This window comes from Canis lupus, chromosome 15, assembly GCF_011100685.1.
Source record: "Canis lupus familiaris isolate Mischka breed German Shepherd chromosome 15, alternate assembly UU_Cfam_GSD_1.0, whole genome shotgun sequence".
Taxonomy (NCBI): domain Eukaryota; kingdom Metazoa; phylum Chordata; class Mammalia; order Carnivora; family Canidae; genus Canis; species Canis lupus.
This window is the reverse complement of record NC_049236.1, coordinates 18809824-18954002: the sequence shown is the minus strand read 5'-3', so window position 1 is coordinate 18954002 and position 144179 is coordinate 18809824. Positions and strand designations below refer to the sequence as shown.

At 39.7% G+C, this 144179-nt stretch overlaps 3 protein-coding genes and 2 long non-coding RNA genes across 6 annotated transcripts; all 5 read left to right on the top strand.

Annotated features, from left to right (window-relative positions):
* The first annotated feature begins 33309 nt into the window (after positions 1-33309).
* Positions 33310-34072, top strand: LOC100688420 (nucleoside diphosphate kinase 7-like). Its single transcript, XM_038557601.1, has one exon. It carries the CDS (start codon positions 33341-33343, stop codon positions 33818-33820), a length of 480 nt encoding a protein of 159 aa, XP_038413529.1. The 5' UTR covers positions 33310-33340; the 3' UTR covers positions 33821-34072.
* A 31465-nt stretch (positions 34073-65537) lies between these two features.
* LOC475406 (histidine--tRNA ligase, cytoplasmic-like) lies at positions 65538-73410 on the top strand. The gene is given in 5 exon segments (XM_038559165.1): positions 65538-65736; positions 65739-66032; positions 66035-66860; positions 67298-67469; positions 73348-73410. Coding segments are annotated over 5 exon segments (1524 nt in total). The 5' UTR covers positions 65538-65567.
* Positions 73411-79253: 5843 nt separating this feature from the next.
* Positions 79254-111732, top strand: LOC119869412. The gene is made up of 3 exons (XR_005370359.1): positions 79254-79420; positions 107786-107973; positions 111398-111732. It is a non-coding gene; the product is annotated as an uncharacterized LOC119869412 (long non-coding RNA).
* Positions 111733-116574: 4842 nt separating this feature from the next.
* On the top strand, positions 116575-121506 carry LOC111099007. The gene is made up of 3 exons (XR_005370358.1): positions 116575-117216; positions 120549-120873; positions 121201-121506. It is a non-coding gene; the product is annotated as an uncharacterized LOC111099007 (long non-coding RNA).
* A 1547-nt stretch (positions 121507-123053) lies between these two features.
* LOC475405 (KRR1 small subunit processome component homolog) lies at positions 123054-134452 on the top strand. Of its 2 annotated transcripts, XM_038558484.1 has the most exons (10): positions 123054-123208; positions 124648-124820; positions 126429-126563; positions 126744-126869; positions 126955-127038; positions 128011-128067; positions 129565-129735; positions 131731-131808; positions 131901-131994; positions 133897-134452. In XM_038558484.1, the coding sequence occupies exons 1-10, from the start codon at positions 123124-123126 to the stop codon at positions 134034-134036; spliced, it is 1143 nt and encodes a 380-aa protein (XP_038414412.1). In that variant the 5' UTR covers positions 123054-123123; the 3' UTR covers positions 134037-134452. The 2 variants fall into 2 exon arrangements, with proteins under 2 accessions (XP_038414412.1, XP_038414413.1); XM_038558485.1 differs by lacking the exon at positions 126955-127038.
* Positions 134453-144179: the final 9727 nt, after the last annotated feature.

Genomic DNA, 144179 nt, shown 5'->3' with positions numbered 1-144179 from the left:
TGGAAATCAAAGAATAGAAATATGTATTTGAAGAAGGAAAAAATCATAAAAAGCAAGCTTTTCATGAAATCAGCTGCTTGATAAATTGGAAAAATTAAAGAACATTAATGATTCTTTAAAAGTTCGTATAGCTCTGTGAGCTCTATTACATTTCTAATTCAAAAACTTCTCTCTTCTCTGTTCCTTTCCTGAACCTGGTCTCCAGGAGAAAATTGATATAAACCTGATCTCTGAACCATTCAGACATTGTATCATGTTATTAAGTATATAGTTCCAAAAAGAGTTCCAGTGTCAATTATATTGTAAAGTAGTTTTGAGTGAGTCAAAGAAATTACTATTTAAACATACTCCAAAGTGAATTCTGTTGCAAATTCAAACTAATTTTGAGTAAATTTGTTTTATTATAAGCAAGATTTAGAGTAGTAAACCACTAAATTCTTTTGAACATTAGTTGGAGAATTTATGAATAAATTATAAATACTGTGTCTGAAGAGACTTTCTTTCCTAGAGGCACTGTGCCTCTCTTGCTTCTGTGGAACTGTTCTGATGGAGAAAGGGCCCCGTAATTTCAAACGCTGAGAGGACATCAGGGCTTCTCCTCCTGCTGCCTTGCACAACAGGCAGCTCTCACTAATGAGACTGCCTCTTGAGAAGGAAAAGGCTGCAGCCTTCTAGATATCAATGACAAACTCTGGTTAGGACCCTATTAATGCTCCAGGCTGCCTAAAAACATCACCACTCCAAAAAAGTTGTGACACTGAATTATAAACGTTTTTTAGCTGATAAAGTATGGAGATGGTAATATGATCACCGGACAGTTACTGTCCTAGGATCATTTGTGCTGTGTTATTAGATATGTACACAGTGCAAAACTGAGAGAGACAAGGTCAAAATATTTTGACACTTTGAAAGTCTAGGGAATACTTGGTTATGTGTTTTGGGGGAATTTAAATAGATATTGGCGTATAATGACAGTGGTCTGTAAATAACTTTTACTACTAGAGGAACAAGGTGGTAAGTTTGTGCTATCTTCTAAAATAATGTATGAAAGATTATAAAATGAGCCATATCCTGCTGGGGCAGAAGAAAGATTTTGAAGCACATTGAGAACCTCCACAAAGAGTTTTATAACTAGCAGAGATGATGTAGAGAGAGCCTCTAGTGAAGATTAATTTCAAGATGTTCTGGAGATTTTCGAAGTGATTGGATGCTGATAAATGTGCAAGAGAAAATTGTCAGTTCAAGTGTCATCTCAGCTACCTTTGACTAAATTACATGAGGAGCTGTGTACAAATTAGACATAAATACATATTTTGTAGCCATGTGGCCTACCTCCAAACCCTGATGAATAAATAGGAATACTTAAAGTAAATGTCATTTGAGGGGAAAATAAAAGAGGTTTTTTTTGTACTGGAAACAAATAAAGACATTGACCAAAATAATTCACACTCAGTAAAAATACATTCTTTATAGATGCTATTAATCTCTCAATTTCAATGATAGGTCTTCAAATTGTGTTATAAAATGCAGTGAGCCATTCATTTCAGAGAGACTCAATGGACAAGTAATTTTGAATGAACTATGACATAATAAAAGTACAGGAAGTCTTTGCCCTTGGCCTGATATTTAAAAGCATTAGCTATGGAATGAGGAAAGTTTCATAAGGGAAACTGGGACTGTATTGTTTTTGGAAATGTTTGAATAAGTCCTAAAAATGTACCAACTTTTTTTAAGATTTATTAATTTATTGGAGAGAAAGAGAGTGAGTGGGGAGAGGGACAGAGGGAGAGAGAGAATCCTCAAGAAGACTCCCTGCTGAGTGTGGAGCCCCACGCAGGGCTCAATCCCAGACCCCAAGATCATGACCTGAGCCAAAATCAAGATCAGCCACTCAACCGACTGAACCACCCAAGCACCCTAAAATGTACCAACCCTTAACCCTTTACCCAATGTTCAAAGAACTTTACAAGATGGTCCAAGCCTACTTCTCCATTTCTGTTTGCCTGCATATGCCTTGCATCCTGAATGTGTCCCATTCTGTAAACAAGAGAAATTGTGTATTGTCTGTTGTACATACTCCACAATTCTCACCTCCATGTATGTGTTTATATGCAGTCCATTGCCTATCTCTGCATACCCAACCTACTTATGATCCAGTTCAAATACCCACCCCAATCAGGAGTTCCATGTGGATCATGTCCAGCTACTCTTAGTGGCTTAGCATTATCTACTTGTCTTACAGTTATTTGTGAATACACCATACCTACCTGCACTAGACTTCTTGAGGATAGAGTCTTTCTATGATTGATCTTTCCAGGTTTTATGGCAATTATAACAATAGTAATTGCATAAAGGAGACTGATCATAAATATGTATTAAATAAATACTTGAATTAACAATTAGAAGGTTTGTTACGAAAAATATTTGGAAGAAAATGCAAATTTTCATTTGTCCCTTACTGAATTAACTATTTGTTGCTATATAGCAAATTACCACAAAATTTAGCAGCTTAAGAAACACTCAGTTATTGTCTCACAGTTTCTGTGAGTCAGAAATCTTGGCACGGCTTCATTGGGTCCTCTGAGTGAGAGTGCCTCACAAGATCAAAACTAAGGTGTCAGTGAGGTCTGAGACCTTATCTGAAGGCTTGACCAGGGGATGCCATTGAACTGAGAGCCTCAGCTCTTTGCTATTTGTTGGCTAAAGACTTGCCACATGGGCTTCTCTAACATGAAAGCTTGTTTCATCAAGGCATACAAGCTGAGAAGGCAATAGAATCTGCAACCAAGACAGAAGTCACAGTCTCATGTAACCTAATCATGGAAGTGACATATCACTCACCTTTGCCATGTTCTATTGGGCAGAAGTAAGTCATTGGTCCTATCACATTCAAGTGGAGAGGATGACACAATGTCATAAATACCAGGGGGTGAGGACCACTGGGGCCATCTAGGAAACTGCCTACCACATTCACTGAAAGGTTTTGTGTACACCATGCACTTCACAATTCTTTTTTTTATACGATAGCCTTGCCTTATATCAGGCTTCTGAGTTTACACAGCTTGTCAATTCTTTGAGGTCCAGATCAAATTCTACCTTCTTATTAAAGTCTGTTTTGAGTCAACGTATTGAGGTTATCCTCCTTTCATTCATAACCCATAATACCTTGTATGCTCACATTTTATTTTGAATTCACCATGATAAATATGGTCAGTTCACCTTTACCTGTCATAATTGTTTTCCTATAGACAAAGGGAAAAACATTCAACATCAAGATTATTTGATTGAGGCTTATTCTCTAAAGGCTATGTCTCTTGGAAATAGTACTATAGCTTGAGTGAAAAGATAGTAGTTAATGGGAAATTAGTTTCAGAGAAACTACTAGAGTTGAAAAAAACATTGTCATTTATCTTATAAAATTTAGAATTAAAAGAAATAACCCAGAAGTGACACCTAATATGGTGCCTGACATACAGGTGGAGTTTAGTCAATGGTTCAGTTCAGTCAGTGGTTGATGCCTTCCTTTTTACTTTTTTACTTTTGTTTTCTCTCATTCCCAACATTACTCCCAACCCACCCACCCACCTACAGTTTGAAAATGCTACTTGAATTATAATACAATATGTCAAATCATTTATTTTAATCATTCATTAATTTTTCAGTTATTGGGAATCTTCCAATACCAGGCATTATTCTAGGTATTAGAAATACACCAGTGAGCAAATTGAAAAGAATATCTTTTCTTTTAGTGAAGATTACATTTAAATAAAGGGAAACAGATAATAACAAATTGAAGCAATCAGTACTATGAAGAAAAATAAAGTGGGGACGTGGGTACTCTTTTATACAGAATGATAAAGTGACATTTCAATATAAACCTGAAGGAAGTGAGGGATTAAACCAGGTGAGTATCTGCTGTTGAAGAGTTCCAGGAGGATGTAAGAACAAATACAAAAACCTCGTGGTGGGAGCATGACTATTGTTGAAGGAACAGCAAGGAAGTCAGTGGAGCTAGAATAGAATAAACCATGGGGAAATGATAAGAAATAGGTTAGGTGAGTAGCTTGGGGATAGAGTTAGGTGGTAGAGCAGATCATATGTAACCTTGTAGCTCATAGTCAAGACAAAGGCTTTAGTTTTAGTAAGAGAGGGACCTTTTGGAGTTCTCAGGAGAATCATATGGTCTGACAAATATTTCTAAAGGATCCCTCTAGTTGTTATATAAGGAGTAGAATTTAGGAGCTAGAGATGGAAGGAAAGAGACCAGTGAAAAGGCTACTGCAACACCTCCAAGGAAAGATGATGGAAATTTAAAATAGAAACAATAAGATTTGCTGATTAATTGGATACAGGCTGTGAGAAAAAAAGAACTGTGGGCCTCTGCGTGGCTCAGTTGGTTAAGCATCTCCCTTTGGCTCAGGTCATGATCCCAGGGTTCTGGAATCGAGTCCTGCATTGGGCTCCCTGCTCAGTGAGGAGTCTGCTTCTCCCTCTACCCTTCCTCCCTGCTCGTGATCTCTCTCTCTCAAATAAATAAAAACTTTATAAAGAAAAAAGGAGTAATAAAAGCTGCCTGCTAGATTTTGGCCCTAGATGACTGGAGAATGGCGTTATTATTACCTGAGATGGGGAAGACTTCGAGAGGAGCTGGTTCAGCAGCGGGGAGAATCAATAGCTTAGTTTTGGACATGCTACAGTTGAGATGCCTTTTGGACATTTAAATTGAGATTTCAGGTGGGAAGTTGGCCTTACGGAGTTCAGGAGAGAGCTCGGGTTCTGCAGCTTTGGGAGTCCTCAGCATGTGGATGGCATCTAGGAAATCAACCAGGGACTAAATGTGGACAGAGAAGAGAGGAGTCCTGGGGTCAAGTCCTACAGCTCCCCAGCGATGAGAAAGCCTCCTTCAATTGGAATGGTACATCCTATTTCAGCAATTCCTGGCAGAGCCTCAAACTTTTGGTTCTCCAGAGGAGGAGGGCTCCCTGCCTACTCAGTCAGCTGATGGGAGGCGTTTTCTCCTGGGAGGATATAAACAAAGTAGGGTGAGAAACAGCCTGAGGTAAAACCTCAGCAGAGAGGATCCATAAAGGGGAATTATGTGGCTTGCTGGAGATTTTTGTAAAGATCAGCCTCAGGGGCTGAGAACCTCTAGAGGGTAACTGAAATGGTAAATGGAAATGAACGCCCATCAGCCTACATGTTTTGCAGGATGTAAAAAAAGAAGTATTACTGTTAGTCTTTGTGAGAACAAAAATTATAGACAATAAAAAGATTTAAAAGCAACAGTAAAACTTAGAATAAAAAAATAAGAATAGTTAAATAAAAATCAAATGATATAGGAAACTAGGTTAAATAATTGACCCCTTCTCTGTGGCCCCCTGCCCCACAAAAAAGGGAAAACCTGAGATAAAAGAAATTGGAAGGCAGCAAGCAAGCCATGAGCTAAGAGCAATTAAGATAAAATACAATTTAAAACTCAAGGTCAGACATCTTGGTGAAATTTGGGAATTCTAGTGACAAAGAAAAAATCCTAAAGGCTTCCAGAAAGAGAGAAATAACATACAGAGGAATGAGAATCAGATTGACCGCAGATTTATCATTGGACACTCTAGATGCTAGAATGCTAGAAATCAGTGGAGCAATATAAAACAAATTCTGCAGGCAAAAGGCTTTATACCTAGAATCCTATACCCAGCCAAACTGGCATTTGATTTTGAAGGTAAAATGAAGACATTTTTTGATACTGAAGAGTTCACAAAGTTTGTTTCTTGCACACCCTCTTTGAAAGAATTACTGGAGGATATACTTTAGCCATCTAGGATGAGTATAATAAACCTGTACACACAGTACATATATATATATTACCTTCTTCTCACAGCAAAAGCCAAAAAGGAAAACAAAAATAAAATGCCACAATCCTACCCAGGAGGATGGATCGTGAACAGTATACTTTGGGGAGAAGGGGAAAGGAACTTTACAGATGCTTCTTAGATGTTGGTGAAGTTAAAGGGTGTATTAAAATTAGTGTTAATCATTTTAGCTTCTGTAGGAGTAGGCTTTCCAAACTACTGGGGAGAAGGAGAGAATCCATGTAAACAGACAGGAAGAGGTGGGGTGAAAGCAATAGAAAAGCACAGGAAAAAAAGATAACAGTATAAGTAGGAAAAGATGCAAAACTTGAACTTTTATTGCAAGAAGGTATTGAACTTTATATCCTTTATCATGATGTGAATCTTCAATCTGTATATTAAACCTTTTTCCTTTGGAAAAAAAAACTCAAGGTCAGAAAGAATAAAATAACCCAAACAAGCTGAAGTGTTAAAAAAGGAAGAAGAAGAAGAGGAAGAAGAAGAGGAAGAAGAAGAAGAAGAAGAAGAAGAAGAAGAAGAAGAAGAAGAAGAAGAAGAAGAAGAAGAAGAAGAAGAAGAAGAGAAAGAAAAGAAAAGAAAAGAAAAGAAAAAGGAAGAAGAAGAAGAAGAAGAAGAAGAAGAAGAAGAAGAAGAAGAAGAAGAAGAAGAAGAAGAAGGAGAAGAGGAATGTAAACAGTGATTTCAAAGCCCAAGAGGTTAGCTAATCAACACCAGTTGAATTAACTAAAGAGTAGTACATGGTCCAAAGACCAACCTGAAAGAGTCCCTTAAACTAAAGTCAAAACATCCTGCAATATGGGCAGGGTTTCTATGGGCAGAGCAGGGGCCTTAACTTTTCTCTCCATACCCCTTCTCTCTAATTCCTGGCATCTTCTCTCTTGGGTTCTATAGCCCATCCTCTCCTCACTCTATCACAGGAATGTGTTTCTCAGTTGTGACTATACCCTTTGGCTATAGCTGATGGAGTAGAGATGAGCACCAGATCCAACCTAGATCAATCAGTTTCTTTCTTAGAAATCTGGATTTGTGACCAAGAGGCAGTTAAGGCTGGCTTCTTTAATGATGATGATGATGATAATCATTTATTATATGAATAATAATCATTTATTATATTATAATAATAAAGGTAATAAATATTTCTTGAAGATTTATATGATAGTGGTCTTTATGTTTTCTCAGTTAAATTTCTTAACTTAATGAAATAAGTACTACTATCCATGAAACTGATATCAGAGAGGTTAAATGACTTGTCCAATGTCACAGAGGCTAAATGGCAGAGTTAGGATTTAGACTCACCGCAGTCTGACTCTGGAGCCCATGTTCTTAGCTTCTATGTGTATGCTCTATTTTGAACAGAGAAGAGAGAAACTTGGAAACTGTGGAATGGCCATCTTTTGCCCACATGAGCAGAGAGCGAAGAATAAATTGGCACTAACACGCAAAAAGGAACCAGCATGAGAAAGGAAGATTCATGAGCCTCTGAGTCTAGGCTCTGTTCTACTACTACCTGCTGCACCATTAATAAATTTTTCCTGTTTTAGGTTAATTAATTCTATTGAATTTCTGGAACTTTGCAACCAAGAATTCTAATATGGTACCATTCCTTGGTGTGGACAAGGAAGGACCTCAAAGCTCCAAGCTTCCCTTGTTTGCCATGCCTCTCCTGCTTGCTAGAAAAGGTGGCCTCTCCTATTTGGCTCCCAGTCCTCTTTCTCTGTCACTCTTCCCAAACTGTGGGTCTTCTGAGTACAAAAACAATTAATAGGCATCGTGTGTGTGTGTGCGCGCGCGCACACATGCACACACACTCTTAAAAGCACCTCAGATGTTTTGCAAATGCTGGGTCTTAATAAAATGCTTGTTTAGGTAAATTGTTATGATAATGCTTATATATTCCCTTATACAAATGTGGTTTCTTCCTAAGTGTGTATTTGGGAGTGATTAAAAATCTATCCTCCCAAAATCAAAAGGTCATATAAGATTCCATTTCTATGAAATCTCCAGAATAGGTAAGTCTTTAGAGATAGAAAATAGATTGGGAGTTGGCAAGACTGCAGAAAGGGGGAAATGGTGAATGTACTAAATTCTTGGAATTGTTCACTTTATAATGGTTAATTTTATGTAATGTGAATTTCAATTCAATTATTTATAAAATTAACAATAAAAATTTCTAAATTCTAAGGGGAGAAGGCTATCTTCCTTCAGATGGTAATCATTTAAGGCTAAAGTCATTGTGTTGAGGACTCTAGGTCAGTTCTGGGCATGGAAGCAGGAGGCTTCCTGACCACTGGCACATTTTTCAATGCTTTCTTCATCTGAAATATAAGTCAGGACTTTCACTGAGAGGGCATGGCATGACAAGATTTACTTTGTTCCATTCGCACAAGATCATCTATGTGAAATATCACCAAAGACTTGAAAAGAATGAAAGTGTCTTCTATTTTTTATAACTGTAACTTATATGATGTCTTGAGAAGTTCTTTAGGGTCACGACTTTGTAATATCTCTATTTCAAGAAGTTCATCTCTTAATCACTGAGTGTGAGAAGAAAAGGAATTTTTGCCACCGCTGTAAATAATCTGAGGTATAAAGTGGGAGGTAGGTTGACCTCAAGAGGAGGTCAGACAGTGTCCTCAGAACTTGAAAACAGCAATCCTCTTCCTACTGGTCCTTCTAGGATGTAGACAGTCTGAAAGCTGTCTGGAACTTTAGCAGTGGTGAAGAAGAGTGCCTCTCTCATCAAAGGCTAAGAAGCCAATGTAGGGAACTATGTAATGTCCTCTTACACGTAAAACAAAGAGACATTACCAGAATACCCTATTCGTGGATGCCTGTCTCTTAGAGGTCAACTTTTCACCCATTGAATTAGAAAACAAATCAGTTACTGCTTTTTGAACCTGGCAGAGGATAAGGACCATCCTTGATTTTTGGACCAAAATTCTACTAAAGTTTTTCCTTTGTTCATATTCTTAGACGTTCTTATTTACAAAGTTCAGGTGGTTTCTAATTCTTGGCTAAGTTCGTATTTATCAAACAAAATAATCAAGATGAATCATAGACTTTCAGACCTTGAAAGCATGCAACTTCCTCCTTTTCGGGGAAGGATCCAGAACAGAGATTCAGAGACACTGACAGGCTTTTGCTGGGGCAGAAGAGAAACAGTGGCCACAAGCATCTACTGCCTGTTGCTGCAGTGTCCCCATTAGGCCACAGAGCCCAGTGCTCTGGGTCTCTTAGGGTTAGATATTTTTTTGCCTAGTTTAACCGGAAGAAAATGAAGATATTTAAAGGGACCTCTTTACTCCTTAAAAAAAGCACTATTGGGCAGCCCAGGTGGCTCATTGGTTTAGCGCCGCCTACAGCCCAGGGCAAGATCCTGGAGACCTGGGATCGAGTCCCACGTCAGGCTCCCTGCATGGAGCCTGCTTCTCCCTCTGCCTGTGTCTCTGCCTCTCTCTCTCTCTCTCTCTCTCTCTCTCTCATGAATAAATAAATTAAATCTTTAAAAAAAAAAAAGCACTATTTTGCATTACTACAATTCAACAATAAATCCATTGGATCATAGACCCATGGAACTTTCAAATCTTTTACAGAGTTCTCCCCGCCCAGCCCTTTCTCTAACACATCACTTCTTGAATGCCATTTATTCTAGAGGTGGTTTGGCCTCTGCCTCGACATTTGGAATGACATGACTCCTTCATGACTATGTCATGAATCAGCACATTTCATTTGTGTGTATCTGAGTTTGTATGTTCTTCTCAGATAAATATGGAATGGGGATCACAGCATATACGCATACCTTAGTCTCCTTTTTACGATTTACGTACCAAACATATATTTTATATTGACACAAAGTCTTCATTGTGGTTATTACGAATGGCTTTGTATACAATTTTTAGGATCAATATGTACATAACCATGCCTTAGTTTTTTACTTTTATAAGTAGAATTCAATCCTATTTTGGTTTGGACAGTTTGGTTATTAGATTATGAAGCATTCAAGATTTAACTTTCACTCCTTGGCTCTAACTGTATCTTCTAGAACAGCATTGATTAAATTTAATCCATCTTCCATGAGACAGTTCTTTTCAGTGTTTTGAAAAAAGCTATCAAGTTCCTCTAAAAATTTGTCTTTTCCAAGGTAAACATCCTCAGCAATTTCCATTGTTCCTCACAAGTTGTGGTTTCCAGACCCTTCACAAGACTGTTTGTTCTCCTCTGGATGAGCTCCAATTTGTCAATGTCCTTTGTAAAGTATGATGCCGGAATTAATTACTGCAATAACAATAACCATAACAATAATAACTGCCATTTATTAAGTGTGCACAACGTTCCAGGAACTGGGCTAGAGGCTTAGCTCATTTATTCCTCACAAAACTCTCTAATGTATGTGTTATCATCCTTACTGTTTTAGATGAGGAAATCAATTCTGATATGTTAACTGATTTGTCCAAGGTCACACAGATGGGAAGTACAAAGCTAGGATTAAAATATGCTCTGTGAAGTGCCCCCCTCAGTGCCCGTCACCCAGTCACCCCAAACCCCCGCCCACTTGATGGGATGAGCACTGGGTGTTATGCTATATGTTGGCAAATTGAACTCCAATAAAATATTTAACAAGAAAAAAATAAAATAAAATAAAATAAAATAATAAAATAAAATAAAATAAAATATGCTCTGTGTTTTGAACCACTTTGTAGTTCTCCAGAATTTTCTGGCAGTGCAAAATTTAGGACCTGGATATTAAACTTTTGTGAGAACACTTTAAGACTCGATATCTTGTTTGGTGATTTCATATTTATAGAAAATATAACAGAACTCAGCTCTTCCAGGACAGGCTTAAAAACACCAATTTATTCATTTGTCCAACATTTGTCAAGCGTCTACATCCCCGCCAGGCCCTATTTTAGAAGATGACAGTACAGAGATAAGCAAGATAAACAAGGGTCTTTCTGTTATAGGGTTAATATCGTGTTCATGGAGGCAAACATTCTTCAAGTAAATAAGTGAACGTAGTAGCTTCAGATAGTGGTAAGTGGTTTAAAGAAAATAAGACAAAGTATTGTGCTAGACAGTGACTATCTTGGGGTCCAGGGGAGAGAGAACATGAGATTTGGTATCAGAGGAGGTCTCTTAGTGATATCTGGCTGTAGGCCTGAATGATGAGAAGGAATCAGCCATATGAAGATCTGAGGATCTGAGAAAAGAACATTCAAGCCTCAAGGAAATAAGAACAAAGGTCCTGTGGCTGGGATAAGCTTAGTCAGTTCCCGAAAAATAAAAAGGTCTCTGTGGCTAAAAGCAGAGTGAGGGATGGAAGAGTGGAGATGGCTACCTTCAAAAATACAGGCAGAGATGGATCCCATAAGGGCCCATAGCTTATATAAAAAGTTTGGATTTTTTTTCTAAGCATCATGGGAAACCTATGCTGGGTTTTATGCAAAGAAGTACATTGATCTAATTAATATCCTACAAAGATAACATCACTGGAACACCTGGGTGGTTCAGGTAGTGATCCTGGGGTCCCAGGATTGAGTCCCGCATTGAGCTCCTCTGCCTGTGTCTCTGCCTCTCTGTGTCTCTCATGAATAAATAAATGAAATCTTTAAGAAAAAAAAAAGATAAGATCACCGCTATGTACAGAATGGGTTATAAGGGGTAAGACTGAAAGCAGGGAGACGCATCAGGAGGCAGGCTATTACAATGGTCCTGGTAAGACATGATGGTGGGTCCAGTCAGCGGGTAGCTGATCCAAGCGTGACTCCGACCGGTGGAAAGCAATGGACAAATTCAGAAAAAAATGGAGCAAGTGTGAACAAAAATTCCTGGTAAGATGAGTAGAATGTGGTGAGAGAGAAATTGGCTTAACTTGTAGATTTGGGGGCCTTTAGGGGCGCCATGCCTACCTGTGTGAGGTCCAGCCCATACAGGTGTATAGAGGTGTACAGGTAAACCTCTCCATACTTTCTTCAGTCCATTTACATGGATTACCTGAACTATTTCTCACGTGAGTTCTCAGACACAGTCGGTATTGCCCCAAGCTGCGCATGACAAGGAAGCTACCTTGGAGAGGCTAAATACCTTGCACCAGGCCGCATAGGAGTGAGTGGGAAAGCGGAGACAGGGACCCAGGGGTGCCGGCCAAGCAGGGCCCCTTCTCCTACGCGATGCAACTTCCCCAGGAGGGGAGACAGCTGAGAGAATCCCACAGCGGAACGAGTCCTATGGTCAAGGCCTGATGTTGCCAGGCCTCCCTCTGCTTCCTTGAAGCCTGTCTCCATGTTTAGGACTTTAAGTCTAGGACATGGAGACACATTGGGTGGAGGCAGAAGTAAATGCCCTGATTAAGCCGGTGGCGAAAATGAGTTCTGAAAAAAGATGAAAAGACTGCAGCTTAGCTCAGTGATGACTAAAGGAGGCATCAGCCTAAAGTATTTCAGGGGTGGAAACAGCAGGAAGAGATGATTCTTTATTTTATTCTTTTTCAAAAAGTAGAGAAGAACTGCATGAAGAGACAGGCAAAGGAGAGAGTTCCTGAATCTGCTCATAACTATGACATTTGTGTCTTAGCCTGCTTTTGTGTCCTAATATTCTCACCAAAGGAATGAGCTATGATTGAGGTAGTATCTCTCCAGAAAGGCATCAGAATTGACAGAAAACAGTCTTTTGTCCTTTTATTCATTCAATCGATGGATATCTATTGGCCCTCTACTTTGTTAAGAAGAGAATTTTTCTTTTTTGCAAAATTGTAGGTGGCCATTTTGAGTATTTTTATTTTACAATGAGCTCTTCTTTTTTAAATGAGAGACCTATTATCATGGCAGTTCCTCCAGAATGATTGTCTATCTGCGATCAGAATTACTCATACGCTGCAACGTATTCGCTATTGTAGTGTTCCAGAGTCTTCCAGGAGTCTAGAGAGAAAGGGCAACACAGTGCCATGGACTCTTATGGCCTGAATAATGCTGCGCTCCAATGAATGAGGAGGCTTGAGTTGCGAACGCAGGCTAGTGATTTCCTTGCATTTGCCACAAGGTATGTGTGTCTGCACATTTGTTAGTGAAATGAGAGAACAGGGCTGCTTGATACCACAGGGACGACTGTCCAATACATGATGTGCATGATTTTCCCAAACACGGTATGAAAATTATATGTAGCAGGCCGCAAAGTCGGGAGCCTCCGTTTAGTTGCTGTATCCGGGCTGCGGGCCAAGGCTAAAGCCACTGAGGGAAAGTCTTCTTAAAAAGCACACCTGTCCTTTTCAGATGATTTTGAAGTATCATATTCTTTTTCTGTTGCTTTTGGCTCTCTGCCCTGGCTTCCCTAGCATGGCTGGGAGGCCACCCTGCAGCCCGAAGTTTAAAGAGAAACCCAGGTGGATGTGTCCCCTTAGTGGGCCCAAATACACCCCAAATGACACTTCTTTTTCTCGTGTTGCTTAGAAAAGTTACACCTGCCAAATGGGACTGAGTCCAGTAAGGAAGGACATAACATTTTGCCTGAATATGTAAAAAAATGACTGGAGTGTGGTCTCTATCCCCAGCTCTGGGCAGTCTATGGGTAAATGAGCATTTGTTTTCTCTGCACCATTTTTGAGTTGAAAATGAGAGATCCACTCGTGGAAAGAATGGTGCTATCTTCTTTTGTCTAGTTCTGTATGCTTTGGTGATTACTGAGTTTGTCTTTTTTTTCTTTTTAAATTTTATTTATTCCAGAGAGACACAGAGAGAGAGGCAGAGACACAGGCAGAGGGAGAAGCAGGCTCCCTGTGGGGAGCCCAACGTGGGACTCGATCCTGGGACCCCAGTGTCATGGCCTGAGCCAAAGGCAGATGCCCAACAGCTGAGTTACCCAGGCATCCCCTGAATCTGTCCTAATGGGAATCTTAATTGTTTCCTTTGTTCAGGCGAATTATTACAATATATTTTTAATTGAATTGGGATTGATTTAAATGTTATCCTTGATTTGTAACTTGATTCGCAGCCAATATATACAATTACAGGAATTTTCTATGGAAGAAAATTCTTTTAGGTTCGTACTGTCATCTAGAAGCATAGGTTGGTTCCCAAATGTTTCAACTGGTTTGCTTTCAACTAGTAATAAGTATAATGTGTTCAGTATCTACCCTGTACCAGACACAGTGCTGTGTGGTTTCTACAGCTTATTTCCAATTCATGCAATATGCCCAAGTGCAAGTATCAATAGCCCTTTTTTACAGCAAAGGTGGAAATAAGTGACAGAGGGACTAAGTAACTTGCTAGGAGTCACAGAGCTGGTTAGTGACTGAACTTGGATTCACATTCATTTGTGCCCTGCCTCCTGGAAAAGGCCTTTGGGTGACAGGTTTTCTTGCATTCTTATTAGAAAGAAGGAGGTTATAAAGTAAACAGATAAACAGTAGTGTTCCCCCCACTTTTGTAAGAAAAGGATTTTGTAGATTATAGATGTTTCTAATGTTTTCCTGGATGTGCAAAGCAGCACAGGGGCAGTTGGTTTCTGGAGTCCCCGTGATTCTGGAGACTCTGGTTCTGGTTTGGTTCATCCTGCTCTGAATGGCCTTGACCTTGGGACTCCCAGGTCCCAGACATCAATGACTATTCTGTGGAACACACCTATGAATTTTTGTCATATTCCCATGTTCCTGGAGGAAGAGCATGTGGATCCGATTCTAATGTAAGCTTGTGTGAGAATTTCCAGGCTGCTGGAAGAGGAGGCCAGAGCCAGCAGAGCAGTAAATTTAATGGGGAAAAAAAAAAAAAAAAGAAATGAAGGAAAAAGAAAACTTCTGAAAAGTGTCAGCAGAGGCTGTGATACGTAAAATTATTGCTGGCAGAGAATATAGTCAATGACATTATAATAGTATTGTCTGCTGACAGACGTAGCTACACTTGTGGTGAACATAGAATAACATACAGAGACGTTGACTCAGTATGTTGTATGCCTGAAACTAAAGTCACGCTGTGCATCAACTATACTCAAAACATTTTGATGCAAATAAAAATTTTTAAGGTACTAAATAAATGGAAATATATACCGTATTAAAAAATAATTTTAAAATAAAATAAGGTTACTGCTGGAGTATCTGCAATTATAAGCCATTACCTCAGGAAATCCTGCAGAGCTGCTAGCATGTTAGGGCCAGAAGGTAGGAACGGCCCCTGTTTGGTTACAAAGGACAGTTTTAGACACTTTCCAAAGAACAAATTACTATTTACTCCAAAGACACAGCAAACCCTCCTTCCTGGATGCTGATCAAAAAATGTAGTTAGGGCCAGGTGGTATGAATACTCTGATTCTTCTTTCTTAGGTCCCAATAATATGCCCCATCCTTGGAGTCAGAGTTGGAGTCAGCATCCCCAAGGCTCATGGGCAGCCCCTCATGACAAATATATGGGTAACGGAGGGGGTCTGAATGGAGGAAAGGCAACCTTGAAGTCCATTACATTGGACGCGGGCAATCATTTGCCCATCCTACCCTGCAAGTTCAGAACTCTCCGTCTCCAAGATTAATTTCAGCCTTGTCTGGATATACACGATATGTCTTTATATTAAGTTTGGGTGTACTTGAAAAGGGTTTGATTTCTGTGACTGCATACTGATTCTCATTCCGATATCTACTTCCTGGTGACCCTCATGCCTCATCGGCTTATCTTGGTTTCCTAGACGTTTCCATAATAGGACTCCAATTATTCACTACCTGGATCCCCTAGAGGTTCTGGGGACAGAGTTTAACAAACAGATTCAGTCCTTGATTTAAAGGGACAGATTTTTAAAAATCCACTGGTTTTTAGGAATACTTAGAAATTGCGAATACATTCCAAATCACAGTGGGCTGACAGAGGTGTGCTGGGACCAGTTCATACTGGCTCATGAGAGCTGATCATTAAATTTTCAAGCACTTTGTGAGCTAGTTGTTAAGCATAGCCATAATTAAAAATTAAAATATATTTATAATTAAACAATGTTTAAAGTAAACAAATATACACCAAATTCATCATTTCCTCATTATTTCATTACATTTTACTATTATCTACACTCCTAATAATATAATTACATATTTTCATCTATCGTACATGTATCATACTACATATATTACATTCTACATATGTACACTTTGTGGATACTATACAAGGGCAAGTTGCATACCGTGCAGCTAACTCTCACCAATTCTGCATTCAGGGAAGTCATGTTTGTAGCTTAAAATTGGCCAGTACAGGAGTATTATCACCATAGAAATTGGCAAACATTATAAATCATGGATTTTTTTTATCGGTTATTAAACATTTACCAGCCTCCTAAGGCTGGTTTTCCAAATGTAAAATAGGAATGACAGCAGCATCTACGTTATTACCTTGGTAAGAGGTTACAGTGACCTAATCCATATAAAGAATCAAGCTTTCGTCATAAACCAGTTGATGAATCTTGGCTATGACTATCTCCTTCCCCACTTGTTAATAAGAACATATTTAACATCATATGATCTTTAAGTACTGACTCAAGGTGCTCGTTTGGAGCATGAAATAATACCACACTGTGAGGATGGTATAGTTATAGGAAGACACAAAGTCCTATGGGGTACAGGATAGATGATGTTATCATCTGATTCCTGTGTGACAGGTGGGCCCCACCCTCTAGCCCACAGGGGTTTCTGCTTCCACCTTCTCCTCTTTTCATCTTCCACTTCCTATACTTGCTAGAGGTGGCCCATACCTTGGTCTTCAAAGGCATGGAGGTACCACTCAGGCTGTAGCTCTGTCTCTTACCTTCCTAAGACTCAACTGCTACCCCGCCTTGGTACTGATGAGGTTGCTGCTTTATACTACCACACCTGATGTCTGCACTCCTGACACCCTGACTGCCCTTCATCTCTGCAACTTCCTTTTATCTGATTTATTTTTCCCTTGCCTTTTTGGTGCCCTCTTGACACCTCTTACTTTTGGCACAAAACAAACCATTTTGTGGAAGCTAATAACCATTCTCCTTCTGTTTAATAATTGATTCATTGGAAAACTATCAACCTCCTAGTGTATACAGAGCACATGTACTTGATACATATCCAGATTGAAAAAGCACTTTGCACAAAGTTCTAGGGGAAAAAAGACAAATACAGAGTTGTAGGAGATATAGAAGAAAAAGAGGTCTCATCTCACAAAGAAGTGGGAAGGTGAAGACATGTAAGGTCCATACCCTTTACGTGTGGTTTTGGAAATTTTCTGGATGCTTGGCAATGTTGATAGAAAGACAACTGGAATTTTCATTGATGCGATGCTTTATGTGTCCCTAATTATTTCTTGAACGCCTTATCTCTCTATCTGTATTGTACTGTAATTTTATTAAACACAGAGGTGCTCCTATCCACCCAACCCCATCTCACTCCTAATGAACACACATGTACTTGATAGCGGCTTGTGGGTAAAAGTGTTTGCATCAAGTCTCCACTGCATGAAAGAATGAATAACTAACCCATATATTCTGACTTGATTTGAAGATTATACAGCCTCTGAAAGAAAAATCTAATTATATATTTTGAGAGTCATAGAAATTCAAGGGAGAAAAATACCATAAGAGTTACCTGGTCTAATGATTCCCAAATCTGGCTTTATATCAAAAATCAAACAGGGTGGATTGGGGCAGGGTAACTTTAGAATGCAGTCTCCTGACCTCCATCCCAGACCAACTGCATGAGAATCTGGCTGCGTTGTGACTGTTTCTGCTGGGCTGCCAGAGTTTAGACCCACAAATGAAGTTTGACTTCATCTAGAGTCTGTAAACCCTTCTTGCTCCATAACAGTAACATCTTGGCAAACATGGGGTTTGCCATCTGGATGTCCCTAAGTGTCCAGTGTTCAGGGGTCATCCTTGCTCTTACTGGCCAAGTGAAAGGGTTTGCATCCTTTCCCCACATCTCTAGGAAGGCCTGAGAGAACACTTGTGCTTGACTGAGTCTTTCCATGCTGGAGCCCTTTCCCTCAAACTCTCTAGACAGTCTTCAGGCTTACAGGGCTGTCCACCTCCCTCCCAACTCTGCCCCTCAGTGCTAAAATAAATAAATAAATAAATAAATAAATAAATAAATAAATAAATAAATAAATAAATAAATAATAAATCCATTAGGATGGATGTTTATAAAGTCTGGGGATATTTATCCAACAAGGACATATTGAAAATCATTCTGTGCCAGACAATGCAGTGAGAATAGAATATAATCTCCTGACAATCAAAAAACAAAATAAAATAAATATGACCCTACCTTCCTGAAGTATAATTTATTGGGTGAAACAGATATTACCAATACAACAGTCATAAAAATATATGTAAATTATAGCTCAGGCAGATAGAGAAGGAGCATCTGGAGATGTTATAAAGGAGAAATACACAGTGCAAGAAGAATACTAAGGAAAAATCAATCTATTTGGAGACTTAAGAGATGGCGTCCCTGAAAAAGTGAAAATTAAGCTGAAAACTATTTCAAGTTATAGCACATGTCAGGGCCCTGTGGCAGGAAGGGTGGGTGCTGAAAAGAGAGCTGTATGTTGCAGGAGAGGAAGTAGAAATGTGGCACATGCTGAGGCTGCTGAGGAGGATAAGTCTGCAAAGGAGACAGAGACTCCAGGAGGGGCTGGAGGAAACCAGGGGCAAGGGAGGTGCACAGGAGCCAAGAGCAGATGGAATTTAATTTAAAAAGAACTGATCAAACACTTTTGAGAGTCAAATAAGGTGAAGTCTTACAAACACCTGCTGGATTTAGGGTCTTGAGATCATTGGCAATCTACAGCTAGGGCTGTAGAGATGGTGTGGAGAAAATAGAAGTCAGATTGAAGCGAGCTGTGGGATGAATGGGTAGGGGGCACATGGGAAGACAAAGAAAAGATATGCTTTTTAGATGCCAACTATGAAGAAGAGAAGTGAAATAACGAGATGGTTGAGGTATTGTGTGCGTGTGTGTGGTAAATCATAAAAGTTACCATTTCAACCATTTTTAAGTTCTGTTCCATTAAGTACATTCACATTGTTGTGAAACAATCAGCACCATCCATCTCCAAGAACCTTTTATTTTTCCCAAATTGAAATACCCTACCCATTAAACACTACCTCCCCATTCCTCCTTTCCACCTGCCCCTAGGAGCCACAATTCTATCTTTTGTCTGTATACATTTGACTATTCTAGTTATCTCATATAAGTGAAATCATACAATATCTGTCCTTTTGTTTCTTATTTCATCCATGTTGTAGCATGTGTCAGAACTTCCTTTTTGAGGCTCAATAATATTCCATTGCATGGACATATACCACACATTGTATATTTATTTATCCATCAGTGGACGTATGGGTTGCTTCTGCCTTTTAGCTGTTGTGAATAAGGCTGCTATGAGCATGGGTGTATGTAAAGATCTTTGTTTGAATCATGGCTTTCAATTCTTTTGACTATATATCCAGAAGAGAAATTGCAATAGAATGGCCATTGTATATTTAAGTTTTTGAGAAACCACCATGCTGGTTTCCACAATGGCTGCACCTTTTTACACTCCCATCAGCAACATACAAAGGTTCCAAATTCTCTACATCCTCACCAACAATTATTTTCTGGGGTTATCTTATATACATAATGGCCAACCTAATGAGTTTGAGGTGATAGCTCATTGTGGTTTTAATTTGCATGTCCACAATGATTCGTAATGTTTAGCATCTTTCATGTGCTTACTGAACTTTGTATATCTTCTTTGGAGAAATGTTTGTTCAAATTCTTGCTCTGTGTTTTAACCAGGTTGTTTTTTCATTGTTGAGTTTTAGGAGTTATTTATATGTTCTAATTATTAATCCTCTATCAGGTGACTTGCAAATATTTTTTCCCATTTGTAGGCTACCCTTTCTTCTGTTTAGTATTTCCTGATATGCAATATGTTTTAAGTTTGAAAGAGTTCTTCCCCTTGTCTCCTTTTGTTTTTGTTGCCAGTGTTTTTGGTATCCTACCCAAGAAATCATCACCAAATCCAATGTCACAAAATTTTCCCCCTATGTTTTATTCTAAAAGTTTTATAGTTTTAGCTCTTACATTTAAGTTTTTGATCATTTTGAGTAAATTTTTGCATATGGTGGAAGATAAAGTGACAGGATTGGGAGGATTAGTTCATTTTTAAAAGCTAATCCGAAGGATCCAGATGGGAGACACTGAGTACATTAAAGTGAGGGATTGTAAATATGATAAAGTTCCTGTGATGCCAGAGCCGATGAAGGGATCAGCCTTAGAAAGCACCAGGGACGGCTTCTATGTTGTGAAGTAGTGAAGGAGGTGATAATGGAAGCAGAGAAGCAGGTGCATCATAAGACAGCCCAGCACACAACTGAAATCTTGGAATAAACTCTGTCCTAGAATTTACTAGCCGCTGCTGCCGCAAGGAATTTCTTGCTGGCCAACTTTCTTTCCAGGTCAATACCTATTGATTCTAGTCTCTAAAAGACACAGCCCCTTCTTCTCTTTCTCTTTCTCCCTTTCTTTTCTCTCCCTTCCTCTTTTCCTTTCTCCTTTCTCCCCCTCTGCGCTTTCTTTGCATCTTTCCCTTTCCCCTTCCCCTCTTCCCAGTTTTCAGGCCGATAATCCCTTTTCTTCCAGGCTTCCTAGAGAAAGTCAAACTCCCTCACAATGTGTAGTTGGCAGAAAGTACAGCACCTTCTGCGACTAGCCCCCAGTCATTCAGACAATACCTAGCAAATATTTTTCCAACAAAAGATTTATAAAATCCAAGATCATTTTTTTTATCTAAACAGGGATGAACTATGTCCCTTCCCAAGAAGGTGGAAGCCTCTTCAATTCTGTCTATTTTAATAAAATTTGCCTTTCCCAGTATACCCACCTTATGGAGTTGCTACAGTGATAGCACAAATATCTAAAATATATGACATATTACTTCCAGTCTGACATGATAAATGACATAATAATAAATGACATAACAAAATCATTTTACCACATAATCTTATAAGTTATTCTAGAACAATAAGAAAGATGATGAAGAGAAGCGGAAACTCCATGCTCAATAAAATGAAGGGATAGCTGTAACTCTTAACCATAATATATAAAAGCAAAACGCAGATGGAAAAGTAATGACCTGATTCCCTTTCAGCACCTGCAGTCAGGTAAATAATGACCTTGCAGTTCTTCTCTAAAGTTTGGCTCTGTATTATAATTACATCAGTGAAACTGAAGGGTCCATTTAAATGGTTTTTCTAAAACAAGGGTGATCTGTCTAGATGTAAATCTCCTGCTTACCTAGTGGCAACCAACTTTCAAGATCTCTAAAAAAATCTTAGGGTTAACCTCAAAAAAAAAGGACCCCATTTTTTTCTAAATATAGCAGGTAATAGCCACTGTAAAAAGATAATCCCCAAGTTGTAGTCCATTCTTTGGCTTAGCTCCTCTTCTGGGAATGGAGGCATTCCTGTCATCCAATATGGCGCCCACAGGCTGTCAAATTGTACATGGTGACCTTTTGATTTAAGTCAAACAGAATTCAGGGAAAGGATAGCCTGGGAAATCCCAAGATTCTGCCTGAAAGTGGTTTGTTTTGCTTTTTTTTTTTTTTTTTCATTTGTGCCTTTGGGCATTGCTCTGAGTCCAAGTATGTATTTCGGGAGTTCCAGGTTAGACTAGTCTATAGGACATCTGGGAATTGTCTTTATTAAGAGCGTTTAATTGTTGTTCTCTGGGGTAGTGCAAGTCAGGACAAGATGATCTTACTTCTATACAACGAACATTGATCGAAAAGGATGGATGGCAAGTGGCTTTACTTCTCCCTCCACTCTAGTACTTTCCATATAAATGATAAAATAAAGCAGATGACCACTCAGAACAGAGAGAACCACAGAGTCAGCTCTTCTTTTGTTCTGCTCCCATATTAATAGTGATAAAAGAAGTGAGGGGTCTCTCACACAGTTCCCTCCTGCACAATAAACATGGAGGCAAAATCCATTTTGATCTGTACCAGGCAGCCCTGAGCCCTCAGAGGGGGGCTCCTCACAGGAACGCCTGTGGAATATTTGATACCTAACAGTGCTGTTGCTTGCAGATACGCAGTGTGACTCTGAGAACGAAAAATTTAGCCATTGCACTCTGGGAATTGACTGGCCTAATTATTCTATTCAGACCTTGTACCGTGAGAAAACAATCTCAACCCCCCTTCTGGTTAATGGAACAAACTAGAAACAGGGAGAATCCAGTACAGAAATGGAATGAATTGCACTTCAGTTACTGCTTTGGACTATTTAAGGAATGATGCTGATTTTTTTTTGTTTTGTTTTAATTTATTTATTCATGAGAGACCCTGAGAGAGAGAGAGAGAGAGAGGCAGAGACACAGGCAGAGGGAGAAGCAGGCTCCATGCAGGAAGCCCGATGTGGGACTCGATCCTGAACCCCAGGCACTCAACCACTGAGCCACCCAGGGGGCCCAGGATGATACTGATTTTAAAGAGTGAAAATCCCAATGAAGGAATATTTTAAAAGAAACGTAACCTTACTTTCAAACATGAATAATTGCTACCAACAGTGTTTAGAAAACAGCCAGAGGGGACTCCTGGGGGGACTCAGTCCTATAAGTGTCTACCTTCAGCTCAGGTCATGATCCCAGGGTCCTGGGATGGAGCCCCACATCGGGCTCCCTGTCAGTGGGGAGTCTGCTTCTCCCTCTCCCTCTGCTGCTCCTCCTGCTTGTGGGTCTCTTGCTCTCTCTCTGTAAAATAAATAAATAAGTAATCTTTAAAAAAAAAAAAAAAACAGGCAGAGATCATCGCAGGCTTGCTGGAGGAACAGGCAGGGGCTATTTCCACACCTACGTGTTACTTGATGAAGCAATTGCTCCAGTGCCTCTCCACCTGTGCATCTTTAAAAAGGATAAAGCTCCTCTCTCCAAAAAAAAAAAATAATATCCATGTAGACTCTCTTTGTGGCACCCAGAAGTCAGCTACTTCACTCCATTTATTCATTCATTCAACAAATTTTTTTTGAGAAGCATCTACACGTCAGGCACCATTTTGGGCGACAGGAATTCAGCACTGACTAAGAAGAAAATCCTGTCTCTCATGGTGCTTTGGAGAAACAGGCAATAAATGAGTAAATAATTACACCGTAGAGTATGTCAGATGTGTTCGGTGATTGAGAAAAAGGAAAAATGGAAAGGATATAGAGGGAAGAGTGTTGTGGTTTTAAATAGGGTGGTCAGCCTAGGCCTCTTTGAGGTGATAGCTGAGCAAAGACCTAAGATAGTCAGGAAGTCACATATACATCTGGGAGGTGACTATTTCATGCAGAAGGAAGAGCCAACGACAAGGTCCTAAAGCATGAGCACATGGGGCAAGTAGCAAAAGTAACAAGGGAACTTGTGTGGATTGAATAAGAGAGAGAGAGTATCTCTTTCTCTCTCTCCCTCCTTCTTTCCTTCCTTCATTCCTTCCTTTCCTTTTCCTGCTTAAAACAATATATATTTTCAGGGTGTCTGGGTGGCACAGTCAGTTAGGGTCTAACTCTTGGTTTGGGCTCAGGCCATGATCTCCAGATCCTGGGATTGAGCCCGTTTCAGGCTCTGGGCTCAGCTCGGAGTCTCCTTGAGATTGTCTCTCCTTCTCCCTCTGCCCCTCTGGCTCTCTCTCTCTCTCTCTCTCTCTCAAATGGATAAATAAATCTAAAAAAAAGAAGAAGAAGAGAAAATAAAAGAAAGAAAGAGAGTAGTAGGAGACTAGAGAGGAGAGGAAATGGGTGTTGATGGGGATGGGGGTTGGGGATTGCATAGGACCCACTAGGGGTTATAGAGACACTATTTGTATCATGAATCATGGAGATATGTACAGTGAGAAGTGGATTGTAGGAATTTTTGTATGAAAATTACATTTGGTCAAAATCACTAGCCATTGAGTAATCCTAAGTGTGCTGAGAAGTCTTCTCAAATAATAACCACCTAAATAGTGGCTGATGATAATTGTCCTGGGTTTCTCAAATTGCAAATCTCACTCTCAGTCAGAATTACTACTCAAAAGTAACCAAGTGAACTGAGGATGCAGTTGTCTCCTGAGAAAGAAGCATCATTTAATTTTGGAAATATTTAGGATTAGTTTAAAATAATCAGAACCATAGTACTGATATCATTTTGTTAAGAATTTATGCATAATAAGTATTTTATATATTTGAGAAAAATCTAGGATCTTCGAGTGACAATCTTATAATTTTAGTTTTCAGTGGGTAATTGAATAATTGATTTGCTGGATATTACTAAGGCTACATCTTTAGAATTTTAAAAGGACTCAAGTTTTATTGTATTCATGAAGTTAATTTAACTTGTCTGAATTCCTTAAGTATTTGGAAGGGTTTGTCAATCAGATCTTTTTAACTGAAAAGGAAATAGAATACGTTACATTTATAAAGATGTTCACAATACTTGAAGGTGTTTATCAAGTTGATAAGTGGGAACCAAGCAGGACTGTGTAAATCCCCTTAGCAAGTGGTTGTAAATATTTGCTAGATTCTTAAATAGAATAATAAGCTAACCATAAAATCTCAAGGATGAATTAGGTTTCAGCATCTGTAACTTTCACAGAAGTGTGTTAATAAAATATCTTAAAAATATTTTCTGCACTCTAACCTACTCTTAACTGTCCCAGAATGTTCACGTTTCTCAGCAGTTGTTTACTGGATGACTTCTAGAACTCCGTTTCTTGGCCTCTTTATTTCCACTGCCCATTTTTCCATTCACATCTTCGTGTAGAACATGTATTTTAATGAAATTACTATTTAGAAAGGAGAAAAAAGTTTTCTTGGGATCCCGACAAAATTCCAGGCTGTGCCTGTGAGTGGGCATGCAGAGACATACATTCTCTTGTTTCCTACCATTTGGTGGCGTTCCTTTAGTAATAATTGTTCTGGAATACTGGAATGTAGCCCAGGCAAAATTAATTTTTAAGATTACAAGTTATACACATCTCTTCTGGAACAATTTCTTTTCCATTATACACCCTATCTCCTAAAATTTATCATTTTATAGCAAGAAATGTACCGTGTGTGATAAAGAACAGTGTGCTCCAGCTGGGTCAGACTGAGATATCAATTAAAGGATAATATTTATTCACCTTAACTAATTGAATAACTATGTTGCTCCATTGGGAGGGCTTTCTAACTAGTCTTGAAAATTACAGTATAATCTACATCTTGAATTTCTGGTTTTAGTGCATTTGAAAATACAGCCATTACTTGTGATAAATCACTTGTTCTGTATTCTTCTGGCTCCATAGCCATGTTTGGGTCAAATTTCAGAGCTTTTAAGATATGACTTAAGAATGGGAACAGTCCCCCAGAGGTTTTTGTTTGTTTGTTTATCCATACTTCTTTCTTTCCAAATATAATAAGAGAAGAATTGTGAAAATCTAAAGAGATGAGCCTAAATACTTTTTGAAGATTTATAAATTTACATCTTAAGTTCATCCTCATATATTGCTGTAGTTCCTTATACAATTCATCAGTTCATGATTTTTGATGTTACAGATTTTATGGCTTTTTGTTTTGAGGGGTAGATGTGTATGTGTCTGTGTGTGCTTCCTAACAGAGGCATACTCTTTTGCAAATATTTTTGGAGGAAGTGGTGGAAGGGGACAGCATATGGAGAAAAAGGCTACCTTAATGCATGCCAATCAATATAAATCCAGAGAAACTATGTGTATGGTAATCATCAAATACTGTCAAGAACTGGTGAGCATGTTTTTAAAGGAAAAAGTGTTCAATAAAAACTCAATGCTTTTTGTATTGGAGACAAAAATTGGGCCTTTCATATGTATTAATCTAGGCTTTTTTCAGGAGGGGTTCCTGGCACCATCAGTATTTTCACTTGGGCAAAGAGCTTTCCGGATCATAAAGCCCTCTCTGTCCCTGCCCCTAACGTCCCTCTCTCTGAGCCTACCATGAGTTATTCTCCCCTTCATACTTCTTAGAAATTTGTACCTATCTCTGTTTTGATGCTTTTCACACAGGATTGAATTATGTATTTATATTTCTTACTTCTTCATTAGACCAGAGGATTCTGGAAATTGCGATCTGCTTAAACACAAAACAATTATCAACAAGTGATGAAACCTGCCATTATAGGTGAAGTATGGAACAGGAGAGAAGGCAATCACGAGGCCGAGATGGCAGGGAATGGGAGAGTAGGAATGAATGAGGGTTCTACAGGGACAAAGTGTGAGATGTTCCCGGAAGCTTTAGGGTGTCTTGAATATAGTAAAGAAGCAAGTTAAATGAGAATTTTCCTAGATCATATATTCAAACAGACAAGGACTTTTGTGGATAATAAAAGAAAAGATCAAATTCTCTCTTGATTTGAATGTAGTACAATCCCAAGGCTGGACCACTGGGAAACTCTCTTTGTATGCCCCACAGGGAGATCTTTGTTGCTGTTGTGTGAGTTCTCAACACCTAGTACAAGACTTGGTTCATAGTAGATCCTCAATTAGTGGTGTTGCTTGTTGAACCAGACAGCTTTATGTGTGTCATTCTCTGCTATGCACTGATTTGTTTTTGTTCCTTGGAGTGGGTGTTTTCAGATGATTTCCTCCTTTATATTTTGCATATTCTGGCTCCACAATAAATATTAGGTGATGATTAGCTGCAACTGATCTTCTCTTCGAAAAATTTGTACAAATAACACTGAAGTTGCTTAACAAGTAAATTTTTCACTTGACTTTTTAAAGAGGCATTTCATGTTCACATCTGTGTTAGTAGCCCAAGAGTTAGAAGTAATGTAAAAACTTTTAGCTATTTAAATGATAACCAGGGGCCCATATGGTATGGTAGATCCCTGGAAATTAATTTCATCGTATTTTCCCTTTTAATATCTATATATTACCTAACATCTAGTTACATGATTCTCCTTCCTATGTATTAACAAGTATTTCGGTGCTAGGAGTCAGGGGGAACATAAGTTACGCAGGCAGGTTGATTGAAGGTCCACACCATCTTTAGGGTACCCAACCATGCAGAGGAGTATGACTCTCTGAAAGCACTTCTGGAGGCCTTTAATTTGAAGGAAATAGAATCATTCATTTTTTTTAATTGTTCTGACCACGTCAGCTACTCCAATCTCACGGCTAAAGTAGTTTAGTGGGAAAAAGGGTAAGGGCAATGGAAATGACACAGAGGGAAGAGATTGCAATGGGGGTGCGGGGTAGGGGTGAGGACTAGGGACAGGATGAGATGAAGGTAGGAGGACAGTCAAAGAGAATAAACATAACCGTCCAACCATGTGAGCTCTCAGCTCTCTAATTATAAGAAATTAACATCAATGTGAATAGGCAACTCTGTACCCACTATCAGTCTGTAATGACCTCAAACTTCCACTTCCACATTCCTAAACTGTTCCCAGGCTGTTGAGGTTAGAGTAGAGCCAGCGTGATTACAGAGACTTTGTGTCAGGGGTATCCAAAGTGAAATGCAAGTAATATGGGAATTTTCTTCTGCTTTATTAAATTTTCCTCTTTTCCTTCTTTAGGCATTGTAAATGAAATATTGGCTCCATGTTTCTGTAATAACAATGAGTAGTTTACTTATTATTTTTGCTCTGACTTTTTAAATTGGCAAACTCCCTAATACTTAAAGCTGAGTCTTGCAAAAAATTTCACAAGATTTCTGGCTTACTTTTTTACTAGCAACTGCTGGTGTATTGCTTTAAAATGTCTACCTCGAACTTTCAAATAATACTACAATAAATAAATATCTGTGATGAGAGATGTTTAACGTCACTAACATTCATTCTGTTTTCGTATATTATGCTTTCACATACCTTTATTTTGAATACAGTATTTCATGGCTGAAAAGTTGAAAAGTCCCTAATATAAATGACTGGAATTGCTTCAATAATAACAGTATGCTGAATCTATTTATTTGACTTGTTCAATAATCTGTTATCATGTTCTGGCATTCTAATAGCTTAAAGAAATAAAATTAGACTCATTTTGCTGTATGTGTTAGATTTTATTCTAAATTCCTGGAAACTGCTTTCTTTTCAAAATACTCACAGTAGTTTATACATATAGGTTTACACTTAGAAGAGCTTTACTTCCTAGATTCTTTTGGTGATGATTTGAATATACCGTAAGGCCACTATAGAGATCTTAATAATTGTATCAGTTAGGATGTTTTTAAATGCAAATGAGAACATTGAACCCCAGCTGGCCTAAGGGATTTATTGATTCACATTCCTAAAAAGCCCAGAAGTAAAGCTAGTTTTGGTATGAGTTCAGGGCTTGAAATGACCTCAGTGTTCCATTTATCCAATCAATTGGCCCCCTTCTCAGGTGAATTCATCTCTTAATTCAGAAGATGGCTTTTGAGAGCTTCAGACATACATCTAACCTTCTCAACAACTGTGGTAGAAAAGAGAATTTCCTAATAGGTGGGAACAAATGCCAATTCTAATTTTCATTGGCAATTTCATTGAGGCAATTTCATTGGCCTCAAACAACAACAACATATGCGTTCTCAAAACAGCAAGACTGATGATATGCAAAAGACAAAGATTCTTCTTTGGAGGAGGAGGAGCAAGAAGGAGAAGAAGAAGAAAAACTAAACAGGTGAAATTCATTTTATTAATATTTTATTTAAGTAATATATAAAAAATACATTTTCAGCCTTCAAGTGCTCCCTAGCTGCATGTTGCCAGTGACGACATAGTTTTGGTGGCTAGTCTTGGGACAGTGTAGTAATAAAGTCTCCTGAGAGCAAATATACAGATATTCATACATCTAGAGATACAGTAATCTTCAACTTGTTTAGAAACAGTGGCCATAAATAATTCTATTCTCAAAAGAAATCATTAAGCACCAAGTGGATAAGAAGCTAAAATTAACTTCCAACCTCTATTCATCTTAGAATTCTGTGGACCAAACTTCCCACATGTTTTGAACACCCTCTCTCTATGTGATAGTTATCCACACTGTGAGCTCCTTGTTTCCAGGGCAATTTGCAAAAATCTCCTGCGTTCTCAGACTCCCTTGTGGCTAAACTGCAGACATGTGACCTTGGTTTTGTGAACCAGATTCCCCTAAATGGGACTGAACTTGGGAGATGACCAAAGGAGGAAGCCGATTAGAGTTGGCTCATCCATTCTGCTGCTGCGGGGGTGCTATGGCTGCAGTGACTTCCTGCTCAGGCCCGTTCTACTGTGTAGTTCTAGGAATTGTTCCTGGAGGCCAGTTTTGAGTCTGTTTCTCCAGCTTCCCCAACAATTCTCTGAGATATGTAATAAAATCAATATTTATTAGATAGAATGTATTATTAGCTCTCAACAGATTCATTTTCTATGCTAGCTGCAGTAAGTTGTGTTGCTTACAACTAATAGCCCCAGTTGATACAACTCCTAACATTATTCCCTGTGAACACCTATGACTCTGCACAAAATAATGTCTTTCTAACAAGGTGAGATTCAATTAGAGTATTTTTCCCTGCAAAAAAAAAAAAAAAAGTCTGCGACTTACTAAAGTGTTGTATATTTATTATTTCTTTCCTATTTGCATTTCCTGGAACATGACTACTTATAATGTACCTATAAGTTTTTTTATAAAACCAACATGAAAGTAATTATGCCTGAATTATATCTATGACTTAAAAAGCCCCTAGCTATCCCATCATTTCATGTCACCACTCTTCCCTCGGTCACTCTAATAACATTTGAGAGATAAATGAATCACTATTACTCAGTTTTGTGCTATCTGCCCTGGTTGTTAAGCTTGAGGTATTAAAATTTTTTTTAGAAGAGTCACAACTGACTACACTTTACCTTAAAATGTTCCTCTGGTAAAATATTTGCATATGTTTCATGTTGACTGACAACTGCTAATTATTCATGCTTAATTCTTATATGAAACTGTTATTATTTTCAAAATTCTAGACACAAGATTGTATTTTTACTATACTTTCAGTTTTTCTTTTCAGCTTATGGTGTGTGATTAATTACATTCTAAATTCCAGGAGAAAAAAACATGAATAGCTGTAGGCTTTCTTGTAAACAACTTAGATTAGACAAAAATGCTGCATTTTCTTTCATATACTTTTAACCTGATCAGAGTTTACTGTTTTTGTTTATAGCCACCATAGTAACATTTAAATCTGTTATATGCCCAATTTTCAATTTTAGTTTTTAATCAAAAATATTCTACCCCTAATGATAAATAATCTTATCGTTAAACATACACACAATATATGCTCACACACATACATGTACAAAAGATACACTCATTAAATATTTTCCACCTGAAATAATCTGTTGCTCAGTTCTTGTTCTTATTCAATTCTTAATAAATGACAAAGATTTTTGCAGATGGCCTCAGTAGGAGGAAAATGATGATTTTCAATAATCTTATTGTTTAGATCTGGAGCTTCTTCCTTTATACCCCAGATTCACATATTCATGCTCCTGCTTTGATTTGCTTCCTGGCTCTGCTGCTAACTAGCTGAGCGACAGCGTCCATTTGATTACCTTATTGGCTCTCACTTTTCTCAGCTCTGAAACAAGGCAGCAGATTCTATGAATCTAAAATTCAACTTTAACAGGACTTTATTTACCTAAACTAGTAATAGCAGTATTATTACAGACATCATTATCATTATGATATCTTCTATTATCATTTTTACAAATGCAATTTTTACTGAGAGTCTATACTCTTCTACTATTTTTCTTTGGTCCCATTTTATATTCTGAAACATTTTAGCTCCTAGATTTTTTTTTCTTTTTCTAATACTTTTCTACTGGATTTGTTGAAGAAGTCATCAAGAGGATCTTAAGGTCAATGACAGTTGATTAATGAAATGACTCTATTTAAATAATGATCAGTTTCATTTAACAAAGTGCTGGTAACCCATTTGTACCATCTTTTAACCAGTGCTATCACTAGACAATTTGTACAAATAAGAGTAGATCTCAGGAATGGGAAAACTTATTTTACCTGAATATTCCATTGAGTGAATATTTATGTTTCCATAAATTTATTTTGGATACTTCAACAACTGCAAAATAGGCTTTTAAAATTTTGATCCTAAAATGTCACTGAGATATTCTATGGACAGGAGTAAGTGCTCAGTAGATTCTAAACTATAAAAAGAGGAATATTCATAAGCTTGATACTGCCTGGACCTTTAAACACCTGGAATTATTTATTAAACGGTATCAATTTAGGGTTCGTTGGTAGCAAGCAATGAAAATTAACTTACTGAATTTATTGGAAAGACAGCATAGCTCAGAGAAGGAAAAGAAAAACTTTAAGAGACAGGCTGAAGAAATACCAGGAACCAGAACATCTCAGGACCCGAAGTGGATTCAGTGCAGGAACAAACACTCTCAAGAGTTGAGGATTTATTAGGGGTGAATCAGCTCCAAACATTCCAGTTGTGTAAACAAGTGTCCACTCAGCACCCAAATTCCAATCCTTTCTCTCTTCTTCCACTACTAGAAATCAGGAAATGAAAGTACACAGTATCCCAGTCTCCGTTAGGGATATCTATGTGACACAGTCCAAGCCCTGGGCAGCATTTCTCAACCCTCTTACTCTTTCTATCTGGAAGGTGGAAGTGAGGCCTGGAGGAGCAGAAGCTAATCTATAACCATAACAACCGCAATCACAGGCTTGGCTTCCTGACAATATCAATTGACGGAGAGTGCTAAATGTCCTGAAAACTGCAAGTTGTCCTGATTGACAAGACCAAAACTGAAATCAGATGATGCTTAAGAGGTGAGGATACAGTCCTACAGGGCCTGGCAAATCCTACTAGGAGCCCAGCCCTTCTACAGATGACAGTGCAGGATCATTAAAAGGTTAGAAAGTGTCGGGTCATGGCCAGAATCTATTTTATAGGGAGTCAGTGGTTTCAGTGTGATGGATGTTTTAAAAGGGAATGGATCTGGAAGCAGGGAGTTCCATCAGGAGGTTACCGCAGATTGTGTATGTGTTCACCATCAGCAGGCTTCTCAAAGGGAAAGGATATTGCTTTGGACGGAGTATGTGTGTCCTCCCCCACCCCCCAAATTCATATGTTAAACCTAATACCCAGTGTGATGGTATTAGGAGGTAGGGCCTTTAGGAGGTAATTAGGTCATGAAAGAAAAGCCCTCATGAATGAGAAAATGTGCTTAAGAAAGAAATTCCAGAGAGTTCCCTTTGCCCCTCCTGTCCTACAAGGACACAGCGAGAAGATCAACCGGGAAGCAGGCTCTCACCGACACTGAATCTGATGGCACCTTGATCTTGGATTTCCCAGTCCCCAGAACTGTGAGAAAGAAATTTCCATTGTTCATAAGCCACCTGCACCCGAGTTCTCTAACAGAGCAAAATTACAGCCGAAGCTCATGACACTCAGGAGGAGAGGACACCTCCTGACATGCCGCGGGGAGAAGTCATCCTCGTGGTCAGGAGGTAGTACATTTCAGAGGCTATTTGAAAAGGGTATTTATAGTTTACATTATAAAAGGATTATTGTCCATGTCGGGTAAAACATTAAGGAGATGTTTTGTTAATTTTAACTTCCTTTCTTGAACTACTGAAAAGCGGTACTGTCTAATTTTGGAAGAGCATAGTTTTCTCATCAATCTCTAGTGTCTACAGCAATGTCTGGAATATGCTTGGTGCTCAAACAATATTTGTTTGTTTTTTGTTTTTTTTTTTTTGTATGTGCCGGCACTGTTCTAAGGACAAATTCTTATAATAAACCCTATGCAGGTGGTTTGATTATCCTGATTTTAAAGATGACGAAACAGGGATCCCTGGGTGGCGCAGCGGTTTGGCGCCTGCCTTTGGCCCAGGGCGCGATCCTGGAGACCCGGGATCGAATCCCTCATCGGGCTCCCGGTGCATGGAGCCTGCTTCTCCCTCTGCCTGTGTCTCTGCCTCTCTCTCTCTGTGACTATCATAAGTAAATAAATAAAAATTTAAAAAAATAAATAAATAAATAATAAAAATAAAGATGACGAAACAGACCAAGAAATCCTAAGATTCAAACTGAGATCTGACTAGAAGGCACATTATTTTAACCGTTCCGTTATACTGTGTTTGTGGGACCTGTGGATTATCCAAATGATAATATCCAGCAGATAATTAAAAATAAGTGGCTAAAGGAGCACCTGGGTGGTTCAGTGGGTTAAGCATCTGCCTTAGGCTCAGGTCATAATCCCAGGGTCCTCTGTTCAGCAGAGTCTGCTTCTCCCTCTCCCTCTGCCCTTCCTCCCTGCTTGTGCTCTCTCTCTCAAATAAATAAAATATTTTTTTTAAATGGCTAAAGTTCAAGAAAAAATCTAGCATGCAGATGCACATTTTACAATCATTTAAGCATTTAAATAGAAGGTAAAGGAGTGGAATAACATCACCTGGACAGTGACCTTCAAACCTAATCATAAAAAATTTTTTCAATAGTGACAGCATCATGGCCCTGATTCTTTTGCTTCTGCTGCCAGAGAAATGGAGTTATTTTTTCCTTCAAGTGGAGTTTGTGGACCAGCAAACACCACTAAATTTACCAATTGTACCTGTTGCATTATTAAGCCCCATGCCATCAGTGTAGGACTGCTAGGAAAGATCCTCATGGCTATCTGGGATGCAGGTTTTGAAATCTCAGCTATGCAGATGTTCAACATGGATCGAGTTAATGTTGAGGAGTTTTATGAAGTTTATAAAGGAGTAGTATCTGAGTATAACGAGATGGTAACAGAAATGTATTCTGGCCCTTGTGTAGCAATGGAGATTCAACAAAATAATCCTACAAAGACATTTCGAGAATTCTGTGGACCTGCTGATCCTGAAATTGCCCAGCATTTACGCCCTGGAACCCTCAGAGCAATCTTTGGTAAAACTAAGATCCAGAATGCCGTTCACTGTACTGATCTACTGGATGATGGCCTCTTAGAGGTTCAGTATTTCTTCAAGATCTTGGATAACTAGCAGTACAGAAAGCAAAGAAGTCACAAGCTGCGACATTCAGACGAGAGTGAATCACGCACATGAGGATGTGTTCATTCTTTTATTGTCCATTGTTTTAACCTGACTGAATACCAGATCAACAAGAGCACTGTACTCCTGGCAATTATTATATATGTTAGAACATGGATTTTGCACTGTAGACAACATTTAACACCAGTCTATGGGTTACTGCATTGCTTTTTATAAAGTCCAAAATAAAGATTTATTTTCAAAAAACCAAAAAAAAAAGCAAAAAAAACAAACAAAAATGCATGTGTATGTGCGTCTCCTGTAATAATACCCATCTTTATTAAATGAGATATATTTTATCATTTTAAATTGTTTTCTTCTATGCAATTCTATTTCATTGGAAAATGCTACTGCAATCCATTAGGCTCGATTACATGATCCAATAATGGGTTACACTCTGCAGTTTGAAAACTATTGCCTTTGCTAATCTGTGGTGAAGAAGCTGCCAACTGGTGACCCACTGACTGCATTTGGCATGGAGATGTGTCCTCTTTGGCCCACATGCTCATTTCTAGCATACGGATATGGTATGCTTGAGCAAAATTTTAAATATTGGAGATTTCACAATAAAAGATTATATAAGAGAATCTGGATTTCCAAATTCTTTTGAGAAAGGGAAATTTTTTTCTAGTGCTCATATTACCTGCTGCCAGACATTGACTGCAGCTGAGAAGCAGCTGCCCCCTTCTACCCCTCAGACTCAAGCACTCCTACCCGGTGTCTCTAGGACTCTGAACATCAGCTGCCATTTAAGGTCGTGCTTATGTTCTTTCTGTTGTTACTTTCTTATGAGAGAAAAGGCAACTGCCATATCAAAGAGCAAGAGAACCACATATTTTTGTCGCATGTAGCCTGCTTCAGTTATTCATGCTACCTTCAGATCCCTGTGAGCGCTTCGTGATTCATAGTACAGCATGCTAACGGCTGCGTCAAAGATGGAAGACTGGCCAACACCCACAACAAGGGACAAAGGGAGAGGAGCCCAGAGGGATACTAAAAAGGAACAACTAGAGGGTTAAGAGCAAAGCCTAAGAATAGGATGTTGAGGACATGAGGGATCAAGAGCAGCCAATTCAGGCTGAATGGTTGCTCTTCAGTCAAAGGCATTTGGGGATCCAGTTGACAGAACTTCCCAAGAAGAGCCTGCTCTCTCTAGATGATTCATCTCAATGTCTGATTCGCACCATCAGGAAGAGGCATAAATAAAGGATTTCACAGAGGGGCCTGTCACCACATGCCACAGCTTAGGAGGGGAGAGGACTGAACGCGGTAGCCGGTGTTTTGGCAGAGGTGTCTTTGGATGGAACGAGAATGTGGCTCCCACACACATGTCCTGCTATTTAGAGTGAGGCCGGAGAGACAGAAGCAGGGACAGAAGCTCCTGTGTCCGGGGGGCTGGAGACTGAGGCCTTGAGCACACGGGTGGCCATCCCCTGGCGTCTCAGAGGCCCTGTCACTGCAGGCCCAGGAGCTTGGCCCAGAGCTGAGGTGGGACGGGACGGGGTGATGCTTCCTGGGCCTTGGGTCACCCCTTGGGGGCAGGCAGGTGAGAGCACTTGAGGGCCTCGGAACAAGACTTGGAGAGCCCTCGGGTCACACAAGGAAGTGACTCCACATCAGCGGCCACCGAGGCTACTCAGTTAGTAGGAGAGGTGACCCGAAGAAATGGGGGGCTTCGGGGTTTCGAGTGCAGCACGAAAGAAGCAAAATCTGCTTGGGGATTAACTACTGAATGTTCAAAAGAGGGGAACAAAATAAGCTCTCCTGTAATTCTCCCAAAAGATGCTAAACTCTGACCCCAAACAAAAATAATTTTAAAAAGGATTTCTACTTCATCACCAATCTTTATTTATTTTTATATATTTTTTTGGTTTAATAATAAGGGAGAAGAAGAAACAAAAAGAAAAGACAGACTATTCTCCCCTGCCTGTCCTTCCTGGAAGGAGAGGAGTGTTTGCTTTCCTTTTGTTCCTTCAAATCCCAGGGGAGCTGTGCGGCCTGGAGTTTCCCTTCGCCTTTTCATCTGCCGGGAAATTGCACACAAAGGCCAGGCTTCCCTGAGCCGCCAGAGACATTTGTGTTTTCTTTTTTCTATTCCCTGTTGAGCTGAGCCTTTAAAAAAAAAAAAAAAATCTGCCCACTGTGCTTCTCTTGTGTTGTAAGCACCATGACTTGTGTTTTCATTCTTTATATATCATGTTTCCCATGTTTTACCATGTTAGCAAGTTAAAATTAATGCACATTTTAAAGTGTTCGCAAGTGGAAAGTCTTTATTCCTTTGATAATGAATAAAGGTAGATCTACTAAAATATTCTCAGGGTAAATTTGCCTAGATTTAATATACATAAAGCATTCCTTATGTGATATAGCCAGCCATAGCATGAACAAATCAAATCTCTAAGATCTAAGATTTTACAATAAATAAAATCATCCACATAGATAATAAACATTACAATGAGAATGTTATTTCCCACAAGGATGTTGTCAAGTATAGGACAAAATGGCCAACATGATATATAGGGCAAAAACAACTTATTAGTACTTAACAGTCTTAAAGATCACGTTCTTACCCCAAACTAATCAATCAAATCCCTCCCTAGGGAAGGAGACCAAGAGTATGTCTAGTTAACTGAAATCTCCCCATAGCAGGAGACTAAGCAGGAGACTAAGAAGGAAGGAGGGGCTCCTTGAGAGAACCTGGAAAAGATACTTGTCCTCAGACAGGCTGGCAGGGGCAGATAGATTGAGAGAATAAGGGGCCATGCATGTTTGGAGTACCCGGCAAAGGATAAATAAGGGGCAGCTCTTGTAATTAGGATACATATGGAATTGCAATAGATGTTGTTATTTATAATACTGATACTTTACATGCGTTTTGCATATCCTTTGTTCTTTGAGGTACACTTGTGTATTGTCCTGTACGAGCCTCAGAAAAATTTAGTGAAGTAGTAATAGAAAAATAAATATAATTTTATTAATATTCTCATTTTACAGGTAAAGAAACAAGGCTTAGAGACCTGCCCATAATCACTCAGTGAGGATGTACAACTTCTAGATCTAGAGTCCCAATCTTTCTCTGCTCTGATGACTTTTCACAAAGGGAGATCACATAGTTATGAACCCTTGGCCTTGCAATGGAGGTATGTTCTTTCATCAGTGTTTAAAATTACCTATAGATACCTGAGATCATTAGGCCTTTGCCTGGCTCTTTATATTTCATAGGATTAATTATAACCAGTCTTGAGATTGTCGTCACCTTTCCTAACCATTCATCAACTCGATAATTATTTATCAAAAGAGAAAATAGAAGACATTCAGTATATGATTATTGAATAAATTGAAAGACCGGCTATCTACATAGCAAGATGCATGTATCCAGGTCACGGCACATTGTAACATATAAAAAGCAATGATTTGCCTCTCACACGTTTTGATTTTTATGGTGAAAAGACCCACCTTCTGCTACAAAGGTCCCAAAGGCTAGAAACTATTTTTTTCATAGTTTGCCTTCAACTGTCACTGTAGACATGTGGCCAAGATTGTTGCCGCAAGGAAATTAAGCATGGAAAAGAAGAAGTAAGGAAGCATAGACAGGAGGGTGCAGTCCGGGGCTCAGAGCAGCAGCAACATCCAGTAGCAGCGATGGTGAAGACAACCATAGTAGAAAATCCAGTGGCCGAGACTAGTAGGGTTGAGGGTGGCATCGTTCTGGTCAGTTTCTTGGTGTCCCTTTCATTGTGATTCAGGGCTTGTAGCTGTGCTTCCTATCTTCTAACCCTGTTTCTCCAGCTCTCCTGACTCTTCTGTGAGCCATCTGATAGCCTTTCGATAAATGCCTTTCTGCCTAAATTGGCTAGAGTTAGTTTCTATTGTTTGCAAATAAAAAAATGCCAGTTGCTGCATTGCACAGCTCAATTTATTTGTTCACCTCACAAGTATCTATGGACTGAGTAATATGTGCTTATCACTACCCCAGATATTAAGGACACAACAGTGAATATGACCGAGATACTTGCTTTTATGAAGATGAGATTTTAGTTAGCAGTAGAAAGACCATAAATAAGAAAATAAATGAATGAATCAAGTAATATCAGCTAGTGACAAGTATTACGGAGAATAAAAGGCCGGGCCTAGGGGAAAGTACCTAGGCCGCAGGGCGGTTCCACTTTGGATTGGGAGGTTTCAGAACATCTGTCTGAGGAGATGATATTTGACCTCAGACCTGAATGAAAAACGAAAAACAACAGGAGCAACAACAAAACAGTAATAGGTAAGTCTCAGGGCAAGACATTCCAGGTGGAGGGAACTGCGGGAGCAAGTGTCCTGAGGTGGGAATGAATTTGATGTGTTGGAGCAACGGTAAAAAAAAGGGGAGGTATGAGTAGAGCCCACTGAAGAAGCAGGGAGGATTGTGAGATGAAGTCAGAGGCCAGAGCTTATAGGGCCTTGTAGGTTATGGCTACGGGTTCTGATTTTATTCTAAGCTCAATAGGCGCCATTTGAGGATTTTAGGTAAGGAAGTGAAAGAAATTAATTCATATTCTACAAAGATGGCCGGATCATGGGAAGACCAGGGTGGAAGCCGTAAGACCCTTTGGGTGCAAGAGTCTGGACCACATGGAGAAGTTTAGCAGGAACAATGCGAGAAAGGTGCACCTCCAGCTGCTTCTCTTACACCTCCGGGAACTAGTTTATGTTAATCAAGGGCTCTGTGGGCCAGGGCCACCATGTAATGCTTGAATAAACACTTCCATTTCCAAGCAATTGAGAAAGTCAAGGCAGTTCCTTTGTTTAATTTTTGTGTGATTTTCCATTTCATTCAGCTGAAAAGAACAGTCAGGCAAACATCGCAGCTCAATTCTTCAGCTTTGTGATAGAGAAAAACAGAACATAATGCCCCTAAATCAGAATTCATTTTCCTCACATTGAGTTGTTTTCTTTAATTCAAGGTTTCATGACAAAGCATGTTTGTTTAAAACTGTAGAAATATAGGCTGGTCAAAGTCATTATACAAACAGTTGCCTTAATCTAAAATATTTATATATAAATGTATAATACTGTTTTGTGTATATTTAAACAAGCCAGATATTTTAGAAACATGGTGCCTGGTGTTCCCTCAAGTTCTTTATAACTAACTCCATAAGACTAATACAAAAAATTATCAACAGCAAATACTGATTACTTATCACTATTTATTGATTCTGTTAGTACTTCCGTGAAACTATTCCTAATCTTGAATAAAATAGGAGCATGTAAGAACAGTTTATGAAATAATTCAACGACAAAAAAAAAATTCTCATTTTGCCTTTCACAACATTAGGAATTTTTTGGTGATTTTAAAAATTACTGATGGACAAGATGGATAATTAGGATATTATCTATTTAATAAATTGATTCACTTTGTCTGCATGTATAACTGGTTTGACTTTGAAATGATTAGCAAGATCAGTCAAATAATTGTCCACTCAGCTAATATATTTTTTAGTCCTTTTTGCCTGAATTATTTCCTCTCATTTTATTATGCCTGATGGAGATGTATTTTTGTAATTAGCTGTGTGAAATGTCATTTTAAATTTACCTTACAAGGATAGGGCCTTATGGAACTAAGTTTTAATTGGCCATAATGGAAATAGTGGTGACATCAACTTTATCTTAGGCAAAAGATCAAAACTAAGAGATCAAAAGATAAGATTCAGGTATTAGTAAAGGGACAGGATTTAAGTTTTATGGAAAATATACACGATGTTAGATATTGTGCTAGGCATATGCAATATATAAGCTCCTCTATTTAAGACAAGAGCCCTGCAAAGAATACTTTTTAGCCTATAGATAAAGCAGCTTCAGAGAGAGACCTACCTAATGAGTGGCTGAACCAAGATTAAAATCTATGTCTCTCAATAAATATTTTGTGCTTTCTACAGCTTCTTGTTAGTCCTCCTGCAGTGTTCCTTCAGTAGTTCAGTCCAACTTTTCCCATTATTCCTGCCCCACTCCACTCCAGTTAGAACCTTTCACACTATGGCTAAGTGCGCCTGACACCTTAAAAAATATTTGCTTTTCTTCTGATTGTGAAAGTAATATATATACTTGCAGAAAACCTGGGAACCACAGAGGAATTTTAAAAAGTAAACATCATATGTTCTTGGAACATAAAAATAACTTCCATAAAGGTTTTGTTGTGGTTAATGTCTTTCTTTTCAGTATTTTTCATACAAAGTGGGGATTACATTTCATCTCTAGTTTCATTTTCTACTGGGTTTATCTGTTATTGTATCATCATCTTTTTTTCTGGTTCACCAAATATCCTTTGAAAATGTAATATTTATGTGGTGCAAACCACCCTTTTGAATAGATGTACTAAAATACATCTAATCATTCTCTCATACAGGAATATTATAATCTTAATTTTTCCTTTCTTAATATAATAGACATACCTGTTTGCCCCCCTTTTGTGATTACTTGCTGAAAATACATTCCTGTAAGTAGAAAAATCACTGTATTTAAAACACATATTTTTAAAAATGTTTTTAATACATCTTGCCAAATTCCTCTGGTCGCTCTCCATAAAACTTGTAACAATTTGTTCTCTTACCCGTCTTCAACATGCTACACCCACAAAATAACTGCAAATTTGAGAAGCAAAAATGGCATCTAATTATGGTTTTAATTTGAATTTTAGCTTACTAGTGCATTTGGATCTTTTTAAATATGTTTATTTGCTCTTTGCATTTCTTCTGTAAGTTGGCCTCTCATGTTTTTTGGCTTTTTCCTACTAATTTGAGTTGGAGAATGTTTGCTTCCTCTTTTCAAATTTTATTGAAGGGTTTTTCTTTGAGTAGAATGATCTGGTTTTAGAATGTTTGCTAAGAATTCACCGGTAAATCCATTTTCTCTGATTTATTTTTTGTATGTAGATTTTACAATGGATTTTGCTTAATGGATATAATACATAGAAGATTTTTTTTTAGTTTTGGTTAAGTTCTATTTTTCTAGGAATATACAACTTTATCTAAAATGGGTTACATTTTACTGGCATAAAGCTGATTTTTAAAGATTTCTTTGGAGATTAAATAATTTTCCTGTTTTATTTGGCTTTTAGTTTTGCTTAGCATTTTCTTACAATAAATATTCATTTTTTGGTGGCTGTGTTGTCTAGGTAGTTAAGCTTGTTAATCTTGTTCCCCTCCCCCACTTAGGCCTACCTGAAAAAAAAAAAGATTAAACCAAGTTCCTAGTAAGTTTTTCTTTTGGTCCTTTCCTTTTGTTTTTGTTTTTGATATAATATTATATATTTTATAAATCTACTGTAGAATTTGAGGGATGCATTGATAAAAGAAACATAGAGACAGCGTGGTGAGCCCTGAATAACATATAGAATTGTTGAATCACTATATTGTACACCTGAACCTAATATAACACTGTATGTTAATTATATTGGAATTGAAATTAAAGAAAAAAAAAGAACTCTGAGGTGGGCAGCTCCCACTTTTCGTCGGTTTACTAGGACTGCCTTAACAAACTACCGCAGGCTGAGTGGCTTAACCAACAGAAATATCCCAGTTCTGGATGCTAGAAGTCAAAATCAAGGTCTCAATAGCTTCGGTCTCATCTGAGGCCTCTCTCCTTGATCTGCAGGTGGTTACCCTCTTACTGCCTCTTCACATGGTCATCCAGCACGGTGTGTGCCCCCATGCACCCCACCCACCCTCCCCCCACCCCACCCCCGTGTCTCTTGGTGTCCTCATTTCTTTTTATAAGGTCACCGGTGAGATTGGATTAAGGCCCACCCTAATGGCCTAGTTTAAATATAATTACCTCTACCTTCCAATCCAGTCACTTCTGGTACTGGGCTGTCTATGAGCTCAGGGGCATTTTGTTTTCTGTTTTGGTTCCACATGTAAGTAAGAGCATATGGAATACTTTCTCTCTCTGATTTATTTATTTCACTTAGCATAATACCCTCGAGGTCCATTCATGTTGTTGCAAATGGCAAGATTTCCTTTTTTGTAATGATTGAATAATACTGCGCTGTGTACACTCATACACACATATACCACATTTTCTTTATCCATTCACTGATGGACACAGGCTGTTTCCATATTTTGGCTGTGGTATGCGGTGCTGCAGTGAACAGAGGGGTGAGGGTATGTTTTTGAGTGAGTGTTTGCATTTTCTACAGATAAAGTCGCCGAAGAGGAATTGCTGGATCATATGGTAGTTCTATTTTTAATCTTTTGAGGAACCTCCATGTTTTCTGTGGTAACTGCACCAATTTACATTCCTACCAACAGTGCACAAAGGTTCCTTTTTTTCACATCCTTGCCAGCACTTATTATTTCTTGTCTTTTTGGCAATAGCCATTCCAGCAGATACAAGGTGCTATGTCGTTGTATTTTGATTTGCATTTCCCTGATGATTAGTGATGTTGAGCACTTTTCCACGTACCATGTATCTGTTGCCCCCGACCCTGGCAAGTTTTTATTGTAACTATTCTCTCCTTTTTTCCCCCTGCCTCAGAGGGCTACTAAAACTAATCCCTCTACTTATATTTCTTTTTGCTGCTCCCTCCCACCTCCCAGGGCACTGGTCTCTAGATCTGGGCTTTCTAGGAGGTTCCAATGAACATTCTCTTGGGAGCAGGGAAAACACTAGAACTACTAATTATATGTCTTTTTTCTTCTCTTCAATTGTTTTTGTTTATGTTTTATAATTATATTCTATAATATGTGATGTATAATTACATAGTACAGGTATAATTTACCAATAAACACATGCGCAAATGGTTTATTAAATGAACAGAACTCATCAGAGTATGCCAGAGATTCAATGATTTGCACACAGGAAGTTTATTGGGGGGTGCTCTCAGAATCAACATCTGTGGAGGTTGCACCATGGGTCTCAACTGGGGAAGACTTTGCACCTCAGGATATATTTAGCAACATGTGGAAATATACTGGCATCTAGTGGGTGGAAGCCAAGGATAGTGTTAAATATCCTGTAACACATTGGGTAGCCTCTCTAACAAAGAATTATCCAGCTCAAAAACACAGTAATGCTGAGTTTGAGAAAGCCTAGGGTAGAAGGAGAAGCTTGGTAACAATCACAGCCAAAGCTTCACTTCATTCAGCGGAAAGCTCTGGAATTGGAAGGGTCCTTTGGTGTCCAGCATGGACCTGTCACTGGATACAAGCTGCCTCCAGGAAGGGAGCAGGACCTCAGGGATGGTCTGTTTTGCAAGCTATGTATTTTTGTATACAGCTTCTTTTGCTCAACATTATATTTTTGACATCCGTGTCATTGTTGCATACAGCTATAGTTACTTCCTTTTTTATCACTACAGACTATTTCATTTCACGAATATATCACATAGTCTTCTGTTCTACCATAGGTGAACCTTTGAGAGGTTTCTAATTTTTTCCTATTATAAATAATGCTGCTGTGAACTTTATTCTATACATCTCTAGCTATGTATGTGCACGTATTTATATTGGGTACATATCTGAAAGTGGAAGTGCTGAGTCATTGGTTGTTACATATTTTCAACTTTAGTGGATAATGGCAAATAGTCTTCCGAAGTTGGGTGTATCAGTGTACACTCACCAGAACTGTGTGTGCTCCCGTTGTTCCCGGTCCTTGTGAACACCTGGTATCACCAGTCGTATTCATGTTGGCATTTTGATGGGTTTGCAAGGATGCCCGATATGATACTAACTGTGTTTTCCTGACAACTAATGAGGTTATCATGTGTTTATGATCATTTGAATCTCTTATTTAGTGAAATACTCTCTTACTCACTTTTCCATGTTGTTGGAAATACTCTAAGTCTCTTACTCACTTTTCCATGTTGTTGCCTAATTCTTTTCTCATTGCTCTTACTCTTACTCACTTTTAAGTCTCTTATTCACTTTTCCATGTTGTTGCCTAATTCTTCTCTTATTGCTTTATAGAATTCATTATAATCTTGAAACAACCCCTTTTTAACTTACTTGTTTTGCAAATATATTCCCTTATTTTCATGTTCTGGAAATCTTTTGTTGAAAGGAAGTAATTTTGATCCAAATTTTTCTTTTCTTCCTACATGGTTACTATTTTTTATTTCCTACTTAATAACCTAGATCATGAACATATTCTCTTACAGAAACTTTGTTGTATTCTCTGTCATATTTAGATCTATAGTCTATTTGGAACTGATTTTTATGTATGGTGAGAGGCAGAAAGTTAAAATTCTGTTTTGTTTCCAAGTAGATGTCTAATTTACCCAGAATCATTTATTCAAAATATTGAACTTTCTCTAGTGTTCTTTTTTTTTTTCTAGTGTTCTTAATGCCTACTTTGTTGAATATCGAGTCCAGTTCTTTTCTGTTTTGTTGGTATGTTTGTCAATTTTTTCCCCTTCACTAGTGGAGCTTTATAATAATTTTTGCTATCCAGTAAAACAAATCATCCAATATTGTTTTTCTCCTTTTATTAAGTTTTTAATTTTAATTCCACTGGAGTTGACATGCTGTGTAACATCAGTTTCAGGTGTACAATATAGACATCCAATCAGTACACTATTTAGTGCTCATCATGATAAGTGTATTCTTTAACATTTTACACTCACATTTCCACCAACAATGTGTGAAGATTCCAGTTGTTCCAAATCCTCACCAACATTTGGTGTTGTCAGTTTTTTAAATTTTTGCCATTCTGGTGGTCATATAATGAAATTTCATTGTGGCTTCAATTTGCATTTCTCTGATGAATAATGATGTCGAGAGCATTTTCATGTATTTATTGGCCATTTGTATATCTTGTGTTATGAATTGTCTATCCAAATCTTTTGTCCATTTTTTAAATTGGGGTGTATGCCTTCTTATTACTGAGAAAATCTGTTTATATATCCTAGAGGTCAGTTTTGCTGATGTTTTCTTCCAGTACATAGGTTGCCTATTCGTTTCTTTTTTTTCTTTTTAAGATTTTTTATTTATTTATTCATGAGAGAGAGAGAGAAAGAGAGAGAGGCAGAGATACAGGCAGAGAGAGAAGAGCAGGCTTCATTCAGGGAGCCCAACACAGGACTCAATCCTGGGTCTCCAGGATCAGGTCCCAGGCAGAAGGCAGCACTAAACCACTGAGCCACCCAGGCTGCCCACCTATTCATTTCTTAATAGTGCCTTTGATGAACATAAGTTTTTGATGCAGTATAACTTAACAGTTTTATTTAATTGATAATGCGTTCTGTGGCCCATCTGTATTCTCCTATCTTTTCTTCTAAAAGCTTTGTGATGTTAGGTTTTACATGTAGATTTATGATGTGCCTCAAATCAATATTTGTGTATGATGTGAAATAGAGAATGAAGTTTGGTGTGTTCCATATGCATATCCAGTTGTTTTCATTACCCAATGAAATTTGTCATTACCCAATGGGATCCTTTAACATTTAAAAAAATGATTGACATAGTTGGACTGGGTCTACCATTTTATTTTTGGCTATCTGTATGTCCTTCTGTTTTCGTGAATAATTTTTAGAATCCTATTTGAATTTACCTATTGACTTTTTAGCTCTACATCTTTGCATTAATTTTTTATTAGTTGCTGCAGGAATTAGAATGGGTACCCTTAACTTTTCACATCTTAGTTAAAATATTGTACTACTTCACATTATGTAGCAATTTTGTAATTTTATTCCGTTCAATCCTTTATTCTATAGTTTCCATATGTACTTAATATTTGTTCCTAAATTCTATAAGGCAATGTTTCAATTTTTGATTCATGAGTATTTAAAAATTTTTAATTTATTAATTTTGTCTCCATAGTACCTTATGGCTAGAGAATGTCTTCTATCTAATCACCTTTCCTTCAGACTCCCTGTTCACAGATCTTCTCTCCCAAACACTGTAATAAGGAATGCAGTAGCAACAAGGAGTCCCTGTGCAATCTGAGAAGAAAGTTAACATGTATAACCTAACTCAGTGAATTGCCTGAAAGTCGAGCCTATTTTCGGCAATTTTATATTCTATGCATTGCCTTGTATTGGGCTTTGCACAAAGAAGATGCTCAATGAATATTTATTAGATTGTTGAATGAACAAAGAAACTGTTTTTTCTTACCCACAATGAAGGAGAACCTGTGTTGCTAAAACAAAGTTATTTCTCTGAAAACTGATAATGGCAACTAACAAGAGATGCATTATATGTTACTGCTTCTCAGTGAAAATGAACAAGCAACAAACAAATCTATTCCTCTTTGTGCATAAAATAAAGGATGATTATAGCCAGTCAAGAGAATCCTATGGGAAAAAGGATGAAAAACTATGAATCTTCCAGAAATCTATCATATATGTCATATCATATCAATCACAGGCAGTTTAATTTCAGAACAAAGAGACTAAAAGTTGATCTATACTCAGGATATTATATTCATCATCTAGTATTGTTGGCACAAACATGGTATCAGCTTATGAATGTCTCCAAGTACCTGTTTTATTTTCTAAAAGATACAAACTGAGGTACTAAATGGTATTTTCTCCATCTCCTCTTTCTCCTCCTCCTCCTCCTCCTCTCCTACGTCGTTGTCTTCTTCTTCTTCTTCTTTCTTCTTCTTCTTCTTCTTCTTCTTCTTCTTCTTCTTCTTCTTCTTTCTTCTTCTTCTTCTTTCTTCTTCTTCTTCTTTTCCTTTTTGTTTTCTTTTTGTGGAAGTGGGTACATTTTATGCTCATTCAGCTAAATAAACTGCTGAATTTATAAGCTGAGAAGAGATTCCTCAAAATGACAGATAGGAGGGGTCTCAGATTAACTCAACAGCCAGATTTCTATACCAACTAAGACCTGCTAAGAAAAATGAGCTGTGGGGAGCTAAAGAGAAAAGGCGGACAGTTTAATTAAAACTGGCTCGGGATGGAAACCTTAATGAATTGCAGTCCCAGAGCAGGGCAGATCACAAGACCCTAGAGTCCTAAGGGAACCGTCAATAATAAAGATGCAATTATCTGAACTGATTGCTCACAAGACGCAACTTGTTTTCGATGGTACCACGTGTTATTTCACAGGGCATCATAATTTGGCAGAGCAATAACCTGGCAGAGTGTGCTGAAAATAGCTGCTTTATAATTACATTGCTACTCTCTGTAAATCTGATAATGAGGTAATATCTGGTATGCAAAAATTAATCATGCATTCAGAGAGTTCTTTATTAAATGTCACATGAGTGAAATTTCCACTCAGTAGATACAACCTCGTCACAAAAACCTCTAGAAAACGGAGTTCAAAAACCAATTATGGATAAAAAGAAGCCAGATTTGCCTCCAGGTCTATAATGTCAACCTTATTAGATCAGAGAGGAAAATTTCAATCTAGTGAAAGGACACAGCCTCACGCGGCCCCTGCAGTGTCCCGAATGGATCCGCGGGTGACAGGAGGCTGGGCAAGTCTTTGGGAACTCTTGAAGGGGTTCGGTGTGTTTGTACTGCTGTTAATTAAAGCCTCTGTGTTAGTTTGGTACCATTTCTGTGACAAATTGCCACCAACGAAGTAGTATAATGATAAAAGTTTATTGTTTTACGATTCTGTAGGTCAGAAGTCTAAAATGTGTCTATAGGGTTATATCATTTCTGAAGGTGTCAGGGGAGAATCTATTTTCTTGCCGTTTCCAGTCTTTAGAGATTGTCTACACTTCTTGACCTGTGGTCCCTTCCTCCATCTTTAAAGCCAACAGGGTCACATCTTTCCTCTCTGACCTCTGTCTGCTTCTTTAGTCACAGCTCTCTGACTCTAATCCTCCCACCTCCTGCTTAAAAGGACTCTTCTGATCACATTGGGCCCACCTGGATAATCTTCCCATCTTAACATCCTTAACCTTATCACACTTGCATGATCTCTTTTGCCAAGTAAGATACCATATTTACGGGTTCTGGGGATAGGATGTGGACATCTTTGAGGGGCCATTATTCAGCCTTCTATACCTCCTAAAGGGGCACAAAGATTTATAGTAGAAAATAGCAACCTTTAGGTACCAAGGTACAGACTTACAGTATTTTATACTTTCTCAATGTTGTGATAGATGCATCCATTGGTTGTATCAGCTGTGAATGCCAGAAGAATACGACAGGGCAGCTTAAATTAGGTCAGGAGATTATCTGTCATACAACAAAAAGTCCAGGCAAAGGTAGTCCATGGTTTCTCTTTTCCTGCTCTGCTATCTGTAGGGGTGACTGAGGCACCATAGGTGTCCTACCAGGTTTCCAGGCATGAAAAAGCAAAGCAGAAGAGGCAGTGCTAATAGACTTCCACTTACACCCTTCCCCATTCTTATCACAGTGACTGGATAAGACTGGGTGTCTTGTGTTTTTAAAAATCCGTCCCCCTGCTCTCCCAGCTTTCCAAAAGAGTCCCCCAATAATAAATTAAAATTAACCACAGTATGTGGTGCCCCAAATAACAAATATTCTAAAATAAATTTATTTAAACAGACCAAAATGATAGTTACAGTTATAGTTTTCTTCTAGGCAAATCAGCCAATTTTTTAAAAATTTAAGTGACTGAATCAACAGGTTATCTCATCACTTTGTAAGTACAGACTCTTACAGCACATACCACTTTTCTAGGTACTTTCCCTTCATGGTCATAATGGCTATAGATTCAGGGCAACCATTTTGTCCAACATATATCTGGCTCCTGTCCACAGTGGACAGGTTGGGTCAAAAATCCCAGTCTCTTCTCTGGAAGAGAGAGAATTTTGGCCACAGTTGATTCACCTAAGACTGAATAACAGCTGATAAAAAATAGCCAGTCAGAATTTTAAAATTGGAACTGAGAGAGAGATTACTTTCTCTCTAGATGGCTGAATTACAACACATAAATCAGGGTGCTATTGATCCCCATGTTTCATGTGTCGACTGTGGCAAAGGAAGTTAGTCCTCAGAAAAAAACTGTGGAATAGAAAAGGAGTACAGACAAAGCCCTTGTTCTAGAGCATTCTAGGAGCCCAGCCAGACTCCTGTGTTGGGTTCTGTTGCTGATTTTTAAAGAATGTTGAGGTTGGGGTGCCTGGATGGCTCAGTTGGTTAAACATCTGCCTTTGGCTCAGGTCATGATCTCAGGGTCCTGGGATAGAGTCCCACATCAGGCTCCCCGAACAGCAGTGAGTCTGCTTCTTCCTCTCCCTGTGTGATCTCTCTCACTCTCTCTCAAATAAATAAATAAATAATTTTTTAAAAAAGAATGCTGGGGTTAATTCAATGTAGTGCTCTATTATTTGCAACCAGATATAACTCTATGGAATGCAGGATTATTAGGATCCATTAAAAAAAATCTGTAAAAGGAATACTGGGGTTATTATAAAAGAAATTACTGATTAATTCAAAGGCAGAAGTATAACTGGTGGACTATAATTAATCAAACTGTAGTCCTATTTTTCATAAATTGTCACTACATCATGCAATATAGTAAAATATGATAAGACATTTGAAATAGCAATATTAAAATTCAGGACATATGCATAAAATCAGAGGAGTGCCATACATCAAAAAGGAAACCTGAAATATTTTTATAGAAATGAATTAAGTGTTTATTTCAGACTTTATTTCAAACCTCTGGCATGGACTAGAGGGGATGTCAGTGTAGTATTTGGGATTCGCTAGATTTAGAAATTAAGAAAGTGCCATATTTGTATTATTCACAGGAAACCATATCTTTATATTTGAGATGAAAATAACTTTATCAATCTTTTAATAGCTTACTTTAAGATACTGACATCTGACAGTTCAGAACCAATTATATTTCATTTAAAATATAGCTATAAAATAAAGCACCAAAATGTGGATCTGTAGTGGTAAGAGAATGTACTACACCACATATTACATTGCTAATTCATAAAGTTTCTTCATAAAACTGCAGGCAAAGCCATCTCAAACATCTTGTTAATGAGCCTTATGCTGCCTCCTCTGGGAATGCAGACAGGTTTTGCTTCCAGCCCTTCTGGAGGCAAATAAGGAAATGGGACTAACTGGGCTATAAATCCAGATGAAACCTGCATATGAAGAGCTTCTCATTTGTGCCATCTGTTCAGGCTGAACTGGAGATGAAATATAAGGTGTCATTGGCACAATCCCTGGAGGACTGTCACCAAATGATCTTCCTCCAACTTTGCCTTCAACTAATCACAAGCTACTTTTTCTACTGTGTTCATCATCGTCATCTGCCTTAGATTTTCCCATCACTGACACAGCTGACCAGCCCTTTCCTTGAAATGGGATTCTCTGACATGCAACTTTCTGAACATACTTTCAGAATTGTCTTTTCAAGAGGCCTGCTTTCCTTCCCCCCATGTGCTAAATGTGAGTATTTTGGAACCTTTTTTTCCTTAGCCACCTCTTCGTTAATCCCTATACTTTGTCCCTGGAGTTTCCACTGACATCTTTGTGCAAATTCCCAAATCGTCCTTTGATTTTTATTTCTATTCCTTCAGGAGCCAACTGGACATTTCCAACTACACTTGCCCTTCAAATTTAATAAATCAAAAGCTTCCCACATCTTTGAGCTCCCAAATACTTATCCTCTTGACTCTCCAAGTGCTATTCATGCCACTGTTATCTTCACAGTATCCCAGGGATAGAAACAGGAAGCATTTTTTTGTTTAGTTTTGTTTTGTTTCTTGCCTTTCTTTCCCTTCCCATTTTAAAAATTGACAAGTTCCAGCTAGCCTTTCTTAGCAATTTTTCCCTCCTTCTTATTTGTTCTCTCTTTCTTATTCTAGTTTTCACCACCATCGTTTTGACCCTCATTAGCTACATTTAGGCTATGGTCTGCGAGGGGGATGCTCACTGCCACTAGAGAGGCTGTGCTCGAGCTCTCACCTCCATCACCCATGGCTGTGGCCCTCAGCATCACGACCCTCCTGCTACAGATGCACCGAGGCTTTCCAAGTCCAAGATAAATCTCAGGAGCCTCTGAACTTGACAAAATCCCATGCTCACTTGATCATGACACCTTAGAGGCCAGACTCTATGGAAAAACAACACAGAAGACTTCTTGGTGTTGCTGGGGTTCTGCAAGGTGGAGGTTCTGCTGCCTTCTTGTAGTTTGGCCAGATCAGAAGAAATGTTTTCCGATATAGACGAGCTGCTCCTAATGAAACTAAGATACAACTTACCTAATCGCCTTCAGAGATGTTTCATGAGCATCCTTTGAAGTCCATTACTCTCAGCTTTCTTGTTGACCGATGTTCTCTAGTAACACTTTTCAGAGAGCTTGGGTGGATAAATAATGATGGTTTATAAGATGAGCAGTCCAGAGTAAGAAAACCTGTGTGCTTTCTTCTGTGCCTCTGATTTGTACTCTCTGTGGAGTAAAAGCAAGTTGTCAGATGGTTCTTAACCTACTGAATAAAAGAAGCACTGGCACATAGCATGGATAGAAATAGTCCATTTTGGAATATATTCTTGGGTTACCAGCGTGGAACACACGTTTCTAAAGTCAAATACAGCCAACCAATTTCTTATTAACTTTGTTTACAGACTTAATCCTGTAGCTTTCTGTCTGATAAACCTGTTTCTGTATCTTCTGATTGATGCTTACTGAATTAGCTTATGCTTTTTTTAATTAGAAAAAAGCACATTTACTAAGAATGTGCCAATCATTCATATATACTAATATGTGTGATATAAACAGAAGCTTCATTAACTCAGAAATTTTACTATTTCTTTCATGCAAAAGTAAAATTTCTTGTTTTAAAAAAATTCTATAAGAGACACAATTCCCCAATTCAGATGAAGCTGCCTGACCATTTTAATATCCTTTAAAAGTACACTGATTAACAATGTGAAGCTTAGACTTAAAATCCTAATCATAGGAATTGTTTTTTTTATGGCAAAATGCCTTTTATCATATTTGATTGGCTCTAAAATCTAGATGCATCTTAAAGTCAATATCAAGTGAAATTGTCCAGCCACAGGGAGAAAGCAAGTTGATAAGTAGTGTCAATGACCAGACACGTGTATGAGCTTTTGATCAATCCATTGTCACCTCGATAAGCACTTTGCATTAGTAATATCACAGTCAGGTGAATGTTAAATTATACTCAAATCTCCAACTGTCAGTTAAAATTTCTTCTAAAACTGATATTATTATGCAGTCTTGAAATGAAAATTATTTATATCCAGAAGATCATCTGCTTTGCCCCAGGTGATAAATTGAAAGGCGGTAGAAAGTGCCAAATTAGGGGGAACAGAGAATTTTCTAAGATAGCAAAGATTGGTCTAGCCAATGCAAGCATCAGGAAAGTCTAGCACCACAGCATCCAACATCCATCTGTTGAAAAGTCCCAGCTGGCTTATAAAATAAGCTATTTAACTCCCAGTGGTACATAATTTAATTACCTGAAGCAAAACTACAAATTTAGCTAAATAGAAAGTTCAGATGAATCCCTGGTACTATTTAGGATGTCTTGAGATCATGATCAAGACCACGAAAAGCAGTGTGTTATTGGTACGGTAAAAATGGATGGTATATGTGGCTTTAGAGGGCCAAGGGTGATTTAGAAAAATCTTTATATTCTAAAAGTGAAGAACAGTTAGACCAATCTTTCTCAATGTATGTTGATGGACTACTTGCATCAGGATTCACTGAGAGGCTTGTCTAGAATTGACTGTATCCCTGGGCTCTACTGCTTATCCTTGAAGTTATAGTATAAAGAGTACAACCAGGAATAATGCATTTTAACAAGCTCCCACAATGATTCTGATGTATTTTAACATTTGAAGACTACTCTTAGATTCATAGTTTGAGTGCAATCTTGAGAATCTCAATAAGGCGGAATGCAAATATATGTACTATTTATGGTTAATTAAGCTAAAAAGAAAATTGTGAACATTCCATATAATGTTTTACAAGTAAAAAGAGAGTTAAGATGAATCCTCCAGCCAATGATATTTTACAATGAAAGAACTATGATATTTTAATGACACTGAGCTTACAAGTCATATATAAAAAGGATGCATTTCAGTTGCTTAATGAAGGTTCTTAATAGAGCTATATGGGCATGTAAAAAAAAAAAAAAAAAAAAAAAAACTATGTGGGCATGATCCATATATACCCTCTAAGCTAATTTTGTCTTATCACCAAGGCATGAGGTTTGAGATGTAGCCTATGGGTAGGTCTGGAATAATTTAGTTTGTTTGTTCAAGGAAGTGATCCAAGTCACCTAAGTTGGGGCAAGACATTTGAATATTGCTCTCCACCAGGATGATTTTACCTCCCAAGACACATTTTTAGTTGTGACACTGGAGTGGGGGAAAGGAGAGAGAGATAATTGCAGCCAGAAATGCCGTTAAACTCTTTCAGTGCACAAGACACCAATCCAAACAAAGAACTAGGCAGCCCACAATGTCGGTAGTGCTAAGACTGAAAAACTGTGTTCTAGTGAATAATCCTCCGCAACTTCATTTTTTAGGCCGAATCTGGACTTAGAGAAGAAAAACAGGGATAAAATACCTATCTGTCTCCAAGAACAAAACAAAGCCATAATTTTGAAATATGGCAGAGAAGAACCAAAGTCCTGACACTTCTCCCTGAAACATTCTTTTCCCTCATAAAATGAAAAAATTCTCAGATGGGCCAGTAATGTTTTAAAAACACCAATATGTAATTTTGAAAATTGAGATTCCCCACAGAATATGAGACAGGAGACAGAAGAGAAAATAAAAGAGGAAAAGAGTGATAAATTGGCAAGATGGAACCGGATGGAAACCTGTGATGGTAAGAGGAACAATTAGAATCAGAATCAAGGTGTAAATGGGGACTTTAGTTACCTCAAAGAACGGGTGTCCCAAGGGCTCAAAATAGGAACAACAGCTATTGTGGTACTCTGTATAATCTTAAATTTTAATCCTGACAATACCACTGTGAGATGGATACCAGCGTATCCAATTTCCAGATGAGAAAACCCAAATGTTGACATATGGAGTTAGAATCAGCCTACTGGATTCCTTGGTTTCTGCCAAGGAATCTGAATCTGGAGGGAGAGATCCAGTTGGCCAATTGAAAACAACATAAACAACAGCTATTGTGGTATTATCTTAAAATTTAATCCTGACAAGAGCACTGTGAGATGACCTTAGGTCATGTAGAGCAGAGCTGTGTCCTAAGCAAATGCTCCTTTCGGGGATTTAGCTATGTTCTCTGCTGGCTAGGTCCCCTTGTTTCCTCTCAGTTTTTAAAGCTGACTCTCCAGCATTTTCATCAGATGAAGGAAATCCCCATTACCTTCCAATAACCTATTTTCATCTTAAATTAACCAGAGTCAATTTCACTGTTTTTCAAGCAAGAAGCCTGCCTGGCTCAGGGCTGGGAAGAGAACAAAGAGGTACTCTTTGGAGTTATTTAAGTAGGAAATGGGAAATGAAATTAAAATGAACTTTATCTCACCTCCCCAGTTTCAAGGACCTGCTCCTCTAATTAGGAGTTGTTGATTCTGGGGGTAGGAGGACAGGGAGGTAGGGAAGGGGGATCTCTGTAGAAGCCTGGATGATATGTATCACTAATATTCAATGGATTTACTCCTCCCTGAAGTGAAATATCTGAATACTGTCTTCTAAAATTTTGTATTATTGGTCCCCACACATTCTTTCCCAGTTCTCATTCTTGCTTCCTTCTTGCCATCTGTTTCTCTACCTAAATGCCCTTTTCTTAGAGATGCCTTCTCAAACCACCTAAAAAGTAAGTCATCTCATATTCCCATCTCTTACCACAAACTCCATTTTATTTTGTCAATAGCACCTACCATCTCCAAATATTTTTGATTATTTGTTTGTTTACATGTTTATCTCCCCCCTGCTAACCCTGCAAGATCTTTTCTGTCTTGTTTCCAACTGTACCCCCAATGCCTGGAATGATCCTGGCATGAAGAGAATAGTTTTTGAATGGATGGATTGGTGGATAATGTCCAAGCGCCTTGGCTTGTCATATACTCACCGTATATTTCAAAATAACAGAAACTTATACGTTTTTATATCCTCGCTATATGGAGATGAATGGCAGGGCAGGCCAGATGTGACATATTTATATTTAACCAGATAACAACCCTAAAGTTCTAAAAGCAAAGTTTAAAAAACTAAAGAGATATGCAATCTCACTATCTACGATCTCTCTTTTATAAACATCAAGGCACTTTTGAAAGAAGCTGTATTGTACAGAAAACCTGTATGAAACATGTATGAGAAGTGTGATAACAGATCTGCCCAGAGTTCTACAAAGAATGTTTCATTTGGAGTAATGCTTACCCCAGGCTGGGAATGGAGGGTAGGTGGTGGGCAGTAAAGCCCACCCTGACATCTGCAGGTAGATTAGCTGAGCAAAGTGTTGGGGCAGGGCCCGGTGGGGAGTGTGGTTGGAGGGAGCGTGAGGCAAAGGAAGCAGTAGGTACGTGAAGGAGTCCCACAGAGAATGACAATACATTCACCATACCACACAGGACTGGGATCAGTGCAGGGGTTTGGGCCACTGGTGTCAGAAAACAGCCTGTTTCCTTTGGCCGAATGCCTCTCCCAATCATTCCAACATGTGTGTAACGAAATCCTTCCCACCAGCGTAGAACTTAAACAATACTTCTTCCAAGAAGCCCTTCCTGGTCTTCCACATGAGACAAAATTCTCTCCCCCTTGTACTCCTATTGTTCATCACTCCATTTACAGAGTGACCAGATGACAGTGCAGGTTTGGCCCCACAACTTACCCAACCCTACCTGGCAGTTCCGCCTATACAAATGTATTTCTGAGCACACCACATATTTCCTGCTAGCCTTTAAGCAATTCAAGGACATAATTCTCGCTGGCGTTGTCTGTAGATATCCTTTCATTACAAAAATATTTCACTGGGGATCCCTGGGTGGCGCCGCGGTTTGGCGCCTGCCTTTGGCCCAGGGCGCGATCCTGGAGACCCGGGATCGAATCCCATGTTGGGCTCCCGGTGCATGGAGCCTGCTTCTCCCTCTCCCTCTCTCTCTCTCTCTCTCTCTCTCTCTGTGTGTGTGACTATCATAAATAAATTAAAAATTAAAAAAAAATATTTCACTGGATTAATAATCCAATTGTGTGTGTCAGTATGAATCTGGAATGTTAATGATCTCCTAATTCAGTGAGAAATATTGAGAAAGCCTGTGTATATTCTGGAAAATGAGAAAAAAAACTTAAAGATGTGTTCTTACCAGTGTTTAGCTGCAGTGAGAATGAGAGATTGACCCTACGATTTTGCCATTAAGCTCCATTCATTCAACCCATCTTCTTTTTAAAATTTTAAAATTTGGGGATGCCTGGGTGGCCCAGTCAGTTAAGAGTCTGGCTCTTGATTTTGGCTCAGGTCATGGTCTCAGGGTCACAGGGTGGAGCCCTGAGACAGGCTTCAGCGGGGAGTCTGCTTGAGGTTCTTTCCCTCTGTCTCTCCCCCAGCACATACTCTCTCTCTTGCTGTCTCATAAATAATTTTTTTTTTAAAATTTTAATTCACTTATGTGGTCTCCTGACTATTTCATGACTTCAGAGGATTCATAAGAACCCGATCTGTTGAAGTCACCATTGAGCTTATTATTTTTGGTAATTTCTCAAGTACATTGTGCCTTGCCACTAAGAAGTTGTTCTCACAATGTGTATTTAAGACATTAAATTATCAGTACCATTTACATTGAGAGATTCTGTATCACGGGAGGACCTCCATTATTCTTTTCTTTTCTTTTCTTTTTTTAACAGCTTAACAGTCATTTGTACGGTACATCTGTTAACCAGAAGGCCAACCTGACTTCAACTCTTAATTGCTTTGCTAACGGCTATATTGAAAAACTTCCTCATCTCCCCACCATCTGGTGCCATTAACCTCTGCAATCTTTCTAGGCAATGTGTGTGTTGTTGGGTGTATGTTAAAGGACATTTTCAGGGAATTTTTTTCTTGAAATTACTTTTAGTAACTCAGAAAAACTTAATTCATCTCCCCTCATCCTCATTTTATTGAATCTCAGAATGTCAGGGCTATCATCGTTTTGGAGCACGTCTGTATTCTATAGAATTCTAATTTTTCTTCTGGCTTTTTTTTACACTTGCAATTTGTTTTTCAAAAAAAAACAAAACCTCTTCTAGCTCCATTCATCAAACTTGGTGGATTTGAGAGGCTCCAGGAAACACTTCCCTTGGTGAGTTTTTGTGCTGGTAATTCCCTCTCCTAGTTAATCCTTGATGTCAGCTCCATAGGCAACTTTTACAACACAAATGTAATCTAAAAAAACAAATGTAATCTAGAAGGAGTATCATGTTAAGCCCTGAGACCTTGAATTAGTTCATTAAGGTGGCACATAGCCGGGGGAAATAGGAAGCAGCACAATTTAGTGTTGATGAAAAGAAAGGAGAGAAAATAAGTGTTGCCAGATGGTCTTAAGGAAAGCCCTGGATGTACAATTAAAATATGTAGAAAAACATATATATGATATTGGAATCTTGGCAATGGTCTATGCTATATATTACAGTTTGCAACATGTTGTATAACATTTATCAACTTAAAATTTTTCCACAAGCCCGTAAATGGACAACTTTTAAAATGTATTCGATTGCTCTTTTATCTGAAAAATGGATTTGAGAAGAGCAAGGCTAGAAACAAGGAGACCAGTCATTGTGAAAAGCCTTTTTACATGGTTGAGTGAGGGGTGCCAATATCTTTAACTAGGAAGGTGCCAGAGGAAGTAGAATGAAATAGACGAATTTGGGGTATATTTTGAAGGCAGGTCTGATAGGACTTGATTATCAAGGACAGGAGGGAAAGAGAGGAATCTAGATGACTCCTAGGTTTGGGTTTGTGCAATGGGGCAAAGAGGGAGAGCACTGGGTTTATGACCAAATATTAAGAAGAGTCCAGAGTTCTCCCAGTGATGGGGAGCCATTTGAGTTTTTTATCTTGTTTTTGAGCAGGAAAATGACATGAGTAGAGTTATCCTTCAGGGAGACGTGAGGTATCTCTGACATTGTATGTGAAAGAATCATGATGACTCTTAGTCTCAGTTCTAACATTAGCCATCCACATGACAGTAAAGGCACTTATGCTCTCTTTGGATCATTATCACTTATAATTGTTTATTAAAGCTTCCCCAGTACCAGCAACTAAACCAGAAGCTGTGAAAACCAAGATGAGAAAGACACCTTTGCAGATGCAGGAGCCTGCCCAGCACCTGGAGTCCTAGCCAGAGCACGTCTAATTCTAATACCGAGTTTTAATTTTCACCGTGTGTTTCTGGTGCAAGAGCAAAGTGTTATGGGAGTTCCAAAACTGGGATGATTATGTCTGCCCCTGGGTGAATGCACTGGGCTGAGGAAGTTGTTCGGTGAAGTCTTTGGCTTTAAGGGACTGATTGGAGAAGAGGTGTTTGGTCGCTGTTACAAAGTTACCCCAAAGTCCCTCTCACATTAATCAGTCATGGTCTATATCTGCATTTCTGCATACATTTTATATTTTCTGCATCTTCCTCTTCACAGTGACTGCTAGCTTTTTGCTTGTTTGGGGTTTCTTGTTTGTTTTGTTGGATCTTCAACTATTATCAGGGGGAAATATTGTTAAGCAATAATCAACCGATGACACACTCTCGTGTTGAGCCACTCTGCGGGCAGAGGAAATATTCCGAATAAGGCTATAAAAGGCCCGATGAGAAACTGAGAGCATGAGATGTGCAAACTGTTTCCAGTAAAGCCAGCTTCATTTCTTTCTGTGACTCACCAGTTCGCATGTCAAAAGGCCCGAGGCTTTCCCATCAAACATCCTAAGGTATTCGTGGACTGCAGATGCTGCGGGGAGGAGTAAAGAAGGAACACAGTTTATGCTGTGGACTCAAGGAGGCTGCTCTCAGGAAGTGAGACCCTGGCTGCTAGAACACGATAACCTGAATATCCAGGACCTTCGTGTCTCAGAATCATTTTACTCTGATGCTCTGGCCCATTTCCCCAGATGTCACCTTCTAGCCCTAGCCTCTCTTCTTAGCTCTTCCTTTAAGACTCTTCTGTCCGTTGATAAAAAAAATTCTGCCCAACTGCCTCCCAGATCTCTAAATTTCTAGAATGCTACAATAAACTCAGTTTATAAATGCAGCTTCAAATCTATCCATTTCCATACCTTCCTGTACAATGATGGTTAGAAATAGCTGCTTAATTAAAAAGAAGATTGAATTATCCAATCTAGATGATTTTTTAAAGATTTTTACTTATTTATTTATGAGAGACACAGAGAGAGAGGCAGAGACACAGGCAGAGAGAGAAGCAGGCTCCATGCAAGGAGCCCGATGTGGGACTCGATCCCGGGTCTCCAGGATCACGCCCTGGGCCAAAGGCAGACGCTCAACCACTGAGCCACCCAGGTGCCCCCAAATCTAGATGATTTTGATCATCGAAGCAACCACTTGCTAAAGTATCTATTAGAGGCCTGATGCTACTCAGTGGTATTCTGTGGTCCGAGGATCATATAATAGTTTTCACAACACTAGAAGAACAATAAATTGGAAGAAAAGAGAAGTTTTATTATTTTTCCTCAAACAGGTTTGCTTTTGTCATTTGAATAATAGAGAGTTTTCACTTGAGGATAGAGGAAGACTGAGAGCTGGAGGTGGGGGGAAGGGGATGGAGAGAGAAAACGATTGAAAGGCAGAGAGAAAACTAAATGGTTGTAGTATTAGAAGTACCAAGGCTCTTAGTGCTCCTCAGCTTTCTCTGGCTCGATGACCTAATATGAATGAGATAGTTATACTCCAGGACCTTTCATTTGTAGAGCTGGAGCGCATATCTTTTGTTCCATCTTTTTGAACAATTTCATTTCCCTTTAATGTCATTTCTCTGTGCTCTCCATCTCCACACACAGACTGGGTGATGGGGGCTGATAATAGGTAACAGGCTGTTTCATAATAGCAGTTTATTCTGATCTTGGCCTCATAAAGTCCTGTACATAGGTGCCATTTGTGGAAATATATGAAGAAATTATAGATGTGCTGTGTCTTAGAACTGCAGCTAGAAGCGTGACATTTTAAAGCAGCTTGTGAGCTTCTGAGCATGACTTCTATGTGGAAAGAAAAGATACACGTACACAGTTCGGTGAGCTGTCAGTGGAAATGTTGTGAATTAAAGCAGAGCTCAAGAGGGTCATAAAAATTAGAGGTCACTTCTCTGCTCATCACTAAATCTGGGATTGTTTACCTTGGCACTTTGCAATCTTAAATCATCAACTTATCTACCAAAAAGAATTTTTAAAAAAGATTCAGTCTCAAACTGCTCAAGTTATTATTCCCCGTTTTTCAAGAAACATTCCTTATAGCTTGAGTTGCCTGAAAACTCATCTTACTGTATCACTGAATTCTGCTATGCTGTTGAATTTTTCATCTGCTTTCCCAGACTTCATCCTGCAGTGGTCAATGAAGTGAAAAGTTGGGGAAAGGGGCAGGAAAGGGAAATATAAATGCATATTCTGACCTTGAAGCAGCCCCTGTACCCCAGAATGTCATCAGGTGGAGGTGCTATCAAGGTTTACAGCTCTTCTGCTGGGCAAGACACGAGAAATTCTCTTGCCTTAAGAACACTCTCATATCCTTACTACAATATCTTCTCCTCCTCCTCCTCCTCCTCCTCCTCCTCCTCCTCCTCCTCCTCCTCCTTCTTCTTCTTCTTCTTCTTCTTCTTCTTCTTCTTAATATTTTATTTATTTATTCATGAGAGACAGAGAGGCAGAGACATAGGAGAAGCAGGCTCCATGCAGGGAACCCAACGTGGGACTCTATCCCAGGACTATGGGATCACGCCCTGAACTGAAGGCAGACTCTCAACCGCTGAGCCACCCAGGCATCCCCTTATTCTTCTTCTTACTCAAAAAGTATAACTGCCTGTATCTAAGGCAACAATCCTATGGACGGCCAGTTTTCCAGCAATGAGAGGGATGATACTGAGATTTGTTGTGGTGAAACCGCTATCCCCAGATATGTGAACCTTGTTACAGAGACTCTCCACTATGTAAGCAAAAATTTGCCATTCATAAAAAAATAATAAATAAATTAAAAAAATCCTCAGAAAAAAAAATAAAATAAAAAAATAATAAAAATAAAATTAAAAAAAAATATCCTCAGCTTGTTCAATCAGCTGGTATCGTAGGAAACTGGAACCTCTTTATGAAATGCAGTCTACCTAAATGGATTTAAATTTTTACCAGTTTATTTGATATAACTTCAGGTGTACTTCATCAGAAATAACAATAGCTATCCCACATATTGATCCTTTATTGTCTAACACACTGGTCTCAGTACCTTCTTTGTGATCCTAATTAGTCCTTACAATAGTCTTTTGAGTAAGGATGTTATTATTATTCTTGTATCACTGATGGAAAAGCTGATGTTTAAAATATGTGATAACAGGGATCCCTGGGTGGCGCAGCGGTTTAGCGCCTGCCTTTGGCCCAGGGCGCGATCCTGGAGACCCGGGATCGAATCCCATGTCAGGCTCCTGGTGCATGGAGCCTGCTTCTCCCTCTGCCTGTGTCTCTGCCTCTCTCTCTCTCTCTCTCTTTCTGTGTGACTATCATAAATAAATAAAAATTTAAAAAAATAAAATAAAATAAAATATGTGATAACATGTTCAGTTTTATGTGGCTAAGAAGTGGTAAAGCCAGGATGCAAACCATTGTCTGCACCCTACTCTCTAACTGCAGCCTCACATCAAATGACAGATTTGAGGAAATCACTTGGTTGTCTCCAAGAGGATGATATTTTTAGAGAATATTCTAGAGAATTTGCTTTCTGAAGCATTAAAGGAGAGTATGCACGCTCATTAATTTTCTGCCTGAAGTGCATGCATTAAGAAGATAAGTACAGTGTGCAGTTCATGTTATGCCAGTTTTTTGACAAGCAAGGATGCCAGGATTCTTAAACTGGAAAACTAAACTGGCTTGGGATGAGTAAGAATCCAGGTCACTTTTAAAATATCTCCATGCTTTTTACCGTATTTTAAGTTAAGATTTTTTTTTTTTTCCGGATGTAATGATGTAAGTAGAACATACTCAATGGTCGTAAGATCTAACGAAAAATCTCACAGAGCTCTCAGGAGAGAGCTTTCATTATTACTCCCGTTTGTGTTCTAAAGACAGACATACAGAAATATGTCGGTACTGATTATGAAGTAACAGTGAACATTTATTGAACACAACACAGGCCAGGCACCTATCTAATTCTCTCAGTACCTCTAGGAAGTAGATGCACTTAATGATACAGAAGATAAAGCTGAGATACGGTTGCCTAACTTTCCCGAGGTCATACAGATTTTTAGAGCCACAATGAAAGTCAGGCAACCACCTCTGGAATCTGTGCTCGAGATGGCTCTGCAGCATGGCCTCTCCTCCTATACATACTACAGACGCTACCTGCTGCCTGTTGTGATTGGGTTTAAACATTTATTTTCTGGAGTTGCTTTCCATGGTGATCAAAATTCATAACTCTATATTATGCTGAGTGAAATAAGTCAATCAGAGAAGGGCAAACACTATATGGTCTCATTTATTTGGGGAATATAAAAAATAGTGAAAGGGAATAAAGGGGAAAGGAGAAAAAATAAGTGGAAAATATCAGAAAGGGAGACAGAACATGAGAGACTCCTAACTCTGGGAAACGAACTAGGGGTGGTGGAAAGGGAGGAGGGTGGGGGGGGCCGGTGACTGGGTGGCGGGCACTGAGGTGGGCACTTGACGGGATGAGCACTGGGTGTTATTCTCTATGTTGGCAAATTGAACACCAATAAAAAATAAATTTATTAAAAAAAATTCATAACCCTAGCTTAAATTTTTCTTTTTTTCTTTTTTAAAGATTTTAGGTATTCATGAGAGACACACAGGGAGAGAGAGAGAGGCAGAGACACAAGCAGAGGGAGAAGCAGGCTCCCTGTGGGGAGCCCGACATGGAACTCAATCCTGGGACCCCGGGATCATGATCTGAGCCAAAGGCAGATGCTCAACCACAGAGCTACCCAGGCGGCTCTTGAATTTCTTTAATCATACAATCCGTCTAGTAGCATTTTGGGTTTTTAGCTCTTTCAGCACAGAATGATCATGATGTTATACTTTTTCAGTTCACTCATTCATTGACTCAGTCGGGAAATTCAGCACATGCTGCAGATACTATATATAACCCACTTTGCTAGGCATTTGGGGCGAGTCACGAGGATGCTGTTAGTGCTTTCAAGAACCCATTACTTAAGGGAGGGCCACATAATGGAGTAAGGCCAACACAACTACCAAGGCTGACTTTACTACAGTTCAGGATAAGGCATTACCGTAAGACAGTTGAGAATTAAACACTGTACGAATTGAAGTAAGGAATTCATTTTTATAGTGATAGAGGTCAGGAAAGATTGGTGAAGGAAATGGAATTAAGGCTGTCATAAAAGCTGATTATTTGCTACCAGCGATGTTACATTCAGAAGGGACTTTAGAGGTCTTGTAACTAATTCTCTCATCTTAAAGGAGAAAACACTGAGAACCAGAAAGGTTAATTCGTTTCCCAAGGTCACACTCTCCCATCTGTAATGTTTCCAGTTCCAAACCTGAATGCTTGCTTAGTACTTCTTTCCAAATAGTTTTGACACATTGTCCTGAACTCAGTATTGGTTACCTTGCTCACATCTTAGAGTCTCTCAAGAGGCACATAAAATCAAATAGACCTTTAGTAATTAGTAAAAATCGTTAGGGCCAAGCAATGCTGACTAGACAAATCTGAGGTAGAGTCTGATGGATTTAGTGCCAAATCAGGTTGGAAGAGAAGAGGAAGTAGCAGATGGAGTTTTAGGTCGGTGTCGACACTGGGTAGGAAACAGGTAATAGCAAACAGATGGACCCCGGAATGTAGAAAGACCACCAGCATCACATTTTCCACAGCTTTGTTCCCAAATAGTAATGAGATGCAATATAGGTCATTGCAAAAATCTTACTGAGCCCAAGCTCTTACAAAGGCATAATGGTTGGCATCCTACAGGAATAGTATAAAATATGGCTGTTTCTGTGCTCACACTCTTTGCTGAAGCTCAAGGAAAGTGGGAAATATAAAACAAGTACGAAAAGAGAATAATATAATGCAAGAGAGGACCAATAAATGCTATCACAGAGAAACACAAAGCATTCATGGAGAAGGTTGGCACTCCGGTTGATTCTAGTCTGTGTGTGTGTTGGGGGGGGGGCGGGGCGGGAGGAGCCAGAAAGACAAAAGGAAGTGCTCAAGGTGAACAAAAGCTCAGAGGCAGCTAAATGCCGGAGAGGATTTGCCTAATTGCAAATGGCACAGTTATAGACAGGTAAACACATGCCATGGGAGCTCTGTAATGAAGCAGTGGAAGCCCCAAAGCATCATTACATGGCTAGGAATAAGTCACTTAAACCTCTCTCAACCCCCTTATCATCATTTCTGAAAATGGGCTAGTTTCTGCAATCCCTTCCAGGTTTAGGAGTTAGCAACATTTAATCTCAAATTTTATTAAATGTCTTAGACTAGTATTTCCTGAAGTATGGGACAGTGTATGCTACCGGTGGAAAGAAGGTTTTAAGTGGTAGATTTACAATATTTATGTTAATAATCACATAATCTTTGTAGAGTTTCCTTCTATTTAAAGCATGTGATACTGATTTCCATTTTTTGTGGGATCAAAAGTTTTCCTTTAAAATTTTTAGGTGAAAAACACGTACCGAATTATAAAGAAAACATAAGGATTTTCATTGATGTGTTACATTTTAATTCATACGGCTTTCGCAGTTTACACCAAAATATAGCCGTGCTTGTGTGGCTGTAAAATGCATTCGTGGACTCATTCATTCATTGAACAAATACTTACAGAGTGCCAACTATGTGGCCTACCCTAGATCCCATGGTGATAATTTGGTAAACAAAACAAAAACATTCGCCTTTGTGAAGCCGACATTCTTGAGAGGTGAGACTGACAATAACAATAAACATGATAAAGAAGTAAATCATATTGGGTATTATTAGATATTAAATGCTAGAGAAAAAGAAGAGAGCAGGGTGAAGGAAACCAGAAGAGCAACAGACTACGTGTCAGATGAGGTAGGTGGTCAGGGACCACTGGAAAGGTGATATTGTATCAAAAATTTAAAAGGTGAGGGAATGAGCCCTGCAAATACCCAGGGAGTAGAATAATGCTGTGTGTTACTTACTAGTGAGTAAAACCGGGACGCCGGGGTGGCTCAGTGGTTGACCTTTGGCTCAGGTCGTGATCCTGGGACCCGGGATCAAGTCCTGCATCAGGCTCTGTGCAGGGAGCCTGCTTCTCCCTCTGCCTATGTCTCTGCCTCTCTCTCTCTCTCTCTCTCTCTCTCTCTGTCTCATGAATAAGTAAATAAAATTTAAAAAAAAAAAACTAGTGAGTAAAATTAATGTTCCAAGAAATTGTGTCCTCATGCTCCCCTGTATTAATGCACCCTGGCCTTATGCACATCATGGTGACCTGACTACCAGGGAACATAGAAACTAGAGTATCTTTTCGGGGGGAAGGAGAGAAAGGAGAAGATGCAGGAGGTGTATTTTATTTGGCATACAGCTCGAAATGCTTGAGAGATACCCTGTGAAGAAACATAACAATTTGTTGGAAATGCAGCTCTGGAATTTAGAGGCAATTAAAAACTATCCAGTTTTTGGGTCTAGACAGCCCTCAGCGCCAGTTGGCCGCAATATGGCAGAACATGCAGCATTGGAGGAGCTAGTGCGACTTCAGGGAGAGCGCGTGCGGGGCCTCAAGCAGCAGAAGGCCAGCGCTGAGCAGATCGAGGAGGAGGTGGCAAAACTACTGAAATTGAAGGCACAGCTGGGCCCTGATGAAGGGAAACAGAAGTTTGTGCTCGAAACCCCAAGGGTACAAGAGCCTACAGTCCCCGGCAGATGGCCGTTGGAGAGAAGGTGTTTGATGTCATCATCAGCTGCTTCAAGCGTCATGGTACAGAAGTAATTGATACACCTGTGTCCGAACTAAAGGAAACACTGACTGGAAAGTATGGAGAAGACTCCAAGCTTATCTATGATCTGAAGGACCAGGGTGGAGAGCTATTGTCCCTTCGCTATGACCTCACTGTTCCTTTTGCTCGATATTTGGCAATGAATGAACTGACCAACATTAAACGCTACCACATAGCCAAAGTGTATGGCGCGATAACCCAGCCGTGACCCGAGGCCGGTATCGGGAATTCTATCAATGTGTCTTTGACATTGCCGGACAATTTGACCCCATGATCCCTGATGCAGAGTGCCTGGAGATCATGTGTGAGATCCTGAGATCCCTTCAGATAGGCGACTTCCTGGTCAAGGTAAATGATAGGCGCATCCTAGATGGGATGTTTGCCATCTGTGGTGCTCCTGATAGCAAGTTCCGTGCCATCTGCTCCTCAGGGAACAAGTTGGACAAGGTGTCCTGGGAGGAAGTAAAGAATGAGATGGTGGGAGAGAAGGGCCTCGCACCCGAGGTAGCTGACCACATTGGGGACTACGTCCAGCAGCATGGTGGGATATCCCTAGTGGAACAGCTGCTCCAGGATCCTGAACTGTCCCAAAACAAACAGGCCTTGGAGGGCCTGGGAGACCTAAAACTACTGTTTGAATACCTGACCCTGTTTGGCATTGCTGACAAGATCACCTTCGACCTAAGCCTCGCTCGAGGGCTAGACTACTATACTGGGGTGATCTATGAGGCGGTGCTGCTACAAACCCCAGTGCAGGCAGGGGAAGAGCCCCTGGGTGTGGGCAGTGTGGCTGCTGGAGGACGCTATGATGGGCTGGTGGGCATGTTCGACCCTAAAGGACGCAAGGTGCCATGCATGGGGCTTAGCATTGGGGTGGAGCGGATCTTTTCCATTGTGGAGCAGAGGCTAGAGGCTACGGAGGAGAAAGTATGGACCACAGAGACACAAGTGCTTGTGGCATCTGCACAGAAAAAGCTGCTGGAGGAGAGACTAAAGCTTGTCTCAGAGCTCTGGTCCAATAAAATGACTCAACCACTGAAAAAAAAATAAAACCATCCAGTTTTTAATCTAAATTATTAATCATATTCTAGCATCCTGTCTCTTAGTGACAGCAATTTCCTGCATCTTTTCTTTGAACAGTCTTTGCCACCTTGCTCTTTCCCTCATCAATAAACTAAGTTTGTCATGCCCATGGTGTACCTGTACGAGAGTTACACTTGCAGCTTTTTAAAAATTATGCTTTGGCATACTATGTATCAGAGTTTAAGCAAATCCATATGGATATTTGTTTTATGTGTATTTCTTAATTACAAATATGTAATTAATAAATAAGCGTATATCTAGTTTATTATAAGGATTTGATGTGACTGTACTATAGGAGCTGGTTCAGAGGCCTAAGTAAGGGCGTAAAGTTGTTTCTGTGTCTGGTGCTGGCACATGAAGTCTACAGGCAGTTGGGAAAAGAAGATGGATGTGGAGTAGAGCAAGCAAAGACAAGCCGGATAAAAGAGAAGGTGGTGCCTTCTACCGTCGAACTAAATATGCATGTGGTCCAGGAGTCAGGGAAGCTGATCCCGCAGGAGCATCTGGCAGGGGCCCAGCTGCTGCCTCGGGCCCTCAAGGTGAGCCTGAAGATAAGCAGCAACATGCCTGAGTTCCAACGGCACTTGGTGTCCTGCATCCACCTTTCAAGCATTAAAAAAATTTAAAAATTTAAAAAAATGACTACTGCCCCACTTCTGCATTCTCAATCTTGTGTAGAATTTCTCTTGAGGGCCATACTATCCTAGAAATCTGTAGAAAAGGGAATTCTGGAAAACATGGTTCCAACTTAGCTGAGTTGAGAGGATACAAATCCATCGCACACTATATATCCGCGAATTTGGTGAAGTGGGGCTTACAGACCCCCGAAAGCTCCTCATGGGTAGGCTATGGGTTATAAACCCTGGGTTATTACAAATCTCTTTCTGAATTGACACAATAATAGGACTGGTATCAATGACTCAGTTAAGAAAACATGCCTTCTAAATTTAAGCTTATCAGTGTCCATGAATTATAACAGCTGAAGAATCTGTATGATATTTGTTTCCTTTCTAAGTTTCTCTTCCCCCCGGAGCAGGCATTTTAAGAAGCTGGTCAGTCTTCTGTAGGTACTAAGAAGTCACCTTCTAGATCATGCTTTTTTTTTTTTTTTTTTTTTTTTTAGTGTAGGTTTTATTTTCCAATTTTTCAAGCGAATGCATCCCTTATTAGAAATTTATTAGGGGGACAGCCCGGGTAGCTCAGAGGTTTAGCGCTGCCTTCGGCCCAGGGCGTGATCCTGGAGACCCAGGATGGAGTCCTACGTCGGGCTCCCTGCATGGAGCCTGCCTCTCCCTCTGCCTGTGTCTCTGCCTCTCTCTCTCTCTCTCTCTGTGCTTCTCATGAATAAATAAATAAAATCTTTAAAAAAAATAAATTTATTATATATGCCACTGACTTCAGTCTTAATTAATTAAATTAAATAAGTGAATATTTTTTCCTCTGACATCTAATGCTTCAGATATATTTAAGCCATAGAATTGTGTTGGAGATATTGCTATTCATCTGGAGTTTCAAACTTCTTGAACACTGGATGGCCCTTCATTCCTACCCTGGCTTCTTGGTTTTGAGTCAATAGGAAACATTTCAGTTCGATTGTCTCTTGATCTTTTGACCAATCTTCATCTCCACAGAAAGGAGGCAAGCCCTGGCCCATCTGTTCTCTGCCACACTGGAAAGGCTTTCTATTATGGAGCTAGATAGTAACAGCCAAGATATTGGGGATTTTTATGCAGTGCTGCTTTATCACTATGGGAACTTGGACTACTCTGTTTTCTGAGAACTGTTTTCACAAGGACATTGTTTTGTGGGATTTCACTGAACATTTTACTTTTCCTTTGTCAGATGGGTCTGAAAATATTACATCTTAGAGTGTAAGATGTGTATGATGACACAGTTTACATGTATATAAATAGAAACAAAAAGAAGCCTTTACCTTTTTCCCATTTTCAAGCTTTACCCAAGATTTCTGCACTCCTGATATTATTAAAAAAAAAAAAAACTTTCATAGAGACCAAAAATAGCAGTTGATGGAAATGTGACATCAGAACAAAAAGTTATATTAGTTTCTTTTTAACTTATTCATTCAAAGACTATGTTACGTCCATTGAGAACAGAATTCTTTTTTTTTTTTTTAGAGATTGAGAGGAGAGCCTGTGTAAGTGAGTTTGGAGGTGGGGAGCAGGATGGGGGGAGGAGTGGCAGAGAGTGAGAGAGAATCTTAAGCAGGCTCCATGCCCAGCTTGGAGCCCAATGATCTCATGATCATGACCAGAGCTAAAATCAGGAGTCAGTCACTTAACTTACTGAGCCACCCAGGTGCCCCAAGAAAACAATTCTTATAATAGAAAGCAAACAAGAGTGCATAGGCTCTGGCCTTATGATCTATACAGAAGGTTCCTCTTATGTATCTTATCTGTAAAATTACACCTTACTTGTAATTTCTTTTTTTTTTAAGATTTTATTTATTCATGAGAGACACACACACACAGAGGCAGAGACACAGGCAGAGGGAGAAGCAGGCTCCCTGCAGAGAGCCCGATGTGGGACTCAATCCTGGGACTTCAGGATCATGCCCTGAGCCAAAGGCAGGCGCTAAACCGCTGAGCCACCCACAGATCCCTACTTGTAATTTCTTAGTTATTACATAAGATGACCCAGTTTCGGGTTGTTAATCTCGTGAACTTATGCATAGGATAGTGGCCAATAATAGATAATACTCAAAAAACACTTGCCAAATGAAAAAGGAACAAATGGATGAATACATACCTTCACAATGTTATATTATGTTTACCAGCCCTCTAATTTCTAGCATCAGTTAGCATATCTATTCCTAAAGCACCTTCTCTAAACTGAGACAGAGCCTTATTTCCACCCCAGTACAGCACACACTGTGGATGCTGAGAGAGGCCGGTCCGTAGCATTCCAGGAACGATCTCAAGTCCAGAAGTTACTATCTTCAAGAGACGGGACTAACTATGGAAACCTTGAAGTCCTATTATTGCCACTGATGATTCCAAGCTCACCTGAGGACTCTCCCTGAAGAACTTTTCGTTGTGTGTTCCAATAGAACTTTATTTATAAAAACAGGTAGCAGACCGGATTTGACCCTCATCCCATAGTTTGCTGATACCTGGAATAGGTAATCATTTGTCAATGACTAAAATTGAAGAAGGTAATTTGGGGGGTTATCAATTCCTACCATGAAAACATTTTTTTTTAATTTAAATTCAATTGATTAACATATAATGTATTATTAGTTTCAGAGGTAGAGGGTCAGTGATTCATCAGTCTTGTATAACACCCAGTGTTCATTACATCAGGTGCCCTTCTAATGTCCATCACCCAGTTACCCCATCCTCCAACCCCCCTTCCCCTCCAGCAACCCTCAGTTTGTTTCCTATGATTAAGAGTCTCTTATGTTTTGTATCCCTGGAGAACTTTTATAAAACACTCTATTGAGCACCAGTTAGTCTGCTTATCTTAAAAACCCATGAAATGTCTGCCAATCTACTCTTTTACTTTCCTGTATTAAGAGTATTTTACCCCCTTACACTCAAGCCCCACGTGATAACTCAACATCAATTTCTCCTTTAGCTTAGTCTGAAAAATCCTCGTGTGTTATGATAATCTGAGACTTCTATTTAGGAATATCTAGCAGATACAGACAAAATTAGCTATATAAAAACTGGGAAAGAGGCAGCATTTGTCTTGTGTACACTTAAGCCATCCTTCATCTCATTTTCACCACATCTTACTTTCAAGGTATAAAAGCTCATTCTTGGGGCACCTGGCTGGCTCAGTCAGCAGAGTGTGCAACTCTTGATCTCAGAGTTGAGTCCAAATTCCACATTAGGTATAGAGATTACTTAAAATTTTAGAAAATCTTTTAAAATTTTAAAAAATAAAAACTCATTCTTCATTAGCTGTATGATTATCTTTTTAAAGTGTATATGGGAGATATATACATATATATAGCGACCCACTTCTGAACTTTCAGTGGCTTCCCATTACTCTAAGATAAAGACCAAACTCTAACATGATCTCTATGCCTTTGCATGCTCTTGTCCCAGCCTAGCTCTCCAATGCCTTGTCTCTCTTGTCTCCCTGTTGCTTCTGCCATTTGCCTGCACTTGCTGCAAGTCTCTGCCATCCACCCCCACTGCCTTCCATGCCCTGTCATCTGTCCACAGTAGCCATCTTTTAGTTCCTAGAAGGGATCATGCTCACCCCTGATAGGAGGAGGGCCTTTGAACATAATGCTTTTTTTTAAATTGTGGTAAAATATAAGTAACCAACAATTCACTATTTTAACCATGTTTAAGTAGATAATGCAGTGGCATTTAGTACATTTACAATGTTGTGTAACCATCACCACTACTGAGTTCCAGAACATCTTCATCATCCCAAAAGGAAACCCCATACCTATTAAACCATCACTCTGCATTCTTCCTTTTCTGAAGACCCTGGCAATCACTAATCTGGCTTCCGTTTTTATGGATTTGCCTACTAGACAGGGGCTCAGTCCAACTTTTCACCTCAGCTTAGGTCTTGATATCAGGGTCATGAGTTCAAGCCCTGTGTTAGGCTCCACGCTGAACACGGAGCTGACTTTTTTTTTTTTAATTTTTATTTATTTATGATAGTCACACAGAGAGAGACAGAGGCAGAGACATAGGCAGAGGGAGAAGCAGGCTCCATGCACCGGGAGCCCGATGTGGGATTCGATCCCGGGTCTCCAGGATCGCGCCCTGGGCCAAAGGCAGGCGCCAAACCGCTGCGCCACCCAGGGATCCCGGAGCCAACTTTAAAAAAAAAAAAAAATTCCCCTGCAATCAAATGAACTTGCCTATTAGGTGTATTTCACCTAATGGAATCATACAGTAAGTGATCTCGTGTGTCTGACTTCTTTCCCTCAGCTTAATGTTTTCAAGGTTCGTTCATGTCATAGGATGTATCAGTACTCTGTTCCTTTTTATGGCTGAATAATGTTCCATTTTATGGATGCTGAACACACTGTTATTTTGTCAAGAATGAGTTTCCATCTTTCCCATCATCTAGTTGTCTCCTGTTCAAGCCCTCAGCAGTCAGCAGTCAGTCAAGTGTTCAAGATCACTTCCTCAGAGAACTTCCCTGAGACTCCAGCTTCGATGATGTCATAGGCATTTTTCGGCCAGCTTCCTCTTCTGACCGCTCTTATCTCCCACTGCAAAGAAACAGTCATTTAGGGACTTTTGATTAATGTCTGTCTCCCCAGCTAGAACCCAAACCTCATGAGACAAGGAATCACATCTGTATTAATTCCATATTGTATCCCTTGTGCCTATGCCAGGGCCCAATATATAAATAAACTTTTGTGAAATAAATGTTGTGAAATTATTTCCCACTGAAAAGTAAATAATTGGCAGCTGCTTAATGTTCTTTCATTCTCAATGGCATTTTGAATATGAATAGAAATAGCACTGTCATGGAGAAATTCCAGGGAGGAATTTCCCTGGCAGGATGTAAGGGGCAGAGTTGTTCTGGGAAAGGGTTTCCTTCCTGTCCCTTGATTGCAACACCCTTGAGCCTACTTTACCTGCAAGCCAGGCTCTCCGAGGCACTATTCAATTCTTATTCAATTTGTCCTGCTTCTATTCATTGGAACATAAAAACAAGCATATTTGGTTCCATTAACGCCATTACCTCATCCACTAGAAAAGTAGTGATCTGATCTAAGTAATTATCTTTTAGCCATCCTTCCTCCCTAATATCCATAACATAAGCCTGATTGAAATTTGATGGGTTTCTATGATGTCTGCTACTGAAGGATACAGTTCTCTTCCCATTAAATGGGATTGTAATTATATATTGGAATGTGACCTTCATCAACTCAATGGCACTGTCTTTCTCTAATCTTTTCCTGATATTTGTAATAGACTTAAAAGTAATATTTCCTCCTCCGTGCCTTTCCTTTACCTCATGCATAAACCATATCCTTTGTGTAAGGGTTTGCAGTCTCCACTATGCTGTCCTGTCTTTGAGTTATTACAACTGGAAAACTGCCAGCCGTTATCTTCTTAAAATGATGGCAAATTCTTCTCCGGTATTTATAGACAGATGACAATTAAATTGAGGCCCGGATACAGTCAGAGTACAGTTTAACAAATTCACTTGGTGGCAGCATTTTTATTTAATTTTTGTATAATTACTCATGAGAAATTTTTTCTTTAGAATGACTTCAGTTTTATGCTACAAATGAGCTGGTTGAAATTTTACTCAATGAAGCATCAGATTAAGGGACAGTTGTGTCAAGCTATTACTTGCATATAGAATCACTATTATTTTAGTTTTTATTTATTATGTCAGTCTAATGACAACTGTATTTTTGTGTTTTCTCAGATATAGCTAAGACCCTCAAATGGTTCTTTTCTACCCCAGGTGGGCGGTGGAAAGTTAGATTTGGATGAAGTTAATGGCTACTCTCTGAAGGTTGGGATGTGAATACGGAATGGCTAAACACAAATGTCTTTCAGGAAACCTTAATAAAGGGGCCCTGGGTGGCTCAGTAGGTTAAGCATCTGCCTTTGGCTTTTGTCCTGATCTTAGCGGCTCCCTGCCCAGAAGGGAGCCTGCTTCTCCCTCTGCCCCTCCCCCTGCTCCTGCAGTTGCACGCTCTCTCTCCCTCTCTCTTAAATAAATAAATAAATAAATAAATAAATAAATAAATAAATAAATAAACAAACAAAATCTTTTAAAAAAAGAAAAAGAAAGAAACCTTAAAAAGATAAAAATGAGTCCCTGGACTCAAGGATCGTCAGTGTTTTTTTGTTTTTGTTTTTTTAATTCATGATAGTCACAGAGAGAGAGAGAGGCAGAGACACAGGCAGAGGGAGAAGCAGGCTCCATGCACCGGGAGCCCGATGTGGATTCGATCCCGGGTCTCCAGGATCGCGCCCTGGGCCAAAGGCAGGCGCTAAACCGCTGCACCACCCAGGGATCCCGGATCGTCAGTGTTCTAATTAATTGTGCTGATGCTGTGAATTAAAAGGAATTATTTAGCCAGAGAGGCATTGGGAAAGGAGAGCACCAGAGGCAAATATTGTCAATGTAGATCCAAATGGTCAAGATTGACTGAATCTTGGCCCCTCATAGTCAAAAACAATTGATTACTCAGTCTAAGTAATCAATTCCTGATTGTGGTGGGTGGCTATCAGAGTCTAATGTGGTATATTTTTTTTACAAAATCTTGCTTGTTCTGACCATAATTTGACATCTCATAATTCTAATCTATGGGAAGAGAATGTGTTGGGAAGAGAATATGTTGGTCAGGTTAATGTGATTGTCCATTCCACTGGAGTGTTATATTTCTCATTTTATAAATTTAAAGAAAGAAAAAATAATAAATAAATAAATAAATAAATAAATAAATAAATAAATAAATAAATTTAAAGATTTTTATGTTTTATACATATCTTTATGATGTTTGAGAGAATGAAAAGAATATACTTTGGAATATAGACCAGAGTAAATTCTTGAGCTTGTTAAGACTGAGAGCCAGGTCCTCAGTAGTGGTGAATTCATCAAGGCAAAAGCTAATCCGTGGGGCCCTTCTAGCTCCTAATGGTGATGAGCTCACTCTCCCAACATAGCACCTCTCTCTCTTGCTGTAGGTCTTCTTTTAATTTATTCATCTTCTTTTGAGGGTTTCTTTGAAGAGATGGAAAGACCTCACAGGGGAGGGAGGGTGGACAAAAGGTCTTTTGAGTTAAAGGATTCCAAGTTGGAATATTAGACAAATGATAATTTTTCTCAATTTTTCTTTCATCATACTTTTAAGCTGGAAATGATGTGTTGGGTTTCTTTTGAACATTAAATTAAAACTGTTTTTAACATGCCATCCCAATGTGGTCATGACATACAGTTGCCCTCAATAATTCACTTGAGTGGCTTGCAGCTTATTCTTTTTTAAAAAATAAGTTGACAATGACATCCAGCTCCTTGGTTTGGGAAGGTATGGTTATAGAATTGCATTCATGGAGTCCAACTAACTGATCCCCACCACCACCACTACCACCACCCGGAGAAAGGCAATAAATGAGCATATTTATTTGGTCGTTGACTATCCATTCATGTCTAGACTTAGAAAATTAGGGGATTTTTTGGTGCGCATGGCATGGCAGCCTAGATGAGTACAGAAACAGCCTCAGAGTGTGGGCATGTACCAGGAATTTCCTGAGACTCTTAGCATGTTAAAAAGAAAAAAAAATACAGAAAAACAAACAAGGATGATGGCATTCAATCCCAGAATATGGCTTTTGGATAAAGGCGTACTATCTACTTCATATCCTGGTCTCCTCTTTTAACATCCAGCTTTCCTCATTCTGTTTCCTGAGTAACCAGTTACTAGTCCAACATGACCAGCATCCTCCTAAGACGTCTGTCATTCGGGATTTTGCCGGCACACTGTGGTTTTTAAGCCTGCTCTTAACATATAACCCCATGGCTGGGAAAGAATCGCTCATTTCCATCCCCTGTAATAGGATAATCCGTGAAAAGATCTATTTAAAGCTTCACATCAGAAAAGACACTCTCATTTACTCAAAGTGTCCTTTCATGCAGGCACATTTTTTTGGGGGGTGGGATGTTCTTTAATGTTGTTGTTGGAAGACTGTCAGTCAGGTCTGTGGCTTTTATAATTATGAAGGATTTCAGCACAAACCAGTAGGCACTTTCTTAGCTAAATCTGCCTCACAGCAAACTGGCTCCAGCCAAACGCCCAGTTTAAAGGTCAGTGTAAATGCTAACGTTGTCAGGCAGTGGTAGTCAAAGTAAGACGTTTCCCTGTGGTGCAAGACTGTTTGGAGGGGAAAACATGTTTACATACTATACTGTTCCTCTACTTTTCACAAAAAAAGTTTCTTGGGCTTCCTCCTTTCCCAGACTGGGGTTTTATTGTCTCACATTGTCTGCGGAGGAAAAACTTGGGGTTCTTCAATGTCGACACATCCTTGGAATTGGGGGTTTTCAATTCCATAATTGGGGCTCTAGGGACCTTGCAACGAAGAACACCCGACTCCCTCATTAGCTTAATGGCTTCCCTGAGCTGCTGGCATGGGCTTCATGGTAGCTTGGAGTCTCTCTAGGGATGGTGCAGGTGCCTTTTTGAAGTTCAGGTGGACAGTGAGGAAGTGATGTCTAGCGTATGCCCCCAAGGAGAGCACAGGCTGATCCACTGAGCTTCCTCCGTGCACATTTATGGTTGTTTCCACTAATAAAAGCACAGGAGCACACACATCAGATCAAACCATGAGACCATGGACTGTAGGAACTGAATGCGAGGGGACATGGCATTCATGCCGCAAGTGATGACGGTTCTTAGCTAATAAAGAATAAGTGATCTTTCATTCAAACCCTCTCACATGCTTAAGGAGTCTCTACAAACTCACCTTCACTTCGTATTGCTGCTATATTTTGATCTTTAGCTTCACTGCTTCCCCATATTTGTATGATGTGATCGTGTGTGTGTGTGTGTGTGTGGTGCATATCTTCACATCTCTCTTACGGGCACGTTCTCATGGATCTCCCAAACATAACTCAACACTATTTCTTCTCCAGTCTTCCTTTTCTCTTGCATTCCAGGGCTCAATGTAGGACACTGTCATTCACCCATCATGTTGGCCTTCATCCTCCACTCATGCTCTGAATCCCTTGTCTGATCACCTTATCTGCTCCCCAAGGAAATATCCTATCGCCCAGTTCATTTTCTTTGGGGGCATTTATCATTTATTTATATGATTAAGTAAACTTCTTGTTTACTTGTTTGTGTCTGTCTTTTCCCACTAGAATGTAAGCCCAAGAAGGCAGGGGTCTTTTCTGTGTTATTCCCTGCGGTAAACCTGAAACAATGCCACTCCGTAAATGTCTATTAAATAATGAATCAGTCAATAGTTATGCCTTTGATTCTATCTCCATAATGTTTTGCAAATCACTTTTTTCATCCCTGCTGCTACTACCTTGGTTAGCACCAGTATGATTTTGCATGTTGGTGGCTACAAGAGCCTCCTCGTTGCTCTCCTTGCTTTCACTTCCTCTTCCACCATTCTCTCTCGTTAGCTACTTTGTCTTGGAGTCTTTCTCACTGCAGACTGGCTCCTGTCATTGGTCTGCTTAAAACCCTTAAGTAGCTCCCTTAAGTGTGCTTTGCAACTCTTTCTACAAGGGCTCCCTAATGGCAGAGGAGAAGTGGGCCTGAAGATACAACCTGAAGTGCCCCATCACAAGCAAAATGTCTTAGGACCTCATATTTTATCTTACAACTGTGGGTAGATTTTGCATTGTGCTCCTTTAGTAGCAAATATTTTCTATTACTCACCACTAAGTGGAACCAGTGCTTCAGGAAGACTTTTCTTGTTTATCCTGTGGTTCTGGGATATGGGCCACACCAGGATGTCAAAGTCTTGAGAAACACAATGGCAGATGAAGGTCAGATAAATTAATTTGGTGTACAAGGCCCTTCAAAACCCGGCGCCTGATTATCTCTCCTCACCCCCTTGCCTCTCACCACTGTCCCATACACACCTCCCAAAGCCCAGCTCAGCTCTCATATCCAAGGCTATGTTAGGTCCCCTGTGTATGTTCTTCCTCAGGACCTTGTGCATCTTCTGCCCATACATTATCAATCTTCATTGTTTACTTCTGTGTCTGTAGCTCTAACCTATAATCCCTTGAGGAAAGGAGCTGTGCCTTACTCAACTGTAACCCAAACCTGGCACAGTGCCTGGTATATCTCAGGCACCCAGCAAACATCTACAGAATGTACTGGGAAATGAGCGAATGGATCACCAGTCATTCCAAACAAATGCTTATTTAAAGTTGTAAGGACCCATATATAACTAATAGGTGATAAATACATTCCTGGTTGATTTGATTGTCCAAGGGCTGAAAGCTACTGTATTGCCCAGGACCACGGCACCAATCCAAATTTACTGAGAGACCTGTAAGTTTCAAAGAACCATCGTTTCTCTTGGGACTTGAAGGGACTTTTGAGACTCCCTACCTTAAAGCAGCAGTTGAAAATGGGGTTTTGATGACATTGTTTTTCCTGGTCTAGAAGGCACCAAGAATCAGATGCAATCTGCAAAGGCTTCAGAAGAAAGTTGAGCCTAAGTTTAGGAAGATTCTGGACCTGGCTTTTCCATTGTCATAGAGAATCATAATTTGTCTACCCATCTGTCTCATCCATGTCTCACATTCCCTATAAAATATTGTCACTGGGACTATAATAAAGTTTGGTCGTTTGAATGATCTGATGAGCTAACCCTACGGTTCAATGTTTAGTTTAAAACAAAAAAATAAAAAAAGAAAAGCAACACTTTGCCGGTAAAACACCATGAGTAGAGCTCCTATGCCTTCAAAGTCTCTTAGAATTATTTTGGCAAGGGCCAAATATCAACAGCATTTCATGGAGTTTTCGGTCCTGCATGAGAGATGCTCAGGAGGAAAGTTCTGCAGATGCAGTAATTTACTGAGGGAAGTGCTTTGCTGTTTTTTAAAAAGTCTGAATGGGTATCAGAGTGAGCACAAGAGGGAACAGGAAGCAACAGAAAAGGATATGACTCCAAGGCCATCCCTAGGTGCCTAACACACACAGCAGTTGGCCAAGAGTTGAAGTCAAGCAGCCGTGAGTCCTGTTCTCTGAGAACTCATAGTCCCGGACCAACATTGACTCAAATACGTGATTTTTTTTTTAATTTTTATTTATTTATGATAGTCACAGAAAGAGAGAGAGAGAGAGAGAGAGGCAGAGACATAGGCAGAGGGAGAAGCAGGCTCCATGCACCGGGAGCCCGACGTGGGATTCGATCCCGGGTCTCCAGGATCAGCGCCCTGGGCCAAAGGCAGGCGCCAAACCACTGCGCCACCCAGGGATCCCAAATACGTGATTAAACACCACTTGGCCAACTATACAAATATTCAAAAACAGCCAAAATAGGTATTTCTTATAGACTGAAATGAAAATACAAGCAAATAGATTAAGAGCAGCCTAGCCCCTCCCACCGCAGTGAAGAATACAAATTGACATCTCTTCTCTATAAATAGCTACCGATGGATTCTTGCTGAACTACTCTACTTTTCGCTGGCTCAGAAGATGTCTTTTTAATGTATAGACTATGATTTGGGGATGTTTAACACATAAGATTTATTATTTAGAGTGTTTGCTAATTTTGTTTTATTAAACAGTGTTTATAAATAGTGTTTCCAGTCAGTACAGATTAAAAAGGGGGATTGTATACTTTAATTAGTTAATGACAGTGAATTATTTATCTCTGGCTTGGCAAAGGCTGAAGCAGCCTATTTGCTGACTTCTACACAGGCTGGCCTGCAAGCATTTCCTCTCGGGATTGCCTGAAGCTGCCACCATGAGCTCACACACCATTCCTTCCGTCACCACCAACTCTTTTCCAAACACACAGTGGAGTGACAGCCCGCCCGGGTGTGGGCTGCTCCCCAGGTAAGCAGAGTGCCTTTGTCTTTATATTTTCAGATGAGGTTCTTTTCCAAAGTTCTAGAGCTGAGAGAGTTTTACAAAACTACTCTTAAGAGATAGAAAGATGAGTAGAAAGAGAGATGCTGTACATAGGACATTGTAGTTCGACATCAGAACTACTGCTTGGAGTCATAGGGCTTTGTGCATTTAAAACTCCTGCACCAGCACCCAAATATACTCAAAATTTTCCTTCCTACTAAAGAAAAAACAACAGAACTGCAATGACCTCCAAGTACTCAGTGTCTGTTTCTCTAAACTCAGTGTCTGTTTCTCTAATTAGGATTAGTGTACATGTTGTATTTCAGGTGAATTAGGCTGAAAACCTTTATATCGATACAAGCGACTTTCACTAGTTTATTTTGTGGAGGAAAATAAAACCTGTGACTCGAACGTGTAGAAATCAGATGCCAGTGGATCTAGCCTTGACACAGGCTTTTTCAAGACTGACCTTATTGACTACCACCCAACGCTGAGAATCCAGTTGCCAGACATTCTGATTGACAGGCAAGAAAACACAACAGCTGGCTGCCCATTTAACAGAAACACTCGAAACACATGTCAAAGTGGATAGAATTGAGCATTCTATTTCCCTTTCTGGAGAGAAGATAATCCCCTGCTTTCTATTACAGCATATTTATTTTAAATCACTATGAAATAAAGTTCTCACAATGTAAGATGCCCCCAAACTACAGTTATTGACAGCATTATAGAGGAACCAAAGTCAGGCATTTGGAGTGGAGTCTGAGGTCCCCTCTCCCTCATTCCACTGTGCGCCCCCAGCCACCCACAAACCTGCCAGGAATCCTGGAGAAGAGGTAACCTTGTTCCCCTGGAAAAATCTAGCAAAGGCTATCCAACAATTTATTTCTTTAATTTTTTTAAAAGATCATATTTGTTCATGTGACACAGAGAAAGAGCACAAGCAGGGGGAGCAGCAGGCAAAGAGAGAGGGAGAAGCAGGCTCCCCGCTGAGCCGGGAGCCGGATGTGGATGCGGGGCTCCATCCAAGGACCCTGGGACCATGACCTGAGCTGAAGGCAGACGTTTAACCAACTGAGCCACCCAGGCACCCCTATTCCCTTAATTTTAAATGGCAGTTTACATACATACTTACTCTGCAGTATCTCTTTTCTTTTAAACCAAGAGAATCCTTTCCAAGAAATATTTTATTTTTTTTCCAAGAAATATTTTAAATTACAAATATAAAATCTTTTATGAATATAGATTTCATATTTCATCCCCTAAAGCTTTCCTTTATTCTGACCTTCTTCCTTCCTCCATTTCTTTTTCTTCTTAGCTAAACCATTAAATGACTCTCTTGCCATTTTACATTTTGCTGATAGGCAGTTCCTGTAATTAATAACCTTATCTTTCTATGCATGAGAAAAACAAATTTAATGCATTTTAATAAGGAGTTTGGAAGAACAAGGAGACATTCTACTGCCATGTTAATTTTGGTAAGACTAGAAATAACCTGGTGGGCTAGTGACTGCATGCAGTAAATGGTATTTGTGCAGACATTTTTTGTTACTCTTGATATTGGTATTTCCATATTTCTTTTAAACAAATTTCTGAATAGTCATAGAATGTGGAATTCTTTAGTGAACAAATCTCATTGAATAATGTGATGGCTTTAAAGCCACTTTATCTTTACATCTGATTGTAATCTTGTGTTTGTGGCTCAGTTGAGCAACCTATAGGACTGAGAATTAGAAGACAGGGTTCCAGGTTTTCTAAAAATTGGCTCTTGACTTAGGGAAAACAGCCTGATTGCTATTTCCTTATCTATGAATTGGCAGACATGAGTGTATATGCCTAAAAGATCTCTGAAATCTCTTCCAGATCCAGCATTCCACAATTACACTGGGGTGGGGGGTGGGGGTGTCTTTTTTTTTTTTTTAATCCTGCTTTAAAGCTTTTAAAGTTGGATCCTTTGAAATGTGAATAATCAGGTCCCCATTTATCTAGGGCTAAATTTTTGTACTTCCAAAATGAAGGATGAATGATGAAGCCTATTCCTTTGAAATTTGTGAAGTCAATGAGATCATGATGGGTCCCTAACAGAAAGAGCTCTGTCAGGGGCTCAGAGTGGTTTCTGCCCTTATTTCCTGTCCATCCACACACTGAATCCTGTGACGTGGGTGGATCTGTAATTTCATTCCTCAAAAAGGAAAACTGTGTTGGTGTTGCACAGACCGGTTGGTTGCCCTGTGCAGAGCCATAGAGAGTCACACAGCTAGGGAGGGCTGGACAAAAATCCTGATCGTCTAGAACTACACTGATTTTTGTTACAAATCTTGTTTTGTGGGTGCCCAGAAGTATTCCCAAGTCAAGAGCAGAAAGTAAATGAGAGTGAACCCCCCAGTATTTACTGAGTGCATACTCCTCAGATTGGGTTGCCCTCTGAGTAGGAAAGAGAAGGGTTAATTGAGCGTCAAGGTATCTTCTCCACTAGCCTGTAAGCTTGTAGAGGGAATGTGCCCTGTCTTACTAAACTGAGGTAGGGACAGTACCCTCCATTCCCTCATCCTCACATCTGACTTCTTTCCACTTTCACCATATCCCTGTCTTCCATTTGCATTGGCGAGTGTATTTATTTCTCCTTTAGGGCAGGGAAAAGGCTGATAATTTTCAGCACTGTGCCAGGCTTTCCAATATTTTCCAATTCTGTGACTCGGTAGGCACTCGATAACTATTTGCTGATTGGTGAATCATCTGGGCTGACTCCAGGGAAAATGAGAAGTTGGCTTTGGTACCTTTGATAAACTACTTTATTCTCTCAATCTATTGGTCCCCTTCCCCACCCCCACAAGCCCCATTTGAAAAGTATGAGTCCTCAATTAATACCTCAGCCTCCTAGTCATTGCGAAAAGCAGGGATTGTGAAAGCAGGGATCAAGCCCCCAGGGAGAGTGGGCTTTAATTATGGTTTAAGGAAACAATGCCTCCACTTTAGCAGTCTATCTAATTAGTGACACTCTTACTGGAAGATTTGAGCAGGTAACCAGAAGGGGGTTCTTGGCAAGGCTCTACAGCCTTTAAATCCATCTTCAAATAGCGTTAACTACTCGCTTTTCAATACTCATCCCTTTCTTCAAAGGGCAAAGCTTAACCATTACATAATATTATACATCTTTTGAGTATTTTGAACCATACTTTATGTGTGACTATACTGTAAAGGGGGAAAGTTACTTATTGAAATAAGTTATTCACAATAAATTCTAATGATCAAAGAAAGCAACAGAGTATTTTTCTGAGCATTTGGTCATGGCTTCAACAAATAGTCTTCCTTAAGAGCTTATTGTAAAAGGATTTCACCTACGCTTATAAGGATGTCTTCATTTATGCTTTAGCAATTCTGAATTACATTTTAGTGGCATTTCTCTTTCTCCATGCTCAGCAAAAGTTAAAACAGCATCATCATTGACTTCTGCATCATGTTAGAGCAAACATATTTATTTCTCCTTTTTCCTGCAAAGAAATAAATTCTTTATGTGCTCTGCACGTGGGCTGGAGGGAGTAACAATGAGGGGATTGTTCCGGTCCTCATCACTGCCTAACCTCCGAGGTAAGATCTATTATTCTTTCAAGCACTGTCCTCTAGTGGGGAAAATAAATGTTAGCGCTTTCAGAACAAGCATTGCATCTCTGGCACCACCACCAGCCTTTTGGAAGTGCTTTCCACCAACCCACCAAGTGCTTTTCCTGGGCAAAATTGACCCTTTTAACAACATGAGTTGAAGAAACTCTGAAAAGGAAAAACTCTGAGAGCATATATGTCTTTACCAGACAGAGTAAGGTCATCACAAAACGCTGAATAAACGGGAGAAGAGGCCTTGCTTATGTATGCTATGACATGAATCCCAAAAGCTCCCGAATGAAAGACAAAGAAAAGGGTACGTTGCCTATGTTCTTAAAAATCAGTACTTTAAAGGAAGGAGTTTCGTGTTGACAAATGTCCTATTCTGAAATTAGAAGCTATGTAGGGGAGATGTGTCAACTTCTTCAACTGCGTGTGCAACTCAAGCCTAGTGGGCTATCTGATGGGATAATTCAGGATTTGTCTTTATTAACTCCCTTTGGGGCCTAATGACAATTCACATTTTCCAGATCATTTTGTCTTAATTTTATTTGGTGTCATGCCTGACTTTGAAATTATGAGTGAGTGTTGAACAGGGTGTATCAGTTAAGGTTTGGGGCATTAGACTGAGTCAGACCCGGGTAAACCATTCATTGGTTAGCTGGCCTTTCTAAACCTCAGTGTCCTGAGCTGTAAATGGGGATCATAAGAAAATCTTCCTCAAAAAATGTAATCAGGAACTCATGAGACGATGCTTGAAGAATACTTAACATAGTCGCTGGCCCTTCACAAACACGAAGTAGATGTTTGATATTCTTAAAAATACCTTTTGTAATTTTTTTGGCATAGCTTCCAGAAAGTTCTTTGTCCCCTAACCAAGGTCCAAACCAATCTCTCAATAGAGCGTGTGGGAAACCAGAAATCACTAAAGCGCTCACTTTTACCAGATCCAGTCTTGGCTCGGTGTGCGTGCTCAGCTGGACTGTGCTTCTTCCTCTCTGTTGAATTTTTATGTTTGACACCTCCTTAGGGGACCGTTTCATATCAGGTGTCATTTCACATCAAGAAGCCAAATTTTGTGACTGCTTATATACACTCAAGAGCATGAACACAGCCAAGCTGACTGTTCCCGCTGTCAGTTCCCAAAATAGTGATCTAACCTCCATGCCCAAACCAGCATAAACCACAGACTTGTACAAGGGGAACTCCTGGGAAGCTAAGATCCGGAAAGAATCTGTGAAATATTCATACTTTTCATTGCTTCATAGATATGTCTAACACCGTGCGAGGCTAGAAAAGGATCTACAGAGCATCTCTACCATAGACTCTTCCATCCTTCCATGAACCAGGCCAGCTGCACGGCTAGGAATGTTTCTGCAAGACAGCGATGGTCAATGGGGGCTTCAGCGGAGCCAATCTAATCCTCACCTCTGCTTCTCTATGAAAAGTGCCCTAGAGTCTTCCTGCTTGCTTAGTGTCATGTGAAAGATGCTGAAGCTGCCACCACCTGATCCCAGTGTTTCATTACCGCCTGACCCTGACCTGTCAGTCGACTCTCACCAGCTCTCTTGCTCATAAACAAAGCTCAGATCCCCCTTGGGCCAGAGAAGGGGTGACAGTTGAGGTTATAACGGGGGTCAAAAATCCATAGAGGAATCCAATTACTTCTTTGCAGAGGCAAACCCAATACAAATCTCCAAAAACACATGTACTGACTTGGCCCAAGTTGGAGAGAATCCTGAATGGAGAACCAAAGGAAAGCCACAATGAGGCAAACAATTCCCAAATCTGTTTCTCATGACATCCTGGCACGATCTGAAAGAAATGACAAAGTGTACAGTTGTACTTAGTAGAGCCCAGGAACTCCAAAGAGAATAGGAAAATGGAGATTCTCAAGACCGAATTATCTGTGAACTTATTCTTATGAAAACACGAAGGACTCCGTACCTTCTGGCTGGGATGCGGCACATTCACGGACACTGAACTCCTATCATGCTGCTGCATGTGTTTCTATTTTTAAAAACAAAGTGAAAATAGTCTTATTACTTCAGGCTTTCCTCAAGCAAATTGTTGGACTAGTTTAGACTGTTCTCCAGAGAGTAATTTCCCTCCTTGGACATTAGAGGCACGACAATTATAGCACAAAAACCCACTTCAAGGCAGGTATTTGGTATTGTTTTCTATAGACTAAAAGTTTTGAAGATTAACCAAAAAAAAACTTTAAAACTTTAAAACAAAAAAGTTTTAAAGAATCAAAATGAATCCTTCATTCAAAACCTTTAAAAAGGAAAAATAATAATAGCAGTAGATAAAAATTTTTCAGGGGGTGACAACTTCATTGTGCATAGTGAACTCCACCCCCAGCTATTTCTGCATTAGCATATTACACCAGCATCATCGTCCTCACACTGACACCTTAGAATTAATTACATGTGAGACAGGTATAGGTATTTTCTGGCAGGTATATTGAGTGCTGAAAACAAAGCAAGGTGTTTTTGTTAGAGTGGATCGATAAGGAGGAAGAAGTCACCCCAAAGTCACTCAATGCTCTGATCTATTCGGAGATATTAGATGTGAAAGAGAGCAAAACACCTGTGAGTATGTGCGTGAAGCCCAAAGTTTGACAACTAGCACTTCTCTGCCTCATGAACTTCCATCACCTCCCTGATGATAAAACGCAGAGAGGAGGCAATAAACTGCAAATTTGATGACCACATCTGGGCGCTGGGGGCCAGCCTTCTCATAGATCATGTCCTGCGGAGAGAGAGTGGTGAGGGATGGGGGCACACAGAGTCAGGCAGCCACTGAGCTCACATAAAATATGTGACATGGTTCTTTATTTAGAGCTAAGAGTTCAGGTCCCTCTTCCATATCCTCTTACTCTGGCCCTTGTGATATTATAATAAAGTGAGCAGGGACCGTCACCAGATTTAGAGGACTCCTGTGGTTCACTTCTTGGACTTCTTCTTCAGTCTAAGCTCTCCCAACTGAGCTATTTCGGCGGCCTCTCTTCTTGGACTTCTTCTGAGGCTGCGTGAAACTTTGCTTCAAGACCCTTCAAAAAAAAAAAAAAAAAAAAAAAGACCTTCAAACACAGTGGCTGAGTCAGGCTTCAGAGAGTCATCGAGGTAGATGCTGAAAAGGAGTCTTGCCGAAGTGAGTCAAGGGCCGCAATTCAGGAGGAGGCTCCTGGGACAGTTAGAGTCTTGTCAGCAAACACGGATTGACGCCTACTACGGACCAGTCACTTCCAAGTTCTGGAGCTACCACAGTGAACAAAGCAAGACCAAACAAACATCCCTGCCTTTTAGCCTCTAACTGAATGAATGAGTGAATGAATGAATGGCCTGATGCGACTGGCCCGTACAAAAGAGCTTCAGCAACATGGACAAACGTTTTGACTATTTGAGTCTTTCCATTGCTTATTTCAGTGAAAATTACTAACATGACTGAATGAATCTTAATGATCAAAGTTAACACGCTTTTGAAAATTCCATTCCACAGTCATTTATGAAACGATGGCTAAAAACTGAGCACCGTACTCGGCCTGGGAGATGCAAGGCAACATGAGATTCCTCTGCTGAAGGAACAAATGCCCAGGAAAGAGAGAAAGAGAAGCAGAGGGCTGGGTAGGCTACTGAGGTGGGCCGCCTCTCTCCGCCGGGAAGGTAGGGTTTTCAAGAAGAGCTGTGTAGGTGGTTCTCCATGGCACATGGAGAGGGGGATGCTAAGGACAAGGCAGGCGGAAGATGCAGAGGGACACTCCCAGGCCGAGAGAGTAGCACGTGGAGGTCACGAAGACAGGGTGAGTCCTCGCCCGGTGAGGCCACGCGGCATTGGGAAAAGCCACCGCGTGTTGGAGTCCAGCACACCCCAGCTGGATTCCCAATTCCGGTTCTTCCTGCACATCCCAGGTTTCTCATGTCTGAAGCAGGAACACAAATACCTCTGTGATAGAGAATTTGGAAGATGCAGGACGCTGATATTTGGACCAACAGGATGGGGACAGGCCACCTTGCACAATGAGCTGGGGTGCCTCGACCACCATTTCCGGCTTAACTTTCACTCTCAGAAACCAGAGGCTCCAGTTTGATCTCCGGAGAAGAGCCCGGCCAGCCTCTGGAGGCCCACCCGAAGGAGCCCTCCTCACCTGGAGGAAAACCAAGGCGCCCCGGCCCAAAGCCCCAGGCAACTGTCCCCGGACCCGCCAGTCCCCCGTTGAGCCTCCCCCGACATGAAATGGTGACTCTGCCCCCCAGACACCATGAGGAGCAGGGACAAGCTGTGGAACCCAGACCTGTGAGCACTGGTTGTCCTAGGCCACTAAGTTCTGGGGTGGCTCATTATGCAGCAGCAGGTAAGTGAAAGAAACGTCGAAGAGGTCTTCACTGTATCCAGGAGAGGATGGACTTTGTCAGAAGATTTTACACCAGGTAAAACAGATTCCTAATTGGGCAAGGTTACCCCATTGTCAATATGGAGGCTACACTGAAGAGGATGTTCCTGAAAGCAGGTGCCAAAGAGGGAGCTACTATTAGGAGCAATAGCTACATGAGACTTCTGGGGGGTTTGTGCGCCCGGGTGGCTCATCAGGTCAAAGCATCTGCTCTGGCTCAGATCCTGACTCCAGGGCCCTGGGGTCGAGTCGCCGTGGGGCCCCCATGGGGAGCCTGCCTCTCCCTCTGCCTCTGCCCCACCCCCCGTCTCTGCCTCTCATGAATAAATAAATCAAATCTTTAAAAAAAAAACTTACTAAAAAAAAAACTTTAGGGGCATTTGTAGAGTAACAGAGGGACAGCAAGGACAAAGCAACTTTCGTGGGCAAGCGAGCTCAGGAGGGTTTAATGCTTTGCAGAACCCTCTGGGAATTCTTGATTCTTGAACAAGGAGCCTGTGTCTCTAGTTTGCACTGAGTGCTGCAATCCTGAGGGAGCGGCTCCAACCCCTGTATGTCAGGGTGGGACACACGCGACACAGCACCCCCTCGACTGTGGCCCCTTCAAGGGTGCCAGGCCCGAGAGTCCACACCCAGGGGCACGTCTGGGTCTCCCACTAGCAGCCGCGCTTTGGTTGCTCCAGTGCTGACATCAGCATCAGTGCCACACAACAGACACACCAAGAATAGGAAGAGCACTTCTAGTCTTCTCCTCCCAAAAGCTACCAAAGTGGCCATTAAGGCGTCAAGCTTCTCTGGCTTCCTCATTCAGGAAGTAAGGTAATAATCCCATCCCCACCCAGCTCGCAGGACTGTGGCAACTAGGCAGACATGTGAATGAAGCACTTTAAATTCCCCACAAAGGAATGCATCCAACGACATCCAGCACTAAAAATAATTCTGGTAACAACAATAACCCTCCTGCCGTGTCCTCGACCCAGGTCCTGCTGAGGTGGCATGACTTTGCTCTTTAGAATACCCAGACCCAAAAGGCCTGGTACTTTCCAGAGGTAAAGAAGAGATAGTAAATAGATAAGCACTTGGTCAGTCTGAAAATATGTTAGCATGGTATAAACTCCTTTTTGTTTATTTATATTGCCTCATCATTTAAATTTTTTTGCAGCCATCCATCCATTCATCCAACATCCATTGAACATACTTTATTATGTATCAGGCACCATGTTAGGCACCAGGAAAGAGAAACCAGTAAGAGTCCCTGCCCTTAAAAAGTTCTTAACATGTAAACTGGAGATTGATACAAAACACACACACACACAAAAAAAAAACAAAAACAAAGAAACAACTAGAGGATAATGTGCCAGTGTCATGAACCAAGTGCTAATGGGACACACAGAAAGAGACTGTTTATAGTGGGTGGAGGGCAGAATGAGGGCTTCCCTGAGGAAGTAACATTAAGTAGCCAGGAATTAATTTCGGTGTGTTGAGAAAAATGAGAGTCAATACTCAATAGAGTATTATTAACATCACACTGATAATACCTTGTAAGCCTTTTTTTTTTTTTTACCACCACACCGTCTTTGTTTTCTAAAAAGCCATTCTGGGTTCACTGTATTTCTTCATGATTTGATACCAAGTTGCTGTGTGACCTTGGCAAATCACCCAAACCTCAGTGACCATTATGAGTTTCTTACACCTCTGAGCCTCAATTTCTTCTAAAAGTGGAAGATTGGGACACCTGGGTGACTCAGCGGTTTAGCACCTGCCTTCAGCCCAGAGTGTGATCCTGGAGACCCAGGATCGAGTCCTACGTCGGGCTCCCTGCATGGAGCCTGCTTCTCCCTCTGCCTGTGTCTCTGCCTCTCTCTCTCTCTCTGTCTCTCATGAATAAATAAATAAAATCTTAAAAAAATAAAATAAAATAAAAGTGGAAGATTTAGAAATAGATAATGCATAAGATTTTAAAATTTCAACAGACTGATACTTTTTCTATTTTGATAAACAGATTGATTTTTAAATGATTATGTCAGGACTTAGAGTCATGAAATGTTAGGAATTTCAATACCGCTACATTGGGGGGACTGTATTTATATTCCAGTAGTGTTAGCATCATTCAAAAAAATATATTTTTACTTTTTTTTAAATTTTTTTATTTATTTATGATAGTCACAGAGAGAGAGAGAGGCAGAGACACAGGCAGAGGGAGAAGCAGGCTCCATGCACCAGGAGCCCGACGTGGGATTCAATCCCGGGTCTCCAGGATCGCACCCTGGGCCAAAGGCAGGCCCCAAACCGCTGCGCCACCCAGGGACCCCTACTTTTTTTTTCAAAATATTTTTTGTAACCATAGTTAATGATTTGAAAACTTGAGTGGAAACAGCCAAGGAAGAGGCCTCTCTCCAGCCCTCCGTTTCTGTATAAGCAGGTCCCTGAGCAGGTGCCCTGCCTAGCCTAAAGAACCACAGGGAGGTTCAAATGCTAAGGTCGTGTGACACTGTTACCAGCAAGTGTAATACAAATATCTTCCTTGGAAGATGAGCATGATTTCAAATCTGTGCCAAAAGTCATTCAGAGTTAATCCAGTAAATAAATGAACAGTGATTTTTGAGACCGGCTTTTCCTCCAATTTGTACGTAGATTCTGAAAGTAACTCAGTGAGATAACTTTTTAGAAAGTACATACGCTTCCTTGGCCGTGTGAAGATGTGGTGTCCCAAGATGACTTCTTTTAAACATTACCAGTTTAAAAATAACTGTGGGGGGGATCCCTGGGTGGCTCAGCGGTTTGGCGCCTGCCTTTGGCCCAGGGCGCGATCCTGGAGTCCCGGGTTCGAGTCCCACATCGGGCTCCCTCCATGGAGTCTGCTTCTCCCTCTGCCTGTGTCTCTGCCTCTCTCTCTCTCTCTCTCTCTCTCTATCATAAATAAATAAATAAATAAATAAATAAATAAATAAATAAATAAATCTTTAAAAAATAAATAAAATAATAAAAATAACTGTAGGGGTGCCTCGGTGGTACAGTCAGCTAAGGGTCCGACTCTTGGTTTGGGCTCAGCTCCTGATCTCTGTGCTCAGCATGGAGTCTGCTTGAGAATCTCACTCCTTCTTCCTCCCGGGCTCAGGTCCTTGCTCTCTCTCTCTCTCTAAAATAAATCAATCTTTTAAGAATTAATTAAGGGACGCCTGGGTGGCTCAGTGGTTGAGCGCCTGCCTTCAGCCCAGGGCATGACCCCGGAGTCCCAGGATCGAGTCCCCTGTAGGGCTCCCTGCGTGGAACCTGCTTCTCCCTCTGCCTGTGTCTCCACCTCTCTCTTTGTGTCTCTCATGAATAAATAAATAAAATATCTTTTTAAAAAAACTAAAATCGGGATCCCTGGGTGGCGCAACCGTTTGGCGCCTGCCTTTGGCCCAGGGCGCGATCCTGGAGACCCAGGATCGAATCCCACATCAGGCTCCCAGTGCATGGAGCCTGCTTCTCCCTCTGCCTGTGTCTCTGCCTCTCTCTCTCTCTCTCTCTGTGACTATCATAAATAAATAAAAAAAAATTAAAAAAAAAAAAAAAAAAAACTAAAATCAACAAAAAATTTAAAAAATAATAGAAACAACTGTAGTACCAACACTAGAGTCATGACTTACATAGTGTTTTATACATGACTTCTAAATAGGACTGATGAAGAAGGCTAGCACTGTAACTCATTTGTACAAAGGCGCAAGCACAATGGTCATTGTAATGGACTTTTCACCATTTCAAAAGTGCTTTGCATAAATCATCTCATTTGAGCCTAATAACACTGCAAGGGATATTTTAATTTTATTCTCAGTTTACAGATAAGGAAATTGAGGATTATCTGTAAAATGATACTGGGCCAGTTGTTAACCTTCACGAGCCTTAAATTAGTCACAGGGCAGAGTTTCAGTCCCACAAATCCCAAATCTGAAGTCCTCCCATGTTCACACACATATTTAGACTACTAGACATCTTCATTTCACTGATGAATTTATTAAAGCTATGTCAAGCCTGTCTGGATGTCTGGAACTTTCTGAACAGCCGTATTTTCTCATTCCCTGGAGATGCCAATGAGCTGGGTTCATGACATGTTGTAGCTCATTGGGAAGAGTCTGTTTCCTATCCTAAGGCTTCACCTGGTGGCCATGTGGCATATTGATTGATGGACCCTTGTGAGGGGTCTATGGCCCCACTAGAAACAGAGGTTCCACTTGTCGATTCCCAACCTCATTCTTCAATTGTGCTAAGCTCTGGACTTGAAACCAGGCGCCAGCAGTGAATGCTCCCCCTGCTTTGCTAAAAAAGTCATTGAGGTGAGGTTCCTAATGGACTTCCGGGCCCCAGCTGCAGGTCATCCTCCTCTGGTTTGCTAGCTTCACCTATAAACTCTTCCCTTCCACCCTCATTCACTTCCTCCTTTTGTCACACACTCGAAGTGTCCACAGATGTCAAGTATAGAAAAAGACATGTGGTGCTAGTGCTTCAGTGCTGGCACAAAGGTGCTTCCTGAAGAAGATATGGCCCCTCGCAGGGCTGCTTGGTAGGCTGCCCGCCTATGTTGATCACCGCCCGCTGCTGATTCTTGACTCAAACAGCCTCACCACTTCTGACCTGGCACAGGCCACCCCGCCTATCAGCCCCCTGGCCCCCCAGCTGTATCAAGGGCGGCTGTGGGGGCAGGCATCCCAGCCAGGAATTCCTACACTGCTGTCAGTGAAGAGGTTCTATGCATTTTGGCTGGGGAACATGTCCAAAAATAAAAACTAGATACCGTGGCCATTTGTTTGGACTTTGTGGAAGAATTATTAGTCATCGGGGGAAGGGACAGGACAGCGGAGAAGGCAGCATGAAATTAAATCTAATTAATCACTCTGACAGGCAGACAAGAACTGAGCCCACTCTTTCCAGAACAGTGGTTGGAAATCTAGGAAATGGGGGGTGGGGGGCACATTTAGCCTTACCAAACTGCATTTATTTCTTTGGAAATGGGAAAGCCCCAAATGAAAATTAGTGGACGGCAAGGAAACGACCTTTTAATCGGAGTCTAGAATTTAGATGGAAGAGGGTCAGTGTGAAATTAGTTTCAATCTTTGTAATTTATTTACTCCACATGATGTTTACTAATTTAGGCCATCCTGATGGAGAAGCAAATTCACTGCTCCTTTAAGTTGGAGCTGGGAGTGGCTTAGAGGCCTGTAATCCTTTGAAGGTTGTCTGATGGGGTAGGGAAGGGAGGGGAGTGGTATGTAATTTTTAAACAGCAGGGGCATTGGAGTTAAACAAAACTGGAGTTAATCCTTGCTTTTCCTAATTTCCTTCTCTATGCCTGTTTCCCCATCTGTTAAAAAGAGATACTAGTAATACAACTTCATAAGATTGTTGTGAAGAATAAATTAAAAATTAGACATAAGGAGCTGCCTGGCAGTTAGTAAATTCTCAATAAATACTAATAAATATGTAACCAATCCCCTCTACACATGGCTTTCATAGGTCGTTGTCTTTGCTGAGATAAATATTCTTGTGGCTTTTCATGCCTGCTTTCTTTTTCCTGAGATCTGGTTGTCAAGTGCTGTCGATATTAAAAACTGGATGAAAAGAAACATATGATTACAATTTATATTTTAACAACACCTCTCATTGGTGCATTGATTTTTCACCCAACTGATGTTATATTTATCTCATCACCTAGAGAGTGAACTTGAAGGTCTCAATTTTTAGTGACTCCCTCCTTATCACATAGTAGTAGCTAGCACTGTGCTAGGCAAACAGTGTACATTAAATGTTGAGTGGTGTCCAAAGTAGTGTTTATTTGGGTTTTTTCCTCCCAGTTATTTTTTTCCTCCCTTACCTTTTTATAGAGCTGGGAAGAAAATTGCAGGCTGAGAGTCTAGTATTCCAGAAATACTGGCTTTCATTTAATACAAAACAACAAACCTCCTGTTTATTAAATAAAAATAACATCAGGTCCCTAAGTACTTGATGAAAGTACATAAAGCAAGATATTTTTCCTACTAATGAGAAAAGAGTATTTTTTTTGCTTATACCAAGTTTCAGACAGAATGAGTTACATGAAAACAAAACTAAGACCAAGATTGATAAGTCAAGTTTATATCTACACAATTGGCTCTCTTTATAAATAATTGGACATATTTTTACTCAGAAACTTTTTGGGCTTGTTTTTAACTTGGCACCACACCCAGTATGAGGTGTAATGGCTCGAACTCATGACCCTCCCAGAAACTTTTTGAGATTGAGGCTTGCCTCGATTTTCATTTACTTATTTGTTTAATTTTTTTTAAAGATTTTATTTATTTATTTGAGAGAGCAAGCAAGAGGGCACAAGCAGGGGGAGCAGCAGGCAGAGGGAGAGGAAGAAGCAGGGAGTCCAATGCGGGATCCATCCCAGAACCCCAGGATCATGACCTGAGCCGAAGGAAGACACTTAACGGTCTGAGCCATCAAGGTGCCCCTCTCAATTTTCATGTAAGTGAATAAAGGAACAGATCTTTAGTAAGCAGAGAAAATTTTAAATTCCAGAAATTTTTCTATTCAACTCCTCATAGTAAATTATAGAGTTCTACGATCGAATTGAGAGAGCTAATTAAAGTTCATCAATTTACATTTATTCCATTATACCTATTCTCTTCCTTTCTAGTTGAGTTATCGTTCAAGCCCCACAGGTTCTGTTCAATTTCGGCTGCTTGGAATTCTTTCCCCTTTCATTCCATCTCCTCCCGGGCAATCCAAGGAGAGCCAGAAGTTAGAAGAAAGGAAAACAAAGAAATAATTAGCAATTTCCTTTCTAACTGACCTCTTCTTTCTTTCTTTCCCTCCTCTTTCTAAGCCTAAAATAATTCTTAACAGAAGTGGTGTGACTACCCTCCTTGAAGTATAGCTTGCATATTCAAAAAACAATGCAAATAAAGGATAAATGCAACAGAAGTAGACACAAGTCAAGCAGATACAAGTTGGCTTTAAAAAAATGTAAAAAAAAAAAAAAAACCTGATCTTTAGTATCATACAACTCCTCCCTTTTTGCTCCAAGGACTGTGGTTTGCTTATAACTTCATGAATCGAGATGTGTATCACGTTCATAAAAGTTTATCCAAGAATGAAAAATAGTTTGTAGAAGAGGGTGTTAGGAAACAGGGAATTTGGGATAATAAAAATTCAGCAAGCTTCCAAGATGTAAATTTTTTCATAGCAGATGGAGAGGGCATCTTTAATTGGTAATCCCCCTGGCGTTTACAGAATTAGAGCAGGGATAACCACTTGCACTTTGCACACTTTAATTATTCTGTCTTGATCTGATCAGAAAATCATGAGCTTGTCCTTTTATAAACATGAGGATTACACAGAACCCAGTAAGTAGTCTCAATGGGGATGTCCAGTGAAACTTAATAGAATGAAGGGTTCTGTTATTACCATTTCTGCTTGTTAAGTTTTTATCTCAAAGCCCCATATTTGTATTTTTTGCTTTGTACTAAAATAAGCAGAGTCAAGCTGCTTTAAACCAGTTATTCTAAGCATATCAATGAAATAACAAAAGCCTCCCACTATTAAAAGTTCTCCCTCTAACTTATTCTCCTTAATTTTGTTTCTCCACTCTACTCTTAAAAAAAAAAAAAATCAAATGCTCCTCTCCTTTTAAAATTGCTCTGGCTTCATTCCTATTTCCTGCCAATTCCCCTCTATTTTAAAATGAAGTTTCTGGCCCACTTAGAAGTAAATTTGGCTTCCTGACTATTTCCATGCCTGCCTGTGTAAATTTAGAACAGCCACTCAGATGGAGGCGCTCAATGTTTTCGAAGAAAATTAGATAGGAAGAGCCCTTTAAAGTCATCCGAGCCCCTTCATTTTACTTGTAAATAGAAAACGAATCAAATCTCCTTCCTCTCCCATCAAATAAAGACTGATAAGGACAGAGATCCTTGGCTGCAGATTTAATCAGACTTTTGAAACCGACCCCCTCCAAGCTCGGGCTGGGTCTCTGCAGATGTAAGAGTGGCCGCAAGAAACTCCTGCTTCAGACTCAGGCTGCTTGGTTTCCAGTCTCCTGCTTCTTGCTTGCCCTCTTTAGTCCACATATAATTTCAGAATCTGTTTCATTTTGTTCAAAAAGAAATGCCCATATGTAAGGAGCGTCATACTTAAAGATGAAGGAAAAGAAAACTACCTTAAAATATCCCTTGTTGTTTTCTCTTTTGAGCAAAAGGAACACATCGGTCAGAAAAAAAGACACATTCTTTTGTCACTCTTTTTTATAATTCAATACACGTTTCAAGTAAAAAATAAATAAATTTATAAGACATTTGGGGAATACCACAAAGGATTGTGGTATTGACCTTTGGTATGTAGTGGAATTCCATAAATAATGGTTTCTAATAACTGGACGCTGGGGATATTTTTAGAAAGGAGTCCAGGGCACAGAGACCTGAGCTGTCCCATCTAGGGGTATCTTTGATCTGCTTAAGAAAACGAAGTTTCAATTCTGCTATTGCTGTCGCCCTGACAACAGGAACATGAACTCTATTAGGATCTGCTCATGTTTTATATAACTTTTTTACTTATTTCACATGTTTTTCTTGAAGAAAGCACTTTTTCCTTCTGTTATTAAGTCCTACTAACCAGATCAGTTTTACTCCCTGTGAGTAGAGAGCAGAGCAAGATTGCCTTCAATCTGCCTTCATAGCAGGCTCTACTATGGATCCTCTTCACTTGAGTCATCACTTTCTTCTGTTAACACGGGTCAAAAATTTGTTAAGGTCCTTATCGTAATGTGTGTGGATGGTTTCTGAAACCATGAACCAACTTGAGTTCATTCCATTGAGTTGTCTGATTTTTCTGCTTTCCACTAACTAGAACAGAACATCTTACTAGACACACAAATGCTGGCCAAATGCGTAAACAAAACAAATAAACAGCTGTGATTAGCCCCTGGACTCAGAGGTATTTTGCACTGATGAAGGAGATTGCTGGTATTTGTAAGGACACGGTCTCTAAAGAAACACCATAAATATTGCATCAATGTCGTTCTCGTATACACTCATTAGTGTCTCCCAGTTCTCCTCCTGTTAGGTTTAACATGGTCTAAGATGTTCCTACGGTTTTAAATGAATAGATTAGGAAATGCATGGAAATGTTTAGCCTTACAGAAGATGGAGACACTTTTAAGGCCGTAGGAGTTTTTTTCTTACTTATAGAAACAAACCTTCTTTAAGCAACGGCCCATCAAATCAAAGCGTGGTTCTCCTAAAAATCATTCATATTAAAGACTTCTTTACCAGTTACTGCATATCACATGGGTGCTAATAAAATGGACCCTGCCTAATGAACAGCTGTTATTATTGCTTAAGCTGATTGAAATAAGAGAGAATTATGGCCAGCTGCAAAACACATTCATGAGTGGTGAGAGAAACTAGCAGCTGGTATTCCATTGCTATAAATATTTTTAATTAAAATGTACCTCCTGGTTTTCAATTTGCATAATAGTAGGGAGTTTTAGTTACTTACTTTACCGGTAAAGTGATGTCTTTCTCCTCAAGAGAGTTTTTTTTAACTCTTCTATTAACAACAATAACCATTAACAATAATGGTGGCATCTCGCTGGCTGATAGGAAAATGAGATCTGTGATGAAATTCTCATTCTTTTCCAGAACTATTTGCTTAAGAATTTCAAGGTTTTGTTTATTTGCTGTTCATCTCGATTTCTAGGTAGAGTCCCAGCTACCCATCAGTTCTTATAAAGAGTAAAGATAGAGTGAATTGATGAATCTTAGAAGTATCAAAATGGGACTTGTGTTAGAAATACAACATACACACACACTTCCTTATTAAAATTCTGTGTTTTAAAATAAAATAAAATAAAATAAAATAAAATTCTGTGTTTTGACTTCTAGGACTTTCTTCTTAATACTTCCCTTTTGTCTCATCATCCATTTGTTCTCAAATACCGATGACTTCTAGAATCTGGATCCCAGGTCACTTCTACTCTGCATGCTGTCCTCAGATATACTTGGTTCTCTGTGATGTTGTCCATATCTATCTATTAATGATGCAAAAATCTCAGTCTCTAGCCCTTCCTTCTCTCCTGGGCATTAAGAATATACATCTGGATTCGCCTAGGCACTCATTAGTTTCCACACATCTACTCTTTTTCTGCCTTTTTTTAAAAAAGATTTTATTTATTTATTCACGAGAGACACACAGAGAGAGAGGCAGAGACACAGGCAAAGGGAGAAGCAGGCTCCATGCAGGGAGTCCAACACAGGACTTGATTCTGGGACTCTGGGATCATGCCCTGAGTCAAAGGCAGTTGCTCAATCACTGAGCCACCCAGGCGTCCCACTTTTTCTGTTTTCTAATCTCAGTTAACATATATATATATTATATATATGTTATATATATGTATATGTATATATCAGTTAATATATATATGTTATATATGTGTGTTATATATATGTTATATATAACATATATATAAAGAATATTACTCAGCCATAAAAAAGAATGAAATCTTGCCATTTGCAATGACATGGATGGAGTTAGAGTATAATGCTAAGTGAAATAAGTCAGTCAGAGAAAGGCAAATACTGTATGATTTCACTCATATGTGGAATTTAAGAAACAAAACCAACAAATAAAGGGTAAAAAAATAAAAGAGAGACAAACCAAGAAACAGACTCTTAACAACAGTTTGTAGAGAACAAACTGACAGTTACCAGAACAGAGATGACTAGGGGGGAGGGGGATGGATTAAACAGGTGGTGGGGATTATGCAGTACACTAGGGATAAGCATCAGGTGATGTATGGAAGTGTTGAATTACTATATTGTACATCTGAAACTAATATAACACTGTATGTTAACTATCAGAATTAAAATAAAACTTAACAAATGAAATAAAATACAAAAATAAAATAGCACTAGTATCCCCTACATCACTGAAGCCAAAAGCCTTGGAGTCACTTGAGACTTCTTTACCCTTAAGTTCTTGACTACATATTATCAGTGTCCAAGCTCTGATAATTTTACTTCCTAAATATTTCTCAGCTCTGTTCCCTCTACCTTCATCCCCATTGCTATAGCCCTTTATCTGGACTGGGAATGTTCTTGCCTAATTTGTCTTCTTATTCCTAGATTTGACTCTCCAAATTTGTTATTTATCTAAAATGAAATCTGACCACATCATCTACCCTGGAGATGGCTTTCCACCATCTCCAGGATAAATTTTGATGTTTTTAGCATGGCATTCAAGGTCTTCCCTAATCTGACCCCAGCCTATCTTTCTACCACTCCTCACTTCTACTCCAAGCTGAATAGTTCTGAATTTTTCTAGTCCCTCACTCATCAGCCTTCAAAACTATAGGTTAAACATGACACTCTGGTGAAGTTTTCTGCAGAATCACCCTCCTCCCCTATGATTCCATGAATTTGGATCGTGTATATACCTCTAATGTGACATCTATCAAAATACATTATAATCATTTGTTTACATGTTTGTGTCTATGATTGGGTCATTCTTTAATTAAGGACAATGTCATTTTCATGTTTCCACAGTGACTGACATGTGGGTACTTAAGTGTTTTGTGATATAAAAAGAATAGATTTTAGAGGTACCTGGGTGTCTCTGCTGGTTAAGTGTCCGATTCTTGGTTTCAGCTAGGGTCATGATTTCAGGGTCATGACATCAAGCCCCATATCAGGCTCTGCACTCAGCTCAGAGTCTGCTTGAGATTCTCTCCTTCCCTCTCCCTCCACCCCTTCCTCTGCTCGTGTGTGCACTGGCACACATGTTCTCTCTCTCTCAAATAAATAAATAAAATATTTTTTAAAAGAATGGGTTTTAAGTAATGACCTTAGATCAATATTCTTAAAAGCATGTACATTAAATAGACAAGTGTGGAAACTCAAATTTTTTTAAACACCCATTACTTTCATTTTAATGAGATAGGCACTTTATTGATAAAAGCAGGAAATCTTATCTATCTTTATTTATAAATGATGTTCAATCAAAACCACTCATTCTCCTGGAAAATAATGTTGCAAAAATTCCTTACTGATACACTTAATTTGCCTCCAGTGACCTAAGATTTATGTTTCAAATATCTTCATAAGATGAATAGCTGTTATAACATATGAGTGATGAATCTACTGTTATAGTATAAATAAACTTTCTAAAATTTACTTATGAAAAAAACTATAAGCCCTTTTTTAGCTAAGAAATCAGGATTTAGAAATGGATCTATGGGTCTAAACAGTCATTAGTAAGCACATGGCTGAAAATCTGCTTGCTTAGCTAAGTTGGCTTAGCACTAGAGGAGAAATGCAACAAGTTTCACAAGAAGGGATGTTTTATATAACCTAAGTGTCTCTGTATTCAAAAAGTAATCAAACCTCCTAGTTCTGTCAAGAATGCACACCAACCTAGTAAAAAAATAGGTGGAAATTCTAGATAAATTATAACACAACACAGACAAGTCTGTGCACGTGCACACAAACACAAATAAATGGCTGATTTATTAAAGGAAAATTCTAAATCAGCAAAAAGAAAGAGAAAATTTATAGCGAATGTGATACTTTTGTAATCTGATACCTAAAAGAATCCTAGCTGAGAAAATAGGGATTATTGATATCCCTGTTAGGACAGCAAGTTTTGTCTTTGTGAGTTGAGATGCCATGTTACTGAGATGCCTTTACATATATACGGTACATTGGAAAGGCTGCTAGATGAGTGTCAGGAAAGTTTGTCTTGGCCTAAAGCTGAATGGAAAAAAAGCTCTACTGGAAAAATCTTAAAGCCTGTGTCATATACTGATGTGGAATCCAGTTGTCTATTGCTAGCTTTGTATAGGTTCTCTTAGGTTCAAAAATAACAATGAGGTAATTCTGGATCAACGAACACCTTGAGGCAACTAGAAGAGCTTTTTACCAATAGTTCAAAACATAGAAAGTTCAGGAATCTTACAGTAGAAAAAAAAATCTTCAACTGAAAATGAGATCACAATAGGAAAAATTACTACACGGATATTTGCTATGCAGGAAAGTTAGTAGGCATGACTATTAGGAGAATTAACACTCTATGAGGACTGGAGCTAATATAACAATCTGAAAAAGACTATAAAATAAATGTTTAATGTGTTCAAGAGATAAAAGGGCTAGAAACCAGGGCACCTGGGTGGCTCAGTCAGTTAAGCGTCTGCTGTTAGCTCAGATCCTGTTCCTGGGGTCCTGGAATAGAGCCCTGCATGGGGCCCTCTGCTCAGCGGGAGTCAGCTTCTCCTTCTCCCTCCGTCCCCCACACCACCTCCCAGCTTGTGTAGACACACACTCTCTCTCTCAAATAAATAAAGTCTTTTTTAATAAAAGGGCTAAAAACCAAGAATAAAGGATACTTAGAAGACAAAGAAACAAATAGAATGTATAGAAATTATATAGCTACAAGGAAAACAATGTATTGGAAGGCAATTCTAAGGAAATAGCTTAGAATAAAGCACAGAGACATAAAGAGGTACCAAATATCAAAGAGTGGTTAAGAGAAAAAGAGGGGGCACCCAGGTGGCTCAGTGAGTTAAGTATCCAGCTCTTGGTTTTGGCTCAGGTCATGATCTCAGGGGTGTGAGATTGAGCCCTGCATCAGGCTCCGAGCTCAGCATGGAATCTGCTTGAGATTGTCTCTCTTTGCACCCCCCACCCCTCCCCACTCCCTGCTCACACATGCACACACACACACTAAAAACAATTTTTAAAAATTTTTTTAATTAAAAAGATAGAAAAGAAGGACATAGTGAGTCAACAAAGCTTTAATGGGAATTGTAAAAAGAAAGAGTGGGGAAGGGGCAGCCCAGGTGGCTCAGCAGTTTGGCGCTGCATTCTGCCCAGGGCCTGATCCTGGAGACCCGGGATCCCTGCATGGAGCCTGCTTCTCCGGGTCTCTGCCTCTCTCTCTCTCCCTCTCTGTCTCTCTCTGTCTCTCTCTCTCTCTGTGTGTCTCATGAATAAATAAATAAAATCTTTTAAAAAAGAGTGGGGAAAATAATATTTAAGGAGAAAACAGATAAAGATGTTCAGTGTTAATGAAAACATGAGTTAAAAAAAAACCATGAGTTTACAGACTGAAAACACACAAGTCCTACATATAATAAAAAAAAATCCATTGATAGATACATTGATAATTGTTGTAAACGACAAAATTCCAAAGACAAAGAAAAAATTTAAAAGCAACAAGAGGAAAAAGCACAGATTACCTACAGAGGAACACTTATTAAATTGATAGTTGTATTGCTATCAGCAACAGTAAAGGCAGAAAGAAAATTGAATAATATCCATAAAATGCTGACAAAATGTGAACCTACAATTCTATATCCAAGAGAATTTCTTCAAGAATAAGAATAAAATAAAGATATTACATAAAGGGGTTGCTTGGGTGGCTCTGCAGTTGAGCGTCTGCCTTGGCTCAGGGTGTGATCCCGGCCAGATCGAGTCCCTCATCGGGCTCCCTGCATGGAGCCTGCTTCTCCCTCTGCCTGTGTCTCTGCCTTTCTCTTTCTCTGTGTCTCTCATGAATAAATAAATAAAATCTTAAAAAAAAAAAAGAAATTACATATAAAAGGTTAGGGGATTTAGCACTCACACACACTGAAAGAATTATTCAAACATATATTTCAGTGAGAAATATATTGAATCCATAGAGTGAGAGAAGCAACTGTGAGCAAAGAAGTGTATAAACATGTAATTTGATCTAAATATGCATTAATTTTAAAATAAACAAATACATGTGTACACATGTGTATGTTATATTTGATTAATTGGAAGATATTTAAAAACAATCGGTGATACTTCTATGCAACAATATGGAATATCCAAACCATCATGGTAAGAAAAAGAAATAAAATGTTAAGGATTAGGAAGAAAGAAACAAAACCAGCATTATACGGAGACTACATTTTGATTATGTTAAAATCCCATGAGAATCCACAACTAAAATTATAAATTAATGAGTATCCTGAATGCTTGCTACATAGAATATCAATATGTAAAAGTCAATTACACTGTAATTGTCTACAATACTGAAAATGTAATTTTAAAAGATATGTTTTAAAAAGAATACAATTGCTAGATAGTTCAGAATACCTATAGAAATGCTCAGAAATGTACGAAATGTTACGGAAAGTCATTCCAGAAGCTGTAAATAAGTGGGGAGATTACACCATGTTTATGGATAGAAAAGTTCAATATCCTATAGATGTCCATTCCTGCCAAATTAATTTTAAATCAAATCTCAATCCCAGTAGCTGTGTGTGTTTGTGTGTGTGCATAACCAGAGAACTGATTTTAAACATTTGATTAACCAAGGGACAAGAATAACCCAAGCAATTTTTTAAAAGAAGGAGAAGATGCAGAACCTTCCTACTAGATATATCTCAATACCCCCTATAAAAAAAAGCCCAGCGTTAGTACTGGTATGGATAGCTACACCAATGAAACAGACTAGAAAGCCCATGTATAAAAATTTTTAAAGTCAATTTCTGTTTAGATTGTGTTTAATTGTGAAACATTTTAGACATACAAAAAGATACAGAATAAATATCATAGTCACCTAGTACCCACTAAGTAAAATATGACAAAAGAAGCATTGTAGAGCCACCAGAAAGGACAGTTTAATCAATATTCCTGGAACAACGGGTTTTCTATATAGAAATAATACAGTTTGATACCCGCTTTATACCACATGCAAAAATCAGTTAAGGAGAACTAAAACAAAAATGTAAAAATAAAATCCTGAAAGCCTTGGGGAAGAAAATGAGAATATTTTATATCGTATTTTATGAAAAAGGAAAAAATTTTAAAGGAGACTCAAAAATTACAAATCATAAGGAGTTTTACAAATTAGATTATAATAGAATTTTAAAAGTCTATTTATTAAAGGACATCACTTAAAAAGTGAAAAGAAAAGTTATATAAAGTGAGAAGTTGTTTGTAATACATGATACTATTTTGTGACTATGGATAAAATTTAAAGGCGAATATTAAGCTTGGTGAGGATGTGAAGAAAAGCAAATAATTATGCATAGCAATTTGGTAGTATTTATGAAAGTTGAAGTTATATTTTCATCTATGACTATATTTCATTTCTAAGTACTTTTTCCAGAGAAATTCTCTACATTCTAAAAGAAAACATTATACAGGAATGTCCATTGTTTCAATGATAGTGGTAATAATAACAATTAGAAGTGTCTATTAATTAAGTGAAAAAAAAAATCAGAGTATGTTCATACAATGTCAGAAGTTAAAAGAAATAAATGACAGTTGTATGTACCAACATGTATAAATTACAGAAACAATAATATTGAGTAAAAAGATGTGTTGTGAAATATGTTCCATATGATACTTACATAAATTAAACTCACACAAAACCATACTGCATGGGATTATGTGTGCAGGCGTATGTTATAAAAGTAGGGATATGCATGAGAAAGACAAGCACCAACTTTAGGACAATGATACCCACTGAGAGTGAAGGGTGAGGAATTCTGAAACCCAACAAGGCAAAATATTATTTTAGGTAATGGGTACTAAGAGACTATTATACTTATTCTATACCTTTTTGTATGTCTAAAATATTTCACAATTAAACACTATCTAGCCAGAAATTGACTCTGAAACAAATACATGCATAGGTGTATGTGTATTCGATTAATTGGAGAATATTCTAAAACAACGTGTGATACTTCTATTCAACATTACACTGGATGCTTTTTTTTAGAGAAGCAATGGGAAAATTATTCCTATAAAATATTCTTATTTCTTAATCTGGACATATTACATATATTACCCAGTGTTTGTTTTGGTTTCTTTTAAAGGTTTTATTTATTTTTTTCCTGAGAGACACACAGAGAGAGAGGCAGGCTCCCTGCAAGCAGCCTGATGCAGGGACTCGATCCCAGGACCCCAGGATCACTCCCTGAGCCAAAGGCAGGCGTTCAACCAAACATCCCTTACGCGAGCGTAAAAGCTATGCTTGGTAAATAACTTTGATCACTGAGACCAGGAAACCATGTTGTCAGTCCTGGTACACATCTGCGTCCCTGTGTGATGCTTTCTCTGAACATGATGGGGGTACAGAGAGGGAGAGGATAGAACTGAAAATTGGTGGCAGATAAATCTAGTCTCTTGATACATTGAATCACTGAAAATGTCAAAGGGCAACAGACATAACTTATTGATATTAGCAAATTCAGCGTAAAGCACAGAGTTGTGGACATGAGTTGAATTTATGTTTGGAGACAGTTCAGTTTACAGTTTTCTCTTAAATGAGGATGCAAGGACACATGACAAACAGGGACATTTAATGATTTTGTCCCTCCTGGTCATACTTCACTGCCTCTCGTTTAGCAGGGAGGCCAACAGCCTTGAATGCACATGCTCAAGAGGTAACTGGCTGCTAAGGATGCTGGGCTTTTCCTATGCTCTCCCCCCATGAACCGGATGTAGGAGCTTCTATGCGGCAGACAGAACTGTGACGGTGGCTACACACGTGGTTATAAACAAGGTCTGGCTGGACAAAGATTAAGGCTGACATGGTTCTCTGCCATGTGACACAAGACCTTCAGGCCCCTCAGCCCCCTCCTCTCTGCCCTTGTCTTTCTCACAGCCTTTGGCAATGAAAGCTATGAACCCCCCCTGGATGCCCCAACTCCCAGCCCGGTGTTTACTTCTGGGGGAGCCCTTACCACTTGGAACATGGCACTTGTTGTTGGAGCTCTCTGTGGATTTAGGGTTTCCTTAGGACAACAGTTACTTTTTTTTTTTTTTTTTTGAAGATTTTATTTATTTATTTATTCATGAGAGACACAGGCAGAGGGAGAAGCAGGCTCCATGCAGAGAGCCCAACGTGGGACTCGATCCTTTATCCCCAGGATCTGGCCCTGGGCCAAAGGTGGTGCTAAACTACTGAGCCACCTGGGCTGCCCACAACAGTTACTTCTTAAAGAATATGAAGCGACTTGCTCATTGTTGATCTACAATGTTTTGGGAAAAAATACCTGTTGAATGGATGGTATAAAAAAATGAGAGAGGTGCTTGGGTGGCTCAGTCTGTTAAGCATCCGACTCTTGGTTTTGACTCCAGTCATGATCTCAGAGTCATGAGATAGAGCCATTCTGTGCTAGGAGCAGGTTCTGTGCTAGGAGCCTACTTAAGATTCTCTCTCTCCCCTCCATCTCCTGCACACATACACGTGCACGTGCATGCTCTCCTTCAAAAAAATGAAAGTAAAGAACTTAAAAAAAAATAGATTATTATGTATGAAAAGATTTTGTCTATTCCAATTTAGTGATCCTGGGAGACACACACACACATACATACACTCAGTGTGTGTGGACATACTTTCGAAAATTCCTTTTTATATGATGTCTCTGATATTCTTCCCTAAATCAATGTAGTACTCTATATTTATTTTATATTTTATTTTATTTTATTTTATTTTATTTTATTTTATTTATTCATGAGAGAGAGAGAGAGAGAGAGAGAGAAAGGCAGAGATACTATTGGCAGAAGGAGAAGCAGGATCCATGCAGGGAGCCCGACGCAGGACTCCATCCCGGGACTCCAGGATCATGCCCTGGGCTGAAAGCAGCGCTAAACCGCTGAGCCACCTGGGCTGCCCTCTATATTTCCTTCTAAGAATATTCTTAATTGTGACAAAGCTTTGTTATTTAAGGGTGAAAGTGAATTTTAGAATTAACTAAGAGCCACATAGAGTTCATTTTAATCAAAATATAGCACAACAATCATACGGTTGATCAAAACCTCATACTTAGAAGGTAAAATGCAATGAAAAAACCACAATTATTCTTTTAAGTAGGCTGCATGCCCAACATTGGGCTTGAACTCACAACCCTAAAATTTAGAGTTGTGTGCTCTGTCAACTGAGCCAGCCAGATGTTCCAAAACAAAATGATTTATACCATCCAAACACATATAAGCATATTCTGATCAACTTCAGGCTCCTGCTAATTATAGCAAGGCCACCCTGAAGTGTCTACATATGAAACTTTTATTTATGATCAGCACTATTATTAGAAGTTGATCAGTAGGATTGATGTTCATCTGCAAGAAACAAAAATTAAGTAAACATTTACAAAACCAAGTTTAGGGTGCATGGGTGGCTCAGTCTGCTAAGCGTTTGCCTTTGGCTCGGGTCATGATCCTGGGTCCTGGGGTCGAGCTCCTTGTTGGGCTCCCTGCTCAGCTGCAATCCTGCTTCTCCTTCCCCCTCTGCTGTTCCCCTGCTTGTGCTCTTTCTGTGTGTGTGTGTGTGTGTGTGTGTGTGTGTGTGTGTCAAATAAATAAATAAACTCTTAAAATAAAATGCCAAGTTTAGTGTAGACTGCACAAGGCAAAAGCAGCCTCTAAAATGTCATCAAAGAATTAAATTTCTTAAAAAAAAAAAAAAAAGAATTAAATTTCTTTTTTTTCCTGCACCATCAAACTTAGTGATAACTCTCAGCCTCATGGTTTTGATGAGGGAGCAAAAAGCAAGCTGAGGGCAAAGCCAACACCCAGTGACACTCCCACCCCCCTCCCTCCACTGCCCACCAGACAGGATATGTGTAACACTCCTTGGGGACTGCTGGCTGCCCAAGAACAAAGGAAGGGGAAAAACATTTTAGCTGGATAGAAATCACAGTCATACAGGACAGGAGTCTCCATCAGTGGGCAACTGTCTGAATGATTTACAAGAAAAAAAAGCCATCTCCAGGAACCTGTAGACTCAATTTCCTGGAGCCCTAACACCACCCTCTCCTCCACAGGATAGAAAATCTTATATAATCAGCCACTCCTCACAACGCCAGGGCACTCTTTCTACCCAGGTCCTGTCCCCATGCTTTGATTAAAACACGTGTTTTGCACCAAAAACGTCTCAGGAATTCTTTCTTGGCCATTGGCTCCAAACCCTACTTCAAACCATCAGTTTCATGATGGCTGCCATACTTCGAGTCATCACAGGCATGTTCCGAGCAGCAAGAAGGCCTCTTAGCCTCGAGGGGGCTCCATCTACATGCCATAGTCCAGAATTGAGTCATGTAGCTACTCTGAGCTGAGAGAAAGGCTGGGAGTTCAACATATTCATTGCCTAGCCTCACTTGTAGAAGAGAAAAGGGTTGGAAAAAGTCCTGAAAGAGCCATACTACAGCATCAACTATGGAAGTCTTTTGCATATGTATCTTGGAAATTATGGAAAACATGAGGGTGTTTCTACATGTCTGATTGAATATATAACTCTTTTCGGTTGGGAAGATTCTAAGAAGAATAATTTGGGAGTTTTGCTAATCTACTTGGTTACTCCAGGGAGAAAATAATAGGATGCAACCTTTTGAGGTGGAACTTTTGGGGCATGTGACAGCTCACGATGAACCAGAAGACAGTAGTATTCACCCAGCGTGGGGCCCACACAAGAAAGGGGACCTTTGGGAAGTGCAAAGGAAGACCAGGTGGTGTGCCACAGGGACCTAATTCGCAGAGTATTCCCAGGAGAGGTGAGTGAGCATCTTTCAGAGAAAGCCCTTAAAAGTGTCATTTGGGATTGAGAAGGTGCACATAAAATTTTAGCACCTTACCAATGGAAGGTGTGGTCTCTCTCCAATCAGATGGAGGGCCCCCAAATATGGGGCAACTACTGGAAGTGAGCTGGTGGCACGGGGTGGGGAGGGATTGGAAGTGGTGAAAGGATTCACCTGAGGCAGAACAAAGGTGATAAAAATTTATTGAATATATGGCAAGGGAGCTGTGGGCAGAACAGCAAAAAAAAAAAGACCATCTGCAATGAGGCATGGGCGGGGGCCATGTAGAAAGGAAGAAGGGGAGGAGGTATGGTATCTTCCCTTTTCTGGTGACTGTGCCTGGTTGTCAGTTACATTGGTCAGTTAGGGTCTCTGGATAGTTTGCGATGGGTCCCCTGACGGGCCTGTGTGTATCCAGCCAGGGGGACGCTGTGGCCCCTTCCACATTCCATCGCTCAAGCCTGTGTGCCTAAAAATGGCCTTCAGAAGGGCCCTTTAGAATTCAGTTAGCCTAAGCTCTCTTATCTCATCTGAGGAAACTGAACACCAGGCAATCACATCCTCCACAATGGGCCACCCAGGGGAGTGCCGCTTCGGTACCATTTTACCAGTTGGAAGAATTAGGAACACTCCTACCAGGCGTTCCCATAGCACCACGTGGTTCCCATAGTTGATTGTAATGATCTCTTTAGTGTCCTTCAGCTCTACACTGTAAACTCTCATGCAGGTGGGGACTATGTCTGTCTCCTTCAAAGCAGTATTTCTAGGGCCCAATACAATTTGGGGAATAGAATAGGAACTCCATATATTTTTATGTAATTGTTTTAAAAAGAGGAAGAAATGACAAAAACTCTAAATGGGGTCATTGTGCCCCGCCCCACCCCCCAGCAAACCAAGACTTAATTGGAGTTTCAACCTATCTCAGGAATGTGACCTTTAAACAGTCCATCTGGAATTTTCTGATCAGTACTAGTGAGGTAATCTCCATGATAAAAACGCTGCTGTTCTCTTCCCAACAAAAGATGTCTTGGCCTGAAACAATCCTTTCTTTTCTTTTGCTAATACTTCCTTGCCCCACCCTCCTTCCTATAAAAACCTCCCATGTTGTACACCTCCTTGGAGTATCTCTGTCCTTGATCGACACCAGGCAACTCAATCCATGAGTCACTCAAAGTCAATTAGATCTTCAAATGTACTCAAATTTACTCAGTTGAATTTTGTTTTTTAACAGAATGAATAAACTAAAGACCAGATGGTCCAAAAGATGCTAAGCAACACTCCATAGAGATTGTGATCTTTTTTTCCCCAGTCACTTGCATTTTCAAGGCCATTGTGATTCTGGTCATCAGCAGAACTTGGGTAAAGAGGTAATACGGTATTAGACGAAGGAAGATTTTGCTACCTCTTCCATTCCTGACCCCCTGGTAACCCCTTTCCTAGAACCAAGAAGCATTTAAGTCCCTCCACCTTGTGAATCTGTGAATGAATGGAAATGGAGATTCATTTTCAGTAAAATGTTCCACTATCTGAGAGAATATTGTTTACCTGACAACACTATAGACCCAGAGGTTCTGGATGGAAGTTTAAATGCAGAGCTAAGGAGATCATACTGGTATCTGTTGTGGTAAATCCTGAGTTCTCTTCATTGAGCGCCATCTGGGATGGTTTGTGAAATGATTTGAGGTGGGGTCTGTGAACGGACAGTCAAGAAAGGATTTTTTTTTGGTGCCTAAAGGGCGGTTTTATTAAAGCATGGTGACAGGACCCGTGGGCAGAAAGAGCTTCACTGGGATTGTAAGGAGAGATTGATTATATACTTTAAAGTTGGGGGGTAGAAAGAAAGCAAGTTTCCAAAAAGACTTTTATATGACAAAGAACACTTACAGGATCCTAGAGACCTAGCTATTGTCAAGCTAAGGTTGTGTTTTCCTCTAGCAAGACATTAACATTGAGACAGTTGGGAGTTTCTGGAGGAATCCTATTCTGCTGGTCTCAAGTACTTGTCAATGGGATGCAGCTTATAAGGAAGTTCAATTTCATCTGCACTTCTTTTGCCTTTGTTCTCCACGTCAGTATGGAATGCATAACCAGTTTACATATTCTCCTACCTTAGAGCCTCTATCCAGCTGGAGCCCGGTGAGAAAGACACCTTTTTTAATTACTGCCACATTCTTGGGGTCTGCTGTTTACCTTGTTGTCAACGGCTTTTGGAAGATGGTCTCAGTGTTTCAAAGATTATAGAGATAACTGTTCTGTTCAATTTTATGTCGAAGAGAGATGCTGTCTGATGTGGAGAACAAAAGCAAAAGAAATGTAGATAAGATTAAATTTCCTTATAACCTGCAGCCCACTGACAAGTACTTGAGGCGGGCAGAGTAAGATACACCTCAGGAACTCCCAAATATCTCAGTTAATGCCTTGCTAGAGGGAAAAAACAGGAGCTCGGAGCTCTACAACAATCAGGCCTCCAGGATCCTGTGAGTCTTTAGCGTATGCAAGTCATTTTGGAGGGGCCCCTGGATGCAGCTGCCTTAAGCACAGGCCATGATCCGGGGTCCTGTGATAGAGCCCCACATAGGGCTCCCTGTCAGGGGGAGGCTACTTCTCCCTCTGCCCCGCCCCCTCCCCATTCTCTTTTTTTCTCTCTCTCTCTCTCTCTTAAATAAATAAAAAAAATCTTTAGAAAAAGAAAGAAAGAAAGAAGAAAAAGAAAGAAAGAAAGAAAGAAAGAAAGAAAGAAAGAAAGAAAGAAAGAAAGAAAAAGAAAGAGAGAGAGAAAGAAAGAAAGAAAGAAAGAAAGAAAGAAAGAACGAACGAACGAACGAACGAACGAAAGAAAGAAAGAAAGAGAAAGTCCTTTTGGAAACTTCCTTTGTCTTCATCTCCCCCAATTCCAAAGTAGACAATGAATTGCTCCTCACAATCCCGGTGCAGCTCTATCTGTCCATAGGCCCTGTCCTTGTGCTATAATAAAAACGCCTTTTTGCACCGCAGGCAGCTCAAGAATTCTTTGTTGACTGTCGGCCCCAAACCCCAACATTTCCACATCACTGTCTAGGTTGCTGGGGGCTAGAGCACACTTCAGACTGCAGGTTGCCTGGTCAGCCAAACATGTGAGCAATTGGGAATCTGTCATTAGTTACCCACGGTAAGAATTCACTCCAGAAAGAGGAATCACTTGTTTTGTTTTTAAGATTTTTTTAATTTAATTTGCTTGAGAGAGAGTAAGAGGGAAGAGGGAGAGGCAGACCCAGCTGAGCAGGGAGCCCGACGCAAGGCTTGATCCCAAGACCCCAGGTCTTGACACCAGCCGAAGGCAGCTGCTTAACTGACTGAGCCACCTAGGAGCCCCTGTTGTGGCTACTTCTAAATCTCTTTCTAAACCCTATGTTCACTGCAGGATGAGGCACCGTGGAATTAGAAATGATACAGATTTTGAACATCAGAAAGGTTGTTTCAGCAACTCCCGGCACAGATAAAGCCCACTCTGGTGTCTAGAGAAGAAAAAGTTTGAGTCCTCTTCAAGGCTGTTTCCTAACAACATAAAGAGATCATCCTGTAAATTGAATGTTATTTTATTTCCTGTTACGTTATATTCTAAAGCAAATGGTTCTTAGTGTTAAACTGACTGTTCGAATCATAATTTTATCTCACTATCAATTGTTTAAAAACACTAGTGAATTAGCCATAACGTGTTCTCAGCTTGACAAATAAAGCTCATGCTCTCAAAAATAATTCTCTCGTTTGAGTTTTTCGAGGTCTGTATCAGTAATTCCTTATCCACTTATTCCACAAATACGTGGTAAGCATAAAAAAGGACAAAAACTATTAATCTTTGTCATATTTTCTTCTCTCTACTATTACCCTTTCATTGAGGATACACTTTTTTCCCCCAAAGCTTCTAGCTGGGTCCCTTTTATGCAAGGATGTATTATTTATCCCATTAACATCGCAGGACTCTGTAAGGAGCCTTTCATAACATGTGCCTAGGGCCCAAGGGTGCGAGAGCCTCTGACCCTGGGGGCCCCAACAGCCCGGCCTCTGCCACTTGCCACTGACAAAATCCCGAGGCGGAGAGACGATGGTGGTGAACCACAGAGGGATTTATTCAGTGGGATGAGCACCAGGAAGACCGCTGACTAGTCTCGGAGACTGTCTCCAACGTGCTGAGAATATTTCCAGGTTCTGGAAGGAAAACGGGCGAAGGCCCGTGGGTCCGCGCAGGTGGGCATTCGGGTCCTGGAGTCCCTCGTGCGGGCCCTGCTGGCCTCTCGGCCTTCCCCTGGCTCCAGGAGAGGCCTGCAGTTCCCATCACTTTGCCCGCCGGGATTTTTGCCCCTGGAAAGAAATTAATCCGTTAGAAAGTATAGACTGAGGTCAAAATGGAACTAGACAGTTGAAGTCCTCTTTCAAACAGATATTTTGAGACTAGCTCTCTGGCGTTGGACCTATAGTTTATCGAATGAATCACGTTTGCTGCACCTTTTCTGTCGCTCTGACTCGTCTGCCCTCGCAAATTTTGATCACTGCATCACCAATTTAAAAATACTAAGTTTCCGGGATCCCTGGGTGGCGCAGTGGTTTGGCGCCTGCCTTTGGCCCGGGGCGCGATCCTGGAGACCCGGGATCGAATCCCACATCGGGCTCCCAGCATGGAGCCTGCTTCTCCCTCTGCCTGTGTCTCTGCCTCTCTGCCTCTTTGTGACTATCATGAATAAATAAATAAAATCTTTAAAAAAAAATAAAAATAAAATAAAAATAAAAATACTAAGTTTCCAAAATAGCGCCTCTTGGAAAATTATAATAAACGCTCAGCCATTGCCAGTTAATACTGGCCAAATAAGAAATTTATCTTAGATGGAACAGAGTTTGAAAAGTCATCATTTAAATAAAAATACATTTAAATTGAATTCTAATGATAGTGATTGTTGAAGTCTGCTCAGGCTTCCATAACAATCCCACAGGCCAGGTGATTTATAAACAACAAAAATTGATTTGTCACATTCTGGAGCCCAGGAAGTGCAAGATCAAGGAACCTGCAGATTCAGAGTCTGATGAGGGCTGCCTTTCTGGGCAGCTATCCTGTCGCTGTGTCCTCACAAGGGGGAGGGGCCCAGAGAGCTCCCTCCCGTCTTTTTAGGAGGCACCAATCCTGTTTGGGAGGTGGACCTAATCACTTCTCCCAAGCTTCACCTTCTATAATCATCACCTTGTTAGGTGTTAGGGTTCAACATAAGAATTTCAGGATAGGCCGTGGGAGGGGGGGAGGATACAAACATGGTGATCTGCACTTATCCCCAAATTTTATCTAAAGCTGAATAACCCCTTTGGGAAGGAACTACATTTATTTAGCTTTAATCACACACAGGCTCTGTGTTAATTGCATTATGTATTTGTGTGTGTGTGTGTGTGTGTGTGTGTGCGCGCGCGCGTGCATATGTATAGTAAGTAAGTATGTGTGTGTATGGTTGTTTAATTTTTATTAAAACCAATCATGCTGGGATGCCTGGGGGGCTCAGTGATTGAGCATCTGCCTTCGGCCCAGGGCTTGATCCCAGGATCCGGGATCAAGTCCCGCATCGGGCTCCCTGCGAGGAGCCTGCCTCTCCCTCTCCCTGTGTCTCTGTGTGTCTCTGTGTGTGTGTGTGTGTGTGTGTGTGTCTCATGAATAAATAAATAAATCTTTTTAAAAAATTAAAATAACAATAAAACCAATCATGTAAAATGTTGTTTTTCCTACAGTACAATTGAGAAAATGGAAATGCAGAAAAATTAAATAACTTGACCAAGGACACACTGCTAGCAGGTTGCAGAGCTGAGAGCGAAATCCAGACGCTGGTCTTTTAACCCAATATTTGTTCATGTAACAAGTATTTATTAAGCATGTGCTGGGGACATAATATTATGTGAGAGGATGAAGAAGCAAGGAGAGTAGGTCAGAGTCCCTGCCTTCAAAGAAGTCACCACTAATTTTAAAGGAATATGGAAGTGCCTCAGCAGTAGACTCACGGAGAGCACAGAGAACCGTGTGAAAGAAGAGTGGTTTTCCATTTGGGACACTCTTACAAAAAATGCTTTTTCTTCAGAAGAACGTCAGTAACTGACACTTCCAGTGAGGCACTCTGGAATTCTTTGTCTTCCTGTTTCTTTCCTTATTCCAACATTTTCTTTGAGTGTAGCAATGGCCGTGTCCCAGGGACTGTGTCGATAGACAGGGCACAGGCCAGCACTTCTACTCCTCCAAAGCTAGTGTCTCCCATCTGTACTTCCCCCAAAGCTGATAAAGTAGGAGGAAAAACACTTCTCTTATTAAATTTGTTTCAGTGTTAGCAAAGCTATGGACATAAAGTCCCGAAAGGGAAGGTGCTCCCCAAATCCAGAGTTATGAGTATATACTCATATCAAGAAACCACTTATTAGGCAGATAATTAAACTGAATTTCAAGCAGCTCAGGGGGAGCATTTTCTTTCTTTCTTTCTTTCTTTCTTTCCCTTTTGTTTATTCGTTCATTTGTTTTTGCCTATTAGTTTGTTGCTGATGCGTCAGATAGGCAACCTTTGAAAGGCAACGATAATGCTACCCACATTGCCCACTTCCCAATTACATCACCATTAGCTGAAATAACCTTTTTGCTATGGTTGTTGTTGTCTGTCTTCTCCAACTTGGATGTCAGCACCATGAAGTCAGGGACCTTATCCTTCTCATTCAGCACTGTGTACTCCATGCCTAGACCTGCGCCAGTTATATATTCAGCAATATATCTGTTCAACAAATATTTATTGAACATGAGTGAGTGAGTGAGTGAAGGAAAGAATGAATGCTCTATTTTAATAGGACTTTAATGAAGCTAAAAACTGTATCCTCTAAAAAGGAGTTACCCTCTTCATTTTATCAAATTTATTTTTCCCTCATTTCATTTCTCTGAAGGAATTTCTATTTCATCTAGCAAAGGGCATCAAGAGATATCTGAGCCTATTTTAAGTGTTGATAATTATTCGAAATATCTATTCCTGTGTAACAAACATCCTGAAAACATAGCGACTTACCACCACCAAATATTTATTAATTTTCCTGTTTCTGTAATCGGGCTGGACAGTTCTTTTGCTCCCCGTGGTGTCTACTGAAACTGAAATGTCTAAGATTGCTTCTTCATTCATTCATGCCCAGAACATGAGCAGTGATGAATGGAACATCTGAGAGCTGGCCAGGCACATCTCTCTCGCTCGCTCTCTCTCTCTCTCTCCTTCACATAGCTAGCTTGGACTTCTTCACAGTGAGGTGATCTCAGGGTAGTTGAACGTCTTACCCTGCAGCCCTCTTCCAAGGACGAGAAAGCAGAAACTGCTCCTCTTCCTGAAGGCTTGACTTAGAATTAGCAAAGTCCTATCCACAGCATCCTATCGATCTAAGTAAGTCACAGGGCCAGACCGGATTCAAGAGGACAAGGAAGAGGCTCAGTCTCTTGGCGTGAGTAGTATGCACATATGGAGAGAGAAGGCATCAGTGGTGGCTCTCTTTGGAGACTATAAATCACAGTAATGAGGTGATTCTCCTAAGGTTACCTGCCTAACTGCATTAGAAATGAAGTTGAGTATGTAACAGTTTTGTGCCAGGCGGGGATGATGAACAAGGCAATGTGTGGGGTAAGAAGATACTATGGCCTCCTTGCACCCAACTTGATGCTGCTGACATGTTGACATGACTTCATTGCTTTGGTGTGGCAACAACTCCAGCCAAGTTACTACTGCCAAATACCTGCCCATCTGGCCTAAAATATGACTAATTACGATTATAATGATTCTTCAGCTTTATTAAACACCTACCTTCTGCAAAATCGAATAAGATTCATAAAGACTTCCTCATTAATCATCACAGCATCCCTGCCGTGAGGCTGAAGGAGGTAGGTGTACTCTCATTTTAAAAATGAAGAAAGTGCGACAAACTAAAGCTCTAGGATGGTTATCCAACACTGCACAACTGGTTGGCTAGAATGTAGGGGAGAGGCAGTGTGTGTGTAGTAGGCAGAGACAGAGACAGAGACAGAAACAGAGAGACTGAGAGAATGAGAGGGAGATAGAAAAAAATCCTCCCTGAAAAGAAGAGGAGAGTCATCAAAATCATTTTTTTCCTTTTCCATTGCCATATGGCAGCCACTTAAGTGTCTTAACTGGAAAGCACTCAGTGATTTCCAGAAGCAACAAACTTCTGTTATAATCAGGCACTATGACTTGTCTCCCCCAAAATCATTGTAATGAGATTTAACCTGTACCAGATTCACACTGGTTTTGTTTCTTTTTAGCTGTATGTCCTTGGACAACATATTGGCCCTTCTGCATTGATGAGTATATAATTCAAAGTTTTGTTGCACAGATTAGTTAAAAAGATATGTCACATAATGTATGATAAGTGGTTTATTATCATAGGCACCCAATAAATGGAAATGGGTTTTATCACAAGTTTTTTTATCCTGAAAATTCTAATACGTTAGTTGAAATAGAGATTTTAAAAAGCCTTCTGTCTTTATTCTACATCTACTGATTTTGAAAAACAACAAGATTGATTAGTAGTTACTGGATCTGCATCTGTTAATTTTTTTAAATTTTTTTATTTAAATTCATGCGTCTGTTATTAAATGAAATTGAGTTTATACATTTAGACCCAGGTCTGTGTGACATTGCACCGGTCAGCTAAAGTCTCTGGGTGTTAGAATCCTCATATGTAAGTTAACAGAGCTGGACTAGGTAATCTTTAAAGTTCTTTTTTCACTCGGACATCTGCAATTCCATGGAAAAAGAAAAAGCCTTTCAATTCTTTATTCAAGCCATCATTTATGAACATTTTGCCCTCTAGTGGCAAGAATCAAGGAAAAACTATTCCTCCTGAGGAAAACTTTCACGTCCACATCCCTATCAAAACCTGGTATTTTGATGAATGCTTAGGCTTGCTTCAATATTTTTCTAGTTATGTCTACCGAAAAGTTACTCCCAAAATTAGCAGCTTTCAACAACAAACATTTATGAAGTTTCCAAGAGTCAGGAACTTCCGAGCAGCTTCCTGCAACCAAGGAGTCAGCCTTGCTCAGCTCACTCATCCGAAAGCTTGACCAGGCAGGAGGAGGTGCTTCCAAGCTCGTGAGGCTGGTGACAGGAGGCTTCAGTTCCTAGACTTTCGGATTTCTCCATAGGGCCACTCAAGACACGGTAGCTGGGTCCTTCCAAGGTGAGCTGTCTGGGGACCTGTGGGGGATGCGGGGGGCCTGTGGAGAGAGGTAGAGAGGGAGAAAGGAAGAAGCCAAGACTGAAGCTGCCATGTCTCCTACATTCTGATTCAAAGATTATATACCATGGATGAATGACCTAGAATCACGTAGATTCAACATGAGTAAACCTCAAAACAAACTATTCCAATAAAAATCAAGTTGTAGGGGCACCTGGGTGACTCAAGTTGGTTAAGCCTCCGTATCTTGATTTTGGCTCAGGTCATGATCTTAGGGTCGTGAGATCAAGTCCCATACCAGGCTCTGTGCTGAACATGGAGCCCGCTTAAGATTCTCTCTCTCCCTTTCCCTCTGCCGCTCCCCTCAACCCTCCTTCCTGCTCACACATACAGTCTCAATAAATAAATAAACAAACAAATAAATAAATAAATGCAAATTGTATGAGAACATACATTTATATGTATATAACTAATATAAAATACTTATATAATCATATACAAAACTTGTATTTTTGTATAATGTACATTAATGTATGTATTATACATTAATTACACATTATAATTATACATTATTAATATACGTATACATTAATACATACAATATGTTATATATATTATATAATATATTATATGTATAATAAATGATATATGTATAATATATTATATGTAATGTAAATTAAATATATTAAGTTTTATAATATTAATTATAATATGTACCTTAATGTACATTATACATTAAAGTAATTAATGTCATGTAAAATATTTAAAGCCCACTCTATCTTGTTTAGTACACATCACATGTGTGTGTAGTAGCCACATACACAAAAATATATGTGGAAATGATAAATTCCTAACTTGGCATAGTAGTCACCTCTGGTGGAAAGGGGGAGGAATGAGATTAGGAAGGTGTAGACAGGGGCTTTAGCTGGAAATACTTATGTCTTAAATTTAACTATGTCTACAAAAGCATTTGTTATATTAGTCTGTCTGCTTTTTAGTAAAAAAAAGTCTATTTTTTAGTCTATTGTTTTAGTAAAACCAAAACAACTAACTATTGCTTCTAGAAGAGAGATGACTGGAGTAACTTCATTTTGCATGTATGTGAGATTTTATGATACAAATATTTATGTAAATCTGGGCCCAAAGTGATAAATGATAACACTTATTAAATTTAGGTAGAGAGATTCTTGAACAATGGTTGCATTGCTCCTTGCATTTTCCTTTTTTATTCTTTTCAAAATTAAAAGAAAAAATACATAGCCATTTCCTGCAGGGAAATGAGAGTCTCTCACTACATGAGAGAATAATCATTATAAAAAGACATTACACCAAATCACCACAGTTACAGCAGATCATGTTTTCAGTATCACCACATGTGCCTAGAGAAATATAAATCAACCTAACAGACCAATCAATACATTTGAAAATGCTCACAGCAAATATAGAGAACTACTATACACACATACCCCCAATAAAATTTTAGTACATAATTCCTCCATCTATCTTGTGACTGGGGCTAAGTAATTCTTTTTTTTTTTCTAAGATTTTAGCTATTTATTCATGAGAGACGGCGGGGGGGGTGGGGGGCAGAGACACAGGCAGAGGGAGAAGCAGGCTCCATGCTTGGAGCCTGATGTGGGACTCAATCCCGGGTCTCCAGGATCACGCCCTGGGCCAAAGGCAGGTGCTAAACCACTGAGCCAGCCAGGCATCCCAGCCTAAGTAATTCTTTAAATATGTGGCTTATTTTAATGAAATGGTGGCATGGGAATGAGTGATGGTGATGGGTAAAACCTGAAAACCTATTAATCCCCTGCACTGCCCTTGCTATACTTACCGTACTACACATTGCGTGTTTTTGCCCCTCTTCCCCTTCTTTTGGCAACAGCTCTAGATTCCTCCTTAGGAATTGTTCATTCCCATTCTAGGCCCAGATGGTTTATGTGGGTGTAACCCACCTCTGGCTTTAGCAAGTGATCTAGTACTGGTCACTGAGAGTCTTCCTAGGACTTTTGATGGAATTCTTAGGAAGAAAGAAAGTCTTCTTCTGCTAAGAATTTGATTCAGCACTGCTGGCAGATATCTTTGCTTCAGAATAAAAACCTCACAGAAAAAGCAGAGCCAAAAGATGGAAGGACAGAGAGAGAGAGAGAGAGAGAGATCTCAAAGTTATGATAGACAAAGAGCATGAATGTTTCTGTGACACTGTTGAGGTCCTAGGTCCAATTCCCAGGTATGTAGGACAGTAAGTCCTCTTTTTTACTTGTTACTTTGAATGTTGTATGACTTGCACTCAAAAGAATCTTGAGAAGTGTACTTATGTGCAAGTCCTGAAGCATACTAAAATTCTAATCCTGCCTGTCCTGGAGAACTCTAAAAGCAGAGGACTTGAGTGCTCATAAGATCAGATTCAGGCTTCTGAGACATGCCTCCCGTGTTGCTTTAAGGCAAGGGTCCCTAACCTGATGGCTTGATCCTCTAGGGTTTTTATGAAACAGTGTGACAGAAATGTGACCATCTCATCAAACTGTGGGTAAAATGATATGTGTACCCAAATATATGTGCTTTTCTGGGGAAAGGGTCCATTGATTTAATCTTATCAGTAAAGGGACTTGTAAACCAACAGATTAAAGTCACTGACAGATGATCAGAGCAAAAATGTAGTGTTAAGACTGAATTTCCAGTCTCTAAGTGTATCAGAAAGCTGGACTTTTTAAGTTGAGATTTTGAAACAATGGAGAAGCCATGTCACCATCTTATTAATATCATGAAATGCCTTGTTTAAATATAAACCCATTAAATGTTTGAAATATATAATCTAAAAAGTTTATTTCATTTAAAAAAAAAAATTCGGGATCCCTGGGTGGAGCAGCGGTTTGGCGCCTGCCTTTGGCCCAGGGCGCGATCCTGGAGACCCGGGATCGAATCCCATGTCGGGCTCCCGGTGCATGGAGCCTGCTTCTCCCTCTGCCTATGTCTCTGCCTCTCTCTCTCTCTCTCTCTCTCTCTATGACTATCATAAATAAATAAAAATTTTTTTAAAAAAGTTCATTTCATCAAGAGCCATCTGTGGTTACCACTGTCTGAAGAATGGGAGATGCATATAGATTTAACAAATGACTAGAAATCTGCTTCCCAGAGAAATTCAAATATGCCCCCAGTGTCATGTAAACAAATAAAAGACTGTAGTTTGCTTGTTATATTTGCATAAAATAATAATTCTCAGCAATACCAATACATTTCACATGCCACTGATTAAATCTTGAATATTCATGCATGCATTAAAAAGCCTTCTGTTGCTTTGGTGAAACCTAATATCATGAAATGTATTCCAGCTTTCCTTTAGGGAGAAGAATATTATAACCGAAAATTAAATCAAAGCTGTTGCTTATCAATAAGAACAATCAAGAAGAGAAAGATGGAAGATTGCCTTGGAAATAGGAGAGGACCAATGAAATATTAATGTTCTGTGGGCCTGGGGCCCAGAGAGACTAATATTCAATGAGTGTCTTTAGACCTCAAGCATCCACTGTATATAGCAGTATCAGTGTTTGTTTGGGTAATGAGACAACAGAATTCCAGGAAATGGAGCAAGATTGTCCACCAAAGAGCCCAGCATAATAATGAGCAACCATCTGGAAACTTTGGCTTTGATACCAGGTAAGTTCTGCCCTAGTAGTGGGAAATAGTGGGAAAAAGTGGGAAATAACTTCGCTTTCATTGCATGTCTGGTTCTGAGTAAAGCTCTTACTAGCCCTTTGAAGTAGAATCACAGAAATTAAGAATATCTATAAGTCCCCAGTTTCTCAACCTTGGCACTATTGATATTTTGGGGTTGAATAATTCCTTGTTCTCCAGGCTGCAAATTCTTGGGCCCTGTCCTAGACCTACTGAACCATAAACTGGGAATAGGGTCACCCTCCACATGCGTCTGAGGTTGGCTAAAGTTTAAGAAGCATTAATCTAACTCAATTTCTCATTTTACAGCTGAAGAAACAGAGGTTGGTTAAGTGTTTACTCAAGTGACTTAGCAGCCAAAGCTGCACATCATGTGTCCTTATCTACAGAGTTTGCTAAGTGGGGCCTTGCAAGAAGGGGTTGATATCCTGCAAGCATATTTCATCCCAACACCATGACACATGAAACATGTTGTTGTACAGCAAACATTCCAAGACTGAGTATGTTTCTCAAATTTGATCTCTTTCCTGGATTCCCAGGTTTTCCAGGCTTTCATGCAAATACCTTTACTTTTGTTGACATTATTTTTCTAATGATTATTATTGTCCAAAAAAATTAAAATAAATAAATAAATAATGATTATTATTTTCTACCTATTTTTTGTCTTTTTGCCTGCTTCTTTTTTCTTTTCTGCCTTTATCCCTAAGATAGCCAGCTTTGTAACCTTGAGGTGTAGCCTTCTAAGTCTTTTCTTGTTGTATAATCACATACAAACATATATTTGGATATATATATATATATATACACACACATATAATTATTATATCCAGCACGTAGAACCTGAAACGTTATAGATCCTCAATAAATACTTATTGAATAATTTGCTTTATAAAAATGGGATAATTTGGGTTTGGGTTTTTTTTTTTTTTTTTTTTTTTTTTTTTGAGAGAGAGAGAGAGAATGTGAGTGGGATTGGGAAGAGGAGGAGGGAGAGTAAAAATCTTAAGCAGCCTCCACATCTAGCACAGAGCCCCATGCTGTGCTCCATCTCATGACCCTGAGGTCACCACCTGAGCCAAAACCTGAGTCGGATGCTTAACGGATGGAGCCATCCAGGTGCCCCAAGAAAAATAATCTTAACATAATCATGTGTCTCGTGACCTTACGTCCCTAATTAACAGTCTGTTTTACGTATGCACCTTATGTACAACAATCTTAAGTTTTTATAGAAGATACACAAGGGTGGATTTCAGATAAATGTTCCTAGTCTCACGAAGGCAAGAAATTCAACCTGAGACTTTCCCAACTTGTGCTGCAGGCAATTTTAGAAATGGCAAGCAGTAAGATCAGTCATCAAAAGAAGTCTCACCTTGAATGTGTCTAAGAATTTTTGGATTCTTAGAAGTGCAAAAATATGCAGTAGTGATAAACCTCACATCTTGAAGTCAGCCATAGGCAGCGTTGAGGTAGTCGTTTTGGGAAACCTTAGCTCAGTGAAATATTTAAGAAGGGTCACTTAAGTGCTATCCCTGTGGCTTAGAAAGAGAAGTACCAAGACCCTAGGCAATTACCATCGGAAACAAAGACTTTTTAAAACTATCTTACAAAAAAATCATCAGTTTTAGTTTTAAGAAATAGAAATGCAAACAGTGTGTGGCACAAAGCAGTGTCACAATAAATGGTAGCTATTGCTGCCACTCTCTGCCATCAAGGATCATGCATCTTCATATTTGGACTTCCTATTTAGACCTAGCACGGTCAAATAAATATTATCAAATTATTTAACGGTCAAATAAATATTATCAAATGAGTGAGTGAGTGACATCAATGACAGGCCGAGTGCACTCTGCGACCAAACCCTGGAGTCCAAGACCCTGAGCTAGACACAAGGACCGAAAGGAAACTGTAGGTTTCCAAGATTCCAAATAATTTCCAAGATGTATTTAATGCGTGCATGAATATTCAAGGTAGCAGAGTTGGGCCTCCAACTCCCCATAGCGCTGGACTACAACTCCCAGCATGCAGCCAACCTCCGTGGTTGCCGTGCATCCTGGGAAAAGAGTCCGCGGCTGTCCATTGGCTACGCAGGCACAGACGCACGCACAGAGATTGCGCACATCTCCTCATCTGCGTTCTACGGAACTCCTTTCGAGCCAACAGGTTCTTAGTCCTGAATAGCCAGTAGGATTTAAGAGCAGCTCCACTTCCGGTGGCGCCGGAAGCAGCCGGAAGATGGCGGCCTCCTCCTTCCACGGGCTGGCGCAGGCGAACGGGAGGAGTGAGTTTCGTCCGAAGCAGCCGAAGCCGGAGAAGCGAGGTGAGGTCGAGTGAGAACCGAGACTCGGGGGTGGCTGCTGCGTTGCGGCTGGCCGGGGACGTGGGGTCCGTTCTGTGGGGTGGAGTCCGCCTCGGGGCCGGGGGCAGGTGGGGGGGCGGGGAGGCCGTGGGGCGCGGGGGGCGGCGGCGACAGCGGCTCCGCGGGCCCGGGGGTCGCGGCCTCCGGGGCGCCCTTCGCTGCCCTGCTGCTCGGGCGGCTCCCGCGCGTAGGCCGGTTCCCGACGCTCCTGCGGCCTGAAGGCGGGGACGGAGGCTGCCGAGTGGCCGAGCCGCCAAGGGCCGGCTGTCAGAGCCTTTGGCTTCAAGAGATCCTGAAACCCAGGACCGGGAGTTTTGGGTTTTTTAATTTTTTTAATTTTTATTTTTTATATATTCATGAGAGGCAGAGACAGAGGCAGACGGAGAAGCAGGCTCCATGCACGGAGCCAAACGCGGGACTGCATGCCAGGACCCCGGGGTCACGACCTGGGCCCCAGGAAGATGCTCAACCGCTCCCCGCCCCAGGATCAGGAGTTTTAACAAATGATGTCGGAGATCGTTTATGCCCTTAGGAGACATTTCATTTCATTGATTGGAGACTTAGACCGAATCACCTTTGTGTCCCTTTAGACAGACCGGTCACTCATCTTTTCTTTTTTTTGGACTAAACGTTTCTCACAAAATGGGAAAAATAATACCCGTCCTTCCCACGTTTCACAGTTGTCATGAAGGTGTATACAGAAGCAAGGCACATGGAAACTCCTTGGAAAGTCTGAAGCCATGTACCTACCGGTGATTGGTAACAGAGTTTACACCAGAATATCAGCTTTTAAGTCTGTGTGTGTGCGTGTGCACAAAATGTACATGCCTCTGCATATATATATGGTATACACACACAGTCGGCAGTTCAGGAAAGTCTAACAGGTCATTTGTATTGAAACAAAGTGGTATTAGGATCTTTGACTCTAAGACCGTGTCGTACAGTGGAAGTTTCCGAGCAGCGCTGAGGACTGTAGACCCAAGGAGGGTCCCTGACCTTAAGGAACTTGGTCCTATGAGGCTGGCGTAGACCGTTGATTTTAATAGTGTGTTGATAAATAATGACGGCGTCATGTTCTTTGCTGAATCATCTAAAGAGCGTGGAAACAGGAACTACAAAGAGTATTGGGAAGCGTGTAAATGTATGCATATAAGCTTTTTTTTTTTAATTTATATATTCATTAGAAACACAGAGAGAGAGGGGGGCAGAGAGACAGGCAGAGGGAGAAGCAGGCTCCACGCAGGGAGCCCGACGCGGGACGCCATCCTGGGACTCCAGGATCACGCCCTGGGCCGAAGGCGGCACTAAACTGCTGAGCCACCCAGGGATCCCACATATAAGCATTTTTAAAAGTGTCCACAAGAAGGGTAAAATCTTACGTGTATGTTTCTTCTCTTTAGATGAATCTGAGCTCCTCACTGTTCCTGATGGTTGGAAGGAACCCGCTTTTTCTAAAGAGGACAATCCCAGAGGACTCTTGGAGGAGAGCAGTTTTGCAACTTTGTTCCCAAAATATAGAGAGGCTTACTTGAAAGAGTGCTGGCCTTTGGTACAGAAAGCCTTGAATGAACATGTATGCACATTTTATATACTTATTTGAAATTTTGCTTTTATGCCTTTTCTAAAAATAAGTATATATGCTGGTGGATTTTTTTAAAAAGGTACTAGCGTAAAAAAAATAAAAATAAAAAAATTAAAAGGTACTAGTGTAAGTAGTTAATTTAGTTCCTTTTTTGGTGTTTTGTTTTTTTAAAGAAAGATCTTTAGAGTAAGTGTGTGCACCTACAGGCATGTGTGAGTAGAGGCGGGGGGCAGAGTCCCGCGTGGACTCTGCCGAACACAGAGCCCAACGTGACATTTGATCTCACAGCCCTTGAAATCATGACCTGAGCTGAAATCAAGGGTCGGATGCTTAACTGACTGGGCCACCCAGGTGCCCCTGGTTCCTTTTAAACAACCTAGATAGAAGCTTTATTCTTTTAATCCACTTGTTTTTAGTTTTGTGAGTAATAGATTACTTTTAAAAATTCACACACCTTTAGAACTGTAGGGATCTCATCGACTTTCTGAAACTCATCTCAGAATGCCTGTTCTCTACTGTGATATTTGCCATGTTTCTGTATAGTTTGAGTTGAGGCATGTACCTGGATGATTTCTTAATTTTCATTTTAAATGGAAGGGGTAGGGTGTGGCCAACTATCCCCTGTATGTACCTGCTGCCATTTCCCTAGAGTAATACATTTGTTTTTATTTTTCAAACTGGATTGAAACCCATTAGTAGAGCAAGAAATCCCATTTAATGGATATAATGAGCCTTAAAAAAAGGAATGCATCCAAAAAATAAAAATAAGTATCACATATGGTAAGGATAAGTTTCATTTTATGAAGTTTTTGGTTCATTTATATATGTGCACGTGAGAACCTGTGCACACACCAGGTTGTGATATAAAATGTGTTTCTCATCTAGGTGACTGCTCCAGAGTTTTGTGCCTGTTAGGTATTAGGGTGGTTCAGCAAACCACAGGCTGTTTTACAGCTGTCTGCATCTGAGATTAGACTTGTAAACTCACAGAGACCCAACCTTATGTTGAATTGTTCATCACTCACTACACTGAAATATAATTCACAAGATGCTATCAGAAAATGACATTTTAATTTGCTTTGTTGAAATCTGTTTCTTCCTATGAACAGTTAATGCCTAATTTTCCAGTTATTTTTTCTTTCTGAACCTATGAGAATTTGTTTTTACTTTGTATTTAGCTAATACCAGGTAGAAGAAAGTTTGAAAGGAAAAGTCTGTTCTTAACCCAAAGGAGCAGATGGCAGATCACAGCCCTGTCCAGGATAGAGGAGCTATATGTAGCTTTAGATTTTCACCCTAGGTCTTAAGTATGACCTCATTTGCATTGATACATATTTTTTAAACTAGAAATTATCTTTGAGTACAAAGTTCTAAAGCCAAGTAGAAATGGTTTCAGTGCCTAAGTTTCTTACATTCTTTGAAATATGAAAGTAATCAATGTTCATTATTTTTATCAACTACTCAGCTTCTTCAAGGGGGGAGTTGATAGAATTAGAGCTTAATTTACAGTAATTAATAGTTTGATAGGATAGGCTTTGTAATTACCTAAAATTGAATTGATTTTTAGACAGTTGTGTATTTGCTCTTTGCTTTTCTCAGCACGTTAATGCAACCCTGGACCTGATCGAGGGCAGTATGACTGTTTGTACAACAAAGAAGACTTTTGATCCGTATATCATCATTAGGGCCAGAGACCTAATAAAACTTTTAGCAAGAAGTGTTTCATTTGAACAGGTAAATTTAGAATTACAAAAACTTTGCTGTATTTGCATCAACTTTAGAGATAACATATAACACTGCATCCCTCCGTCTTAGAGTTTTTATTTTTCTGGTTAGATTTCATTAGCCTGGGCCTTGAAAACAAATGTGTTTGTAAAGAATATTGATGGAATATTTTCTTCGTTTTTCCCAAAGGCAGTACGAATTCTTCAGGATGATGTTGCTTGTGACATCATTAAAATAGGTTCTTTAGTAAGAAATAAAGAAAGATTTGTAAAAAGAAGACAACGTCTCATTGGCCCCAAAGGATCTACATTAAAGGTACTTTTTATCAGTGGAAAACTTGAGTCTTTCTCTGTCATTAGTTTTTCATTGTACTGAATTTGAGCTTAATCTTTTGTTATAGGCTTTGGAACTGTTAACAAACTGTTATATTATGGTTCAGGGAAACACGGTTTCAGTCATTGGACCTTTTAGTGGCTTAAAAGAGGTGAGAACTATTTACTATCTTCAGTTAATTTTCATCACTCCTAGATCCTAACATAATATGGTCAACCTTTGGCAACTAAGGAAGTATCCACTCCTGAGTTAGAAGGTCTGCACATCATTTCTTTTTCCACTACAAATTTTAAATGAGTATTTAAGATTTTTAGTCTCTAGCACATACAGGAAATGTGTATTTACATGTGCTCAAGTGATTAGAGAATTGAATGTTGATATTATTTGCAGTAACCTATATAAACTAGTAGAGGTCAGATTCTGGAAACTTTCCTTTAAAATAGTTTTCTTTTTTTTTTTGTTTTTTTTTTTTGTTTGTTTTTTTGTCTGAAGTTTAGTGTAGTATTTAATGTTATGAAAAAATCTGTGGAGCAGTTACTGTGTCTTAACTCCTTTTGTTGTCTGGATCTGGCTGCGAGGTCTTGTTCCCTTTCTAGGACCTACAGTAGTTCTGTTGGACCTCTTCTAGTTATCTGTCCTCTTCTCATGTGGCAATAATAATAACTTAAATATATTGAATATCCTGTGGTTTTGTGAAGTCTAAATATATTGTCTTATTTAATTTTTACAGCAGAGCCTTGAGATAGTTTTACTTCTGTACTACAAATGAGAAAGCAGGAAAAGGACAGGTGACTTTCCCTTACGAAGTGGCATTCCCATTATTGAGCCCGTATTTTCTGACTAAATCTAGCTACTTTCTTCCTAAATTCCACAGTTCCAAAATGTTGTTGTATTAGTTCTATATGTTACATTTTAGCAGTAAGTTGAGAAAATCCATTGCTTCCAAGAGAAGTTGACTATTATGAAAGATCTAGAGGTCACCCAGAGCAGTTGAAGGCCTACTGTATTCAATTTGGGAGTCATTGCCTGGTTCATAGGGTATGTTGCAGTGTATTAATCTCCTTCCACTGAGTTCATTAAAATCTTTTTAAATGACTAATTCATTTTTCTTTGCAAATTTCAGGTTCGAAAAGTAGTCCTAGATACTATGAAGAATATCCATCCAATTTATAACATTAAAGTGAGTTAATTATATGTTACTGTAACAGTGATTGTCAGACTTCTTTTAGGTGCAGAAACTTTTCTTGAAATTAGATTTTTTATGGAAGCCTAATGCACAAAGCAGATAAAGCAGAATTATTCAGGGTAGAGGTAGAGTTCTGCACACCCAACTACCCTAGTCCTGGAGTTATATCCGTGGAGGCTTAGGTCTCTGTGCTGTGCCGTAACGTATGGTGTAGTTCTGATACGAAGGACATACGCTTCATGAAATTGGTCATAGATGATCTCAGTCAGGTTTTCTTGGATTATGGGCCCATTACTATATTTGAAGATGTGATCGTTCAGAATTCTGCCCTTTTTCTATTAGTAGAGTCTGGAATACGTCAGATTGCATTAACACTATTTTTTTTTAATTTAATGTTCAAATTATAAACTCTTTGAGAGAGATCTGTTATATCCTTGTGTGCTCAGCATTCATGATTATACCTGGGAACATATAACTCATGATTATACCTGTTGTTAATGAACTATTTCATGAGGGTATTTTTGAAGCAATCCACTTAAATTTGATAAAGTTACAAAGTCACTCTTAGATTGGGATGGAAGAACGATTTTGAGTTGCCTTGGGACATTGAAGATAAAAAGAGCTGCTAGTCTTGTATCTGATGCCCGGTTTGCATCCTTTGATGTTCCAGTGTGTGCAGAATTCACATGGAGTGGGAGAAATGTGAGAATATTGGTTTTGTCTGATCAAGAGAAAGTTTACTTTTTTCTTTCCCTGTGATAATTAAAGTGCTACCCAAAAACTTCCAGCTTTTAGGGAACATTGCTAATTAAGAACTCTCCCTGCTCCAATTAATATGTATTTTAAAGACTTTTTTGTTTGTTTTTTAAAGATTTTATTTATTTGAGAGAACAAGTGATGGGTAGGGGCAGAGGGAGAGCATGAAAAAAGCAGACCCCCTGCTGAGCAGGAAGCCTGATGCGGGGCTCCAGCCCAGGATCTGGAGATTATGACCTGAGCCACCAAGGCACCCAAATTTTAAAGGTTTTAGTGAACTAATGGTTGAAAAGCTGAGTTGTCTCATCTCCGTTCATTTTAACAGTTCTGCATTTTTTTAAGGTTTTTCTTTTGTTTTTGTTTTGTTTTTGTTTTTGAGAGAGAGCGGGGAGAGAGGGAGAAGCAGGGTCCCCACTGAGCAAGGAGCCTGACATGAGACTCGATCCCAGGACCTTGAGATTATGACCTGAGCTGAAGGCAGACGCTTAACCAATTGAGCCACCCAGGCGCCCCAATAATTCTGCATTTCTTAATCTAAATTTCTAATGGTTTTCTTGATGCTTGATTTGAGATTACTTTTCTTATGGAGTCTTTTGCTCCTACTGAGGAGATTAAGAACTACTCATTTTAATTGTATTATTTATAGGAATAATATTTATAATGTCTTAGTTTGACAAATGTATTACTTATAAAATTAAAAATTCTTTCTTTGTTCATATATCACCATGACTAAAGACCTTAATGATTAAACGAGAGTTGGCAAAAGATTCTGAATTAAGATCACAAAGTTGGGAAAGATTCTTGCCACAGTTCAAGCACAAAAATGTGAATAAACGCAAGGAGCCAAAGAAGAAAACTGTCAAGAAAGAGTATACACCATTCCCACCACCACAGCCAGAAAGTCAGGTCAGTATTAATGTTGAATTTATTTATATTAGGGGGATACCATTTTAATCTATTTTGTTAGAAAGTTTATGGAGAGTTATTTAGGTAGATTTTCTCTGTGTGTGTGTGTGTGTGTGTGTGTGTGTGTGTAAGTATAAGAAACTAAAGGTAAGTGTAAATAGGCTTATTTTGAGCTAAGTGTGGGCGTGGGGAGTAGGGGCTTCACAGTAAGAGTGTAACCTCTGTCTAGGTGGTTGCTGTCAGTTGTGCCCCTGTGGCCACAATAAACATCCCATGGATTAAACAACAACAACACAACTTAGCCCTTAGTGCTCTCACTCTGCCTTAACATCATTCTTGTGACATGTGCTATATGACTACTCCAGTTTTGAAATCTTAAATTCTAACATCTGTACCCCCTCTTTTTTTTAATTTATGAGGGCTTCTCTTATGGTCACTTGTTTTCTGGCTTCATTTTTTTCCCCAAATTTCCTTTTCTCTCTGTCTCATCACTATTTCTTTTATGCTGCCTTTTCCTTCTATCACATCTGTCCAGCAAAACTCTCAAACTTGGTCAGTCCTAAAATTTGACTCCTTTCCCATAATGTGGCTGCTAAACATATTTGGAGAAAGTCTTTGGACTGTATCCATTATAATGATGCGTTTCCAACCTCAGATCCTCACTGTTGTCTAGTAGTTCTGTGTGTCCTCTTAGTTCTTGAAGCACCCTCCCACCTCTAGCAGATGACACTGTATTTTATTGTATGGCAGTATTTAAGACTATCAAGTGAGAACTCCTTTACCTTCCTTTTCTCTCACCTGTAATTTTTTTTTCCATCTGCGCCAGTCCTTTCTTCACCTGTTCTTTGAATTCTGTCTTCACCTATCTTCTGAGGTATCTTATGTCATGATTCCCTACGTTGGCTGTATCGAAAGGTCCTTCCTTTCTTCTAGTTCTTTGTTCTCAGCATAGTAACACATCTCTTTCTATATTTGGAGTTTGAATTTCAGAGGTTTGATGAAGGTCAGAGTGGAAAAGTGATCATGGTGATAAAACAATGGAAGTGTTGGATCATGAGGTCTATTCTGGAAAGGGAAGCAAAGAAAGGCACTGTTAGTTGGGGGAAGGTAGAGTGATCTTATTACTCAGGCGTGCTTCCATAACACCTACTATCCTTCTTATGGGCCTGTCCTCTAGTTAGTAATTGTCTTACCTTCCTCTCCTGTGACTAAACTTCTTAAAACAGTTAATGTCTCAATTGACTTTTCCTGCCACTTACTTGCTTCGTGACTGGCAATTTATTTAGCCCACCCATGCGTCAGTTTCCCCTGTACGTAAAATGGGGATAATATAAATAAATATCTATCTCAAAGGATTGTTAATGAGGGTTAAATGATCAGTAATTGTAGTTTAGTAATTGTAAAGAGATTAGTAATTATTACGAGTGTAAAACATTGCCTTAGATATAATAATGCTGTGTCAGTTTGAGATAAATCAGGATGAATAAGCTGTTACTTTCTCTAATTAGTGTTGAATTAGTCCCCAAATCCTAACAATTCTTGCTCTTCATTTTGCATGCCATTACTTTATTCCAAGTGTTTTTCTCTTCTTTCTTCTGTACCTTTTAAATACTGCTTTGGTCTCCATTTCTCTCAGAAACCTGCAGACATTTCTAAATTGTAGCCCACCCTCTTTACCTGGCATGCACATTTCTTCAAGCTTACCCCATATTATCTTTCCAGTTTCCTCACACTTCCTGAATCATTGATGTTCCATCCACCTAAAACAGCCTGCTGTATATTTCATGAACACATCACCTCCTTTCCTACCTCCATGCTTTTTGCATGTATTCCCTTCAGGTTAGAGCACATCTCCTTTTTTTATGTTACCGCCTTTATGAATTTATCAAGAATTTTTGACCTTGCTATCTTTAACTCAAGGGCATTATGCATTTCCTAGGAAATGTCTTTTATCTACCTATTTTCTGATGTAATTGTAAATCATGATTTCAACAGATTGATAAAGAATTGGCTAGTGGTGAATATTTTCTGAAGGCAAGTCAAAAGAAGCGTCAGAAAATGGAAGCCATAAAGGTAAGACTCTGTCTAGCTCATGACATTGATAGCATAGTTCATAGAAACTTGAATTCCTACTTAATAATAAATCGTTCTTACTAATAATGCAGGCTAAACAAGCAGAAGCTCTCAGTAAGAGACAAGAGGAAAGAAACAAAGCTTTTATTCCACCTAAGGAAAAACCAGTTGTGAAACCAAAGGAAGGTAAATGCTTATTTTCCAGTTATTGGTATGATGTTAAAGTCTGTTACCTGAAAAGTAAACCAGTAGTGAATTTGTCCAAATCTCTCTGAGTGTTAACTAAAGAAATTACCGTTATCTTTCATCAGTTCTCTTGACATTTCATTAGCCACTAATCCTAGAGATGAGGTCACTGAGGTGTTTTATTAGCAGCTAGTGCCTATTTAAAGAGTATCCTGGATTGACAGTCCTTTCCTGACCTCTGATTGTGCTGGGCAGGGACTCGTTGTGAAGCTATAAACTAGAGCAGTGAATCCTTTGTAGACGTAAGAGTAACTAAAGCATCAAGCTCCCCAAGCTCTGTTATCATGCCTCAGAAAGAGCTTATCAGAAGTTACACTTTTCTTCTCTCTGTTTATGTGATTTGTGGCTTTAAATTCGATCCCTTTATTGTTACAGATTTCTGATGACCTTGGGCTAAAAGACACCATCAAAACAACAGGAAGGTCTTGGGGCTTTTAAAAAGACAGCCAGGGTGAGGCGCCTGGGTGGCTCAGTCAATTAAGCATCTGACTCTTGGTTTCGACTCAGGTCATGAGCTCATGGGATGGAGGGCGCCCACCCCCGCCCCCAGCCTGTCATCGGGCTCTGCTCAGTGGGGAGTCTGCTGGAGGATTTTCTCTATCTGCCCCTCCTTCCATGTGTGCTTTGTCTAAGATTTAAAAAAAAAAAAAAAAAAAACTCCGAGACTTGAGTCTTTTCTTCTCCATTCCTAGCCTCATTTGATCCATCCGTTCCTCTTCTACATTTTCCTTCCCACTAGTAACACTTGTGCTCTTTCTGAAGTACTTTTCCAGAGTAGCCAGTGCACAGTGAGGGGAGGGAAGTCACTGGCATCACTGTACCTGACCTGTTGGTCAAAACCAGACCTATTATTATTTTAGTAATAGTCTCTGTTTATAATGATTAGGGATGTAGCTGTTTCATGATAGTGACAGCATTAAGTCTGATAATGTTTTATTTTGTGATTCTCCTGTGCTCTGAATACTGTTCTTTAAATGGTGAGGAAAAGCTACAGTTTTTTTCCCCTCTCTCTTTATTATTCAAGTTTTTGTAATTGAGTCCATGGCTGGGTTCTGTTAGGGTCTCCAGATATTCTCAGATTATTACCTTTATTACCAAGGCCTTGTTAAATAAAATTTTACTAGTCATTCATTGAACTAATATTTGGAAAATTTTATTTTTAAGTTTGAGGGTTTTTTTAAAAAAATATTTTATTTATTCCTTAGAGAGCATAAGCAGGGGGAGGGGCATAGGGAGGACGACAAGCAGACTCCTTGCAAGGCAGGGATCCAGACTGGAGGCTCAATCCCAGGACCCTGAGATCATGACCCAAGCTGAAGGCAGACACCTAACCGACTGAGCCACCGAGGCGCCCCTATTTTTAAGGTTTTATGTGTGGTAATAGATAAAGTAGATTTTGATCTAAACCTTCATGATTAATTAAAATTATGGAAGCTAGAAGGGCTACATGTTAATATTCATGAAATGTAATTTTATGTTATTTTAATGTGCAGAATGGAAAATTGGTATATTAATGAGTACTCTATATAAAGTTCTAAAACATGGGAAAGAATATAAAAATATTACTACCAAGTACAATTTAAGGGAAATAAATGCAGCTTTAATATTGAATTTAGTAACTGAAAAGCTAAACTATAATGCCATTTGCATGTGTACATAATGTATTTTTAAAGTACTTTATGATTTGTTTCGTCTTAAATGTCTTTCATTTAAGCAGGTGTTTTATATTTTACATGACATCTCACCTATTACAGTACTCTGAAATTATTGAACCAAATACATGCTTTATGTTTTATTTGGTAAAATCTAAAGAATTACATGTATCATTTTTAATTTGTCTAGCTTCTACTGAAAATAAAATTGATGTGGCTGCCATCAAGGAAAAGATTAAAAAAGCAAAGAATAAGAAACTGGGAGCTCTTTCAGCTGAAGAAGTTAAGCTTAAAATGGAAGCAGATGAAAAAAAGAAGAAGAAAAAGTAACATTAAAAAAAGTTCCTGAATGAGAAGTCATTAAGCTATCTCCTTTTATAAAGGATTTTGAAATACTAGGGCGTTAATAGCCTATGTGTGAGAAAGAATACTCTGATTACATTTTCTGAGTTTGTGTCATTCTTCAAAATTGTGTTTGTATAAACAGCTGTTCTTTATAAATATAAATTATTGTATTCTCTGTGTGTTTTTTGAAAAATTTAATGCAGAGTGATATGTATGTCTTTGTATACATTGTACCTTATCTGTTTTGGCATATTTTGCCTAAGCATGATTTTAGGTGTAGTTTTTATATAAAGGTTTTTGGAATGTAACTATTGTAATTATCCTTCAGTTCCAGTGTTCGATGCCACTGGTTAGTCTTTAAATAAAATCATGTCCCATCATTTGGGTTTGAGCAAAATAAATGCAGATTTTACAGTGCTCTCTTTAATGAAAACAAGTAAACATTTAGGCTTATTTCTTAAAATCTTAGGTTTAAGATTAAACAACCCATAAGCAAAAAAAGCAAGACCTCTTAAATCCCTTAATTACTATTCTGAGTCTGGGAAAATGGTAAACCAAAGACCTCAGATTGCAAGCCAGTGGGGAAAACCAGATGTTCAGAATTGAAGCAGCATGCAACAAGTTACATAGCAAAGTTTTTACTAACAAGGGCCAGTGGAGTTATTTAGAATCACCTAAATCTAGTATTATATGCATTTTGTAGTTTTAGAAGCTGAGACACACACAGGCTGGATTACTTACGGAAAGTCACAGCTGTAGCAGCCTGAAAACAATGCTTATTCATAGAAAAGTGGAGAGTAAAAAGTGAGTTTATTCTAGAGTGAGGAAGTTGGAACAGTTTTTTAAGAATGAATTGTGTTTTTTGCTGGATTATATTAGTTCAAAACTAAATGAGGGTATCTTTGCTTGACTCAATTGGTTATTCTAACACTCGGTGTTAGGTTTGGAGGGCTAACAGTGAGAAAGAGAAGTATCTGTTGCTTAAAAATATTGGCCAGTCGGGATACAGAATAGAGGAGTAACCTGTAAAACAAACATAAATATCCTCTTAAATGTTATTTTTCAGAATGCAGGAATATAATTCACATTGATCTTAAAGGCACAAAGATTTATTATGTACACACATAACCTGTGACTTTGTCTCACTGTGGGTTAGCTATAAAGTCAGACAAGAAATACCTACTGGTGAGGCTATTTTATTTTTTATTTTACCACTACTGTAAGTGGAAAATCGTTTTATGTGCCATAACCAACAGTTGATAAATACAATTAAAAATCAAACCATTAGAATTTAAAAGTAATAATTATTAGTAACAGTCAACGGAGCAATTCATTAAAATATTTTCCTGGAAAGAAGTTCCTCCCTGAGAAGAATATACTGTTTATGATCAGTCAGTAATAAAGAGACTGTGACCTCTTAACAGGGATTTGGTTCTCATAATGTCGTAATTACTCCACAACTTCATTGAGCTTTATTCGGATTTTGACATTCAGAGCAGCAGGTAGAAAATTCTACATCCTGCCTGAGCCTTCTGGAAACTTTTTTTTTTATTATTATTAAATAGATGCCTTTTCTACATCAGTTCTGTGCCTGCTGCTGTTGGAGTCTGGTGGACTCCAGCAAGGAGCTGCCTGGGTGTCTGAGCATCCCCGAACGTCGCCCCTGTGCTTGGGCTTTGGTGGATCACAGGGAGCTGCTGCTGCTGCTGCTGCTTTAACTTTTTGGCTTTTAATACAATGAAATCAAGGTTGTGCTGTGCTACTTCTGTTCTTTCCTCAATGTTAAGTATTCAGCTCCTGAGTATTGAAACAAATGTACATTCATGCCCTCGCTAGAATCCTAACAAGTATCAGTGGCACACCCGACACATTGTGCAGAACCATCCTGATTGGGCCTCCACGGGTATTTATTAAACCTGCCAGTGCTACCTAAAGGACCAGAAAGGAACTTTTTCTCTAATATTTGTCATTATCTGTCAGACATGGAATCTGTTAAATAAAAGTTTTTATCCTCTAACCCTTACCCTCATGCACAGTAGCATATTTGCCCCTTAATTTTCTTAAGGGCCCAGGAATTTTTCATTACCGGACCACAGCCTTATTTTCTGAATTTTTATCCCACAAGATTAGAAGCTATTTCAAGCTAGTTCCAAGGTCAAAAGCTAAAACTCCAGGAACTTTCTTCTTGACGTATGGAGTTGTTACGAATTACTAGATTTTTAAAGACAAGGAATATTTTTAAAGAAAATACACCTTCAAATTAGTGCTTATTTGCCAGCCCGAATAGAACGTAAGTGAATTAGGTATAATTCCTACCTGTTTGGAATTTAGAATCCAGTGGGGAAGAGATAACCAGTAGCAATAATTAAATTACTCTTTAAATAATTTAAAATAATTGTTCGTTTTCATCACAGATTTTTAAATATTTTTTGGAGTTCGATTAGCCAACATATAGTATAACACCCAGTGCTCATCCCGCCAAGTGCCCCCCTCAGTGCCCATCACCCAGTCACCCCAATCCCCCGCCCACCTCCTCTTCCACTACCCCTTGTTCGTTTCCCAGAGTTAGGAGTCTCTCATGTTCTGTCTCCCTTTCTGATATTTCCCACTCATTTTCTCTCCTTTCCCCTTTATTCCCTTTCACTATTTTTTTTATTCCCCGAATTAATGAGATCATATAATATTTGTCCTTCTCCGATTGACTTATTTCACTCAGCATAATACCCTCCAGGTCCATCCACGTCGAAGCACATGGTGGGATCCGTCGTTTCTAATGGCTGAGGAATATCCCAGTGTATACAGAGACCACAGCTTCTCTATCCATCATCTGTCGATGGACACTGAGGCTCCTTCCACAGTTTGGCTATTGTGGACACTGCTGCTAGAGACATAGGGGCGCAGGTGTCCCGGCGTTTCATGGCATCTGTATCTTTGGGGTAAATCCCCAGCAGTGCACTTGCTGGGTCGTAGGGCAGGTCTATTTCTAACTCTTTGAGGAACCTCCACACAGTTTTCCAGAGTGGCTGCACCAGGTCACATTCCGACCAACAGTGCAGAGGGTCCCCCCTTCCCCACATCCTCTCCAACATTTGTGGTTTCCTGTCTTGTTAATTTTCCCCATTCTCACTGGTGTGAGGTGGGATCTCATTGTGGTTTTGATTTGTATTTCCCTGATGGCAAGTGATGCAGAGCATTTTCTCATGTGCATGTTGGCCATGTCTATGTCTTCGTCTGTTCATGTCTTTTGCCCATTTCATGATTGGATTGTTTGTTTCTTTGCTGTTGAGTTTAATAAGTTCTTTATCAATCTTGGATACTGGCCCTTTATCTGATGTGTCATTTGCAGATATCTTCTCCCATCTGTAGGTTGTCTTTTAGTCCTGTTGACTGTTTCTTTTGCTGTGCAGAAGCTTTTTATCCTGAGTAAGTCCCAATACTTCATTTTTCTTTTGTTTCCCTTGCCTTCATGGATGTATCTTGCAAGAAGTTGCTGTGGCCAAGTTCAAAAAGGGAGTTCCCTGTGTTCTCTAGGATTTTGATAGATTCTTGTCTCACATTTAGATCTTTCATCCATTTTGAGTGTACCTTTGTGTCTGGTGTAAGAGAATCGTCTAGTTTCATTCTTCTGCACGAGGATGTCCAATGTTCCCAGCATCATTTATTGACGAGACTGTCCTTTTTTCCAGTGGATCGTCTTTCCTGCTTTGTCAAAGATGAGTTGACCATAGAGTTGAGGGTCCACATCTGGGTTCTCTATTCTGTTCCATTGATCTGTGTTTGTTTTTGTGCCAGGACCACACTGTCTTGATGACCACAGCTTTGTAGTACAACCTGAAATCTGGCATTGTGATGCTTGTGGCCCTGGTTTTCTTTTTCAATATTCCCCTGGCTATTCGGGGTCTTTTTTGATTCCACACAAATCTTAAGATGATTTGTTCCAACCTCTGAAGAAAGTCCATGGTATTTTGATAGGGATCACATTGAACGTGTAAATTGCCCTGGGTAGCATTGACATTTTCACATTATTAATTCTTCCAATCCATGAACATAGAATGTTTTTCCAACTCTTTGTGTCTTCCTCAGTTTCTTTCAGAAGTGTTCTGTAGTTTTTAGGATATAGATCCTTTACCTCTTTGGTTAGGTTTACTCCAGGTATCTTATGCTTTTGGGTGCAATTGTAAATGGGATTGACTCCTTAATTTCTCTTTCTTCTGTCTCATTGTTAGTGTATAGAAATGCCACTGATTTCTGGGCATTGATTTTGTATCCTGCCACACTGCCGAATTGCTGTATGAGTTCTAGCAATCTTGGGGTGGAGACTTTTGGGTTTTCTATGTACAGTATCATGTCATCTGCAAAGAGGGAGAGTTTGACTTCTTCTTTGCCAATTTGAATGCCTTTATTTCTTTTTGTTGTCTGATTGCTGAGGCCAGGACTTCCAGTACTATGTTGAATAGCAGTGGTGAGAGTGGACATCCCTGTCGTGTTCCTGATCTTAGGGGAAAGACTCCCAGTGTTTCCCCACAGAGAATGATATTTGCTGTGAGCTTTTTTGTAGATGGCTTTTAAGGTGCTGAGGAATGTTCCCTCTATCCCTACACTCTGAAGAGTTTTGATCAGGAATGGATGCTCTACTTTGTCAAATGCTTTCTCTGCATCTATTGAGAGGATCATATGGTTCTTTTTTTTTTTCTCTTGTTATTATGATCTATCATGCTGCTTGCTTTATGAGTGTTGAACCAACCTTGCATCCTGGGGATAAATCCCACTTGGTCATGCTGAATAATCTTCTTAATGTACTGTTGGATCCTATTGGCTAGTATCTTGTTGAGAATTTTTGTATCTGTGTTCATCAGGGATATTGGTCTATAATTCACCCTTTTTGGTGGTTTTTTTTTTTTTTTTTTTTTTTTTTTGTCTGGTTTTGGAACCATGGTGATGCTGGCCTCATAAAATTAGTTTGGAACTAGTCCCTCCCTTTCTATCCTGTGATACAGCTTTAGTAGAATAGCTGTTATTTCTTCTTAAACGTTTGATGGAATTCCCCTGAGAAGCCATCTGGCCCTGGACTTTTGTGTCTTAGGAGATTTTTGATGACTGATTCAATTTCCTCCCTGGTTATTGGCCTGTTCATGTTTTCTATTTCTTCCTGTTCCAGCTTTGGTACTTTGCAGTTTTCCAGAAATATGTCCATTTCTTCTAGATTGCCTAATTTATTGGCATGTAGCTGCTCATAATATGCTTTTAAAAATCGTTTGTATTTCCTTAGTATTGGTTGTGATCTCTCCTCTTTCATTCGTGATTTTATTAATTTGAGTCTATTTTCTTTTTAATAAGGCTGGCTAATGGTTTATTTATCTTATTAATCCTTTCAAAGAACCAACTCCTGGTTTTGTTGATCTGGTCTACAGTTCTTCTGGTCTCTATTTCATTGAGTTCTGCTAGAATCTTTATTAACTCTCTCCTTCTGCCTGGTGTAGGTTATTTGCTGGTCTTTCTCCAGTTCCTTTAGATATGAGGTTAGCTTGTGTATTTGAGTCTTTTCAATTTTTTTAGGGATGCTTGTATTGTAATGTATTTCCCTCTTAGGACTGCTTTTCCTGTATGCCAAAGATTTTGAACGGTTGTATCTTCATTTTCATTAGTTTCCATGAATCTTTTTAATTCTTCTCTAATTTCCTGTTTGACCCATTCAACTTTTCTTTAACCTCCACGTGTTTGAGTTTCTTCTAAATTTCTTCTTGTGATTAGTTGTACTTTCAAAGCATTGTGGTCTGAAAATATGCAGCAGACAAACCCAGTCTTTAGGTATTGGTTGAGACCTGATTTGTGACCCAGTATGTGGTCTATTCTGGAGAAAGTTCCATGTGCACTTGAGAAGAATGTGTATTCAATTGCGTTCAGATGTTAAGTTCTGTAAATATCTGTGAAATCCATCTGGTCCAGTGTATCATTTAAAGCTCTTGTTTCTTTGGAGATGTTGTGCTTAGAACATCTGTCATTTGCAGAAAGTGCCGTGTTGAAGTCTCCCAGTATTAGTGTATTACTATCTAAGTATGTCTTTACTTTGGTTATTAATTGTTTGATATACTTGGCAGCTCCCACATTAGGGGCATAAATATTCATGATTGTTAGGTCCTCTTGTTGGATAAATCTTTTAAGTATGATATAGTGTCCCTCTTCATCTCTTACTACAGTCTTTGGGATAAACTTTAATTTATCTGATATGAGGATTGCTACCCCTGCTTTCTTTTGAGGACCATTTGAATGGTACATGGTTCTCCAACCTTTCATTTTCAGGCTGGAGGTGTCCTTAGGTCTAAAATGAGTCTCTTGTAGACAGCAAATAGGTGGGTCTTGCTTTTTTATCCAGTCTGATACCCGACATCTTTTGATGGGATCATTAAGCCCCTTCACGTTCAGAGTAAGTATTAAAAGATATGAATTTAGTGTCATCATGATACCTATTCAGTCCCTGGTTTTGTGGATTATTTCTTTGGGCTTCCTCTTTCTTTTACAGAGTCCCCCTTAATATTTCTTGCAGAGCTGGTTTGGTGGTCACATATTCTTGCAGTTTCTGCCTATCTTGGAAGCTCTTTATCTCTCCTTCTATTCTGAATGAGAGCCTTGCTAGATAGAGTATTCTTGGCTGCAGGTCCTTGTTATTTAGGACCCTGAATATATCCTGCCAGCCCTTTCTGGCCTCCAGGTCTCTGTGGAGAGGTCTGCTCTTAGTCTAATATTTCTCCCCATATAAGTTAGGGACCTCTTGTGTCTTACTACTTTAAGGATTTTCTCTTTATCTTTGGAATTGGAATTTGCAAGTTTCACTTTTAAATGTCAAGGTTTTTATTGATTTTTGGGAGGGTCTTCTCTATCTCTTGGATCTGAATGCCTGTTTCTCCTCCCCAAATTAGGGAAGTCCTCAGCTATGATTTGTTCATATATTCTTTGTGGTCCTCTCTCCCTGTCAGCCTCTTCTGGAACCCCAATTATACATAAATTCCTCCTTCTCAGACTATCATTTTTTTCCATAAGCCTTTTCTCATGGGCTCTTAATTGTTTTTCTCTTTTTCCTCAGCTTCCTTCCTTCATCAACTTGTCTTCTATGTCACTCATTCTTTCTTCCACCTTATTAACCCTCGTCGTTAGTTCCTCCAGTTTGGATTGCATCTCACTTAATTTATTTTTAATTTTGGCCTGATTAGATCTCAGTTTGCAGTAACGAAGTCTCTAAAGTCCTTTATGCTTTTTTCCAGAGCCACCAGTAGCTTTATAATTGTGCTTCTGAATTGGCTTTCTGACATCAAATTGTAATCCAAATTCTGTAACTCTGTGGCAGAGAGTACTGTTTCCGGTTCTTTCTTTTGTGGTGAATTCTTCCTTCTAGTCATTTTTCTCAGTGCAGAGTGGCTGTATGAGCAGGCTGAGTCAAGTGTATCAACCACAACCTAAGTAAATTCCACCCTAGATAATTCTGACCAGGTCAGAGACCAGAAAATGAAAAAGATGATCAGAACAGAATAAAACAAAAGGACCACTAAAGTGAAAAACAAATTTTAAAACAAAGTAGTAAAAAAAAATAAAAGGCCAAAAACCCCAAAGAAGAAGAATAAAGAATTTAAAAAAAAAAAAAGTAAAGAGGAAAAAGAGAAAAAAGAAAAAAAAGTGGGGGACTAGGGAATGTTGGTGGTGAAGAAGTGGTAGTGGAGAGAGAATGTAGTCTAGCTGAGGGGTCCTAGAGGGTGAACCTCTTGGTTCTGAGTGTCTTTTGTCCTGTATGTTAGAAGATGCTCACTCCCAAATTTATATAAACCAGCAAAACTTGTAGGAAGCCCCACTATTGACTACCAACACATAAAGAAGATAAAAGAGGGGGCCAGAATGGGAATTAAGAGAGAATATAATCTCACAGGATGAAGCAGCACAGTGTTCCACTTGGTTCTGGGTGCATGCTGGTCATGTTTTAGGAGGCACTAACTTCTGCCATTGTAGAACAAAAAGAGGCAGAGAAACCAAAAAAACACAAAACAAAAACCCATTTCTTGTATATCTCCCAAAATTAAATTGAGTGTGTTGAAGGGAATCCAGAAGTGGAAAACATACCTAAGATATGTAATTGTAGAAATATGAAAGTCAAAAAGGAAAAAACTTAAAAATGAAGAGCTGGTAAAATATTGTATTTAAGGTGGGAAAAGAGGAAAAATATTGGAGATTTGTAGTCTGATATAAAAACGAGTTGTACTGGAAAAAGGAAAAAATAAAATAAAAGTAGACCCTCTATGCACTATATTCCCTCAATTTTCCCTCAGTCCTGGAACTTTCCAGTGCTGCTGGGTCAAGACCTTCCTCTACCCCTGTTTTTCCAGGTGGTCTTCTGGGGGAGGGGCTTGCTGCACTGATTCTCAGGTGTGTGCACCTGGGGGAGCTGCCCCGCCCCCACCAGGTGCACAGCTCAGTGGGAGCTCTTTACCCCCTGAGGCCCCTGTCCCCTGGGGCCCTTCCCCTCTCAGGCCCAGGGGACACCAGGAGGAACAACCACAGTGGCGGCGGCCAGGTCTCCAGCTCTGGGTTCAGCTCCCCCAGTAAACCACAGGCTGCCAGTCCACACTGGCCTAGGTGCTTGGGGGGTGGGGGCAGGGCAAGCGCTGACCTGCACAGCTTGGGGGCACCCGACTTGGGGAGAGTCCTCACTGTCCTGTGTCCTCCCCTCCTCCCCCTGGGGTCTGCCGGCAGCAGGAGGGTCCTCGCTGCCCTGTGCCCTCCCCGCCTCCACCTGTCCTGGGGGAACTGCAAGATCGGGGGCTGTGTCCCCCGGCGCCCTGGGACCCGGGGCCTGCGATGCTGGAATCACGCTCCTGGGGCCACGGCTCCCGAAGGCATCAGGGTGCAGCCCCTCCATCCAGAGCCCCGCCAAGCTCCCCCCCCGCCCCCCACCGAGTGCGGCTCCAGCCCTTTACAGAGCTCAGCCCACTGTGGCGCTCTCCCCAGGGGTACACCTCCTCTCCTAGTGACTCCGGGAGACTGGAGGCGTCCCGGCCTTTCCTGGTCCCCGCCCCCCCAGTTCCCTGATGAGCGCCTTTCCCTCCGGGAAGAATCCGGTTCGGAGTTAAAGTTCCCGTATGTCCTGGGCGGGGCTTTCCTGTCTCGAGGCTCTTGATGCCCCCTCAGCCCGGCTCCTCATGGGGCCCCTCCCCCACTTGATTCTTGTCTCCCCCCCTCCCTCCCCCACCCCCGCGCTTTCCTACCTTGTTAGAAGAGAAAACCCTTCTCTCTGTAGCCTCCAGCTGTCCTCTCTTTAAAACTTAGGTGGGGGATCCCTGGGTGGCTCAGGGGTTTTGCGCCTGCCTTTGGCCCAGGGCATGATCCTGGAGTTCTGGGATCGAGTCCCACATCGGGCTCCCTGCAGGAACCTGCTTCTCCCTCTACCTGTGTCTCTGCTTCTCTCTCTCTCTCTCTCTCTCTCTCTCTGTGTGTCTCTCATGAATAAATAAATAAAATCTTTAAAAAAAAAAAAAAGAATGTTCTCTTCTGGGGCACCTTCAGTCTGTGAAGATCTGCATTCTGTTCAGGTCATGATCTCAGAATTCTGGGATCTATCCCCGTATTGGGGCTCTCTTCTCAGCAGGAAGACTGCTTCTTCCTTTCCCTCTGACCCTCTTCCTTCCCCACCCCCACTTCTGCACATTTGCTCTCTCTCAAATAAATAAAACCTAAAAAAAAAAAAAAGAATATTCTTTTCTTCCATAAGCAATCTGCTCTTTACTTTTTTGTTCTATGTAAACATCTGCTGAATACATACTATGTGGGCAAACACTGGTACTGTAGGGACCACTTCCTGAAACTCTTCCCTATTAATAGCATTCTAAGTGAAAGGAAGGAGAAGAGTGGTTACAACCTCAAGACCTGGGGTCCAGAGTCTGGAATTTCCAGATCAAACTTGACCCAGCAGAAGAATTACCAGAGAGACCTTTATGGCAATTATAGACTCTGGGCCCCACCCTTGAAAGCTAATTCAGTTGATCTGGAAAACAGCAAAAAAAAATCTTTTATTTTTCCTCCACAAAACTTCAGATACTTCTGATTTTAAAAGGTTTAGAAACCACTGGTCTGGGGATCCCTGGGTGT

What these genes read in the sequence shown, in the direction of transcription:
- LOC475405 (XM_038558484.1), top strand. Translation starts at nt 123,124, where the DNA reads ATGGCGGCCTCCTCCTTCCACGGGCTGGCGCAGGCGAACGGGAGGAGT. An exon ending in ATCCAATTTATAACATTAAA is followed by an intron (nt 128,068 to 129,564) that starts GTGAGTTAATTA and finishes CCATGACTAAAG; the next exon opens with ACCTTAATGATTAAACGAGA. An exon ending in AGTTGTGAAACCAAAGGAAG is followed by an intron (nt 131,995 to 133,896) that starts GTAAATGCTTAT and finishes TAATTTGTCTAG; the next exon opens with CTTCTACTGAAAATAAAATT.
- LOC100688420 (XM_038557601.1), top strand. Translation starts at nt 33,341, where the DNA reads ATGGAGTTATTTTTTCCTTCAAGTGGAGTTTGTGGACCAGCAAACACC.